Raw genomic sequence first — 144179 nt, 5'->3', positions numbered from 1 at the left:
GCATTCAAGTTGCACATTTAGGGAGGTGGTCTCTCTTTTCTCAAAGAAAGCACGCAATGGATTTACCATTTGAAAATTTAAATTGAATTTTTCCATAAAAAAAAAATGGAGCTCTTGTGCTATCTAATGCAAAAGTTGTTTTTTAACATTCATTATGAACATTTCTTATGCTATCTACTCGCACCTTTACTTTTTTTCCAGCTACAGAAATTCGTGGTAGTTATGCCCCTCCCTTTCATGTAAAGTTTGGGTGACATATGTAACGCATTTTCCTCATCAGCTATGTAATGTCATTGTCAGATTATTGTATCCTTGATTTACTTGTGTTTATCTTTGAATGTATCAGGTGGAGCAGCTTTTGAGAAATGATCAACACCGTCTAAAAATAGTAGTGGAGATGGTGAGAATGAATCTGACTTGATGGTGCAGTTCCGACACATTCGGGATGTTATTTTTCTTGTTATTAGAGGACTTTGCTCTACTTCCCTCAATTCCCTTTTCAAGATAGAGACATAATTTTTCTGATTGAAATAGTCGTATTTGATTTGGGAAACCAAGTTTCTGAAACTGTTATCTCAAGGTTTGCTTGTCTGCAAAGTATTGTTGTTTTGACATCACAGTTATTTTTTGAAGGGTTGACAACAGTTATTGATGCCATAAATTTCAGGCCATTAATAGAGTTGTGAGTAACATGAGATAATTACAAGTAATTTATATTTACAAGCTTCACATTAATAATTTCATGCGTATTTGGCTGTTTAAGAATGGTCTATAATTGAAACAAATTTTAGTGGATTCTCCCTTCCAAAGAGTCCCATTCCACTTCCCTCCAGAGAGTCTCCATTCCACTTGTTCAATGAAATGTTGGTTATTTGTTTTTTTTTTACAAAGCTAAACAAAACAAACAAACAAAACTAAAAAGGAAAAATAAATAGCACAAAAACTACTCTCTAGAAAAGAAAGTGTTGGCCACGTCGATCTTGAGGAGGCTCAAAAGATCTTATGGCGGAGAGTCATGGAGGAGGAGATCTATGTTTGATGAAGCTTTAAGATTATCCATAAAATGGACACATTGGTTTTACTCGCGAAGAGTGTGGTATTTTCTTCTTTTTTTTTTAAAAAAAGGCTAAAAATGAAATAAAAGAAAACTCAGGAGAGGCCTGAACCGCATGCAAACATTAGTCCAACAGAGCCCTAGAGAAAGGAAGACCTAACCTATCTATATTGTACAAGGAAGAAATAAAAGAGGGGGGTGCATCCCACCACTGTGAAGAGTACAAAGCAAGACCTTGACCATTTTTGGCCAAGGCATCAGCTAGCATGTTTCCTTCTCTAAGAACATGTGTACAAACAAAAGTAATAGTAAGCAATTATGCCATCTGATCTTCATTTTCCAAGGGATACCAAGACCAGTCTTGAAAGCTTTCACCACACTCAAAGAATCAGTTTCGAGCCATATGTTAGTAAGCTGCAATTCTATTGCTTTTTCCATGGCATACATGCAGGCACTAAATTCTGCTTCTAGAGAAGAGGCGTGACCAATATTTTGAGAGAAAGCACCCACAAACATAGATTGTGATGCTCTAAACACAACACCGATGGCTCCACAGGGAGGGTTACCAAAGGAGGATCCATCACAGTTTATTTTCACACATCCACTATCGGGAGGGACCCAGATGACCTCTTTGATTGGAACAACTCTTCGAGATTTTAGAGGGATGCCAAACAGTCTTGAACAACACTGCGAAGAGTGTGGTAAATTGTGACATTACTTTGTTCAATTAAATCATTGATGTCTTGTATCAAAACATCATGTTGGGACCTTTAATAAGATTGATACAATGTAAAATCCGAGTAATAAACTGACTCTGCAATATTCATCTTTTTGGCCAACATCAGATCCTTCTAAATAGCGAATAACTTGGCCTGGAGAATGTTAGAGGAATGCTGGATTTAGCCAGAGAAACATGATAAATAAGAACCTGCATTATTTCTTGAGACACCGTTATAGCCAGCTCTGATAGAATTACAGAGTCAGTTGATAACCCTTAAAAATCTTATGTTTGATAGCATATACAAATGTTAATAAGATTGTCGTTTGTAATTTGGTTTAGTGAAAAATACTTGCGAATATACATTTGAATTACACAATCAGTTGATAGCCCTTAATAAAAAAGGAAAAAGAAAATTTGACGGCTAAATCATTTTAAGACACATATTTATATGATATTGATTAAGGAAATAAGGTTGATACTAATAAAATCAATATTTATTTGGTCAGACTGTGTTTGTGTTTCTATTTTTAAGCACAATATGTCTTATTTAAGAGCATTTAAATAAGATGATAAAGATTCTATTACAATTCAATATATCTTGGGTTCAAATGTATAGCAATGTTAAATCTCTGACGGGAGAGTTCAAGTGATGGAAGTTATACCCTATACCCCGACACATGTGCTTTCACCTCTACAAATTTTTAAAAATTCCAATTTTACCCCTTTTATTATTTAATCTTTTATACATAAATTTTTCACCCTTAATTTCAACATCTCCTAATTCAGAATGAGTGCACCCCCACATGATATATTTCCATGTATTTCCATTTTTTTCTTCACTATAAAAACGTTTCCGGAAATATTTTGGAACACTCATATATACTTTTCCGAAAATAATTCGGAATACTCGTATGCAGCTTTCCGGTGCATGCTCAATAATTTCAATGTAGAAAATAAAGAACCGGAAACGTGTATCCTAGTTTTCCGGTGCATTTATTTTAATTTTTTTTATTTCCAACTTGCTTAATACTAGAGCTTATATTCTTGATTCTTGATATTACTTGCCTATATTACGTGTATACAGGAACACTAAGCACCTACCAAAACCACTCATAGCAAAGCTACAAACAGAAGCTATAAATTATAATATTGGTTGCTGCTAATAAAGGGAAAATACACAGGAGCAGCAACACAAATCCAAACAGCCTAACCAAAAAAGACACCCACTAGTACTAAATAACCCATCCCATCTAACAATGATGCTAGCATATCGCCCAAACACCAATGCCAAGCCATTAGTGCAATGCTTTATGACAATTAAAATGACACTTATTTGATCACAATCTCGTTCCTGCATTTATTTTATATATATATATATATATATATATAGGTTCCTGCATATATAAATATTGATCACAGGCATTGAAGCAACAACACGAGCACTCTATATCATATCACAATATTGCAAAGTCAATACTAGAATGTATAATCATGAACCAAAAGTCGATAATACAACATTTAAAATAAACCAGAAGTCGATATTACAATGTATAACATAAACCAAAAGTTGATAATACCAAATTTAACATAAAGTAGAAGTCGATAATGCAATACATAATAAATAAACTAAGATAACTAATATAAAGGTCCACCGCGAGTCAGGTCTAATGCTTGATACAAATGCTCAAATTGGGATTCCTCTTTTGTGGCCCCGACCGCATCCAAGTAACCCTGTAGCTTAGAAGCAATCAAAGACATCCTCGGGTCAGAAGGTCCTGCATCATCAGGGACTCTATACGTTGGAACAGGGACTGGTCTATGCGGGTCCTCATTAGGTCATATCAAACGAGGATGTGATACTCTGTAGTACCACTCCATGTATGTAATTGTGACTTCATATGGATGACTCCGGTTGATCACGAACCACCTCACGATGCCGTGGTTCGTTTTGCCCTATACGTATAATCTTGCCACCTCGTCCTATGCACCGAACCAATAAATAAAAAAAGACATAGAATTTATAGAAAGACAAAGAATTAATAGAAAAAGGGACACAAGAATTAATGAAAAAGAGACAAAAGAATTAACACAGAAGCATCAACACAGCCGAACCAAAAAAAAAGCACACAACTAGCACTAAACAACCCACAAAGTTCATAAGTTATATGTTAAGATGAGAAGCACCTACTAAATAACATCTTAAAAAATTATCATCCCACAAAGTTAGTATTTATATGTTAAGATGTGAAGAAAGTTAGATAGACCTTACATCTTAGGCATAAGTATAGTTAGAAATGAAGTGGACTGATAAAATTAATGAGGAGGTCAAGAACAATGCTCCTTCATAAGCTAATGACATAGATCAATGGAAGAAACATTCAATTTGTAAAGTACCCTCACAAGTCAGTGTTGAACAAAAAGGCATTGATTTACGGTAACAATGTCATTGATTTATGGGCAGCTTTCATTCATTAAAACAGTTTGAGTCCAAAAAAAAGTAAGAACTTAAAAATGAAAAAAATAAAATAAAAAAATAAGTGCTTGAACCGGAAATCATCATGCAACCATTCCGGAAGAAATTCGAAACGATGACCGGAAAGCTTTGCATGCGTTTTCCGGAAAATCAACCGGAACGCTTCGCATGCGTTTTCCAAAAATCAATGATTCGAAAATGGATTCTGGAAACAACTCATAACACGATTCCATGAAGGATTCCGGTAATCCACTACCCCGTAAAACCTTGACAAACCCACAAAACCTAAAACCTCAATCAATAATTCCGTTGAACCATTAAGAGAAAGAACAGAGGAAAAGGAAACGATTATGAGAACAATCAATAATTGATGATGATTTTGGCAAAGAAAGCTTACTGTTGTTTGCTGGGAGTGGAAGTTTACTTTTTTACTGTTGTTTGCTGGGAGTGGAAGTTTACTTTTTTCCAGCCCGTTTTTTCCAGAACAAAAGGGGTGAAGGTGGGGTGAACGTCAAAGGGTGAAATGTGTTTAATTTTATATAAAGGGTAAATTTGATAATTTATGTAAAATGTTGGAGTAAAGGTATAATAGTAGGGGTGTGAGGTATAACTTCCTCAAGTGATTAGTAATATATTTCGCCGTTTAAAAAAAAATATGTGTAGTTATGCGCAGAGGATTCCTGCTCTACACATGCAAAAAATTATATGCTTTTTTTTTTTTTGCTTATGGCGATACTTTTTGGAAGCAAGTTTGACTGAAAAAATATTAGCAATTAATGTGTTTAATTGTTATCGATTATATTAATATGACTAGATTGTATATGTGTTTCTATTTTTAAAAACACGTCCAAATTAAGCTGTATTAAATTGGATTAGATTGGATCTTTTAAATTAATCATTCAAAATCGAACCATGTTGATACATGTAAAAAAGACAATTGTTTTTGGATAAATTAATCATCCAAATAGTTTGTGGATTTTTTAAATTAGAAGATGATACGTTTGAAAAAAAAAATTGAAAAATAGTTTGGTCCATCTGATTTTTTTAAACATTTATAACCTATTTATTCATACTTTAAAAATCAAATTACTAACCACATCCCTTTGCTTACATGAGAATGAGTGTTGAAAAATTAATTGCAGAACTGAAGATATAATTTAATTTTTCAATGATGTTGCAAATCATATAAAATTTCATTTTGCAATCTCTTGGCTAATCAAGAAGCACATTATTTAGTTAAATTTGTGTTTTCTTCTTTGATTGATATTGTTTGGATTGAAGAAACTCCTCAATGTATTTCAAATGTAGTGGCTATGATTTATCGCCACTCTCTGATTATTATTTTGAATCACTTAAAAAAAAAAATACAAAAATAGTTGTCACAAACAAAGAGTTTACTTAAAAGACACCCTAACTATGAGCGACAAATCAATAATAGCACATTCAATATAATGTGTATATGCACCTTAGTCAGTACACCAATATCTCGTCCTAAATTTTATTCCTGCAGCAACAACTTTTTCTTCTCGAACCCAAAATAATCCTACATTGTTGATGTTCATTTGAGTTTGAAATGGTTAAACTATTTCCTTCATTTAAAGAAAAAAGAAAGAAATTTCAGGTTACTATTATGGTAAACTTATTGAGAATCATAATTCAGTACACGAATATTAGTCATGAATTGATTATTTTTTTGTTGTTGACAAAAGCATGTAAAATTGATAGGGGTGTAAGTGGTTCGGACAAAACCAACAAAACCGAAAGTCCAAACCGAATCAAACCGAAAAAATATCCGCCCTTATTTGGTTCGGTTTGAAACCGATCCGAACCGGTCAAAACCGATCTAGTTTGGTTTGGTTCATGGTTTTTCATTTCGAGATCCGTGAAACCGATGAACCAATCCGATGATAACCACACTCCTTATTTTACTAATATCATCATACCTCACACAAACTTATGGTTAGGCTCAAAATTAAACATAAAATACTTTTTAATCCGTTCACTTTCTCTCATCTTCATCTCATCTCATCTGTCAGACTCTTTCATTTCTACTAAAAAAGAAACCCTAGCCCGTCAACCACACCAAACCCATTGTTCATCGTCATCGGTCACCGCTCATTATATTTCATTGTTTTCCATGTTTATTTTCTATGCCATTGATTTATACACGTTACGTTATATGTCATTGTTTGGTGAAGATTAGAAAAAGCTATCCAAAAAAGAAAGTATTTGCGATTTGTGTAAAATTTTGATCGAGTGTGATGTCACTGATGTGTATTGATAAAAATTGAAATAAAACTATAAAATATATATACTACTCAATAAAAAGTGCATCCCTAGAAAATTTTCAATTTTGCTTGCATAACTTTTTATTTTGATCTGTTTATAAATTTTAAAGATTAACACTAGTCAATTCTAAACTTATTCACAAAGCATCTTCTTGTTCGGATCTATCAATATATGTAATATTATGTTTCAAAGTCCAAATGGTTGGAAACCAATGGAAGAATTAATACTTGCGAATAAGTTTTTTGAAGGTATATTATTTGCAGGGTTTTTTTAATTGTAAATTATTGGGTTCAGAAATAATTTTATAAGTTTTAGAGATTTAAAAATATTAGAGATTAACACTAGTCAATTCTAAATTGATTTTAATTTTGATCTGTTTTGCTTTGAAATATTGAGGAAAGTTAGTTATAAAAAGTTGTTTGAAAAATAGAGAACATGAAAGAACAAAATATGAAATACAATTATATAAAGTTCTATGAAATATTTTGTGAGAACATGAAATTTTTTTAATTGTATTTTTAAATAAACCGATCAACCGAACCAATCCAAACCGAACCAAACCGATTAGTTTGGTTCGGTTTCTTTTTTGAAAAATAGTGAAAACCGAACCAATCCAAACCGATGAAGGTTTCATCGGTTCGGACATTTTTTTGACTGAAAATCAATCCAAACCGAACCGTTACACCCCTAAAAATTGATCATGTTGAGTTCCAATGCTAAGTGCTAACCACACACGCGAAAACTAAAAGACAGTGACAGATAAAGTCTAAATGCGTCATAAATTGAGTATTGCGTTTGACAATGAGAATCAAACACAAATATACAAATCATACTTACTCTAAACGCTAATTAGGTCAAGCAATTGCTTAACCCTAATTGCTTTGTTAGTTTCCCTCCCAAGCACTAATCATAGGTGTGTGTTGCAAGCCATCAACACATCATTAAATGCTATTTTCAAAGTTTCAAATTTGAATTTCCCTCATTTCCCTCCAATACATCTCTCAATTACATCAATTAATGTCATCATAACTATGCCTTAAGCCCAAGGCCCCACCTTTAGACTACCATTGCAGTTTACTCTCATGGAAAGTTAAACTCTATAAATAGACCCAATACGTATGCATTATCTGCCATCCTCAAACAACTGTTTTCTCCTTGCCGTGCCATACTGCGTTGAGTACCAACCAGGAGAGGTTCATTTCCTTCATATTTATTTTTGAGTCTTCATCTGTTTGAATCTTATTTCAATACAAGCTTTTTTCACACGTTAGTTTTCAATCAGAAGAGCTTAATGTTATTTCTGCCAAAAAAAATCCAATCTAAACTTTTTAACATGTTAGCTTTCCTTTATTTTTTCCTTTGGTTGACCCTTGCTGCTATTTAAATGAGTTTTATCTGAGTTTTTTTTTTTGCGTTGTTTATGTGCCAGAGTTATATGCTGCTAGGAACTAACCTCACAAGAGAGATTGGCAGTCAACTTTACCGATACGTTACTTTGGTGGATCCATCATGCAAAGGACAGGGCATAAAGCTTGGAGCAAGGGCTAAAGGCCGGAATGGTGTGCTTTATGTATCTCTGGATAAATGAGTTCCAAGACTTCTTTGCAATTTTATCGTTATTTTATTCAAGGTTATTTTGATTGATATGTATAAGTCTACTTTAAGTTTTATGTGGTTAAAACTCAATGCCATGTTTACAATTTATTAGTAGCTGTCCAGGAAGATCATAAGGTTTTGGATGGTATAACATTTGATGCATATTATTAAGTTTTTTCCCCTTGATTAAGATCGTTATTTATACCCCCTATCCAATCTAGACTTGATTTTTTATATATACATGCAACACACCAGTGAAAGACGATATTGAATGTGGAATGGTTTGGTTTATATCTTTCATATTATAACAACCAGATAAAAAAAAAACCAGGAACAACAACGGATATATTGCTTAAGTTTTTTATTTTTTAACTCAATACATTTGAAGGATCCAACAAACAAAAATGGAACAGATAGCAATAGGAAAAATGCCATTGTTGTTCTATGAAAAGTAAAATCACGTTTGATAAACAATAAATAATGGGGCGGTTCCTTTTGATGCATTTTTTGTTGTTGAAGAATTTGAGTTTTTTGGTATGAAGATTGGCTTTTAGATTACATTCAATGTGCTTTGATATTTTCAATCTTGAAGGTTGTAAATAACGTTGCTCAAAAAAACAGAGTCAATTAAGCCTACAATCTACCATAGTTTAGTTGGACAAAATAGTAAGAGATGTCCTCAGCTAGCCTACACAAATTGTGTCACCCAAGAAGCATGTGTGCACTACTTTTGCATATACACGCGTGCAGTATTAATTGTTTTGTTTGCATAACTAATGTAAGATGAAGCCACACGTCTATACATATGCACCTAAATGTCTAACCAAATTACACAAACAAATTGCAAAGATATGAACAGAAATCTCTATTCGAAATGGAAAAGAACAAAAACGGTGATGCGATTGATGATGTTCACCCACCTAAATTCCTCAACACAATTGTTGCTTCTGATATCATAAATCATAATCTCAGATTAAAGGTTGGAGTACTGGTGATGTTGTTAAGGAATATAGATCAAAGAGCAGGCTTATGCAATGGTACAAGACTAATAATAACTAGAATGGGTAAATTTGTGCGTGAAGGTAGGGTCATATCTGGAAGTAATATTGGTGAGAAAGTATTTATACCAAGATTATCTCTTAAACCTTCTGACGTCAGGATTCTTTCAAGTTTCAGCGGAGACAGTTCCCGATAGTCGTTTCATTCGCAATGACTATTAACAAAAGTCAAGGACAATCTTTAAAGAATGTTGGTATATATTTGTTAAGTCCTGTTTTTCGCACGGTCGTCTTTATGTTGCAATTTCGAGAGTTACTTCCAGAAATGGGTTGAAGATACTTATTACATATTGTCTCAAGTAGCTACTAATTACGTACTTAATGTCACCGTCATTTGCTGAATTTATCCATTTTCTACGTATTATGATCAATGTTTTAGTTGTTTTAAAACGTAACACTATGACCTATTCATATACATGTATTATATAATGTTTTACTTATGTGCGTATGTTTCAACTGGTATGACCCGTGCGGAGCACGGGTCGATGGTCTAGTTCCTAAAGAACATTAAAAGAGGCTTAAACAACGATCAAATAGTAGTATTACTCCCTCCGTTTTAAAATATAAGTAAAATTCACTTTTTAGGTTCATTCATTTAATGATGTATGTGGTTCATAATATGAACCACATACATCATCAAATGAATGAACCTAAAAAAAGAATTTTGCTTATATTTTGAAACGGATGAAGTATTTCAAAAGAGTGTGACACGAGCCCTTTTCAATTTTAATATAATTCTTCACAATCAATTTAAAATTTAAAATGTGTAGTAGTATCTTCTATGTACATAAACAAAAAAAAAACGACCAATATATTATTCCATTAGTTATATCTTACATATACACATAAATAAAAAAAAGATGTACCAATATAGTAGACTCAACAAATCTACACACCTTTTGTTTTAAAAAAAAAAATATCTACACACCTTTTGGTACATTGCTACGTCCCAATATCTTCGATCCATGATATCTTTGTGCGATAAGCCATCATGATCATAACAAAAAGATATTATTATTATTATTATTATTATTATTATTATTATTATTATTATTATTATTATTATTATTATTATTATTATTATAGATCATAACAAAAAAAAATCACCACAATAACAAAAAATCGTATAACTATAGCTTATATCACAAAAGTAGCCATAAAATTCTTGTGGTTGTTAGAAAAAAATGACATAATCCCTAAAACGAGGACAATTATACATAAATCATATACATTTTTTCAAAATATGAATTTAACAAAATGATTATTTTTTAAATAATGGAGCAAATATGACTTTTTTTTTTTTAGAAAGCAAATATGACTAATGTTAAATAAATAAAAAATTAATGTGTTCAAAATCATAAATTAATCTTGTTATCCATTAAAATTTCATCACCAAAGAATAAGAAAGTTTGTCCTGTTCATGTTTGTCAAAAACCATAGGCGAACGATTTGAATCATGATATTCTAATTTTCTTTAAAATGTGATATATGAGAACATAATCACATTTGGTTGTACAGAGCAACAAACAACAAACAATAAAAAACAAAGCAGTGAAAAAAAAAATGGGATAGAAGTGTGTGATGTACAATGGTGTTGATCTGAGTGTCTAATTTATAGACATATTTTGCGGGGTAGTTTAGTCATTATTATTTTTATTTTATGCATATTAGATAATTCTCAACTAAAATTAAATTCTCTCTAAAAAGAAAACTAAAATCAAATTCATAGACAAACATTAAAATGTGTTTAAAGTGCAATATTATCTATTTGAGTGTATTGATGTGTTGACATACATTTTTTGCAGACACAATATAAAACTCATTTAACAGATTCTCACATAAAATACATAAAAAAACATTAACGTGTGTCCATAATTAAAACCGATTTTAAAACCTCTATTATTTGAAGAAAAAAATACATTAATGTGTACAATGTTAATAACTAAAATACTTTTTTTTTGTCAAAAAAAACTAAAATACTTTTTTTTGTGCAGACATACATTAAAATTCATTCTAAATGTAATTTATATTTGAACCTCTATTTTCGTTTGAAAAAAAAAATATTTGAAATTTAATTATTTTATTTTTTATTCCAATCTCTACTCTACTAATAACTTGGCTTTTGAAATTTGTCAAAAAAAGAAAAACTTGGCTTTTGAAATGTAAAGTGTTTGAAATTTAATCATATGAATTTGAATCTGAAATATTTAAATTTAAAAATGAAATTATTTTTTTGAATCTCTATTAATAATTAATCATTTTAAAAAAAAAATCATGAATTATTTCATGAAAAATTAAAATTTCATGATCTTTTAATTATATTTGCAAATATTCCTCTCAATGGTGAATATTATTTTGTGAAATTACCGAGTTGATTGGTACTAATTCACTAAAAAGTCATACATATGAAAAAATAAACATTACTTTTTTAAAAAGTCATACACTCCATTGGTTATGGATAAAATAAAAGTGAAAAAGTACACATTGTTTTTTTTTTAAGGAAGTACACATTAATTTTTAAAAAGTCATACATTTGAAGTTAGAAACAAAATCATATTAAATTAAATTGTATAAAAATTAATGGTTATTACGAAATTTAATTAAATTATTTTAATATCAATCACTTTAATCAAATCGCATTTTTATCATTTGATATATATCAATTATTTGATCTCTTTGACATTAAAATATTTAATTATTTGTTTTATTTTAATCTCTGAATTTAAATATTTTAATTTAATATAGTTGACATAAATTTGTATTATTTGAATTCAAAATGTTTGATTTTTAATTTGATTTAAAATATTAGAATTGAAATTGAATTTGAATTTGAAAAATTTTCTTTTATTCATAAACATAAAAATTAAATACAAATTTGTGAAGATAAATGTGATGAGAGTATTTGTAAAAAAACTTTCATAAATACATTTGAGAAAAACACTCTCAAATTTCATACACTTCAGAAAAACATTCTCTCTCATTTCTGGTGGAGACCGCTTGCTTCCTCCACCACTCTAGCCAACGCCGCCGTGCCTGCTGCTACCACCACTTTCTCTAGCCAACGCTCAACAGTATGCTTTCTCCTTCACTCTCTCGATTCCTTTCCCTGTCGAGTTTTGGTTTTTTGCACTTTCCTTTCTCTTAGGCATTCTTCAAATGATTACAGTAGAATCACTGTTCAGATCTCATTCTACAAACCCTAAGATATTGTTTTCTTTTGAATTTTCTGTTTACGATCAATCGAGTACTATTATTTAGGTGATTATTCTCGAATATGGAATTTTCTGTTTGCTAATTTTGGTGATTATTGAGAATGGATTATCATTCAGGCCTAATTGCACATTTTGCTAATATTCAATGTGTACCTATGAAGCACGGATACAGACACGGACACCGGACACGACACGGACACTAACATGTCGACACCGCTAATAATTTGAGAAAATCAGATAATTGAGTGTAACTACAAGTGTCGGTGTCGTGTCGGTGTCGGACACAACACGTGTCCGACACACCGGGACACGCCTAACCTGAGGAGTGTCCATGCTTCATAGATGTGTACTAATTTTGATGTGTATAGTCTGGTGTTAAACTCTGTTAGTTTTTGAGTATTACTTTTTGCTTATTGTGTATAATAGCACTGTTCAGCGTGTAAGTGTGGCGAAAATATAATGTAGTTGAGTCTAGTAAATGCTTGCTAATGTAATGACAAAACCACTGATTCATATTGAATTCTGGAATTGAACTATTTTTCTATAACATTAGACAAAAGATAGACTTACAGGTTATGAACATTGTGAAAATTAATGCAATGAACTTTGGAACTATATTTATGTAAAAAAATCTAGATCAGTTCTTTGTGCACTGTTTTTACTGTTATCTAATTACAATTCATCACATGGACCGTGTATCTTATAGCATAAACTGAATAGTTTTGGAAATGCAAGATACATTAGACTGATATATTATACTATAAATGAATAGCCAAAGCAACTAACATTAGACCGATATATTATACTATATATGGTTCTGTGTTTTAAATAATGCAAGATAGCGAAATTTACAATGTGTCTTGTTGTGAGCAGGAATGCCAAAAAGTCAAATCCCATAACAATAGTTTGCCATGACCACTGCAAATATAAGTTGTAAAAGATACTTTAGTCAACTTCGCAAGTATTTACACTAGCAGTAGCAGCACAAAATTTAAAAGTTGCCCATTATACTCTCTTCAAGGGAAAAAAAAAACTTTGGAATATGATTCCCTATTATAATTATAATACGAAAACAAAGCATGTATGAAAAAAATAGCCATCCTTCACTTAGCAATCATAGGGTGCAAGGGAAATGATAATCTATCTATATATTCCTATGAAAAGCTTGTGGTAGGAAGCATAAGAGAAAAATAGAATTTACTTAATTTAGAAATCAATTTGGAAAAAAGTAACTGTCACATGAACAAAGGTTCTATATATACTAACTTTTGGAACAAAGTATATATCACAAAGATAAGGATAAATGGATTAACTTGTCTTATTTGCAATTGATCAAGTGGAAATAATTTTCTATAGAACTGTCACTTGAACAAAGGTTGCTAGAATTTTGACCTTGAAATTGTCATGAACCATATTTTAAAAGGATAGCCTCATAGGATTTTAAAACACTAAGGATATGTTTGGTTGAGCCGTTGGTTTCCACGTTTATAATTGTTGAGCCATTGGATCCGGCTCAACAAGGTCAACCATATCTATGTATACATAACAAGAAAAAAATTGTAAACAAAAAACTCATTATAGTGTAAACAAATACATTTAAATACCAAGCAAATGTATAAACCAATGCATTAAAATAATAAACTGTGTTAAAAAAAGCATTATATAGTAAATGGGTATTGTACATAGTAGAGAATTTTTTGAAAGTCTGACCACATGTGCAGTAGAGTGTGGAGGTCCAAATTACTCATACTTACCTTGTTGTTTCATCTAAAGCCTTGGAAAAGAATAGTTTCAGCACATTCCCTTTCAACAGTTCAAACATTTAGACTGATTGATCCAAGACACAATATTAAAGTCTTTCATATAACAATGTGATTAACTAATTTAGCTTGTGTTTAGTTCGGTGTTTCTAACCTCAACAATTATAAACGTGGAAACCAACGGCTCAACCAAACATATCCTTAGTGTTTTAAAATCCTATGAGGCTATCCTTTTAAAATATGGTTCATGACAATTTCAAGGTCAAAATTCTAGCAACCTTTGTTCAAGTGACAGTTCTATAGAAAATTATTTCCACTTGATTAGTTGCAAATAAGACAAGTTAATCCATTTATCCCTATCTCTGTGATATATACTTTGTTCCAAAAGTTAGTATATATAGCAACCTTGTTCATGTGACTGTTACTTTTCTCCACCTTGTTCATACTGTTACTTTTGGTAGGGTGCACAAAATTTACAGAAATAAAAGGATCAAACTTTTCATTGAATATGACAGAACTCTAAAAAATTATCCAGAAACAAAATGAGAGAGGAAGAAGTAAGGTTTACCTTCTAAATGATTGCAATTGAGTGAAGATTGACGCTATTTGTTCTATTGATTGTGATGAAAACACACAAAAATTGGCCAAAAAACGCAAGGTATAGAACAATATTGAAGCTGAGTGCACAATAGAAAATAACTGCTAAAAAACTGCACTCTTTTATGTATAACAACGTGGAGTACGGTATGTATATACCGGAGGTGTAAAATAGAAATCTCAAAATGTTCCTCCGGAACATAACTACCGAATGTGCTTTGTCATGTGAATGTCGATTAGATGAATTATGCTTGGTTTGTGCATTGTGGTTTCTTTATACAATTCTGCTTACAAAGTCACTATTTTATTTTATAGGATCAACAAAAAATTTCCTTAGAATTGGGAATTGAAACTTTGTTATGATTGGATTTGGATTTGGAATTTTGTTTGTTATGAACTAGTTGTATTTATTTAGATTGGAATTAGAATTTTGCTATAAACACTTTTTTTGTTAGTTAGAATTGAAATTGGAATTTTGGAATGTTAGTTTTTAGTTACTGAATTGGAATGTATTAACTACATAGAATTGGAATGTTAATTACTAGAATTGAAATTGGAATTTTGGAATGTTAGTTCTTTGAAATTTTAGCCACACATAGACTGAGGATGTGTTTGGATTGTGGGTTTAGGAGGGGAAGGGAGGGGAGGGTTTACTTTTCTTTTCTAAACCCTACACGGGACCGTAACGTTTTCTTACTTTCTATTCTTCCATCCATTCCATTTGAACTCAGTTTTTTTTGGTTGTTTCTTTCTCAGTTGCATACATATGGATCAGGAGGAACATGAAATTGTTGTGAACAGAGGTGGGAAATCATTCCGTGTTAAAGTGAAGGGTAGCATGACCTTTGATCAATTGGAAGCAAAGATTAGTCGGGAATTCGACATCCCACTAGAAGATCAACATGTCGCAATTTTGAGTAAGAGACTTAAACAAATTCTACTATACTATTAAATAAATCTTATGCATGTATCCTTTCTGTTTAATTGTTAATTTGATGTTCCTTTGTAAAAAAAATTAAAACGAGTTTGGTTAACATTTATAGAATTTATTTGTATCATTAGTAATATGATTGCCACTCTTTGTTATTGTAATGGTGTTATGTTATTTTTCAAGCTATTTGAACTGTTTGTGTAAAAGCAAGTCCTTAAATGTCATTAAGTTTTTTAAACATGTTTTAAAACTAAACTTTGGGTTATCTTGGAATACGCCTGTTTCAATGGTTCACTGATCCCGCTCTATTTTGCCTATAAAAAAAAATGGTTCACTAATCTGAATTTTAGGAAGTGTCCTTTTTTTTTTTTTGTCAAGTACCCTAGTGGCTAGAAATTCACTTTTTAAAGAAAATGCTGACATTTTTGGATCAGAAATTCTGCGTGTTACAACAATCTTGGGGAATATGCATTAGTTTTAGGTCATAGTGAGCAAAGTTTAGTTAACATTTAAGTTTGACCAAAATGTTTGTTGGGGATAATTTTCGGTCATGTGTTTATAATGCTTCGTCTCAATTTCAGGCGAGCCAACAGTAACAAATGTCAACATAAATGGTGATCTACGAGTGAGGGCAAAAGTCTGGGTCACTGGTACTGTAATTGGAGGAACTGATGGATCTAGTAGAGTTCAGTGGTACAAATCACATTCGTCAACACTGGATGAAAGCAATCTTGAAGTATTAAGTACTTCTACAGCAGTTGCTAAAGTGGGTGGTTTGTTCTTTTGTCCATAGGAGTTATGCTTGTTTCCCATTGAATTGCACCATTATTTTTCCATGTATAGGCTCCTCTATGCACTAACTTCCATTTTATTGTTTCGTTTTGATCTGGTTAGGTTTTCCGCATTCCTCCTAAAGCTGTTGGCTGTTACATTGTTGCAAAATTTACACCAATGTCTCCTGATGGTCGTGCTGGTGAACCAACATTTGTAATATCTGATAGAACAATTGAGTGTAGGTTTACTCGTCTCTTTGCACTGCCCTTTTCTCTTTTTATGTCATATATATAACCAATGATATAAAGACATAATCTATTCATGTGTTTGAGATGGCGTTGGGAAACAATCTTTTTAAGTTCTCATAAATATTTGTTGCATTAGCAATGGATGTGCTTTAGAGTGTGGGCCAATGCTAAACCAAACACACCATATATTGACTGATTCCTTAAAGTATCAATATAATTTCTTCTCCAAATCAAAATCTGTGGGAGTTTGATATAAAAACTTTGTATCTCTTTTGCAGCTCTTCCCCCAAACTTGAATTTCTTAGAAATCACTGGAAATTACCGTGAGGGTGGAATAATTGTCGATGTATCATTTCTATTTAATTGTCATGTATTTCTATAACATCATCACTGGTTTCTCTTTCAGGTCGAGAATGAAAATCATTGTCAGCAGTGTCTCCTGTTGTAAAACAAGGTGTCTCTCTTTTCTTATAGCAAACATGCAATGGATTTACCATTTGAAAATTGAAATTGATTTTTTTCTGAAAAAATTGGAGTTCTTGTGCTATCTAATGCAAAAGCAGTGTTTTAACATTATGAACATTTCTTTTTCTTTTATGATTGATTCTATCCTGCATTTTTGTCATGATTTCTGCCTTGCCCTAAATATTATATGTGCATTCTTAGGGATTCCTAAAATACACAAGCTGGACGGGATGGTTATTTTTCTTATCAAATTAAGGAGGTTATAAAACGTTTCTAAAAATGAATTAAGTGTGATTGAAATGAAAATAACAACTTGTCACAACTCATTAACCATCCACTAAACATATAATAAACATTCTTGAACGTTATTAACTATGATTATCAGGTGTAAGTTCGAACACAATTTGATTAATGGATATGATGTTTATTTGAACAATTGAAAATCATGTATATTTGAACACTATTTGGATGGTTAATGGATTTAATGTATATTTAAACTTCTGAAAATTTGTGGTTAATGATTTGCTTTCTCCTCTAAATTAAATTGCTTTCTTTAGAGGAGTCAAGTGCAGGACATTATGGCATATCGTTTTCTAAGGAAACTTCTTTTTTGTTGTGATCAAGTTGTTATGCCATTGTTAGTAATTAACCTGATTTCAAACAAGATTTTAATAAACATGTCTGCCAGCTCTCCAGTTTAGTCCCTGCTATAGTTATTAAATTAATAACAGTATGACCATCGGCCTCAGTAGCTTTGCATATCATTTAATATGGAATTTGGAGACTAGAGAGATGCTTGATTGTTAAGTATATGTGGATGACAAAGTGATCAGTGGTTTTAAGTTCTTTTTACTTTGGTGCTCTAAAGTACTTTATAGCCATTCAAGTTGCAAATTTAGGGAGGTGTCTCTCTTATCTCAGAGGAAACACGCAATGGATTTACCATTTGAAAATTGAATTTTTCCGAAAAAATTGGGGTTCTTGTGCTATCTAATGCAAAAATTATTTTTTAACATTATTATGAAAATTTCTTATGCTATCTAGTTGCACCTTTACCTTTTTTCCAACTACAGAAATTCGTGGTAGTTATGCCCCTCCTTTTCATGTAAAGTTTGGGTGACATATGTAACACATTTTCCTCATCAGCTATGTAATGTCATTGCCAAATTACTGTATCCTTGCTTTACTTATGTTGTTATTTGAATGTATCAGGTGGACCAGCTTTTCAGAAATGATCAACACCGTCTAAAAATAGTAGTGGATAGTTAGAATGAATCTGACTTGATGGTGCAGTTCCGACACATTCGGGATGTTATTTTTTTGTTATTAGAGGACTTGCTCTACTTCCCTAATCCCCTTCTCAAGATAGAGACATAATTTTTCTAATTGGAACATTGTATAGTCTAATTTGATTTGGGAAACCAAGTTTCGGAAACTGTTATCTCAATGTTTGCTTGCCCGCCAAGTATTGTTTGACATCACGGTTTTTTTTTTTTTTAAGGGTTGACATCAGTTACCGATGCTATAAATAGAGTTGTGAGTAACATGAGATAATTACTACTTTGAAGTTTCACATTAAGAATTGCATGCATATTGAGTCGTTTAAGAATGGTATTATATAATTGAAATCAATTTCAGTGGATTCTCCCATCCACCAAGAGTTCCATTCCACATGTTCAATGAAATGTCGGTTAGTTATGGTTTTGCACATGACCAAATGAATATTCTTAAACTTTCTACTCAACTTAAGAAATAAGTGTGTACAAGAATCCGTTTGGACTCTATGGAGGGGAGAATCCACTAAAATTGGTTGGATTTTAGTTGGATTTGCACACGACCAAATGAATTTCTTAAATTTCTTAAACAAAGTATATAAATCGACTACCTTTGAATATTATAGCTTCACTACTGGTTAGCATGTCGCTTGTTTTTTTGACGAAGGTTGGCATGTGACTTCACGAGCCATAAAATAAAATGAATTATATAATTATTTAGCCTAAAATATGTGCTAAGGAGGGCTAACACAATGGTGGTTTTAGATAAATAAAAAACTAAAGATAAAAATTAGTAATTTAATTATAATTTTAGATGAATAAAAGCTTAAAAATATTCAACAGGGACTAAAACAAAATATTCAATGATTTAAATATAAAATATAGGGTTAAATATGTTTTTAGTCCCCACAAAATCACACATTTTCAAGTTCAATCTCTATAAAATTTTAATGATGGTTTTAGTCCTCTATAATATTGAAGTTTGTAAGAATAATCTTTACTTTAAAAACTTTTTACAAAAAATGGATACCTTTGGTCCTCCAAAATAGTTCCTATAAAATACAAAAAGGGACTAACAGTGGATAATTTTTTTAAAAAATTAAATTTAAAAGCTTATAATTTTGTAGGGACTAAAATTATATTTAACCCTAAAATCTGAGGTTAAATAATTTTTCATATAGAAACTAAATTTAAATTATTATGAACTTTTTTTTCATAGATTTTCTTTCTTTAAGATAACTTTATTCAAGACCCGTCAGTAGAGATCTGTTTGAGACGAAATTCGAATTTTAATCTATCATATTATAGTATACTAGCAAATTCAATTAGACCAAACTCTGGTTAATGATGATGAATTTATAAGACTACAAACATAATTTCTTTTCTAGAAAAATTATGCGTAGCTCTCATTCATTTCGTAGCCATCATCACAATATATTATGCTCCATGAATGATGGCCCCTTCTCAATAGCAAGCCTTTCCTTGTATTCTATTATTTGTCCTTTTTGAAAAAAAACTACACAAAGAAGGAAAAGAGAAAGGTTCTTTGTATCCTTCGGTTTGGTTTGTGTCTTTGGTCTTATTTACCAGCAATGCATCATTATTACTCACACAAGTAAAAGCATTGCCTTTCATTGTTTTGGCATCATGACATTAAGTTCTAAGCTTTCAAAATTCAACAAGTGCCAACCAAAGGTTACAAATTTTAGTTATTTCTCGTGTGTTTGAACCTTTATATCACATGTCATATGCCCTTTTCATTAATAAACTTTCAAAGGGTTTAATTAAATTGCAACACTTTCTTAGCGGGGTTCATGAATTTGGTAGTTCTGTTGTCAATGGCAATCCACGTGAAAGCTTCCATAATTTAGTGCATGAAACAAGTCCATTATTATCATTTTAATTCCATTGAATGTGATCACCACATTTGGGAAGGACATCCATTGAAATTTTGATGCAATTGTAGGATCACAAATGTGAATGATTGTTTCTTTGTTTGTCTTATTAACGAGTATTAAGGGTCTTATATAGATAAGACATGGATATGAATTCATATGTAAAAGAAGTCTTTACCATACAAACCGATTTTATAGTGTTGAGTTTTAGGCTCAGTCTATATTCTAATATGGTAATTCATCCAAAATTGAGGGGACCACCTGTTATCAAGTCACTATTATTGGATCACTCAATTCATACTCTAGATGTCCAATCTTAGATGTGAGCAGAGTGCGTTAAGAATCACACATTTGATAAAATAAGACATAACATGAGTTTACAAGTTTGGGCAATAGTCATCTTACAACCCAAAATTCTAAGCTAAAATTAACCCAAAATCCTCATCTTACAAGAGATAAGCCAAAATTCTAAAAACAAGTGTCATAAATATATTGCCCAAGAATTCAATACAAATAACTAAAGGAGGTTGAGTTTAGAAGAAGAGTTAAACTGTAATTTCAATTCTAAGAGAGATTCATATTTAGTATTCAACACACTTAGAGTAAGATTATTTATAGTGAAAAAAATCTATAAAAAAAAAAAAAAATCAATTAACATTAAACTTTACGTGAGAATACCATTTTTTTTTTAAAAGTGAGAGTCCAATTTAAACACTAGTCAATATAATAACTATATTATTTTCTCATACAAACTTAACTTTTTTATCCTTTAATCAAATATCCTAAAAACACCAAGTATTCTCACTTTTCTAATGATAAAAGTTAAGATGTGTTGGACTGACGGCTAACTTTACCTTATGTTTCAAAGATTGTTGACAATTATATTTAGAAAAATGCTCTTCTCCCAACAAAAAATGCTTACTCTCAATCAAATTTACCAAAATACCTCTGCGTGAGTTACCTCACGCAGGTGTTAAACATGAAAAAACATCCGTTTGAGTTAACTCACGCTGGGTATAACACACACTTGAGTTAACTCACGGAGGTGTTAAACATGAAAAAACACCCGCTTCACACTGGGTATAACACATGCATGAGTTAACTCATATAGGAGTATTTTTGGAACTTTAGTTGGAAGTGAGCAAAACTTGTTGGGAGAAGAGCATTTTTCTAATATTTATAGATTATCTCCTAACGATACATTTACAACTATAGTAATGAGATGTCTAACTAGCTTTCTTTAAAAATAAAATAAACAAAGATGACTAACTAAAAGAAAACTAATACAATTGCTCCCTAGTTTACAAACAATGTATACAACTTGAGTCTTTGAAGAGTGTTTTTTTCTTCAATGTCTCATATTTAATTCTTTTTAGTATCAATTTTAATAGGCTAGTTTAACTTCTTTAAAAGAAACGTATACCACCTATTTTTGTTAAATATGGTTTGCCTTTATAAAATATTGTCTAGTATCAAGTTAATCTCTACAACAAATCTAATCTATATTTAGTCCCTCATTTGATAATTTTGGTGAAAAAGCAATTGTTGAAAATATTCAAACCTAGAAAAAAGTTGTAGGAACTAAATTAAAAAAAGAAAGTATTTTATAAAAATTAACATATTTAACCATTCTCTTAAATGTGTAACGTATGAGACAAGCATAAGGACCATAAAGATCAAAATCTTTAGGTAAACTAGCATGGACAGAACTGAACAAACAAATGCAATACAAGATAGGTTATTGCTTTCCCCTAAAATTGTACAATAATTCTTCTTCACATAAAATCCAAGCCGACAAGGTCATTTTGCACATCAAAGATGAAGACGAGGACCACATTATTATTAAACACTACACCAAAGGATTTTTAAAAGCCACATTAATTCTCACCTAGCAAACTCACAACAACTTTATACATTCACAACCGTATTTTTTTTGTCAACCCGCAGTAGTTAGGGACTCATTCCTTGCAGTAAAATTATCATATAGTTACATGTGATAATCAATCTCGAATATCGATTTGAGACCGATAAGTTTAGATTATACAATAAGTGAATCAATTGTAAGTGATCTCAACGATATGAGAACAAACAATCGAGATATGTAAATGTGTTGCACATTTATAGTAGAGAATGCAAACCGTTAATTAGGGTTTTAAGATCCCTATTGAAACCTTAGATTACGCCCACAAACTTCTACACTTTCGGTTAGGATTAACCTACATTTTAGGTTTAGTATGTAACAATTGAAGTTTTTCATCCTATCCAAAAACAATTTTGGTTGAAATCACACATTGATCTTTCTACTCCAAGACTTGCACAAGGGTAAGACCACAAAAATACTTATTTTATGCATTACATAGAGAGACTCACGCTTAATATTTTGACATATATCTCATTATTTTATTAGGCCTCATCCAAAAGAGTTTTGTTATTGGAAGATAAGTTTATTGACACGATAGACAGACACTAACCAAAAAAGCAAAATATGGAAACCAAAGTATGGGTATCCCAACCGTATATTATACGGTGTTCGGTGTCCTTTTTGTGTTCGAAAATCATTTCTCCATTTAAAATGGGGTTCACATTTTTTTATTTATTTTGAGTTGGCTTTAAACTTTTAAGTATACTCTATCTACGGTAAATCTATACTTAAAAATTATTCAAAATCTAAAAATATAAAGGAGAATGCTAACTAGTGCATCATGGACATTGATTAAGCAATCAAAATAAGTAAGTTTTTATTAAAAATGAGTGCAATTCTTACTTGATCAAAAGTAACAACTTACATTTTCAAGACAGAGTTTCTATCTATGGATTCCTTAATCAATGTTTCTGAGACACTTGTTAACAAGATCCAAATACAAATTAGATTCTTTGCTTTTCTCTCTTAATTATATTTTTATTTTTTAATGAAGAGAGTAAGATTAAGAGATAGATAAATACAACTCTGGTCTTTATTATAACAAAAAGTTCAATTTTTATATTCATTTAAGGAAAATGCTACTTCTCAATAAAAATAGTTTCAAGAATTTTTCAAGAAATAGTTGGCAAATTTTAATTGGATGATTTATTTGTCCACTTCCTATTTTTCAGCCACACCTCCTTGAATTGTGGCAAATAGTGCATTGTGATTGGCTATTCTTTATTCTTGAAGAATTCTTGATGTTATTTTTCTAGAGATATAGCATTGCTCTTCATTTAAATAACTAGATCAAAATTTATTGAATAAAACCAAAAAATGAAATTTTTCTTTTAATAGAGTTCAAAAAGATAGTAAAAAAGTTGATGATTGAAAACCCATGTATTCCTAAAAAAAAAAAAAAAAACTCATCGACATAGATACACTTAGATGCCCCTCTGTGTGTCTGTCGTGTATGTGTGCCTCTGGAACACAACATCATGTCATGTGTTACATTAATGTTGGTGTAACAGTTTAGCTACACACACAACACAAACACTAATGAAAAACAAGAAAGAAAAATATAGAGTAGGTGTAGTGTAATGTGCTTGTAGCAACCGCAGTTACACTATTTTACTTGTACTTTGAGTTGACTGTGCCTCTCTCTCTCTCTCTCATTCTTCTTGTGATTTTCATTTCACACCTTTTATGTTTTTCTCTTTCCTCATTCACTATCCCTCCATCTCTCTCTGTCTTTTACACTCAAACTTCAAACTTCTAACCCTAGGAATACCCTCTTCAATATTTCAACCTTCCCCTCTAAGCTTATTATTTTCCATTTTCATATTTTCTATTTTTGGTTCTTTCAGTTTTCCCTCACATTCCTTTGGATTTTGTTTCAGGTAATGTTTTTCTTCAACCCCTTTTTTCCCTGCTTAATAATTAATTAACTTGTTTTGTATTTTCTTTTTATTTATTTATTTTGTTTTTGAGGTGTTTGCTGGGTTAATTCTTTTATTTTTTGGTTATATATTTCCAAGTTAATTGTAAAGCTAAAAGTCTTTTTTTTTTGTGTTTATAGCTACCCTTTTATAATTGATGGATTAAGTTTCAAGCTTGCTATTAATTATGATCCATGGTGACTATAATTATTCTCTAAAAGTATTTAATCTTTTAATTTTTTTTTTCCTATTTATTCAATCTGGATTTAAATTAATTCACTTGTAGCTATATAAAGTATATTTCAAATGTTTACTGAATAATATTCAAGATGAATTCATATAGACTATATAGATTCTACTGCATTAAATTATAACTATCTAACCTCTTCAGTTGGACTGAAATTCTTATCTTAACTAAATCTGAAATATTATTACTATTACTACAATTTCAGGTTTTGATGCTTGGTTTTACATTGTTAAAGGGATTCATGTCATTCACTCAATTCTGCTCAATCCGGAGGATGCTCCTTTGTGGATTTTGATTTCCTTGCAATTCTCTATGTGAGTCATCTTTATAATTGAGAAGATAGAGCTAAGTTATCGCTAGTTATTTTGCCGAATCATCAAATATGAATGCATCTAGCAATACATGTGAGATAGTGGAATACAGGGAAGAGATATTTCCCGAGTTCGAAACAGATGAAAAGCCTCAGAGTAGTTGTTCCTACAAATCAGGAAAAAGGTACTCGATTGAGGCTGATATTGATCGTCTTTTCAAGGCTATTGAGATTAAAAGTTCATCTAGAGGTCATAGTACTTCGCGGTCGCAACAGAGTTCTCTTAAAAGGCCGATTAAAGTTTGTCCGTCTCAGGCTTCTGGAATTGGCATCGCGGAGCCTGTTAGTTTAAAGCAGGCACTTAGAGGATTGTGCATCTCTCAGGCATCAGAAATGGCTGCATTGAAGAGAGTATCAAAGCAATGCAGCTCATCAAGAGTATCAGAGGTTGGCACGGTAAAGAAGTTGGTTGAAATCTCCCTAGTGCCAGAGATATCTACACTTTCCGGTAAATTTCCCGATGTAGCAATATCAAGTTCAAGTGCTAATCATTCTATTCCTGTGGTCAATGCAACAAGCTTAACAGAAATGACAACTAGGTTTGTGTCCCAAGATCAAATTGTTCCTCTTTCACCTGAGGTTGAAGCTGGCAAGCAAACGCTACGAACCGAGGAAGTGCTAGAGGTCAGAATGAATCCTGCTACGTCGAGTAAATCTTGTCTCAGTTCTTCAATGCCGGATAAGGACCGGGAGAAAAATTTTCATTGTGCATCTTGTCCACCTAGTTCTAGCAATGATAGTGGAGTGGGCAAAAACTCAAGCCTTAGCACATGTTTGGCAAAACCAATATTCAATAACATGAACTTCCTTAAGAAAAAGGTAAAGAAAGATCAATGTTCTGCCTCAAGCTGCGCTACTAGTAGTTTCAACAAGGAGAATGGAAATTCTGATCTTAAGCATGATATTAAAGAAAATGACGATAAACCATCTCCGTGCAGTTCAAATCATAGCATTGAAGTTAACTCAATTAATGTTAGTAGGGATTCAAGTAAACCTGGTTTTAGTTTGAATTTCAGTAAGAAAACTAAGTTTCTTGTTACAAAAGTTGACGAAAAATCAAGATCAAAGGAAAAGGGTGAGTTCTCTCAGAGCTCAAAAAGTAGCATGGGTGAGTATAGTACTAGTAGCACAAGTATCAGTGAAGAGAGCAATCTTAGTGGTTCGAGTCGCAGTGGCCAACGACCGCACATGTCAAAACACTCGAGATGGGAAGCTATTCGTGCGATTCAACAGCAGCATGGTAACCTAAATTTGAGGCACTTTAGGCTGATAAGGAAGCTTGGTAGTGGAGACATTGGAACCGTTTATCTTGCAGAACTAATTGGTACTAGTTGCCTTTTTGCACTGAAAGTTATGGACAATGAATTTTTGGCTAGCAGGAAGAAAACATTTAGAGTTCAAACTGAAAGAGAGATCCTTCAAATGTTGGATCATCCATTTCTTCCTACACTATATTCCCATATTACTACGACTAAGCTCTCTTGCTTGGTTATGGAGTATTGTCCAGGCGGTGATCTGCATGTGCTGCGACAGAAGCAAACGTACAAGAGCTTTTCGGAGCAAGCAGCTAGGTAGGGTTTATGGTATTTTCTAGTCTTGTTCATTACTTAAAGATATCTATTTGCTGTTTTGAAATTTAATCTTGCTTGGAAAGGGATGGAAGGTCATGGGAATCCCCAAGAGAATTAAATCACATAGAAAATTTCAAAATTGTATTGATTAATGTAGCCAAAATAATAGTCTTTATGTACCTACAACTCAGCAGGATGCTGATTAGGTATACTAGATTGATTTATATTATTTAAACATCTTATACATGATCATTAAACGTTGTAGAGTTCTTATTCAAGTATAAATGCTGGAGTAAATACCCAAATTAGTCCATAGAATTGAAGGACTGTATTGGCCTAGTTCTCCACGTTATCAGTATACCAAAATGATCTACAAAATTAGAAAACGTTAATCAAGTTTATCCCTCTGTTTGGATCTGTTAATACTTATATCCCTGACATTATTCCCGTAGTTTCAATTCACATTCGACATTACCAACTTAATGTCATTACAGTCCTTACAAATATTAAGGGACAACCCTGAATAACTTTTTGCAATATTAGAGATCATTTTGGAATATTGATAATGTGGAGGACTAAGTTGATACAATATTACAATTTCAAGGACCAAATTGGATATTTACCGATAAATGTTGTATTTTTCGATAAATGGTTTCCCTGGATGACAAACTAATGCAAGTCGATAACTTTCCAGTCATTTTCCTGACTAAAGTAATGTCATTGCATTTCCAGGTTTTATGTTGCTGAAGTTCTTCTTGCCCTTGAGTATTTGCACATGATGGGAGTTGTATATCGAGATCTAAAGCCGGAAAATATCCTAGTACGCGAAGATGGACATATTATGCTGACAGATTTTGACTTGTCACTCAGATGTTCTGTCAATCCAATGTTAGTCAAACCATCTTCACCCGATGCAGATGCCGCAAAGAAGACCTCCAATCCTTGCTCAGGGGATAGTTGCATACACCCTTTCTGTCTCCAACCGGATTGGCAAGTTTCCTGCTTTGCTCCTATTCTATTGTCTCCCGGGGCAAAATCTCGAAAGATGAAGGCTGACATAGCTGCTCAAGTTGGTCCACTTCCACAGCTTGTAGTTGAGCCTACCAATGCACGGTCTAACTCCTTCGTTGGAACATATGAATATCTTGCTCCGGAGATCATCAAAAGTGAGGGACATGGAAACGCTGTAGATTGGTGGACTTTCGGTATATTTTTGTTTGAGCTTTTATATGGAAAGACTCCCTTCAAAGGTCCATCAAATGATGATACATTATCAAATGTCGTGTCGGAGAGCCTGAAGTTTCCAGGTACTCCTATAGTCAGTTTTCATGCAAGAGATTTGATCAGGGGATTGTTGATAAAGGATCCTGAAAATCGATTAGGTTCGATAAAAGGTGCTGCAGAAATAAAACAGCATCCCTTCTTTGAAGGCCTCAACTGGGCTCTAATACGGTGTGCGGCACCACCGGAGCTCCCCAAGTTTCGCGATTTTGGAACTAGTGCTCCATCTATGGCTGCACAGAAGGAGAATGCAAATGATTTAGAGGATATAGATGATTGTGAAGAGTTTGAGCTTTTCTAGTTAAACTTTTGTTTGCTGCCCTTTTCAATCTGCTTCTTTTTCCCCTTTCTTCTTATGTTGGGAAGGGAATTAACTTGAAACTGACTTGGTTTCATAACCGGTTCTCATCCTTGTAACACTTAGAGTATAGCTTATAGCATAAATGTAATTTAAACAATGTGACAAACTTAAAGATTAGTATATGTTTATACTTAACTAGAAGTTGCAAATGGATTAAGGAAATACAACGATGACTTTGGCTTGTCTGTCAACCGTTTCAGCCAATTTTTCAAACAATGGACTGAACTAACTGATTAAACCAGCTGAATCGTGAACCTACCAGTTCACCGGTTGGTTTGATCTCATCAGTTGTATTATGGTCTGATTAAATCAGATTGAAGTGGTTGAACTGCAATTGGAACATGGTTGGTTCAATTGGTTTTTATTCTCTAGTACATTTTTACTTTTTACTTCTAAAATACCTTTTGTGTTTTTTATTATTTATTTGGCATCTGGTTCAACCATGGTTGAATCATTTGATCCATGACTGGGAGGCTGAAGGTCTCACCGGTTCAACTCTGGCCCGGATTTTAAAACATTGGTTTCAGCCTCTATGATAATAATGTCGATGGATATTTCTTTCTCTTTTTCGTTTCCATCTAGGGTCACGCTCCTTTTTTCTTTTTGTTGTTTGCAATAATATATTCTATTCATTTGTATACCTAATTGTCACAGTAACTATGCCAAATTTTATGTTTTTTAACATGAAAACAGGAAATGCAATTTACTTTTGTTTTGATAGTTATGTAATTCCTTGAGATAACCATTTCTAGGTCAATTTTAGCCACCTATTTTGATTCAACATGAACTAAATAGAGCTGGTTGTCTTATTCTGCCCTTACACCGCCATGATAAAGGTAACGTGATTTTTTTCAGCTGTTGTGACTTCAAATTTCTAAATAGACTAATGTAAATGCTGATGATACAGGTTAGTTGACATGCTCATGTTACAAGAAAAATGACCACACTGAAGTCCTTCATTGTTACCGATCACAATATGGTGCGGCAAGGATTTGTGAAGGTACTAAATTATAGGCTTAAATATGTTTTTCACCCTTGTAATATACTCATCTTTCGATTGGAATAATTGTGAAATGCTAACCAAGTTCTTTCCTTTGTCTGGATTTGTTATCAAATATATCTCTGATATTATTCACTTTGTTTCAAATTCATCCTTGATATTTCAAATTCATCCTTGATATTACCAACTGAATGTTGTTCTAGTCCTTAAAAATACCAAGGGCGGGAAAATTTGATTAAAATTTTGCAATTCCAGAAAACATTTTGGAATATCCATTATGTCAGGGACTAAATTGATACGGTCCTACAGTTTCATTGACCAAACTATGCAATTTCAGGGATTATTTTGGAATATCGATAATGTAACAGACTAGAGTGATAGAGTCCTACAATTTCAATGACCAATTAAGACTAGCAAATTTTATACTAATGTGACTGGTTGATAACATGTTCTAATTTGTTTGGTGATGCAGTTGTTCTACCAGATACTATTTCTTGTCATTCAAGCAACCTATCTTGAGAGGTAAAGAAAAGAATTGGACAAGGTTGAAAAATTTCTTGAGTCATTGTTCAACATCAGAAAGAATCTTAATCATGGAATGCAACTCAAGGGCATATAATATACATCAAAACACTTGCATTGGAGAGAAAAGTTTCTGTTCAACGCTTTATTTGTACAAATGGACCAATAAAAGTAAGTGCATGATTTGACCAATTGAATCAATGATGCACTATTTGTATACATGATTTTTGTGTCCTATCCATCATCACATTGGATGATGGAACTTCACAATTTATTTCAAAAAGCATCAGAGTAGCAGCTATTTTGTATCTTTTGAGGGGTTAACTGTGCATTGTTTGGCTTGTTGCCATTGAACATGTCTGTTCTATAATAACGAGTTTTATATACACCCTCCGGTCATTAATATAAGCAAAAATCCAATTTCTAGTCATTCAATTAATGATGTATGTAGTCTTTATTATAGGCTACATACATCATTCATTGAATGAATTTAGAAAGTGAATTTTTGCTTATATTAGTGACCGGAGGTTGTACTTTATACTTCATGTATTGTTTATTATATTTGTATAGTTTAGCCACTAAATAAGAGAGGGTGATACTTTTTGCTTAAAAATCCGTAAGGCCAAAAGGAATTAAGAGGTATACAGAAAGGAGCCTGAGAAAATAAATTAAACTACAATCCATGTATCAAAATTATTTACCTAATCCAAACAGGGTTTAATTTTTTTTAGTGGCAAACATGAATATATTTAAAAACTTAGAACTTAAACCACAAGTAAAGAATTATAAACGAAAAAGAAAAAAAAAAAAAAACAAGAGTAAACAAGATTTAAAAATTATAACTATTTTTTTCAAAGGCAATATGAATATCTTAAAAAAATCACACTCAAGCATGATGAAACATTACATGATCAAGTTCAAATAAGAAAGGCTAACTACGATCCCCTTGAACAACATGACGTTGTAGTGGGTTCGAACCCTAACTTTCTCACAGTGAATTTATAATCATCAAGCTAAGTATTAAATAAAAATTATTAATCACCGAAGCAACCACTCCATTCAATCCCGCAACACACATCTACACAACCTCCACAGTCGCAGTCGCAGTCACAGCCATCGCAACCACCGCAATCACAATCTACCCAATCATCTGAAAAGATTAATACTCCATCATTCTTATACTTCCTTTTTTTGCCATCACTTGTCTTTGTTTCTTGTTGGCAAAAACAAGCTCCCATTATTTTTTTAATTTTATCGCACCTAGATTTTGAGACTTTGGCTTTGACAGCATCATTCATATTCTTCTTTTTTTTGTCATCACTTGTCTTTCTTCCTTGTTTGGAACAAGAAGTTTCCATTATAACTTTGTACGGATCAGTGGAGGAAAGCAATAATATATAAGCGTGGCTGTAGTTCTTTTTCTTTTCCCCCTATTGTTTGTGTTAACAATGTCGAGAATTAGAGAATAAGAAAAGAGGTAACAAAAGCGATTAGGGTTTTCCTCTTAAAAAACAACTAGGGTTTTGTTGGAATATGAACTGAATTGCTTGCCAAAATAAGAGTAACAAGTGAATATATATATATACTAGATAGGTGACCCGTGCGCCGCACGGGTCTTATAAGCCATAGGTGAGATTAAAACATAATAAGCTTTAAATTTATGGAAAAGGTATAAAGCATGATATGTAATAGTATTTAAGAACATCATAGAATATAGTTACAGATTTATTGTAATGCAAGAGTATTATATATGAAACCTAGGTAAAAGTAAGGTATCATAGACATGACTTTTACATCAGACATTTCGAAATACTTCTTCATACACCACATTGGATATTGAGGATATCAAGCCAAAGAGAAAAGTAAATAAATAGGAATATATGATAATTGTATTAATCTGAGATATATGAGAAAAATATATGTTTCTGTACATAGAGAGGAATAACATCTTCTCTTTTTATATGGCCTAACTATAGAGCCGTTGGTAACAAGACACACCAGCTAATGACAATAACTATAATTAATTACATATTAAACTAGTTTGACCAAGTAACAATCAATTACATCAATTAGAATTAATTACACATTTGGTCAAGTAATATCAGTAGGTAAAACTCCCCCACAAGCTGGACTGTGAATGTCATGAAGGCCAAGCTTGGATATGAAAGTAAGAAATGAGGGACTATGTAAAGGTTTTGTAAGTACATCGGCTGTTTGCGCAGCAGAAGGTATGGGAAATAGTCGCAACAGGCCATTTTGAATCTTCTCTCTGATGATGTGACAATCTATTTCAATGTGTTTAGTGCGTTCATGGAAACTGGGGTTATGGGCGAGGTAGATTGCTGATTTATTGTCGCAGAAAACAGAAGCAGGAGAAGAGAAAGAGAGGTGCAGATCTTTAAAGAGGTACATTAGCCATTGCAGTTCACATGTAAGGCTTGCTAATGCGCGATATTCAGCTTCTGAGCTTGATTTGGAGACGGTAGACTGCTTCTTGGATTTCCATGAAATTAGAGAAGATCCAAGAAACACACAATAGCCCGTTACAGATTTTCTAGTTGTAGGACAAGTCGCCCAATCAGAATCTGCAAAACCAGAAAGTTTCAAATTAGAAGTTGCCGAATAGAATAATCCTTTGGCAGGGGCAGATTTCAGATATTGTAAAACTCTAATAGCAGCTTGATAGTGAACTTGCCGAGGTTTCGAAACAAATTGGCTTAACTGTTGAACAGCGAAGGATATATCAGGACGAGTAGTAGTTAAATAAATAAGTTTGCCTATGAGTCTTCTATATTGAGTTTCATCATTATAAAGGGGTGAATCAGAATTGTGGAGTTTTAAAGAAATATCATAAGGAGTAAGAGAGGATTTTACAGCAAGATTTCCACTATCCTCTAAAAGTTCAAGAGTATATTTTCTTTGATTAAGTAAAATACCTTGTTTGCTTCTAGCAACCTCAAGACCTAAAAAATATCGTAAGGAACCAAGGTCTTTGATTTTAAAACGATCATTAAGAAAAGATTTAACATGTTGGATTTCAGATATATCATTTCCAGCTAAAACAATGTCATCAACATACACTAACAATGCAGTAAATGAAGAATCTTTAAATTTCGTAAAAAGGGAAAAATCAGAAGAGGATTGCAGATAACCAAAGGAAATGAGAGATTCAGATAACTTAGAATACCATTGTCTACTTGCCTGCTTGAGGCCATATATAGATTTTTGAAGCTTACATACCTTGGTTGTTCTAGTATCAGAATTAGGGATTTTAATACCGGGAGGCAATGACATAAAAACTTCTTCATGGAGATCCCCATGTAAGAAAGCATTATTAACATCAAGTTGTTCAAGATACCAACCTTTAACGGAAGCTAAAGCAAGTAAAGTTCTGATAGTTGTTAGTTTAGCAACAGGAGAAAAAGTATCAAAATAATCAACTCCTTCTAATTGAGTATAACCTTTAGCTACTAATCTAGCCTTATACCTTTCAATAGAACCATCAGCATGGTGTTTAATCTTATAAACCCATTTACAACCAATGGGAATTTTACCTTCAGGGAGGTCAACTATAGACCAAGTATTAGTAGCATTGAGAGCATCTATTTCTTCCTGCATAGCGGTTATCCAACAATTATGCTTGCTGGCCTGAGTAAAAGTTTTAGGTTCAATAATAGAGGAAATGGATAGATAAAATTGTTTGTAAAGAGGGCTGCATTGTTCATAAGAGAGAACATTAGATAAAGGAAACACGGTTGACTGTTTTTGATGAATAAAGGGGTGAGAAGAAGTAAGAAGGTTGCAGTGGTAATCTTGTAGATAAGTAGGCTTATGTTTAATCCTGGTGGACTGTCTAATTGGAGCAGGATCAGGGGTGGGAGTAATATCATTTGGCACGTTGGTAACATTTGGAGTTGGAGAATTATTTGGTATAATATCAGTAGGTAATAAGGTGAGAGGTTCAAGATCTTGACCCTCTATATCAAAATTAGGAGTACAAGTAGAAGTAACAGAGATATTTTTCTTAGAAAAAGGAAAAATAGTTTCATAAAATATAACATTTCTAGAAACAAAGAATTCATGACTAATAATATCATATAAAAAGTATCCCTTTGTACCATCTCTATAGCCTAAAAATATGCATTTTCTAGCACGAGTGTCAAACTTAGTTCTATGATTTTGAATAGTAGAAGCATATGCTAAACAACCAAAAGATTTTAAATGCAGAAAAGTAGGAGGTTGTTGAAAAAGAAGATTATAAGGAGTAGTATTTTTTAGAAGAGGAGTAGGTATCCTATTTATTAGATGAACAGCATGTTGAATAGAAAAATGCCAAAAATTACTAGGTAAAGAAGCTTGAAAAGAAAGGGATCTAGCAACATTAAGAATGTGTTGATGTTTCCTCTCAACAATTCCATTTTCTTGAGGGGATTCAACACAAGATCTTTGATGAAGGATCCCTTTAGAAAGAAAAAATTCAGTCATAAGAAATTCACATCCATTATCGCTTCTTAAACACTTAAGTTTAGTATTGAATTGATTTTCAATGTAAGAAACAAAGTTAATAATGTGTTTTCTAGTTTCACTTTTAAGTTTCATGAGAATAATCCAAGTAAATCTACTATAATCATCAACAAGAGTGAGAAAATATCTATGTCCAGAAACAGAAGGAGTAGCATAAGGGCCCCATATATCAGCATGTAACAAATCAAAAATGTTATTAGAATGAGTAACACTATTAGGGTAAGGAAGAACTCTTTGTTTGGAAAAATGACAAACATCACAAGGAGTATTTTTATTATGATTCTTGTAAGAAATAAAAGGATGAATTGAAGCAATACATTTGTGAATAGCATCAGAGATATGACCTAATCTATAATGCCATAAAGAGACAGAATCCATGTTATTAGAAACAGAATTACAAGAAAGCATGGGAGAAAGTGAAGAAACTGAGGCATGGGCTTGTAAAGCATACAAATTTCCATGTCTCTCAGCTGTACCAATCATTTTCTTGGTGGAATTCTGCAAAATCAAACACTTATTAGGTTGAAAATTAGCATGACAATCCAAAGAATCAAGTAACTTAGTTACAGAAATTAAATTAACATTAAAAGATGGTATGTAATACACATTTGTTAAAGTAATAGCAGATGAAATTTTTACTGTTCCCGAGATAGTAGCATTTGTTTTGTAGCCATTAGGTAACCCCATGGTAAAAGGAGGTATATATTTATAACTAGTAAAATTTTGAAGAGAATGAGTAATATGATCGGTGGCACCTGTATCCATGATCCAAAGGACAGATTTCTTACCCATTTGTGGAGATGAAATGGAATGAATGGATGCAGATTGAGAAAGGACAGAGTTGGCAGCAGCTTGTTGTGGAGCAATGTTAGTAGTGGAAGAAGTCGTATTATTTTGAAGGAGATGAATAATTTGTTGGTATTGTTCCTGGATGGTATTTAAAGAAGGGGTATTTTCTGTCTTTTCTTGAGTTGAAGTTTGTTCAGAGGCAGAATTGGCAGCAAGATTGACATATGACTTATTGTTCTTTTGCTGGAAACCAGGAGGGTATCCATGCTTGAGAAAACAAGTCTCAATGGTATGGTTATTTCTCCAGCAAAAAGTACATATACGAGTACCACTACGACCTCCAGGACCACCACGACCCCTTCCTCTATTTTGAAATTGGCCTTTTCCACGACCTCCACCATTTGTAAAAGAAGATTGAATTTGCATAGCAAGAGGTTGTTTTTCAGCAGTAGGATCAGAAGGGATAGGGAGATTTAATTGTCGTTCTTGGCCTAACACCAAGGAAAAAGTCTTGGACAAAATTGGGAGGGGTTCAATTAACATGATTTGGGATCTAACATGAGAGTATTGCTCATTTAATCCTTTCAGAAATTTGATTACCTTGTCTTGTTCCTTGTATTTTTGAAAATCAGAAGCAGCACCACAAGTGCAAGGGATTGCACAAGTGCAATCTTTGGTAGGGCGGAAATTGTCGATTTCTTCCCACATCGCAGTTAATTGAGTATAGTAATTAGAGATATCGAGGGTACCTTGTTGAAATCGAGTTAGGTCGTCTTGAATATCAGCGATTCGGAAAATATCCCCCTGTGAAAAACGAAGTTCAAGATTCGTCCAAACAGAGGAGGCTTTATCGATCCATAAAATGGATTTAGAAATACTTTCAGAAATTGAGCGTTGAAGCCATGAGAGAACCATGTTGTTGCAGCGGATCCATTGCTCGTGCAAGACATTCGTAGATGAAGGACATTGAAAAGTGCCGTCGACAAATCGAAGCTTGTTCTTAGAAATTAAGGCTACCTTCATGGCCCGAGACCAAGAGGAGTAATTCTTGCTGTCAAGTAAAGGTGTGACAAGAATTAAAGAGGGGTTTTCATTGGGATGAAGGTAATAAGGATTTGAAGGGTTGGTGGCGAAATCTGCAAAGATGTCGACAGCCATGGCAAGAGAAAGGAAAAAAAAAAAAAACTAGGGTAAATCTGATACCATATTGAGGATATCAAGCCAAAGAGAAAAGTAAATAAATAGGAATATATGATAATTGTATTAATCTGAGATATATGAGAAAAATATATGTTTCTGTACATAGAGAGGAATAACATCTTCTCTTTTTATATGGCCTAACTATAGAGCCGTTGGTAACAAGACACACCAGCTAATGACAATAACTATAATTAATTACATATTAAACTAGTTTGACCAAGTAACAATCAATTACATCAATTAGAATTAATTACACATTTGGTCAAGTAATATCAGTAGGTAAAATTGGATGTCAGATTTGTGTCATCACCATCTTCATCGGTGATCAATATCTTCAAACCTCCTCTAGATGTAACCCTCGAAACAGCAACATACAATTGTCCGTGAGAAAAAACAGGCGCTGGGAGATATACTCCAACATTTTGTAGTGACTGTCCTTGACTCTTGTTGATTGTCATTGCAAATGATACAGCCAAAGGAAATTGTTTTCTTTGAAATTTAAAAGGGATTCTCACATCGGAGGGTGAGAGAGATAGCCTAGGTATAAAGACTTTGTCACCCACATTACTTCCGGAGATTACCTTGCCCTCTAGGACATATCTTCCCATTCTAGTTATAATAAGTCTGGTTCCATTGCATAAACCATTCTTTATGTCTAAATTCCTCAACAACATAACTGGCACTCCTTCCTTCAACCTTAACTTGTGGTTAGGAAGTCCCGAGGCAACAATTGTGTTAAGGAATTCGGGTGTATGAACATCGTCCATTGCATCACCACGAACGTTACGTTCGCTCGGTGAAACGTAGCTCAAATATACCTTTTCCTCTCCTGGCACCATATCCAACATGTATTCATTTATTTTCTCAACGATGGAATTTTTTGTTGTCAATATGGCTCTGTTTTGAAAGTACTCTATGTCACCCATGCTTGCCAATAGATCAGGATATGTGCTTCGAACAATTGAAGCAATAGGGCAGCCATCAACTTCAACCAACAAATCTGTTGGAATAGTAATTGTTTTGTCCACCAGATTGTCTTCCCCTATTGTACCGTCGCCAATACTTAAAACCCATTCTGAGAATTGTCTTCTGGCCTCGATGTCTGCTTCAGATGCACCATTCAAAAGTCTCATGTTCTTTGTTAATGAAAGAACCTCACAATGTCTCCAAAGATTCGACGAATTAATAGTGGCATGAATGATTTCTGGTCTTGTACCTCTAGGAATCACATGTAATATTTGCCTAAAATCTCCACCAAAAGGACCATAATTCAACACCTTCATTTTAAAGTCAACAACACAATCAGTAATTATGCTTGCAAATATAAAAGAGTCAAAAAATATTAAACAGACAACACCACATACCAAAAATCCCCTTGAAACATCATGGTCAGTTAAAATTTTCACCATTTGAACAGTGAAATTATTGTTGTGATGTCGGTATGATAGGCTAGACGTTAAAGGAAGCAGATTGTGGTTGAAGTCTGGAGTGACATTTGAACGGTCAACAGCAAAATGCATAGGAGGATCAAAAAGAGGAGGCTTGATAACCTTCCCAAACCTGTCTTTCAAAACCATAGCAAATGTGCCAGATTCAGCAAAAACCAGGGTTATCCATGCTCCAAATCTGATGTTATAAAAATCCCTCAGAGACTTCCATCCCTTGGAGAAAAAAACACCACCGTTCACTTTATCAACTAAGACTTCAAACTGGTTTTCTTTTGTGTCAACCAAGGTGGCAAAGCGAGTGATCTCATCCCCAAAGTCAGCAGCAAAGAGGTTAGGCAACCTAACAGCGCCCTACACGAAAGAAAAAATAAGTAAACGACATTCGTACAAACAAAAGCGAATTAACTGATTATGAATACAAAATATTAAAACCCACATCCTCAAAATCATATTCGACAATATAGGAGCGGTACTTCGTTCTGAGTTTGTTGACAGCTTTGCCCAATTCAGTAGCAGGGTTACTCACCAAAGATCCAACTAAAGAAACACGAAAAAGAAGAGTTAGAAAAAAATCATTATTTCCAGATCCAAACGTAATATATAATTGCTTTACCAGTCAGTGCATGGTAGGACAAAAGCGTTTCAGGGGCAGCTCTTAACATTTTTATTCCTCGATAATAGACAATTTACAGAGAAACAAAACAACCAGGATGAAATGAACACAAACACAACATGCATGTATATATAGGAAACAAACTGAATGTGGATACCATTCTGCATGCCTTGGAAACCGAAAAGTGAGGCTGAGTGGAGAGATTTGTGTTTTCCATACGGCAGAGCATTAGGTGCAAATAAATGCGGTTCATTGTATCAACAATTTATAAAAAAGGCACGTTAGATAATGCAAGGATTTTTGAAAGAATATTCGGTGGAATATTGAAAGAATTAGGGTTAACACTAACAACAATTAATACAACACTTTTAGAGGGAAAATTTTAGGGTAAAGTGATTGCTAACCTAATAACATTAAGGAGTAAGGGATATATATATATATATATATATATATATATATATATATATATATATATATATATATATATATATATATATATATATAATAAAATCTAAAAGTGTTAGACTTAACTTATGAATTTAAAAAGCCCAACAACATGAATCGAATAACTTATTATATTTTTTCTTTTACAAATAAATTTTTGTTTTGAAAGATCTTTTACAAATATTTATTAGATATGTTTTTTGTCCAAAAAAAACTTATTTTATATGTTTGTGGAATTAGGAGATATTGATCTCTATATCTATTCTATACTATGTGAAGAAAACAACTCCTTTCAGTTTTTTTCTAAAAAAAAAAAAAAAACTCCTTTCGGTTTTTTTGGGTTGACTTTTTCTTTCAAAAAATATCATATATTTTAAATACAAATAACACATGTAACAAATAGATAAGAATAAATTTAATTTAAATATTAAATAAAATGTAACAGATACGATATGAATATATATATATATATATATATATATATATATATATATATATATATATATATATGTCTGTTTTTTTTTTCCTTTACCATTTAAAAAGTGTAACAAACTAGATAAGTATATTTATACTTATAATAATAAATTTAATTTAAATATTAAATAAAATGTAACAAATACGATATGAATATATATATTTGTCTGTTTTTTTTCTTTTATCATTTAAAAAGTGTAACAAACTTGATAAGTATATTTATACTTACTTTTTTCATTATTCCAATTATGCCCTTAAACAACATTTTCTATATTAAAGATCGTTGTTGGTGTCATTAAAAAAATAGAATTTAGATTATATTTTTTTTGTTTTTCAATTATACCCTTAAACAACCTTTTCTATATTAAAGATCGTTGTTGATGTCATAAAAAAAAATTAGATTATATTTTTTTTGTTATATTGTTGGAGTTATTGAAATAAATAATCATGATTAGTTCGGTTTGTTATAACTTGAAAGTAACAAACATTTATATTTTTAGTTAAATTGTATTGTCCATTTGAGCTTAGCTTAGTTGGTAGAGACAATGCATAATATATGCAAGGCTCAGAGTTCAAACCTCAACCACCAAAAACAAATTGAGTTAAATTGCATTACAAAACATATTTCTAAAATCTTTTAAGAATATTTAGTAGCGTGAAGCTTGAAATTCAATAAAAATTAATGTGAGCACTCTTTTAACCACCAAAAACAAATTGAGTTAAATTGCATTACAAAACATATTTCTAAAATCTTTTAAGAATATTTAGTAGCGTGAAGCTTGAAATTCAATAAAAATTAATGTGAGCACTCTTTTAGGGAATTAATGCAAACTTGAAACTTGAATGTTTAGTAATTGCCTCGATAAAATCTCTTTTAAGAATATTTAGTAGCGTGAAGCTTGAAATTCAATAAAAATTAATGTGAATTTGTCACAAAAAAAAATTTAAAATTAATGTGAAGCACTCTTTAAGGGAATTAATGCAAAGCACTTGAAACTTGAATATTTAGTAATTGCCTCAATAAAATCTTTGAACAATAGTCCACTTAGACATAACTTGCGATGACGTTGCAATATACAGGGTTGGGGTTTAAGACTCAGAATCTACACTTATACATTTTAAGGTGAATTTCTCGTTGTTAGGCTACTTGACAAAAAAAAATCGTAATCTAAAAATAAAATAAAAATTGTGTCCAACAACAAGTCAACATATCATTAGACAACCCCTTAAAAAAAACATATCATTAAACAATGATATCCATATATTCAAAATAAATTGCTAGCCCTTTTTTTTTACCGCAAAATACTCCCTTTGTTCCTTTTCAAGTGTCTTTTTAGGGTAAATTTTTCGTTCCTATTTAACTGTCTTTTTAGTATTTTAAGGGTACGATTTGTCAATTATACCTTTTGTCAATTACTCTTTTTTTTGAACTAATTACTCTTATCTTTTTCAATAAAACTAATTAATGCTGTCTATTTGGAAAGTTTGTTTTTTTTTAAGCAAAGTTTGTTTCTTGTTATCTTCAAATTTAAAGAAAATTTTGTTACAAACAATGGTTCCAAGAAGAGTTAAAATTCTATAAATAAGATGAGTAGCAATTGTTAAAAATTTCAAGTGCAAAGTAAAATAACATATTTGTGAGAAGAAAAATAAAAGACTCCATAAATGTTCAAAAGGAAGAAAAAGTGGAAGACTTGTTGGAATTGCTGATGAGGGGTGAAAAGGGAGCAATAGTTGAAGACTCATTTGACAAATACAAGAACAAGAACAAGATGACAATGAAGAAGAAGAAGAAGTTTCATCAATATAATTTTTATATTGATTTAAAATAATTAAAAAGATGTGCACAATATTTAGAAGGGTAAATACAGACTTTGGTCCCTTAACTTATTTTTGCGTTTCATTTTGGTCCCTTAACTTTAAACTGTCTCAATTTGGTCCCATAAGTAACTCTCCGTTTACCAAAGTGGTCCCTTCCGTTAGTTTTTTTTAAAAAAACGTTAACTTTGTACAAAAATTATTAAAAAACATAAAAAAAAGGTTTTACCATCATTTATAAAAAAAAAAAATTAAAAAACAGAAAATTTTAAAAAACAAAAATCTCTTTTATAAATGAAATAGAAATAAAAAAAATCAAAATAAATGAAATAGAACCCGAATCAAAACCAGTCCTTCGTCGCCCTCCACCGCCGCGAGCTCCCCCTTCTGCTCCACCGCCTCACACAACTCACCGTCAATCTCGCCGTCGCGAATTTTGTCGTCGCCGTTTTGTTCTTCAAATCGCATATGTATTACCGATCTGAATCAATTTTGAGAAACTATCACGTATTTTGACCAATTCCTGTACAAAGCAAGAACCACCATGGATTTCAAGTAGAGTGATTCAGCACAACAATTTCACACAGAGAAACCCTCATTTTCAATCACTATTTTCCAGTCGCAACAACTTCAACAGTTTCGAACCAAACCCAAAAGCATCGATACAAAAATCCAACCCTGCCAATATCAGGAACCCATTTACGTAAACAATTCACAAAGCATCAATACCCAAAACCCCAATCGGCCAAATTCCAGCACCCTATCATAAAGCCAATCCAAATTCGGAAACAGACCAATAGGTATATGGATTCCTTTCTTTAGATTTTAGGTTACTGAGTTTTTTTTTCTTTCTTTCTTTTGTTGTTTTAGGCTAACAAAAAAAATCAAAAAAGAAGAAGAAGAATTAACGAGAGAAAGAGAAGGAAGAAGGGGAATTGTAACTTTTGTTTGAGAAAAAGAAGGGAAGAAGAAAGAGAAAAATTGGAAGAAAAATTGAAAAATTGTAACTTTTCATGTTTTTAATAATTTAAAATTATTTTTTAATAATAGAAAATACAAAGTTAACGTTTTTTTTAAAAAAACTAACGGAAGTGACCACTTTGGTAAACGGAGAGTTACTTATGGGACCAAATTGAGACAGTTTAAAGTTAAGAGACCAAAATGAAACGCAAAAATAAATTAAGGGACCAAAGTCTGTATTTACCCATATTTAGAAAATTGATAATTGTATGTTGTGAGAGAGTACGCAAAATAAATAGGAATTTATTGAAGAAAAAGATAATAACTGATAATTGTTTGTTACGAGAGAAATATAACATATTAAATTTATTGGAAAATAAAGTGTGTGCAAAAAAATAGAAATTTATTGGTGGATTAAAATGATGGTATAATATGAAGAAAATGTGCAAAAATACACATCGCTATTTTGGTGTTAATTTTCTAAAAAGACACTTAAAAAGGAACAGAGGGAGTAGTAAATTGCTAGCCTATTTGAGTGTGAGGAAAATTTAAGCGTGTCAATATATGAATAATTTGTTAATAAAAATTAGACTTAAATATGTCTTTAGTCCCTGCACTTTCATCAGATTTTGACATTGGTCCCTGCACTTTTTTTTGTTTGAAATTGGTCCCTGCACTTTGTAAAAATATTGGTATTGGTCCCTCTGTTAACTTTCTGTTAAAAAAAACACAAAACTATTGGTATTGGTCCCTGCACTTTGTAAAAATATTGGTATTGGTCCCTGCACTTTGTAAAAATATTGGTATTGGTGCCACGTGGCATGAAATGATTGGGCCACGTGGCATGAAATGATTGGGCCACGTGGCACTCCGTTAGTTTTCTGTTTTTTTTTTAACAGAAAGTTAACAGAGGGACCAATACCAATATTTTTACAAAGTGCAGGGACCAATGCCAAACAAAAAAAGTGCAGGGACCAATGCCAAAATTTGATGAAAGTGCAGGGACCTATGACACATTTAAACCTAAAAATTAATTTGTAAGAAAAAAAAATTGCTTCAAAAAAAATATTATAAATGTCAAGTTTTGAACTTGGATCTCCACTTATTTCTTTTACGGGGTAACATTCGGACAATTAGATAACTTGATAAAAAAAAATTAACATGTTCACAAAAAAGATACCACTTTTTCCTCCTTCTCAAACCCCATCACCATTTTTTTCTTCTTAATCAAAGAGGGATGATTTAGGGGCAATTTTGAATCCAAATCACCCTTCGAATATGTTTTGTTTTCTCCTTTAATTAAATAAGTGAATTTCACATATGGTATTTTTTCTTTTCTTTTGTGATTTCTTCGTTTTAGTATGATTGTGTTTGTTTTGGTTTCCAGTATTTATGCTGTGTGTTTTTTATTTCTCGTATTAGTGATGTGTTTATTTGATTCAAGTTAAAAGATTACCTTTGATCATTTGTAGTTCCAATCAATGACTTTGACGTCACCAATATTGCAGATCCGAAGACATGACATGAGTATTTCAAAGATTTGATATAGTCAAATTTGTAGGTATATGTAATGTGGCGTCGTTATATGTTATTAACATGGATATTGTGAGTTTGTTCGCAGATTTATCCTTTCTATTTTTAAATTTGCATTGTGTTGATGTACTCTATCAATTTAATTGAATAAATATATTTTTTTTGTCAAAAAGAACATATTAAAAATATTGTAGATGCCAGTGTTGTTTACAATTATGTTTGACACATTTGAATTGTTAAATCCTTGCATGAGTAAAAGTAGAGTTAAAATAAGTTTTTCCTAAGAGTGTTTAATCAAATCTTATATGAGATTGATTAAATACAAAACAAATATTACGAGTTTGCAAGAAGGTTTTGTCTTACATACATAAGTAAAATGGTCTTACAATATGGACAAGTGTCTTTTCTATCATTAGACCAAAAAGTCACATCATATTACAATTAATTTAATGGTGAGACTTATTATAATTCAATGATGAGAGCTAGCTTGTGTGTGATGCAGATTTGTCTCACTTGTGCACCATAAATTGACCTTGCAAGAAATAACATAGACATACATAGGTATATGGTTTCATTACATGTTTTGGTGGCATCCTTGTTTAAATTTATAACTACATTGTGGGTTTCAAATATTATTTAGGCTTAAATAGTTTTTTTTTTTGTACTTTCTTTTTTATAAAAAATATGTGTTTCATTCTTTATCTTATTTTTAACATATTTTGGTCTTCTATCTTTTTTTTATAGATGGTTCTATTTTTTAAAAATGGGTTTTTGTAGTTTGTTAGTCAGAGACATAACATAAATTAACAAAAGTTGAATATGTGGAAATGACGGTTAACATTAACCTACATGGCTTAGATGAGAGAAAACGACGTCGTTTGAAGAAAACGAGAAAGAAACATAGAAACCTGGGAAGGAATGCATAAAATGTAAACGAAAACATGAGAGTTTGAAGGAGAACGATTTGTCGTTGCACGCTTGATTAACAAATACAAATTTTACAACATATGTTGTTGTATTGAAATTTTATATCATATAAATCATCTATACATAATTTTACTAATATCTAAAACTATTTGATATGTTAATTTTACTCATCAAGATTAATGTCTTATGCGCTTTTATGAAACGTCGTTAATCTTGACGACTCTTTTTTTTTGAAGAGGCAAAAATGAAATTATATACCAGCCACGAACATGTTTCCTCGGCACAAGGTGTGCCTACAGAAACAGTCAAAGTTTACAAACTGATTACAAGATGATCACACAAACAAAAACAGCATTACATGCCCAGGCAGACAAGAGGGCTAACAAGCCAACTATGGACACCTAACACAAACACCGCATTAGCCGCCTTCATCCACAAATATGAGTGCATTTTTACTTTTTCTAATAATTGGTGAATACTAGAAGCTTTGTTTTTAAACAGTTTGTTGTTTCGTTCATTCCAAATCATCCAAACACATAATAACCATAAAAGCTGCATAAATGATCGCCTTTTCGGAGAACTGTCAGCCAAATAGATAAACTGCTGACAATGATCAGAAATATCAATGGGATCAGCCCCATAAACTCCAAGGCAATCACGGACATAACGCCACAATTCACTAAAAGTGGCGCAAGACATAAATAAGTGGTGGGCCGTTTCGACTTCACTGCAACCAGATACACACAACTGCGCCTCTTGAGAGATGATCCCACAAGCCACGAGATTAGATTTAGTAGGTAACCTGTTATGGAAAAGATGCCACGCAAGGAGAGACACCTTCAGAGGGACCTGTCTGTGCCATATGAGCTTCGAAGTCACAGCCAACTCCTGACTCTCATCAGTGGTAAGCAAATGATAAACAGAGTGGACAGAGTAGACACCGTTGGAGTCAAGGCGCCACCTCCATCTATCAGAGATTTGATCCTGCAAAATCACATCAGACATTAACAACCTACACTCTCGTAACAAGTTCTCCTCCCACACCCACAACCTCCTCTGCCACCGCCACGCACCCCCGCCTCCTCCACACCCAAAGCCAACATATCCCCCACCCTACTATTTTTAACGACACATAATTCAAAGAGACGACTAAACCTCACCGCCAAAGGAATACCTCCTATCCACGGATCAGTCCAAAAATATGTATCCATCCCATTTCCCACCTGTTTAATGACACTATATATCCTTAAACCAACCGCCTCCGACCCCACCACCGCCATCACGGATACTTGACGACTCTTAATAACATATCGCTTGATTTTAAATTTTAGTAAAATTTTAAAAAGATGATCTATAGAATATAAACTTTCAACTCAACGGTGGATTTGTTAAATTTGTATTCATTAAAATATTATTGAGTGGTGTAACATTCTCAAAATTTTATACTTGTGTAATATGATCTTTCCCATATATATATATATATATATGAGCAGTAACTCTGAGATGAGTTACTCTGCTCAATAATTCATTATGAATTTCACTAATATAATCGTTGATTTTTATAATAATATATTAAGGGTTTTGCTAACAAGTGCCCTAAGGGCATTGTTTATGGAACCCAAAAAAAGAAACTATGTCTTGAAAATACAAGTCAAACACTTTTTAAAGTCATAACCATACAATTTTCAATGCAAAAATTGCTACTTTTAGATGCTTAAACAATGCCCTTAGAACACTTGTTAGCATTTTGCATATATTAATGGTCAAACACACCAAATTTTATATAAATCTAAGTTTCTTAGCTAATGCAATCTAACCATCAGTATTTACTTATCAATTTACATTATTTATTATTATTATTATTATTATTATTATTATTATTATTATTATTATTATTATTATTATTATTATTATTATTATTAATTTTATTTTTTTAGATTATTAGTCTTAGACTCTCTCTCAAAAAATAATCTCAGACACCTCGTTAACTTAAATGTCACTACTATAAACTTGTATGTAAGAAAATATTGTGTAGTAGCTTATAAGTGTCAAAATGACGTTATATATATATATATATATATATATATATATATATATATATATATATATATATATATATATATATATATATATATATAGAGAGAGAGAGAGAGGATCCGTTGACACCAGGTGTCAACGGATTCGTTAACACCAAATCTCAACCGTTTATTTTATTTAATCAAAGGCTAATTTTAGTGCCATATTTCTCTTTATTGTGTATCCTTTCTTGTGATCACACACTATTATTGTATTCAATGATTATAAAACTCAAAATAGAAACATGATCATATCATGATCCTCCATATTCTCTTGTCTGCAAAATTAAAATACTCTTCTTTTCTCTTATTTTTTACAGCAAAATAACTTTTTGGAAATTTGCAATTTCACTTAGCGACTACAATCATTTTATGAACTGTTTGATCCACGTAAGAGATAAACAAGTTGATCCAATATTTGATCCCAATTTCGTATAACCCATGTTTCGTATTGGTCTTTGGATATAACTACTGTTCTTATATCCCATCTTGGGACAATAGTAATAATCCAATATCTTCATCTAAAAATGGTTCGTATATCCCAATGTAATAGTAATTGAATCGAATGTGTGCATAGACATTTGAAAGAGATGTAGTAGAAATTTGAACAGTTAACATATACAAAAATTGGGGATGATAGATTAATTAGGGGCGTGAATTACATAAACAAAATCTGGGGTTAATAGTTTAATTAGGGGCATGAATTACGGCAACTAGTCTGTGAGTCACCTCATGTTAGCAATTTAGGGAATAAACGTGTACCATTAGATTAATTAAAAGGACGGATTAGATTTGGTGTCAACGAATCCGTTGACACCAGGTGTCAACGGATCTTGACTCATATATATATATATATATATATATATATATATATATATATATATATATATATATATATATATATATTAGGGGATTTATTAACTTATTTTGCAAGAAACCATATAGAAAAAAATCCACCATTTCATATAGATAATAAATATTAGTAAGCTATTTGATAAGTGATATATTTCATATAGGAGTTTAGGCATTTTAGTGACTTGTTTTGCAAGATTCTTCATGGAAAACTCCAAATATTATGCAAATATGTCATATATGCTTTTGAGCCTTATTCTACCCTTTTTGTGCAGGAAAATACAAGCAAGGAGCAAGAAGCGTCAAAGTTCAAGTTCCTACGCCATTAGCGTGTCCTACGCTATTAGCGTGATGAAGAAATGCCCAAGGTCAGAGAGATACGCCAATGGCGCACCTGGGGCGTGGATCTGGAGCACTCTTGAAGAGTACGCTATTAGCGTATACTGAGCTATTAGCGTACAGGCTCCAGGGAGCTACGCCATTAGCGCACCTAGAGCGAAGCTGTCATGAAGAAACACGCTATTAGCGTGTGTTACGCTATTAGCGTAAAAGCTCCAGGGGGATACGCCATTAGCGTAGCTGGAGCGTAGAAGCAGGGCAAGGCCAACGTGGCACAAGCCCATTGGCCAGATTATAGGCCGACATACCACGCCATTAGCGTAATCTGCGCTATTAGCGTAGGTACAAAAACACATGCCCTTTAAATAGCATTTTTACCTCTCTTTTAGGTCATTCACTATTCCATTGATATTTTCATACATTCTAAGAGAGAGGTCAGAGCTATTTCCAAGAGAGAAACACAAAGCAAGGTGTGGTGGGAGGTACCTATTTATCACTTTGGACACGAAGGATCTTGACATAGAATCTTCATCTTTCCTTCATCCTTTGCATAGTATACATGTCTATGTGTAGCTATCATCTTCTTTGTAGTATTGAGGTAACAAACAAGCTATTATGTAATCTTTTGATCTTTTAATATATAAGGTTCTAGCTTAATGATTCAATATTGTTGTTATTCTTGTTTTTAATGCTTTCACAGAGATTCAAGATGATTTGGACACAAACTCTTGAATCTAGAACTAGAATAACAATCTATCTTATGTTATATCACTCTTGACAAGTTTGTAAACCTTTGATAATTACTTTTAATCAAGATTTTAATGCTTTCGGATACTTAATTAGGCTGGACACGGTCGATTAAGTTATCCGATCGACTTTGTTATCGTTTAAGGGATTTGGACACGAATGTTTAAACGCTAACTTAGAAATAACGATGTCGCTTTGGACACGAAGGATGTTGTAGAAATGATTGTAATAATATTGGTTATAAAGCTAGAGTCTGTTAATCGATCGAGAGATTGCTGCTGTTATGCTTGCTCGTTATCTTATACCGCAAGCGAAATAGTTCGATCTCCTCTCGTTTTTACTTTTATGTCATCTATGGATATAGTGTTACAAACAAACATTTTATAAAGGATACCTTAATGTGAAAGATTGTGAAAACGCTTATGATTTAACGCAACTCCCTGTGGAAAACGATCCTATATATACTCACGTGTACATAGTTATATGACATGTAGAAATTCTAAACCAAAATGGCGCCGTTGCCGGGGATATTGTCCTTGGTCATAAGATTTCTGCTAAGGGTATTGAGGTAGACCAAGCAAAGGTCGATGTTATTGGAAAGCTTCCACCACCGGTGAATGTCAAAGGTGTTCGGAGTTTTCTTGGTCATGCCGGATTTTACCGGAGATTCATTAAAGACTTCTCAAAGATAGCAAAGCCTATGAGCAACTTGCTCAACAAAGATAAGTCTTTTATTTTTGATAATGAATGTCTTTTAGCATTTGAAACTTTGAAAGAAAGATTGACCACTGCACCAATAATCATTGCTCCTAATTGGAATTTAAATTTTGAATTAATGTGCGATGCAAGTGATTATGCTGTTGGTGCGGTCTTGGGTCAACGTAAGGACAAAAATTTTCATGTTATTCACTATGCAAGTAAGGTTTTAAATGAGGCACAAATCAATTATGCCACAACTGAAAAAGAGTTACTTGCAATAGTTTATGCAATGGAGAAATTTTGTTCTTACCTTGTAGGTTCCAAAATTGTTGTTTATACTGACCATGCAGCTATCAAGTATCTCCTTACTAAGTCCGACTCAAAGCCAAGGCTCATCCGTTGGATGTTGTTGCTTCAAGAGTTTGACTTAGAGATCAAAGATAAGAAAGGCACGGAGAATCTTGTAGCTGATCACCTTTCAAGGTTGACAAACAATGAGGTAACAAAGAATGAACCGGAAGTTCGTGAAGAATTTCCCGATGAAAGGTTGCTTGCAATCAATGTGAGACCGTGGTTTGCCGACATGGTGAACTACAAAGCAACCGGGTTCATTCCGGAAGATTTTGAATGGCAACAACGCAAGAAGTTCCTCCATGATGCTAACCACTATGTGTGGGATGAGCCTTATTTGTTCAAAATTGGAGCGGACAATCTCTTGCGTAGGTGTGTGGATGATGAAGAGGCAAAGAAGATCCTATGGCAATGTCACAATTCACCCTATGGAGGTCACTTCAACGGGGAAAGAACCGCCACAAAGGTACTTCAATCCGGGTTCTATTGGCCAACTCTATTCAAAGATGCCAATACACATTGCAAGCATTGTGATGAATGCCAAAGAACCGGATCAATGTCAAAAAGAAATGAGATGCCTCTACAACTCATCCTTGAAGTGGAAGTGTTCGATTGTTGGGGTATAGATTTTGTTGGCCCCTTTCCTTCTTCATATTCCAATGAGTACATCTTGGTCGCTGTTGATTATGTTTCAAAGTGGGTGGAAGCCGTAGCATCGCCTAAAGCCGATAGCAAGACGGTAGTGAAGTTCCTAAAGAAGAATATTTTCACCCGGTTTGGTACACCAAGAGTTCTTATTAGTGATGGAGGGTCACACTTTTGCAATGCACAACTTGCCAAAGCCCTAGATCATTATGGAGTCAAGCACAAGGTAGCATCACCGTATCATCCGCAAACAAATGGACAAGCCGAAGTTTCCAACCGAGAGGTCAAACGAATACTTGAGAAGACGGTCTCTACATCTCGGAAGGATTGGTCGGCTAAACTTGATGAAGCTTTGTGGGCATATAGGACTGCATACAAGTCTCCTATAGGCCTCACTCCTTTCCAAATGGTCTATGGCAAATCTTGTCACTTACCGGTCGAGCTCGAACATAAAGCATTTTGGGCATTGAAGTTCCTAAACTTTGATCAAGAGAAGGCCGGTGAAAGAAGAAAAGTTCAAATGCATGAGCTTGAAGAATTGAGAAATCAAGCTTATGAATCTTCAAAGCTCTACAAAGAAAGGACCAAGAAGTATCATGATAAGAAGATCATTCTGAGACAATTCATGCCGGGGCAAATGGTGTTACTTTTCAATTCAAGACTAAGACTGTTTCCGGGCAAATTGAAGTCTAAGTGGTCCGGACCTTTCATGGTTAAAGAGGTCAAACCATATGGAGCTGTTGAACTTGAGGATCCAGTCACAAAAGCCAACTGGACGGTGAATGGGCAGAGACTTAAGCCCTACTTCGGTGGTGAAATTGATCGGTGTTTGTCGACGATTTCACTAATCGAACCATGATTTCTTCAAAATGCGTCGAGCTCATTACGTAAAACAAGCTCTTGCTGGGAGGCACACCCAGTTTTGTAAGTATTTTTATGTTTATTGCATATAGTAGTAGTACATAAGCATTGAAAGCAAAAATGAAACAACTTTGAAAAACTGATCCTGAAGCCTCACGCCATTAGCGTATTTTTCGCTATTAGCGTGGGAGCTCCAGAGAGCTACGCTAATAGCGTGGTTTTGGCGTGAGGGAAAAATTTTTGTGGGCCCAAGGGGAGTAACTCCCCTTAACTTCCCACAACCCACTCCTCTTATTCCTTTTACGGTTTCATTCTTCCCTTTTTCACTCTCACACACAAAAACTTCTCTCACTCACACACTAACCCTAAAAATCAAACCCATTTTCTTTTGGTTCAATTGGTTCCAAGCATTCATCTTTGCATCATTCATTCTTGCTTGCATCCAATCACTACACTAACAGGTTTGATTCTCCTTCCTTTCCTTGTTCTTGAATTGGAAAATACATGTTTTTACATGATTAGCAATGGTTAGGGTTAGGGTTAGAATTTTGATTTGTGATTAGAGATTGTTCTTCATTGATTATAGTTTGAAAAGGAACAAGAATCATAACCTACATGCAACAAACATTCTGTTTTGGATCTATGACCCATTTGTAAATTTTTCAATAAAACAAGGGTTTGAATGATTTGTTTGCAAATGTTGTGATTTTGATTCCTTTTCAAGATTATATTGTGTGTTAAAGACATAGGATGAAACCTATGGTTGAAAATTGCTGGTATGTGCTGTGAAATTGCAGGAACAAGAATTTTGAAAATTTGAAAATTGCAGGTACGAAGAAATACGCTAATAGCGAAATCTACGCTAATAGCGAAATTTTTTCTAGAAAATTTCGCTATTAGCGTGGTTCTTCATACTTGCCCAGATTTTCAAATTTTTTGATGTTTTTAAATGACCAATTCTAGTTTGTGCTAATATTTTCTATGCAATATGTTGGTTTTTCCTGGTTTTGTTGCAGATGGCACCTAAAAACGTTGAAAAAACTACCGGGACCAAACGTCCAAGAGGCAAAGCTGCCTCGACCTCAGCCACACCTGTGAACCCTAACCGTTTTCCCACCCCTGCCCACTCTGCCAGGTTCAAAAAGATGGCTCAATACAAAACCTGGCATGAGAAAACTTTTGACATTCACCCAGATGGTGAACACTCAGATCTCCTCCACATGTTCACTGATCGCAAATGGCACAAACTCCTTGTTCCCGCATCTGAAATTAACACTGACCTAGTCAAGGAGTTCTATTGCAATGCAGTTCCTGATGCCTCACCCACCACCCTTGCTGATGCTTTCTCCTGGACTTCTTATGTCCGAGGGAAGCAAATCCCATTTGATAGGGATTCAATTAATGAATTCCTTGGCAATCCCTTAGACCTTGAGCCCTCACCTGACCCAACTGTCCCTGCATTGTGCACATATGCTAGGAGAAATGCTCAAGGAAATTGGACTTATCAGCAAATTGAGAGGGACATCATGAACAAGGGTAGGTTTTTTGTGAAGAATGATAGGGGAGAGATAAGGCATGCACTCACCAAAGAAATGAATGCTAAGGCCTGCTTAGTGTTCCAATTTCTTGTCCATAATGCTTTACCTAGAGCCCATACATCCGATGCCCCAAAGGCTGTACTACCTCTCATCTGGTGTATTATGAAGAAAGTGAAAGTTGATATTGCTCGCATCATAGCCAATGAAATCAAAGCTGTGGCGTTAAAGGTTGCCACAGGTGCAAAGAAGGTGGCATTGTTCTACCCGAGACTCATCATGGCCTTGCTTAAGGCCCATGGAGTGGCTATTACTGGACCCTTTGATGAAGACATTGAGGGGACCATTACTGACGCTTCTATTCGTACTTGGGAGAAGAGAGAGCAAAGATGTGCCCAAAATCACTTTTCTGATGATGAGGGTGGCCCATCTGAGGGCGCTGGTTCCTTTGATTTTTTAGGTTTGCAGACTTTCATGCTGGAGCAGCAGATGCATAACCAGTACGTGAGGGACCAGAACAGCTTCTTAATGGATCAGAATGAGGCAATTTGGAGGAGCAACATGGGCATACACCAGGACCTCTACAATGCTCACATGTATCCGGGAAATGCTGATTACCCGGTCATGACACCTGACCAGTACCAGAGCTATGTTCACTGGCCTGAGGGCAGGCCAGGTCCTTATGTGGGGGTGGCAGATGCTGTTGATGATGAGGCTACACCTGAGCCTGAAAATGCTGGAGGTGAAGATGATGATGTGGAGGAGGATCTGGAGATGGATGATGTTGATGCTGATGATGATCAGTGATGTGATCATGAGTTTTTAGTGATGTTTTTATTTTTGCTTTTGAACTCTATGTTTTTATTTTATTGTTTGTTGAAACTTATGTTATTTGGTTGTATTTTGTACTCTTCAAGCACTGTGGTTTTTGGTGCTTGATTTGATACTTTGTTACTTTATATTTGGTTTAATAACTTATCTTGTGGATTTTAACTTATGTTTTGGATGAAATTTTTGTTTAAATCTTGCTTGTGTCTCTCAAAAGAAAATTGCTCATGAACAATAAATTTTAAAGTGCTCCATGGAGCCAATGTTTGAGCAAAAGCAGGTGAGTGATAATGATATTAATTGTGAGAAAGCGCAAAGCCAAGGTATTAGTTTTCCGTTATTCTAGGTTTTTACTAAGAATTTGAAACTTTTACTTTGCACAAAATGTATCTCATTTAATTCTTGTCATAAACATAAATATTTATGAACCACTTAGTACTTAACCTAAATGTGAGGTAACTTCAAACTGTTGTATATATATGCTGGAGACCGATAATCACCGTCTAACTTGTTTTAGTTATGTTAAATCTGATAATTATTTTGAATTGTTTGAAAGCATGGAAAGGATCAAGGCACTTTTTGAATTGAGAGTAACCTACTTGACCACATAAAGCCTACCTGTGAGAAGAGCGAGTATCTGATACCCCAATCTGAGCCAAATGAATCAAGTCCTCAAACATGAACTGTCAATATTCATAAGCACAATGCTTGTTGAATTTGCCTGAAATTTTTCAAAAATCCAGTTCATGGTTGAATCTTATAGGACTTTGATATTTTTACTTTGTTGAACCCTTAACCTTTTTGTACTTTGTCCCTTGCCTTAGAATAGGGGAACATTCAATTAGAGTTTTGTGGTATTCAAGTTGGGGAGAAAAAGGAGGCACTATATGTCAAGTTTGTGGTGAAATTGTTAGAATAACCTGACAACATAGAATCAAAGAAAAAGTTGTACATTTGATAAAGAAAAGAAAAGAAAAGAAAAAAAAAGAAAAATAAAGTACAAAATCAAAAATAGAATAAGTTGTCAAGGTTATTAGTTTGATTGTTAATCACCAAAGGTTGTATTTATTGGTAGGGAAGATATTGGATTTCAAGTTGTATTACAAAGAATGTTCCTCTTTGATTGGCTTTCTGATCAATTGCCCCACATATGACATTTCTTTTGTAGCCCGGCCAAGTTATAACCCTTGCAAGACCTTTTGATCCATGCTTTTATGCTTTTTGAGACGATATTTGGATGGACACCTAACTTAAATAGGATGTTAGCGTGATTGTTGGATGTGTGTTCATTACCTCACTTATTGTTATCATAGTATTGCATTTACTTTTAAAGAAGTGTGTTAGGTGTGGTTCATAGATAGTTATGTTTATGTTTTGAAGTTTATGATGTATAGTTTGTGCTTAGGACATATTTCGCATTCTTAGTTTGCACCTAGAGTAGCGGAGGACTTCATGCTTGCCAGCGCGATCATATTTGAATCACCATTTGTTTAAATTTTTGTTTTGAATTGTTTGACACCATGTTAAGAACCTTGTCCAAAGCCTTGTTAGTTTCCTTTTCAATTGATTTGTTTGAGGACAAACAAAAAGCCAAGTTGGGGAGAGTTTGATAAGTGTTTAAAAGTGATATATTTCATATAGGAGTTTAGGCATTTTAGTGACTTGTTTTGCAAGATTCTTCATGGAAAACTCCAAATATTATGCAAATATGTCATATATGCTTTTGAGCCTTATTCTACCCTTTTTGTGCAGGAAAATACAAGCAAGGAGCAAGAAGCGTCAAAGTTCAAGTTCCTACGCCATTAGCGTGTCCTACGCTATTAGCGTGATGAAGAAATGCCCAAGGTCAGAGAGATACGCCAATGGCGCACCTGGGGCGTGGATCTGGAGCACTCTTGAAGAGTACGCTATTAGCGTATACTGAGCTATTAGCGTACAGGCTCCAGGGAGCTACGCCATTAGCGCACCTGGAGCGAAGCTGTCATGAAGAAACACGCTATTAGCGTGTGTTACGCTATTAGCGTAAAAGCTCCAGGGGGATACGCCATTAGCGTAGCTGGAGCGTAGAAGCAGGGCAAGGCCAACGTGGCACAAGCCCATTGGCCAGATTATAGGCCGACATACCACGCCATTAGCGTAATCTGCGCTATTAGCGTAGGTACAAAAACACATGCCCTTTAAATAGCATTTTTACCTCTCTTTTAGGTCATTCACTATTCCATTGATATTTTCATACATTCTAAGAGAGAGGTCAGAGCTATTTCCAAGAGAGAAACACAAAGCAAGGTGTGGTGGGAGGTACCTATTTATCACTTTGGACACGAAGGATCTTGACATAGAATCTTCATCTTTCCTTCATCCTTTGCATAGTATACATGTCTATGTGTAGCTATCATCTTCTTTGTAGTATTGAGGTAACAAACAAGCTATTATGTAATCTTTTGATCTTTTAATATATAAGGTTCTAGCTTAATGATTCAATATTGTTGTTATTCTTGTTTTTAATGCTTTCACAGAGATTCAAGATGATTTGGACACAAACTCTTGAATCTAGAACTAGAATAACAATCTATCTTATGTTATATCACTCTTGACAAGTTTGTAAACCTTTGATAATTACTTTTAATCAAGATTTTAATGCTTTCGGATACTTAATTAGGCTGGACACGGTCGATTAAGTTATCCGATCGACTTTGTTATCGTTTAAGGGATTTGGACACGAATGTTTAAACGCTAACTTAGAAATAACGATGTCGCTTTGGACACGAAGGATGTTGTAGAAATGATTGTAATAATATTGGTTATAAAGCTAGAGTCTGTTAATCGATCGAGAGATTGCTGCTGTTATGCTTGCTCGTTATCTTATACCGCAAGCGAAATAGTTCGATCTCCTCTCGTTTTTACTTTTATGTCATCTATGGATATAGTGTTACAAACAAACATTTTATAAAGGATACCTTAATGTGAAAGATTGTGAAAACGCTTATGATTTAACGCAACTCCCTGTGGAAAACGATCCTATATATACTCACGTGTACATAGTTATATGACATGTAGAAATTCTAAACCAAAATGGCGCCGTTGCCGGGGATATTGTCCTTGGTCATAAGATTTCTGCTAAGGGTATTGAGGTAGACCAAGCAAAGGTCGATGTTATTGGAAAGCTTCCACCACCGGTGAATGTCAAAGGTGTTCGGAGTTTTCTTGGTCATGCCGGATTTTACCGGAGATTCATTAAAGACTTCTCAAAGATAGCAAAGCCTATGAGCAACTTGCTCAACAAAGATAAGTCTTTTATTTTTGATAATGAATGTCTTTTAGCATTTGAAACTTTGAAAGAAAGATTGACCACTGCACCAATAATCATTGCTCCTAATTGGAATTTAAATTTTGAATTAATGTGCGATGCAAGTGATTATGCTGTTGGTGCGGTCTTGGGTCAACGTAAGGACAAAAAATTTCATGTTATTCACTATGCAAGTAAGGTTTTAAATGAGGCACAAATCAATTATGCCACAACTGAAAAAGAGTTACTTGCAATAGTTTATGCAATGGAGAAATTTTGTTCTTACCTTGTAGGTTCCAAAATTGTTGTTTATACTGACCATGCAGCTATCAAGTATCTCCTTACTAAGTCCAACTCAAAGCCAAGGCTCATCCGTTGGATGTTGTTGCTTCAAGAGTTTGACTTAGAGATCAAAGATAAGAAAGGCACGGAGAATCTTGTAGCTGATCACCTTTCAAGGTTGACAAACAATGAGGTAACAAAGAATGAACCGGAAGTTCGTGAAGAATTTCCCGATGAAAGGTTGCTTGCAATCAATGTGAGACCGTGGTTTGCCGACATGGTGAACTACAAAGCAACCGGGTTCATTCCGGAAGATTTTGAATGGCAACAACGCAAGAAGTTCCTCCATGATGCTAACCACTATGTGTGGGATGAGCCTTATTTGTTCAAAATTGGAGCGGACAATCTCTTGCGTAGGTGTGTGGATGATGAAGAGGCAAAGAAGATCCTATGGCAATGTCACAATTCACCCTATGGAGGTCACTTCAACGGGGAAAGAACCGCCACAAAGGTACTTCAATCCGGGTTCTATTGGCCAACTCTATTCAAAGATGCCAATACACATTGCAAGCATTGTGATGAATGCCAAAGAACCGGATCAATGTCAAAAAGAAATGAGATGCCTCTACAACTCATCCTTGAAGTGGAAGTGTTCGATTGTTGGGGTATAGATTTTGTTGGCCCCTTTCCTTCTTCATATTCCAATGAGTACATCTTGGTCGCTGTTGATTATGTTTCAAAGTGGGTGGAAGCCGTAGCATCGCCTAAAGCCGATAGCAAGACGGTAGTGAAGTTCCTAAAGAAGAATATTTTCACCCGGTTTGGTACACCAAGAGTTCTTATTAGTGATGGAGGGTCACACTTTTGCAATGCACAACTTGCCAAAGCCCTAGATCATTATGGAGTCAAGCACAAGGTAGCATCACCGTATCATCCGCAAACAAATGGACAAGCCGAAGTTTCCAACCGAGAGGTCAAACGAATACTTGAGAAGACGGTCTCTACATCTCGGAAGGATTGGTCGGCTAAACTTGATGAAGCTTTGTGGGCATATAGGACTGCATACAAGTCTCCTATAGGCCTCACTCCTTTCCAAATGGTCTATGGCAAATCTTGTCACTTACCGGTCGAGCTCGAACATAAAGCATTTTGGGCATTGAAGTTCCTAAACTTTGATCAAGAGAAGGCCGGTGAAAGAAGAAAAGTTCAAATGCATGAGCTTGAAGAATTGAGAAATCAAGCTTATGAATCTTCAAAGCTCTACAAAGAAAGGACCAAGAAGTATCATGATAAGAAGATCATTCTGAGACAATTCATGCCGGGGCAAATGGTGTTACTTTTCAATTCAAGACTAAGACTGTTTCCGGGCAAATTGAAGTCTAAGTGGTCCGGACCTTTCATGGTTAAAGAGGTCAAACCATATGGAGCTGTTGAACTTGAGGATCCAGTCACAAAAGCCAACTGGACGGTGAATGGGCAGAGACTTAAGCCCTACTTCGGTGGTGAAATTGATCGGTGTTTGTCGACGATTTCACTAATCGAACCATGATTTCTTCAAAATGCGTCGAGCTCATTACGTAAAACAAGCTCTTGCTGGGAGGCACACCCAGTTTTGTAAGTATTTTTATGTTTATTGCATATAGTAGTAGTACATAAGCATTGAAAGCAAAAATGAAACAACTTTGAAAAACTGATCCTGAAGCCTCACGCCATTAGCGTATTTTTCGCTATTAGCGTGGGAGCTCCAGAGAGCTACGCTAATAGCGTGGTTTTGGCGTGAGGGAAAAATTTTTGTGGGCCCAAGGGGAGTAACTCCCCTTAACTTCCCACAACCCACTCCTCTTATTCCTTTTACGGTTTCATTCTTCCCTTTTTCACTCTCACACACAAAAACTTCTCTCACTCACACACTAACCCTAAAAATCAAACCCATTTTCTTTTGGTTCAATTGGTTCCAAGCATTCATCTTTGCATCATTCATTCTTGCTTGCATCCAATCACTACACTAACAGGTTTGATTCTCCTTCCTTTCCTTGTTCTTGAATTGGAAAATACATGTTTTTACATGATTAGCAATGGTTAGGGTTAGGGTTAGAATTTTGATTTGTGATTAGAGATTGTTCTTCATTGATTATAGTTTGAAAAGGAACAAGAATCATAACCTACATGCAACAAACATTCTGTTTTGGATCTATGACCCATTTGTAAATTTTTCAATAAAACAAGGGTTTGAATGATTTGTTTGCAAATGTTGTGATTTTGATTCCTTTTCAAGATTATATTGTGTGTTAAAGACATAGGATGAAACCTATGGTTGAAAATTGCTGGTATGTGCTGTGAAATTGCAGGAACAAGAATTTTGAAAATTTGAAAATTGCAGGTACGAAGAAATACGCTAATAGCGAAATCTACGCTAATAGCGAAATTTTTTCTAGAAAATTTCGCTATTAGCGTGGTTCTTCATACTTGCCCAGATTTTCAAATTTTTTGATGTTTTTAAATGACCAATTCTAGTTTGTGCTAATATTTTCTATGCAATATGTTGGTTTTTCCTGGTTTTGTTGCAGATGGCACCTAAAAACGTTGAAAAAACTACCGGGACCAAACGTCCAAGAGGCAAAGCTGCCTCGACCTCAGCCACACCTGTGAACCCTAACCGTTTTCCCACCCCTGCCCACTCTGCCAGGTTCAAAAAGATGGCTCAATACAAAACCTGGCATGAGAAAACTTTTGACATTCACCCAGATGGTGAACACTCAGATCTCCTCCACATGTTCACTGATCGCAAATGGCACAAACTCCTTGTTCCCGCATCTGAAATTAACACTGACCTAGTCAAGGAGTTCTATTGCAATGCAGTTCCTGATGCCTCACCCACCACCCTTGCTGATGCTTTCTCCTGGACTTCTTATGTCCGAGGGAAGCAAATCCCATTTGATAGGGATTCAATTAATGAATTCCTTGGCAATCCCTTAGACCTTGAGCCCTCACCTGACCCAACTGTCCCTGCATTGTGCACATATGCTAGGAGAAATGCTCAAGGAAATTGGACTTATCAGCAAATTGAGAGGGACATCATGAACAAGGGTAGGTTTTTTGTGAAGAATGATAGGGGAGAGATAAGGCATGCACTCACCAAAGAAATGAATGCTAAGGCCTGCTTAGTGTTCCAATTTCTTGTCCATAATGCTTTACCTAGAGCCCATACATCCGATGCCCCAAAGGCTGTACTACCTCTCATCTGGTGTATTATGAAGAAAGTGAAAGTTGATATTGCTCGCATCATAGCCAATGAAATCAAAGCTGTGGCGTTAAAGGTTGCCACAGGTGCAAAGAAGGTGGCATTGTTCTACCCGGGACTCATCATGGCCTTGCTTAAGGCCCATGGAGTGGCTATTACTGGACCCTTTGATGAAGACATTGAGGGGACCATTACTGACGCTTCTATTCGTACTTGGGAGAAGAGAGAGCAAAGATGTGCCCAAAATCACTTTTCTGATGATGAGGGTGGCCCATCTGAGGGCGCTGGTTCCTTTGATTTTTTAGGTTTGCAGACTTTCATGCTGGAGCAGCAGATGCATAACCAGTACGTGAGGGACCAGAACAGCTTCTTAATGGATCAGAATGAGGCAATTTGGAGGAGCAACATGGGCATACACCAGGACCTCTACAATGCTCACATGTATCCGGGAAATGCTGATTACCCGGTCATGACACCTGACCAGTACCAGAGCTATGTTCACTGGCCTGAGGGCAGGCCAGGTCCTTATGTGGGGGTGGCAGATGCTGTTGATGATGAGGCTACACCTGAGCCTGAAAATGCTGGAGGTGAAGATGATGATGTGGAGGAGGATCTGGAGATGGATGATGTTGATGCTGATGATGATCAGTGATGTGATCATGAGTTTTTAGTGATGTTTTTATTTTTGCTTTTGAACTCTATGTTTTTATTTTATTGTTTGTTGAAACTTATGTTATTTGGTTGTATTTTGTACTCTTCAAGCACTGTGGTTTTTGGTGCTTGATTTGATACTTTGTTACTTTATATTTGGTTTAATAACTTATCTTGTGGATTTTAACTTATGTTTTGGATGAAATTTTTGTTTAAATCTTGCTTGTGTCTCTCAAAAGAAAATTGCTCATGAACAATAAATTTTAAAGTGCTCCATGGAGCCAATGTTTGAGCAAAAGCAGGTGAGTGATAATGATATTAATTGTGAGAAAGCGCAAAGCCAAGGTATTAGTTTTCCGTTATTCTAGGTTTTTACTAAGAATTTGAAACTTTTACTTTGCACAAAATGTATCTCATTTAATTCTTGTCATAAACATAAATATTTATGAACCACTTAGTACTTAACCTAAATGTGAGGTAACTTCAAACTGTTGTATATATATGCTGGAGACCGATAATCACCGTCTAACTTGTTTTAGTTATGTTAAATCTGATAATTATTTTGAATTGTTTGAAAGCATGGAAAGGATCAAGGCACTTTTTGAATTGAGAGTAACCTACTTGACCACATAAAGCCTACCTGTGAGAAGAGCGGGTATCTGATACCCCAATCTGAGCCAAATGAATCAAGTCCTCAAACATGAACTGTCAATATTCATAAGCACAATGCTTGTTGAATTTGCCTGAAATTTTTCAAAAATCCAGTTCATGGTTGAATCTTATAGGACTTTGATATTTTTACTTTGTTGAACCCTTAACCTTTTTGTACTTTGTCCCTTGCCTTAGAATAGGGGAACATTCAATTAGAGTTTTGTGGTATTCAAGTTGGGGAGAAAAAGGAGGCACTATATGTCAAGTTTGTGGTGAAATTGTTAGAATAACCTGACAACATAGAATCAAAGAAAAAGTTGTACATTTGATAAAGAAAAGAAAAGAAAAGAAAAAAAAAGAAAAATAAAGTACAAAATCAAAAATAGAATAAGTTGTCAAGGTTATTAGTTTGATTGTTAATCACCAAAGGTTGTATTTATTGGTAGGGAAGATATTGGATTTCAAGTTGTATTACAAAGAATGTTCCTCTTTGATTGGCTTTCTGATCAATTGCCCCACATATGACATTTCTTTTGTAGCCCGGCCAAGTTATAACCCTTGCAAGACCTTTTGATCCATGCTTTTATGCTTTTTGAGACGATATTTGGATGGACACCTAACTTAAATAGGATGTTAGCGTGATTGTTGGATGTGTGTTCATTACCTCACTTATTGTTATCATAGTATTGCATTTACTTTTAAAGAAGTGTGTTAGGTGTGGTTCATAGATAGTTATGTTTATGTTTTGAAGTTTATGATGTATAGTTTGTGCTTAGGACATATTTCGCATTCTTAGTTTGCACCTAGAGTAGCGGAGGACTTCATGCTTGCCAGCGCGATCATATTTGAATCACCATTTGTTTAAATTTTTGTTTTGAATTGTTTGACACCATGTTAAGAACCTTGTCCAAAGCCTTGTTAGTTTCCTTTTCAATTGATTTGTTTGAGGACAAACAAAAAGCCAAGTTGGGGAGAGTTTGATAAGTGTTTAAAAGTGATATATTTCATATAGGAGTTTAGGCATTTTAGTGACTTGTTTTGCAAGATTCTTCATGGAAAACTCCAAATATTATGCAAATATGTCATATATGCTTTTGAGCCTTATTCTACCCTTTTTGTGCAGGAAAATACAAGCAAGGAGCAAGAAGCGTCAAAGTTCAAGTTCCTACGCCATTAGCGTGTCCTACGCTATTAGCGTGATGAAGAAATGCCCAAGGTCAGAGAGATACGCCAATGGCGCACCTGGGGCGTGGATCTGGAGCACTCTTGAAGAGTACGCTATTAGCGTATACTGAGCTATTAGCGTACAGGCTCCAGGGAGCTACGCCATTAGCGCACCTGGAGCGAAGCTGTCATGAAGAAACACGCTATTAGCGTGTGTTACGCTATTAGCGTAAAAGCTCCAGGGGGATACGCCATTAGCGTAGCTGGAGCGTAGAAGCAGGGCAAGGCCAACGTGGCACAAGCCCATTGGCCAGATTATAGGCCGACATACCACGCCATTAGCGTAATCTGCGCTATTAGCGTAGGTACAAAAACACATGCCCTTTAAATAGCATTTTTACCTCTCTTTTAGGTCATTCACTATTCCATTGATATTTTCATACATTCTAAGAGAGAGGTCAGAGCTATTTCCAAGAGAGAAACACAAAGCAAGGTGTTTAGGAGTAGATTCAACTCAAGATCACTTTGGACACGAAGGATCTTGACATAGAATCTTCATCTTTCCTTCATCCTTTGCATAGTATACATGTCTATGTGTAGCTATCATCTTCTTTGTAGTATTGAGGTAACAAACAAGCTATTATGTAATCTTTTGATCTTTTAATATATAAGGTTCTAGCTTAATGATTCAATATTGTTGTGATTCTTGCTTTTAATGCTTTCACAGAGATTCAAGATGATTTGGACACAAACTCTTGAATCTAGAACTACAATAACAATCTATCTTATGTTATATCACTCTTGACAAGTTTGTAAACCTTTGATAATTACTTTTAATCAAGATTTTAATGCTTTCGGATACTTAATTAGGCTGGACACGGTCGATTAAGTTATCTGATCGACTTTGTTATCGTTTAAGGGATTTGGACACGAATGTTTAAACGCTAACTTAGAAATAACAATGTCGCTTTGGACACGAAGGATGTTGTAGAAATGATTGTAATAATATTGGTTATAAAGCTAGAGTCTGTTAATCGATCGAGAGATTGCTGCTGTTATGCTTGCTCGTTATCTTATACCGCAAGCGAAATAGTTCGATCTCCTCTCGTTTTTACTTTTATGTCATCTATGGATATAGTGTTACAAACAAACATTTTATAAAGGATACCTTAATGTGAAAGATTGTGAAAACGCTTATGATTTAACGCAACTCCCTGTGGAAAACGATCCTATATATACTCACGTGTACATAGTTATATGACATGTAGAAATTCTAAACCAAAATGGCGCCGTTGCCGGGGATATTGTCCTTGGTCATAAGATTTCTGCTAAGGGTATTGAGGTAGACCAAGCAAAGGTCGATGTTATTGGAAAGCTTCCACCACCGGTGAATGTCAAAGGTGTTCGGAGTTTTCTTGGTCATGCCGGATTTTACCGGAGATTCATTAAAGACTTCTCAAAGATAGCAAAGCCTATGAGCAACTTGCTCAACAAAGATAAGTCTTTTATTTTTGATAATGAATGTCTTTTAGCATTTGAAACTTTGAAAGAAAGATTGACCACTGCACCAATAATCATTGCTCCTAATTGGAATTTAAATTTTGAATTAATGTGCGATGCAAGTGATTATGCTGTTGGTGCGGTCTTGGGTCAACGTAAGGACAAAAAATTTCATGTTATTCACTATGCAAGTAAGGTTTTAAATGAGGCACAAATCAATTATGCCACAACTGAAAAAGAGTTACTTGCAATAGTTTATGCAATGGAGAAATTTTGTTCTTACCTTGTAGGTTCCAAAATTGTTGTTTATACTGACCATGCAGCTATCAAGTATCTCCTTACTAAGTCCGACTCAAAGCCAAGGCTCATCCGTTGGATGTTGTTGCTTCAAGAGTTTGACTTAGAGATCAAAGATAAGAAAGGCACGGAGAATCTTGTAGCTGATCACCTTTCAAGGTTGACAAACAATGAGGTAACAAAGAATGAACCGGAAGTTCGTGAAGAATTTCCCGATGAAAGGTTGCTTGCAATCAATGTGAGACCGTGGTTTGCCGACATGGTGAACTACAAAGCAACCGGGTTCATTCCGGAAGATTTTGAATGGCAACAACGCAAGAAGTTCCTCCATGATGCTAACCACTATGTGTGGGATGAGCCTTATTTGTTCAAAATTGGAGCGGACAATCTCTTGCGTAGGTGTGTGGATGATGAAGAGGCAAAGAAGATCCTATGGCAATGTCACAATTCACCCTATGGAGGTCACTTCAACGGGGAAAGAACCGCCACAAAGGTACTTCAATCCGGGTTCTATTGGCCAACTCTATTCAAAGATGCCAATACACATTGCAAGCATTGTGATGAATGCCAAAGAACCGGATCAATGTCAAAAAGAAATGAGATGCCTCTACAACTCATCCTTGAAGTGGAAGTGTTCGATTGTTGGGGTATAGATTTTGTTGGCCCCTTTCCTTCTTCATATTCCAATGAGTACATCTTGGTCGCTGTTGATTATGTTTCAAAGTGGGTGGAAGCCGTAGCATCGCCTAAAGCCGATAGCAAGACGGTAGTGAAGTTCCTAAAGAAGAATATTTTCACCCGGTTTGGTACACCAAGAGTTCTTATTAGTGATGGAGGGTCACACTTTTGCAATGCACAACTTGCCAAAGCCCTAGATCATTATGGAGTCAAGCACAAGGTAGCATCACCGTATCATCCGCAAACAAATGGACAAGCCGAAGTTTCCAACCGAGAGGTCAAACGAATACTTGAGAAGACGGTCTCTACATCTCGGAAGGATTGGTCGGCTAAACTTGATGAAGCTTTGTGGGCATATAGGACTGCATACAAGTCTCCTATAGGCCTCACTCCTTTCCAAATGGTCTATGGCAAATCTTGTCACTTACCGGTCGAGCTCGAACATAAAGCATTTTGGGCATTGAAGTTCCTAAACTTTGATCAAGAGAAGGCCGGTGAAAGAAGAAAAGTTCAAATGCATGAGCTTGAAGAATTGAGAAATCAAGCTTATGAATCTTCAAAGCTCTACAAAGAAAGGACCAAGAAGTATCATGATAAGAAGATCATTCTGAGACAATTCATGCCGGGGCAAATGGTGTTACTTTTCAATTCAAGACTAAGACTGTTTCCGGGCAAATTGAAGTCTAAGTGGTCCGGACCTTTCATGGTTAAAGAGGTCAAACCATATGGAGCTGTTGAACTTGAGGATCCAGTCACAAAAGCCAACTGGACGGTGAATGGGCAGAGACTTAAGCCCTACTTCGGTGGTGAAATTGATCGGTGTTTGTCGACGATTTCACTAATCGAACCATGATTTCTTCAAAATGCGTCGAGCTCATTACGTAAAACAAGCTCTTGCTGGGAGGCACACCCAGTTTTGTAATTATTTTTATGTTTATTGCATATAGTAGTAGTACATAAGCATTGAAAGCAAAAATGAAACAACTTTGAAAAACTGATCCTGAAGCCTCACGCCATTAGCGTATTTTTCGCTATTAGCGTGGGAGCTCCAGAGAGCTACGCTAATAGCGTGGTTTTGGCGTGAGGGAAAAATTTTTGTGGGCCCAAGGGGAGTAACTCCCCTTAACTTCCCACAACCCACTCCTCTTATTCCTTTTACGGTTTCATTCTTCCCTTTTTCACTCTCACACACAAAAACTTCTCTCACTCACACACTAACCCTAAAAATCAAACCCCTTTTCTTTTGGTTCAATTGGTTCCAAGCATTCATCTTTGCATCATTCATTCTTGCTTGCATCCAATCACTACACTAACAGGTTTGATTCTCCTTCCTTTCCTTGTTCTTGAATTGGAAAATACATGTTTTTACATGATTAGCAATGGTTAGGGTTAGGGTTAGAATTTTGATTTGTGATTAGAGATTGTTCTTCATTGATTATAGTTTGAAAAGGAACAAGAATCATAACCTACATGCAACAAACATTCTGTTTTGGATCTATGACCCATTTGTAAATTTTTCAATAAAACAAGGGTTTGAATGATTTGTTTGCAAATGTTGTGATTTTGATTCCTTTTCAAGATTATATTGTGTGTTAAAGACATAGGATGAAACCTAGGGTTGAAAATTGCTGGTATGTGCTGTGAAATTGCAGGAACAAGAATTTTGAAAATTTGAAAATTGCAGGTACGAAGAAATATGCTAATAGCGAAATCTACGCTAATAGCGAAATTTTTTCTAGAAAATTTCGCTATTAGCGTGGTTCTTCATACTTGCCCAGATTTTCAAATTTTTTGATGTTTTTAAATGACCAATTCTAGTTTGTGCTAATATTTTCTATGCAATATGTTGGTTTTTCCTGGTTTTGTTGCAGATGGCACCTAAAAACGTTGAAAAAACTACCGGGACCAAACGTCCATGAGGCAAAGCTGCCTCGACCTCAGCCACACCTGTGAACCCTAACCGTTTTCCCACCCCTGCCCACTCTGCCAGGTTCAAAAAGATGGCTCAATACAAAACCTGGCATGAGAAAACTTTTGACATTCACCCAGATGGTGAACACTCAGATCTCCTCCACATGTTCACTGATCGCAAATGGCACAAACTCCTTGTTCCCGCATCTGAAATTAACACTGACCTAGTCAAGGAGTTCTATTGCAATGCAGTTCCTGATGCCTCACCCACCACCCTTGCTGATGCTTTCTCCTGGACTTCTTATGTCCGAGGGAAGCAAATCCCATTTGATAGGGATTCAATTAATGAATTCCTTGGCAATCCCTTAGACCTTGAGCCCTCACCTGACCCAACTGTCCCTGCATTGTGCACATATGCTAGGAGAAATGCTCAAGGAAATTGGACTTATCAGCAAATTGAGAGGGACATCATGAACAAGGGTAGGTTTTTTGTGAAGAATGATAGGGGAGAGATAAGGCATGCACTCACCAAAGAAATGAATGCTAAGGCCTGCTTAGTGTTCCAATTTCTTGTCCATAATGCTTTACCTAGAGCCCATACATCCGATGCCCCAAAGGCTGTACTACCTCTCATCTGGTGTATTATGAAGAAAGTGAAAGTTGATATTGCTCGCATCATAGCCAATGAAATCAAAGCTGTGGCGTTAAAGGTTGCCACAGGTGCAAAGAAGGTGGCATTGTTCTACCCGGGACTCATCATGGCCTTGCTTAAGGCCCATGGAGTGGCTATTACTGGACCCTTTGATGAAGACATTGAGGGGACCATTACTGACGCTTCTATTCGTACTTGGGAGAAGAGAGAGCAAAGATGTGCCCAAAATCACTTTTCTGATGATGAGGGTGGCCCATCTGAGGGCGCTGGTTCCTTTGATTTTTTAGGTTTGCAGACTTTCATGCTGGAGCAGCAGATGCATAACCAGTACGTGAGGGACCAGAACAGCTTCTTAATGGATCAGAATGAGGCAATTTGGAGGAGCAACATGGGCATACACCAGGACCTCTACAATGCTCACATGTATCCGGGAAATGCTGATTACCCGGTCATGACACCTGACCAGTACCAGAGCTATGTTCACTGGCCTGAGGGCAGGCCAGGTCCTTATGTGGGGGTGGCAGATGCTGTTGATGATGAGGCTACACCTGAGCCTGAAAATGCTGGAGGTGAAGATGATGATGTGGAGGAGGATCTGGAGATGGATGATGTTGATGCTGATGATGATCAGTGATGTGATCATGAGTTTTTAGTGATGTTTTTATTTTTGCTTTTGAACTCTATGTTTTTATTTTATTGTTTGTTGAAACTTATGTTATTTGGTTGTATTTTGTACTCTTCAAGCACTGTGGTTTTTGGTGCTTGATTTGATACTTTGTTACTTTATATTTGGTTTAATAACTTATCTTGTGGATTTTAACTTATGTTTTGGATGAAATTTTTGTTTAAATCTTGCTTGTGTCTCTCAAAAGAAAATTGCTCATGAACAATAAATTTTAAAGTGCTCCATGGAGCCAATGTTTGAGCAAAAGCAGGTGAGTGATAATGATATTAATTGTGAGAAAGCGCAAAGCCAAGGTATTAGTTTTCCGTTATTCTAGGTTTTTACTAAGAATTTGAAACTTTTACTTTGCACAAAATGTATCTCATTTAATTCTTGTCATAAACATAAATATTTATGAACCACTTAGTACTTAACCTAAATGTGAGGTAACTTCAAACTGTTGTATATATATGCTGGAGACCGATAATCACCGTCTAACTTGTTTTAGTTATGTTAAATCTGATAATTATTTTGAATTGTTTGAAAGCATGGAAAGGATCAAGGCACTTTTTGAATTGAGAGTAACCTACTTGACCACATAAAGCCTACCTGTGAGAAGAGCGAGTATCTGATACCCCAATCTGAGCCAAATGAATCAAGTCCTCAAACATGAACTGTCAATATTCATAAGCACAATGCTTGTTGAATTTGCCTGAAATTTTTCAAAAATCCAGTTCATGGTTGAATCTTATAGGACTTTGATATTTTTACTTTGTTGAACCCTTAACCTTTTTGTACTTTGTCCCTTGCCTTAGAATAGGGGAACATTCAATTAGAGTTTTGTGGTATTCAAGTTGGGGAGAAAAAGGAGGCACTATATGTCAAGTTTGTGGTGAAATTGTTAGAATAACCTGACAACATAGAATCAAAGAAAAAGTTGTACATTTGATAAAGAAAAGAAAAGAAAAGAAAAAAAAAAAGAAAAATAAAGTACAAAATCAAAAATAGAATAAGTTGTCAAGGTTATTAGTTTGATTGTTAATCACCAAAGGTTGTATTTATTGGTAGGGAAGATATTGGATTTCAAGTTGTATTACAAAGAATGTTCCTCTTTGATTGGCTTTCTGATCAATTGCCCCACATATGACATTTCTTTTGTAGCCCGGCCAAGTTATAACCCTTGCAAGACCTTTTGATCCATGCTTTTATGCTTTTTGAGACGATATTTGGATGGACACCTAACTTAAATAGGATGTTAGCGTGATTGTTGGATGTGTGTTCATTACCTCACTTATTGTTATCATAGTATTGCATTTACTTTTAAAGAAGTGTGTTAGGTGTGGTTCATAGATAGTTATGTTTATGTTTTGAAGTTTATGATGTATAGTTTGTGCTTAGGACATATTTCGCATTCTTAGTTTGCACCTAGAGTAGCGGAGGACTTCATGCTTGCCAGCGCGATCATATTTGAATCACCATTTGTTTAAATTTTTGTTTTGAATTGTTTGACACCATGTTAAGAACCTTGTCCAAAGCCTTGTTAGTTTCCTTTTCAATTGATTTGTTTGAGGACAAACAAAAAGCCAAGTTGGGGAGAGTTTGATAAGTGTTTAAAAGTGATATATTTCATATAGGAGTTTAGGCATTTTAGTGACTTGTTTTGCAAGATTCTTCATGGAAAACTCCAAATATTATGCAAATATGTCATATATGATTTTGAGCCTTATTCTACCCTTTTTGTGCAGGAAAATACAAGCAAGGAGCAAGAAGCGTCAAAGTTCAAGTTCCTACGCCATTAGCGTGTCTACGCTATTAGCGTGATGAAGAAATGCCCAAGGTCAGAGAGATACACCAATGGCGCACCTGGGGCGTGGATCTGGAGCACTCTTGAAGAGTACGCTATTAGCGTATACTGAGCTATTAGCGTACAGGCTCCAGGGAGCTACGCCATTAGCGCACCTGGAGCGAAGCTGTCATGAAGAAACACGCTATTAGCGTGTGTTACGCTATTAGCGTAAAAGCTCCAGGGGGATACGCTATTAGCGTAGCTGGAGCGTAGAAGCAGGGCAAGGCCAAGGTGGCACAAGCCCATTGGCCAGATTATAGGCCGACATACCACGCCATTAGCGTAATCTGCGCTATTAGCGTAGGTACAAAAACACATGCCCTTTAGCATTTTTACCTCTCTTTTAGGTCATTCACTATTCCATTGATATTTTCATACATTCTAAGAGAGAGGTCAGAGCTATTTCCAAGAGAGAAACACAAAGCAAGGTGTGGTGGGAGGTACCTATTTATCACTTTGGACACGAAGGATCTTGACATAGAATCTTCATCTTTCCTTCATCCTTTGCATAGTATACATGTCTATGTGTAGCTATCATCTTCTTTGTAGTATTGAGGTAACAAACAAGCTATTATGTAATCTTTTGATCTTTTAATATATAAGGTTCTAGCTTAATGATTCAATATTGTTGTTATTCTTGTTTTTAATGCTTTCACAGAGATTCAAGATGATTTGGACACAAACTCTTGAATCTAGAACTAGAATAACAATCTATCTTATGTTATATCACTCTTGACAAGTTTGTAAACCTTTGATAATTACTTTTAATCAAGATTTTAATGCTTTCGGATACTTAATTAGGCTGGACACGGTCGATAAGTTATCCGATCGACTTTGTTATCGTTTAAGGGATTTGGACACGAATGTTTAAACGCTAACTTAGAAATAACGATGTCGCTTTGGACACGAAGGATGTTGTAGAAATGATTGTAATAATATTGGTTATAAAGCTAGAGTCTGTTAATCGATCGAGAGATTGCTGCTGTTATGCTTGCTCGTTATCTTATACCGCAAGCGAAATAGTTCGATCTCCTCTCGTTTTTACTTTTATGTCATCTATGGATATAGTGTTACAAACAAACATTTTATAAAGGATACCTTAATGTGAAAGATTGTGAAAACGCTTATGATTTAACGCAACTCCCTGTGGAAAACGATCCTATATATACTCACGTGTACATAGTTATATGACATGTAGAAATTCTAAACCAAAATGGCGCCGTTGCCGGGGATATTGTCCTTGGTCATAAGATTTCTGCTAAGGGTATTGAGGTAGACCAAGCAAAGGTCGATGTTATTGGAAAGCTTCCACCACCGGTGAATGTCAAAGGTGTTCGGAGTTTTCTTGGTCATGCCGGATTTTACCGGAGATTCATTAAAGACTTCTCAAAGATAGCAAAGCCTATGAGCAACTTGCTCAACAAAGATAAGTCTTTTATTTTTGATAATGAATGTCTTTTAGCATTTGAAACTTTGAAAGAAAGATTGACCACTGCACCAATAATCATTGCTCCTAATTGGAATTTAAATTTTGAATTAATGTGCGATGCAAGTGATTATGCTGTTGGTGCGGTCTTGGGTCAACGTAAGGACAAAAAATTTCATGTTATTCACTATGCAAGTAAGGTTTTAAATGAGGCATAAATCAATTATGCCACAACTGAAAAAGAGTTACTTGCAATAGTTTATGCAATGGAGAAATTTTGTTCTTACCTTGTAGGTTCCAAAATTGTTGTTTATACTGACCATGCAGCTATCAAGTATCTCCTTACTAAGTCCGACTCAAAGCCAAGGCTCATCCGTTGGATGTTGTTGCTTCAAGAGTTTGACTTAGAGATCAAAGATAAGAAAGGCACGGAGAATCTTGTAGCTGATCACCTTTCAAGGTTGACAAACAATGAGGTAACAAAGAATGAACCGGAAGTTCGTGAAGAATTTCCCGATGAAAGGTTGCTTGCAATCAATGTGAGACCGTGGTTTGCCGACATGGTGAACTACAAAGCAACCGGGTTCATTCCGGAAGATTTTGAATGGCAACAACGCAAGAAGTTCCTCCATGATGCTAACCACTATGTGTGGGATGAGCCTTATTTGTTCAAAATTGGAGCGGACAATCTCTTGCGTAGGTGTGTGGATGATGAAGAGGCAAAGAAGATCCTATGGCAATGTCACAATTCACCCTATGGAGGTCACTTCAACGGGGAAAGAACCGCCACAAAGGTACTTCAATCCGGGTTCTATTGGCCAACTCTATTCAAAGATGCCAATACACATTGCAAGCATTGTGATGAATGCCAAAGAACCGGATCAATGTCAAAAAGAAATGAGATGCCTCTACAACTCATCCTTGAAGTGGAAGTGTTCGATTGTTGGGGTATAGATTTTGTTGGCCCCTTTCCTTCTTCATATTCCAATGAGTACATCTTGGTCGCTGTTGATTATGTTTCAAAGTGGGTGGAAGCCGTAGCATCGCCTAAAGCCGATAGCAAGACGGTAGTGAAGTTCCTAAAGAAGAATATTTTCACCCGGTTTGGTACACCAAGAGTTCTTATTAGTGATGGAGGGTCACACTTTTGCAATGCACAACTTGCCAAAGCCCTAGATCATTATGGAGTCAAGCACAAGGTAGCATCACCGTATCATCCGCAAACAAATGGACAAGCCGAAGTTTCCAACCGAGAGGTCAAACGAATACTTGAGAAGACGGTCTCTACATCTCGGAAGGATTGGTCGGCTAAACTTGATGAAGCTTTGTGGGCATATAGGACTGCATACAAGTCTCCTATAGGCCTCACTCCTTTCCAAATGGTCTATGGCAAATCTTGTCACTTACCGGTCGAGCTCGAACATAAAGCATTTTGGGCATTGAAGTTCCTAAACTTTGATCAAGAGAAGGCCGGTGAAAGAAGAAAAGTTCAAATGCATGAGCTTGAAGAATTGAGAAATCAAGCTTATGAATCTTCAAAGCTCTACAAAGAAAGGACCAAGAAGTATCATGATAAGAAGATCATTCTGAGACAATTCATGCCGGGGCAAATGGTGTTACTTTTCAATTCAAGACTAAGACTGTTTCCAGGCAAATTGAAGTCTAAGTGGTCCGGACCTTTCATGGTTAAAGAGGTCAAACCATATGGAGCTGTTGAACTTGAGGATCCAGTCACAAAAGCCAACTGGACGGTGAATGGGCAGAGACTTAAGCCCTACTTCGGTGGTGAAATTGATCGGTGTTTGTCGACGATTTCACTAATCGAACCATGATTTCTTCAAAATGCGTCGAGCTCATTACGTAAAACAAGCTCTTGCTGGGAGGCACACCCAGTTTTGTAATTATTTTTATGTTTATTGCATATAGTAGTAGTACATAAGCATTGAAAGCAAAAATGAAACAACTTTGAAAAACTGATCCTGAAGCCTCACGCCATTAGCGTATTTTTCGCTATTAGCGTGGGAGCTCCAGAGAGCTACGCTAATAGCGTGGTTTTGGCGTGAGGGAAAAATTTTTGTGGGCCCAAGGGGAGTAACTCCCCTTAACTTCCCACAACCCACTCCTCTTATTCCTTTTACGGTTTCATTCTTCCCTTTTTCACTCTCACACACAAAAACTTCTCTCACTCACACACTAACCCTAAAAATCAAACCCCTTTTCTTTTGGTTCAATTGGTTCCAAGCATTCATCTTTGCATCATTCATTCTTGCTTGCATCCAATCACTACACTAACAGGTTTGATTCTCCTTCCTTTCCTTGTTCTTGAATTGGAAAATACATGTTTTTACATGATTAGCAATGGTTAGGGTTAGGGTTAGAATTTTGATTTGTGATTAGAGATTGTTCTTCATTGATTATAGTTTGAAAAGGAACAAGAATCATAACCTACATGCAACAAACATTCTGTTTTGGATCTATGACCCATTTGTAAATTTTTCAATAAAACAAGGGTTTGAATGATTTGTTTGCAAATGTTGTGATTTTGATTCCTTTTCAAGATTATATTGTGTGTTAAAGACATAGGATGAAACCTAGGGTTGAAAATTGCTGGTATGTGCTGTGAAATTGCAGGAACAAGAATTTTGAAAATTTGAAAATTGCAGGTACGAAGAAATATGCTAATAGGGAAATCTACGCTAATAGCGAAATTTTTTCTAGAAAATTTCGCTATTAGCGTGGTTCTTCATACTTGCCCAGATTTTCAAATTTTTTGATGTTTTTAAATGACCAATTCTAGTTTGTGCTAATATTTTCTATGCAATATGTTGGTTTTTCCTGGTTTTGTTGCAGATGGCACCTAAAAACGTTGAAAAAACTACCGGGACCAAACGTCCATGAGGCAAAGCTGCCTCGACCTCAGCCACACCTGTGAACCCTAACCGTTTTCCCACCCCTGCCCACTCTGCCAGGTTCAAAAAGATGGCTCAATACAAAACCTGGCATGAGAAAACTTTTGACATTCACCCAGATGGTGAACACTCAGATCTCCTCCACATGTTCACTGATCGCAAATGGCACAAACTCCTTGTTCCCGCATCTGAAATTAACACTGACCTAGTCAAGGAGTTCTATTGCAATGCAGTTCCTGATGCCTCACCCACCACCCTTGCTGATGCTTTCTCCTGGACTTCTTATGTCCGAGGGAAGCAAATCCCATTTGATAGGGATTCAATTAATGAATTCCTTGGCAATCCCTTAGACCTTGAGCCCTCACCTGACCCAACTGTCCCTGCATTGTGCACATATGCTAGGAGAAATGCTCAAGGAAATTGGACTTATCAGCAAATTGAGAGGGACATCATGAACAAGGGTAGGTTTTTTGTGAAGAATGATAGGGGAGAGATAAGGCATGCACTCACCAAAGAAATGAATGCTAAGGCCTGCTTAGTGTTCCAATTTCTTGTCCATAATGCTTTACCTAGAGCCCATACATCCGATGCCCCAAAGGCTGTACTACCTCTCATCTGGTGTATTATGAAGAAAGTGAAAGTTGATATTGCTCGCATCATAGCCAATGAAATCAAAGCTGTGGCGTTAAAGGTTGCCACAGGTGCAAAGAAGGTGGCATTGTTCTACCCGGGACTCATCATGGCCTTGCTTAAGGCCCATGGAGTGGCTATTACTGGACCCTTTGATGAAGACATTGAGGGGACCATTACTGACGCTTCTATTCGTACTTGGGAGAAGAGAGAGCAAAGATGTGCCCAAAATCACTTTTTTGATGATGAGGGTGGCCCATCTGAGGGCGCTGGTTCCTTTGATTTTTCAGGTTTGCAGACTTTCATGCTGGAGCAGCAGATGCATAACCAGTACGTGAGGGACCAGAACAGCTTCTTAATGGATCAGAATGAGACAATTTGGAGGAGCAACATGGGCATACACCAGGACCTCTACAATGCTCACATGTATCCGGGAAATGCTGATTACCCGGTCATGACACCTGACCAGTACCAGAGCTATGTTCACTGGCCTGAGGGCAGGCCAGGTCCTTATGTGGGGGTGGCAGATGCTGTTGATGATGAGGCTACACCTGAGCCTGAAAATGCTGGAGGTGAAGATGATGATGTGGAGGAGGATCTGGAGATGGATGATGTTGATGCTGATGATGATCAGTGATGTGATCATGAGTTTTTAGTGATGTTTTTATTTTTGCTTTTGAACTCTATGTTTTTATTTTATTGTTTGTTGAAACTTATGTTATTTGGTTGTATTTTGTACTCTTCAAGCACTGTGGTTTTTGGTGCTTGATTTGATACTTTGTTACTTTATATTTGGTTTAATAACTTATCTTGTGGATTTTAACTTATGTTTTGGATGAAATTTTTGTTTAAATCTTGCTTGTGTCTCTCAAAAGAAAATTGCTCATGAACAATAAATTTTAAAGTGCTCCATGGAGCCAATGTTTGAGCAAAAGCAGGTGAGTGATAATGATATTAATTGTGAGAAAGCGCAAAGCCAAGGTATTAGTTTTCCGTTATTCTAGGTTTTTACTAAGAATTTGAAACTTTTACTTTGCACAAAATGTATCTCATTTAATTCTTGTCATAAACATAAATATTTATGAACCACTTAGTACTTAACCTAAATGTGAGGTAACTTCAAACTGTTGTATATATATGCTGGAGACCGATAATCACCGTCTAACTTGTTTTAGTTATGTTAAATCTGATAATTATTTTGAATTGTTTGAAAGCATGGAAAGGATCAAGGCACTTTTTGAATTGAGAGTAACCTACTTGACCACATAAAGCCTACCTGTAAGAAGAGCGAGTATCTGATACCCCAATCTGAGCCAAATGAATCAAGTCCTCAAACATGAACTGTCAATATTCATAAGCACAATGCTTGTTGAATTTGCCTGAAATTTTTCAAAAATCCAGTTCATGGTTGAATCTTATAGGACTTTGATATTTTTACTTTGTTGAACCCTTAACCTTTTTGTACTTTGTCCCTTGCCTTAGAATAGGGGAACATTCAATTAGAGTTTTGTGGTATTCAAGTTGGGGAGAAAAAGGAGGCACTATATGTCAAGTTTGTGGTGAAATTGTTAGAATAACCTGACAACATAGAATCAAAGAAAAAGTTGTACATTTGATAAAGAAAAGAAAAGAAAAGAAAAAAAAAAGAAAAATAAAGTACAAAATCAAAAATAGAATAAGTTGTCAAGGTTATTAGTTTGATTGTTAATCACCAAAGGTTGTATTTATTGGTAGGGAAGATATTGGATTTCAAGTTGTATTACAAAGAATGTTCCTCTTTGATTGGCTTTCTGATCAATTGCCCCACATATGACATTTCTTTTGTAGCCCGGCCAAGTTATAACCCTTGCAAGACCTTTTGATCCATGCTTTTATGCTTTTTGAGACGATATTTGGATGGACACCTAACTTAAATAGGATGTTAGCGTGATTGTTGGATGTGTGTTCATTACCTCACTTATTGTTATCATAGTATTGCATTTACTTTTAAAGAAGTGTGTTAGGTGTGGTTCATAGATAGTTATGTTTATGTTTTGAAGTTTATGATGTATAGTTTGTGCTTAGGACATATTTCGCATTCTTAGTTTGCACCTAGAGTAGCGGAGGACTTCATGCTTGCCAGCGCGATCATATTTGAATCACCATTTGTTTAAATTTTTGTTTTGAATTGTTTGACACCATGTTAAGAACCTTGTCCAAAGCCTTGTTAGTTTCCTTTTCAATTGATTTGTTTGAGGACAAACAAAAAGCCAAGTTGGGGAGAGTTTGATAAGTGTTTAAAAGTGATATATTTCATATAGGAGTTTAGGCATTTTAGTGACTTGTTTTGCAAGATTCTTCATGGAAAACTCCAAATATTATGCAAATATGTCATATATGCTTTTGAGCCTTATTCTACCCTTTTTGTGCAGGAAAATACAAGCAAGGAGCAAGAAGCGTCAAAGTTCAAGTTCCTACGCCATTAGCGTGTCCTACGCTATTAGCGTGATGAAGAAATGCCCAAGGTCAGAGAGATACGCCAATGGCGCACCTGGGGCGTGGATCTGGAGCACTCTTGAAGAGTACGCTATTAGCGTATACTGAGCTATTAGCGTACAGGCTCCAGGGAGCTACGCCATTAGCGCACCTGGAGCGAAGCTGTCATGAAGAAACACGCTATTAGCGTGTGTTACGCTATTAGCGTAAAAGCTCCAGGGGGATACGCCATTAGCGTAGCTGGAGCGTAGAAGCAGGGCAAGGCCAACGTGGCACAAGCCCATTGGCCAGATTATAGGCCGACATACCACGCCATTAGCGTAATCTGCGCTATTAGCGTAGGTACAAAAACACACACAGGCCCTTTAAATAGCATTTTTACCTCTCTTTTAGGTCATTCACTATTCCATTGATATTTTCATACATTCTAAGAGAGAGGTCAGAGCTATTTCCAAGAGAGAAACACAAAGCAAGGTGTTTAGGAGTAGATTCAACTCAAGATCACTTTGGACACGAAGGATCTTGACATAGAATCTTCATCTTTCCTTCATCCTTTGCATAGTATACATGTCTATGTGTAGCTATCATCTTCTTTGTAGTATTGAGGTAACAAACAAGCTATTATGTAATCTTTTGATCTTTTAATATATAAGGTTCTAGCTTAATGATTCAATATTGTTGTGATTCTTGCTTTTAATGCTTTCACAGAGATTCAAGATGATTTGGACACAAACTCTTGAATCTAGAACTACAATAACAATCTATCTTATGTTATATCACTCTTGACAAGTTTGTAAACCTTTGATAATTACTTTTAATCAAGATTTTAATGCTTTCGGATACTTAATTAGGCTGGACACGGTCGATTAAGTTATCTGATCGACTTTGTTATCGTTTAAGGGATTTGGACACGAATGTTTAAACGCTAACTTAGAAATAACAATGTCGCTTTGGACACGAAGGATGTTGTAGAAATGATTGTAATAATATTGGTTATAAAGCTAGAGTCTGTTAATCGATCGAGAGATTGCTGCTGTTATGCTTGCTCGTTATCTTATACCGCAAGCGAAATAGTTCGATCTCCTCTCGTTTTTACTTTTATGTCATCTATGGATATAGTGTTACAAACAAACATTTTATAAAGGATACCTTAATGTGAAAGATTGTGAAAACGCTTATGATTTAACGCAACTCCCTGTGGAAAACGATCCTATATATACTGACGTGTACATTTTATAAAGGATTATGGTCTTGAACAGTGCAATGATTAAGGAAACTATAAATAAAAAAATTGTCTTGAAAATTACACCACTTTTTATAAAAACTTACTTGTTTTAATTGCTTAATCAATGCCCTGAGGGCACTGTTTAACATTCTCTATTATATATAAATCATATTTTGTTATACTGATACTTCTATTCACGCACTTTATACTTTTTTCGACGTACAATCTGAAATTGATTATTTGATTTAGGGAGTGCTAAATATAGACATCTTATTTAAGGGGCATGGAATGTATGCATTTGTAGATGCTAGTTGCGAGACATCGAGCTAGATTTACAAACACACCACACTATCAAAATGCAATGTTATTCAATCAACAAATTGAGCGGCACATTGGAAATTAGAAGATAAAATAGATCTTCCGTTATCTATGGGACATCGAGATGTTCGGAAAGCAATATGTGAATGTCTAATTGAAATATAAGAAGTATATAATCGATCAAAATACATTAGAGTATTAACTAATGAAGATTAATCCCAACACAATTTTACATATTACTAGGTATATAACCCGTGCGTTGCACGGGTTCGATTGAAATAATTTTAATAATTTTTTTTAGTGAAAATAATAATTTTGGTAGGCTAGTTGAATTATTCTTTAACCTAAAAATATTAAAAAAAATCCTCTTCCAGTGAATAAAGAGATAGATAAAAATTACTCTTGACATAAATAATATGACAATCTTCTATATATAAAAATTAATAAATCAATAGAAGACCATTCAAAAATAAATAAATCAATAAATAAACAGAAGTGTGGTTGAATGGTCTGATTAGTATATTTTTCAATGTGGTTGAATTGTCTTTAGAATTTTGTTTTCATCAAAAAGTAATAATTTGGAATCAAGTAGGAATTTCATAAATGAATACTTGAATGTGAAACTTATATATTTAACTTTTGGTTTACATTCTTGGTGGCAAAACCCATTTGCTTGTCTTGGTTTTGTCACCAAGTTTATCTTGAATATTTTTTGTTGTTCTATTGTTTTTTAGTATCTGACTTTCTTGATTTTGAAGATGGCACCGCTAGGGTTATCGTAGCCGGAGCGGCGGATTGATTTTGTTCTCCATTCATTCACGTTAATCAAGCACACAGGTCACGTGATTGCTTCTGAATTCCAATCAACTAATATTGCCATCATTCTTATTGCCATATTCATGTAATTGATTAGTACATGCTAATTCAATTTCTTTGTTACGTGAAAGCTTCCCCCACCTTGCAATCGCAGAATTTTGTCTTTAAGCTTTTGATTGTTGCCACGGTTTGATTTGCCATACCTCCGGTGTGGCTTTGCCCGCCTCTGCCATGTTTGACTGGCAGGCAGAGCTAGCGCCTCCAGCCCTCAACTTTGGTGTCAAGGAATCATGACAGCTTTCAACGGTGGTCGCTCCCCCACCGGTTATGTCCACCGTCGTTCCTACGGTTCAGATGACATCTGCTGCACCCAAGCCCTCTTTTGCTCAGGCCCTTCGTGGTAATACGGTACTGTCTGACCCTCTCCCGGTGCCTTACTTTCGTGGTGATATGCTGTCGGTCAAAATTACGGATGATGTATATGTTCGTGGACTGGATGCTTGCAAAACCAATCTTCGAGGTCGGTTGGTTCTGAACAAAGGAGACAAGCCTTACTCCTCCAAAGATCTTGCTGCCAAATTACAGAAGCTCTGGAAAGTGCTGGGGCCATGGCATTTGACGTCCCTTGGACGGGGGTTTTATGAATTTTACTTTAATTCACAAGAGGACATGCGAACAGTTTGGGCAGCCGGTACTATTAGTTTGAAGCCAGGCTTACTGAGATTTTTTGAATGGACAAAAGACTTCAACATGCACACGCAACGACAAACCCACACTCAGATTTGGATTCGGTTATGGGAGTTGCCACATGAGTACTGGATGGAGAGGACCTTATATGAAATCGCAGGGGCTGTGGGAACTCCGTTACTCATTGATAATGTTCCTAGAAACAGACTTTATGGCCATTATGCCCGCATCCTGGTTGACATGGATCTCTCAAAAGATATTTTTTATGAGGTAATGGTAGAACGTGAAGGCTTCGCATTTCCTTTGGCAATAGAGTACGAGGGACTGCCTGATTTTTGTAAGCACTGTAAAAGCATTGGCCATGACGTTTCCAAGTGCCGTTGGTTGTACCCTAGAAAGGATGAGTCTATTCCTAAAGCTACGGGTGAGAAGGGAAGAAGCGATAAGGGAAAAGAACAGATACTGACAACAAAACTTGTTTGGAAACCTTCGAAAGACAACCCCTCGAGAACCGGCTCCTCTAGGGCCTTTGAAGCACCCCCCCCCCCCCCCCCCCCGCTATTACAAACACGGTTCCAAACACTTCAGCTCCGGCACAAGACCCTAAGGGTCCGAAGCAACATGACACTCAAACCACATCTTTTTCTTTTGAATTACAAAATGTTACAGACGACATTGTTCCAGGTACTCTCCCGACGAGTACGGTATTTGAAGTGGATCCACTAGTAGCGCATGATGGCGTGCATTTTGATGATGTGGAGCAGTCTATTCCCGTAAATCGGGAGGAGGAGTTAGTTCCCCAAATCACGGAGGTGACGACAACACTTTCATCCTCCGCGCAAGATGATGTGCAAATTTTTTCCGATGAATCGGCTTCCACCACTTCCACTAGGGAGGATTTACCGGCGCATCAAGAGGTAGCCCAAGATGGCGTGCAAGCAAACTCTCAATTTACTCTTGTCCGTTCAATCCCAGTCGAGACAGAATTGATAGCTGAGATGGAGAGACTAGACCAAGAAGATCCCCAGGCATTTAATGCATCCACTAATTCGCTTCAGGATGGTGAAAGAAAATCGGTTACTATGGAGGAAGATCAAATTAATCCCAAAATTCAGGATAGCTTGGATTTATGGCGGCGTATCCGTGCCTATGATAAAGAAAATGCAGCCAGCCAATTTATTCCGGTTTTATCAAAGAAACAAAAGCAACATGTCAAGCAACAACTTCAAATTGCAGATCAGACCTCAGAACATCCAGTCACGGTTCCTACAGACACTGCCGGCTCCGCAATGGCTACCTCTTCAGCAACGGTAGAAACTGATGTTAATTTGATAGGGAGCGCCCCCCATGGTGATGTTACTGTCCAACGAGTCCCTCCAAGACTTCAACAAGATCTGGACCTTTGGCATCGTATCAAGGAATATGATAAAAAAGCGGCTGAGGATCCTACAGTAATGGCTTTGACAAAGAAGCAACAACAAATAATGCGTAAAGAACTTCTTGATGGGAAGCCGCCTTATAGCACCCGTTCTAGGGGACCTTCTCCAAACCGCAAATGAATTTTATGCATCATAGGTTCAACATCTGTGATGATAATAATTGGAGAAAAAGTGCTACTGCCCATGCATATTGAAATGTCTGAGTTCAAAGTTTGTTTGGTTAGACAGGCTTTCAGCCGAGTTGCATATGGATTTCTTTCGAGACAGAATTGGCTTGCCCAATTATAGATTTTAGTCGTCGTTCTTTTATGTTTTCTTTTGTTTTTCTTTGAGGGTTTTGGCCTAGTCCCCCTCTCCTTGTATATTTTTCCCCCTTTTTTTAATAAAATTTTAGAGTTTGACGGGCATAGGACGGAGGCTTCCCGGGGTGCCAACCTAGTTGGGATGTCGGTGTGGCCTCCTGATGTCTGTCTTTCTCCCTGCTTAGAAAAAAAAAAATTTGTTTTTTAGTATCTTATATGTGAATAATTTTAGAAATCTCTTCGTGTCTATCTTATGCCGGTTACAATTGAATTGTTGGTTTTATTAATATATTTTACTTTGACTTCTTAAAAAAAAAGTAATAATAATTAAGCAAATGAAGTAATCCTTTGATTGAAATCAATTATGTATATTAGAGGTGGAGTCTATAATATTTTTTTTAAAAATCTAATGCACGTAAGTATTAACAAATTTAAGTAAAACAAATATAGTCAAGCATCTTCAAAAAAGACATCAAGATAGTTTTTTTTTTTAAAAAAAGTCAAAAACATAAATGTTAAATAATAGTTAAAAAAACTATTGATTTTAATTCACTTGTAATTTAATAATAAATATTAACTTTTTTTAAAAAAAAATAATGAATATTAACAAACGTTTTGAATATGAAGCTTAGTAAACTCCCCAAGAAATGAATCAGTAAATATATATGTACATAGATAAATTCAGATAATATCAAAGTGTAAATAACACTTAATATTTAACTGTTTAAAAATCAAAAGATCGCTTTTCTTTTTAGAACAAAAAATCACTATTTAGCAATGAGATGACTGTATTGACTCTCCAACTTTCTAGAAATTATAATTGTGAGAGCTAAATTAAGTTAAACCGTTGTGCATTAAGTAATTTAGAAAATGAGGTGTAAGAAAGAGTGTAAAATTTTCTAAAGAGGAGTAAGAAAATGTATGAAGCTTTCTAAGAATGATACATTATACATAAGTGTAGTTGATATATTTGTAGAGAAATTTCTAGAACTAAATATAAAATATTACGGCATGAGTGTATATCAAATAATTGTACAACACCCTTTGAAGAAGAAGAGAATCCATGTACTACCTACTTTTTTGTCAAATTGTCCAATCCACAGATATGTTTTGTTTTCTACGGCTTCATCAATGTGCATTTGATGTTTGTTTAGAAAATTATATACGACATCTTCTCTTTTTCCCTTCCACCTATGAAAAACACATACATAAAATATATACATACAATGAATTACATGTGGTAGGAGTGTGTTTTAATTACTTGTTGATATTATGGGGTGTTTAAAAAAAAATGAAGAATTAGTATTGCGAGAAGTTTTTGTAACTTAAGTTAAATATTAGTTTTGAATGAATAATGTTGTGGTAAGAGGAACTATGAGTACCTTTTTATATACATTATAGCACCATGTTTGTAGTGAAGAATTATTTCTTTCAACCTGAAAAAATAAGAAATATACAATCACTTTAGTACAAATGAAGAATAAAAAAACTTTTAGTACAAATGAATATGATGATAGTATCAATAGCACCATGATAGAAACACTCAAAGATTAAGTAGAACTATCAAATATGTAGAATGAGAAGAAATGAATGCAGGATAAGTGACAGTTATAAAAGTGAGAGTGAATATGAAAAATTATGGAGTAAACATTTTCATTTTATAGGTTATTTTGGAGGAATGTGAAAGAGATAAATTCAATTAAGATGGTTTAAGATGTGAATGGCCAAAGGAGTTACAAAAATAACTTTTATCGACAGTGGAGTTACAAAAAATTATAAAGTCATTTGGAGTTACATTTATATTGAGTATGTGGAATGAGAAGCATTTAGGTATATGATATATGTCACCAACCTCTAAGCTTAGAACATCAAGTCCATCCTTCATTTGTTATTTTTTATTTAGTTATAGTTTTATGGATGGATTTTTACATGTACTATAAGACAGTTATTAAATTTTATTATTTTTGTTTGTCAAAAATTTATTATTTTTGATAGACCTATTTATCTTAATTCTAAAATATCTTAAATAATTTATCTTATTTTTTCCATATAAAAAAAGATAAAAACATTTCAATATCCTATGACTACACATGCATCCAAAGCCCTTACGATTTATTCGTATACTTTTTTTTTTCTTTGTTCAAAACTCCAACACTATAGTGTCTTTTTTTTTTTTTTGACAAGTATAGTGTCTTTTTTTTTTTTTAGGAAACATTATAGTGTCTTATTGTCTCGCCCAATTGATGGTATTGAATATTCATGGTGATGCTCTTACGAACATTGGTGATGAAGCATATTACTCCCTCCGGTCCTTATTATAAGAAAAAGTTGACTTTTTAGGTTCATTGTGTAAGTGATGTATCTAGTCTATATTTATAACAAGATACATTAATTATTCTATGAACCAAAAAAGTCAATTGTTTCTTATAATAAGGACCGGAGGGAGTATTAATTAATCTATAAATCTTTGTAAAGAATTGAAAGGTATATAGATAACACTTTGTCACTGAAACAACCAATAGTTTATAACATTGTAACTTTAATAATCAAAATAGTTGAACGGTTCAATTACCAAATCTCTTATTAGTAAATAACACTTTTTTTTAGGGAAGTAAATAACACTTATTAGTAGCATCTTTTGTAAGGTAAAAAAAGGTAACTATTTTTGACAAAAAGAGGGGTAACTACTTCTAAAAAAATAAAAAGAAGGGTAAATATTGAATGATGCAAAAGGGTAGAAGTGTGTTGGTTTGGTTGAACTGGTATCACAAAAAATAATTCGACTGGTGTGGCTGTCTTGGAGGGACACTACGTCTCCTTTGGGACCTGTTTTATCTTGGTTTTTCGGGTGTCAAACATTGATTACGTTTGAACCTTTTTAACCGGTGATATCTTATTTTTTCTTGGGAAGGGAAAAAGTAAGCAAAACCCTTGAGAATCGAGGTCCGGGAGTTGTTTTCGCTACGGGAAGGTGTTAGGCACCCATAACGACTATAGTATCCTATAGGAACCGTCTTTAATTTCTACGCGCGCGCTTTATTTTTAAATGCTATTTTGAAAAGTGATATTAAGCCTAAAGGTTTTCTAAATGAAGAATTGGAGGGAGAAGAATGTTTGAAATTTTATTTTATTTGAATTGAAGGAATTTTGATTCCTTGCCTACGTACCCGTTTAAGGGATCAAATCCACCGTAGTTCTCTTCCAAAAATGTTTTTGTTTTTGTTGGTTGATTTTAAGTTTGAAAATTGGAGTTTGAAGAATAAGAGAGAGGCCTCAAGGGCATGAGATTGTAAAAAGGTGGGGTTTGATTAGTTATTTTGAGAAAGGAAGTCAAAGTTTGATTAAAGTTCATTAAGGTTTTTATTTAAGAAAATAAAGGGAAAATTCAATGGGATTTTGATCCCAAGGTTTCTTTGGAAAATTATTTGAGTGATGTTTGTTTAAGTTTTTTGGAAAGTTGATTTTTCTAAGTATGAATCCTAAGCATTCATCTAAACATGCAATCCTAAACATACATCTAAACATGCATATTCTATCCATACATCTAAAGTGAGGTGTGTGCATGTGTCGGTGCTTGTGTCGGTGTACATTATTAGAGTCCATTGTCCTTATTACATCATTGGCCTAGATACATTCTATGGTCTTGCAAGAAATTAAAAGGCATAAGCAAAAATATTACAAAATTCCTAAGTTTACATTCTAATTTTGCATGGAATTTAAAGTGTAAGAAATAAAAGGATGAGAATGTGAGACGGAGGATGAAATGCTCATGAATGAATGAAACATGAAAAGAGATAGTTAGTGACATAAGGAATAATAGGAATTGAAAGTTATAAGCAAGGGAAATGCTAAAACTTGGCAAAAGTTAATGAAATTCCTAACCTAAAAGTGGTAAGATATTCCTAAAACTTATCACAATGTTAAGACAAGTGCATGACCTATAATCCTCATATCATGTCAATTTTTCTAAAGGTCTTATCACACTAAATAATATGAGGACTAGAAGTACACACTCAAGTCAAGAATTATGATAGGTCTTGGGCATACTTAGCACTTTATTCATACACTAAAGTAATTACATAACTTGCAAAGCAAGAAATCCACAAACCATTTCACAAGACAGTAAAACAAACGCCAATTCAGGGGCATATCTACCACAAAGTCACATATTTAGTATCCATATCATGCACCAATGTATCATAATCAAAATCATAGCAAAGTTCCTCAAGAATTAACAAGAAAAGTGAACAAGTAACAAGAATTAATACTCATGTTTTTATCAAATTTTCTTATGCAAAAATATCATAAAAACATCAAGAAAAAATATCAAGAACTCATAGAAATTTATTTAGAATTTTTGCACAAAAATTTGACATGAGGGAGGTGTAAAAAGCAAGGTCCAGTGGTGCATATAGCAAGAAACCCAAAACGAACGAAGGAACTAAGCCCAACCCAAACCTGCATGGGTCCTGGGTTCTCAGGGGATTCAGGGGCCGTTGGATTGATCCAGATGGATCAACCCTAGATCCAACGGCCAAGAGACGAAAGGAAGCGAACCAAATGAACCAGACCGGTCCAATGGCTTATATAAATGCCTAGTGACCGGTCTAATTCATTTCTCACTTCTCAATCTCTCTCTTCACTCGTTCTTCTCTCTTCTCTCTCTAAACCTTAACCTTGCCTGAAACTGGAGAGGACGGCGGAGGACGGCGGTGGAAGATGAAGATTCATCGGAATCTTCATCTTCTCCGACGAACTGATGCTAACTTTTTAAATTGAACACCCAGAAATGTTCGTCTTCCCCTCCAGTTTACAGATCCAAGGTTATTTTTAAGAAATTGTGGCTGAAACAACGTAGATCGGATTTTGAACCTTCGGTTTCTAGGGTTTTCAAACTTTTTCCAATCTTTTTGAAACTAAACCCTAATCTAATCTATTTTCTATGCTGATTATGAATCTAAGCTCTGATTCGAAAAATAAACAGTGAATCTTCATGATTTTTGAAATTAGGGTTTCGACTTTGAAATTTTTCGAAAGCTTTTCAGGATCTTCACTTCGATCCACCGTTTATCTTTTACTACGAACCTTCGATGATGATTTAAAGTTAAAACGAGAAGGATTTGCGTGTTTACCTGAGTTTGATTTGGAGATTCGAACGAGATAGATCCTTACAAGCTTTTGGTTCTTCTGGTAAGCTTCGAAACCGAAAATAAATCGGTGTTCTTCGTCTTCTCCCTCACTGATGTGACTTTGCTTCGATCCTCTCTTCTTCTCACCCAATCTCAAACCCTCTGTGATCGTACCAGATGGATTGGTGCTGGAATTGCAGAGGTCGTAGTTCAATGATGAAGATTCATCTTCGAATCTCTGAGAACTACGAAGAAATTACTTCAATTTTGACTTGATTCTGATTCTGGAAAAACTAGGGTTTCGTTGAGTTCTTCATTGTTCTTGATGATTTCTGATTTTTGATCTAACTGCCAAGAGAGAGAAAATTTTGATTCTGTTTTTGTGATTTGATGAGTTGGCGTGTGATTATTGATTCTGGGCTTGTGCAATCAGTGATGTGGCCTTTATATAGGTGACATGTGTGTTTAATAACCAATGGAATGTTGACACCTGTACTGGACCTGTTTGATTCGAACTTGGACCAATTTTGGACTTGAGGACCTTCCTGCAATTTTTAAGACTTTGGGACGAATCTGCAATTTTTGGAAGTTAAGGACCATCCTGCAATTGACCCAAAAAAAGACTAAAACAAGAGTTTGACTTTAAAGGACTAAAATGTAAATTGAAAAAGAAAGAGAAAAAAAAATAAAAGGAAGAGAGAACCAAAGTGCAATTAAAAAAAGTTTAGGGACTAAAAATGAAAATAATAATAAAATTGGAATAAAATTGGTAAATTGGAACAAACGTAAAGTGAAACGATTAAAATTGACAAAACGGACTAAAACGAACCAATGGCTTAAATGAGGTACTTTAAAGTAACCTCTCTCTGCCGAAATTTTGTGTGAAATGACCGAAATGCCCCTGGGGACTAAAACGACTAAAAATGACTCAGATGCAAATTTTAAATGGATTTTTAACAAAGAATTGAAGCAAGAGTTTATACAAGCAATTTAAAAGACTCAGAGACAAATTTTAGGGGCTAAACATGGTTTTAACACTTGAAAAGACTAAAATGCCCCTAGGGCTAAACTGACTTAAAATGACTTCAAATGCAATTTTTAAAATGGGTTTTGACATGAGATTGAAGCAAGACTTATTCAAACCAATTGAAAAGACTCAAACAATTTTTCAAAGATTGAAAGAAATTTTAACACAGGAAATGACTAAAATACCCTTTTTCATGAATTTTGCAAGTAATATTGAAATAAAATGCAGAGAAAGATGTAATTGATCAGAGACAGTTCAAATGACTTGAAATGCAAGAAAAGAAGAATTGAGTTAGTATTTTTAGGTCCAAAATTAGGGTATAACAGGACCCATCGCCATAAACACTTTACAAGTTATTGTTACCATAAATGATTTTTTCATCTTAACTTCCATAAAATAAATTAAAATTACATAAAAAGAAAAAGCTTAAGGCTGGATGTTAGATCTAGCAGAATGAGTTATTCTCATAATGAATCAAATTCAAATCTCAAATCTCACTCAATTGAGACAAGTTCATATATTTTTTTTTTTTTGGCCGGGGTTCGAACCCCAAACCTTGTATCTTTTCTTTTATGCACTGTCCCTCCCAACTGAGTCAAACTCACGAGGACACACAAGTTCATATTTAAAATTACATATAACTTTTTGTTAAAATTCAATCATTTATATAACATCTTAAGAAGATCATTTGCAAAAATAAGGTGTTCCTTTGTGGAAGTTTTTAAGGTTCAGTTTTCTATGTCTTGAGTCTAAAAATTGTAAAAAAAAAATTGAAAACTTACTTGTTTACTTAAATAATATTTAAGATATTAGTTAAAAAAAATTAGGAAACTTTTTTTTTTCTGGTACAAAATTTTTAGGAAATTTATTTGTAATTTTTGCATAATTTTGATGTATTATGTAATATGTTACATTATACCTAGTTTTGTCAAATTTTGCAAAAACTCATTTTAAGTGATTCCATGAACTAAAAATTAGTTAGTTAGTGCTATGAAATTTTTCTTTCTTTTTTTTTTATGAAAAAATAAAAAAAAAACTAAACGGTTTAGTTTTTTGTACAACTGAATTGTTGAACTTGTCTTACTTTATTATGTTACTTTCTTTAATATATTCACAATTATTTACATAGTGAAATATTTAAATGCTTAAATGGAATTATTTACACAGTGAAATATAGCTATAACACAATATATACTTTTTCGACCAATTAAATAGATTTTAGGTTTATTTTAAAAATATAAACACTTTTTTAAAAGAAAATACAAAACTATATCAAGCATATTTTATGCATTGAAGTTTTTTTAATAGTAGTTTCTTCTTGATTAATCTCTAAATCACCATAACCTACTTGGGTTAACTTGGTGGTGTTAGCTTGGGATCGTGTTCATTTTAAAATATCATATTTGATTCTCTTTAATGTCAATTTTAATTGAATAGTTTAGTTTTTTCAACAAAAAGAAATATCTAAATCACAATTGTTGTTGTAGTCGTCATTTATTAATATGAAATCTATAAAAATAAACAAGCACTCATATTTTATTTTGGTAAAATTTAAACCCTCGGGCGAATGATGTTTATACATATTTATTTGGACATAATTTTTTTTTTTTGAAAGAATTTGGACATAGCTTTTACCACTAGTTTACTTTTTTTTTTTTAAATATAATCGATTTAACTATTTGCACATCATTTTTATTTTTTTAAAAAGATATTGTCTTCTTAGAAGATGAAACAATCATCAAAATTAAATAAACGATGAAAGTAAGTTTTGGTTGACGTTTGGGAAGCAAATTCACATCTTTACATAATAAGTTCTTAGTTTTATGTATGTTTGATGCTTCTTAACATGTGTGGATGTTGTTTCAGCCCATAGTAAGTAGAAAGAAATAGAGGAGAAATAGAAGAAATTTAATATTAGTTTTGAATAGAAAAATAAAATAATATACAAACTTATTTTGGACAGCGGAAGCTGGCGCTACAATGCAATTGAGGTTGTTGATGGTGATTGTTGATTATTCTTCACCAACGATGATTGTTGATTAAAGCAAAGACACTTCAACGACCGAGTTAGTGATGTCAAAAGGTGATTTGAGGAAAAAAATTTAAATGAGAAAGTTTATTTGTTTTTGCAGTGGGGCGTTTTATTTATAGACTCCCATGTGACACATGAGTGTACATGTTGTGGTGGTTATGCCCTTAAGGCGAAAATGTTGAGCGGCCATTTGATTGTTTAGAGGGCTCAAATATTCTCTAAGCGCCTTATTAAGTGCTTCGCGGCCCTCAGCTCACACACATAGTTTGTAGATGCCTTTGGGTGCTTTATTGGGTCTTGACTTGATTAGTGAACTTTGTATTCGAGAATTCGGCCTTGGTCCATTTTAGAATAGTGGCCCCCTAAGTCATAATCTCGGCGGTCCAAGTAGGAACTTAAGGTTTGCAGTCTTCCAAATTCTATGGCCATCCTTGAGGGATCACATTTGCCAGGTTCGAGTCTTGAGAAAAGATCGAGTTCAGGTGTAAGAGGACCTTCTTTCATTGTTTAACCATCTGAGGGGGGAGTTGTCGGGGCTGGCAAATCTTAGTGTTGCCAAAGGACGTATATCTTTGTTTTGATAGGAGGCTTGGACTTAGTGCACTGATTACGTTTGTTAGTCTATATTCATGTATAACTTTCCGAGCTTATGTCAGAAAAAATCGACTATTTTGTCGCTGTGTATTAGAAGTCAGTTGTTCTTTCGGATCCACGTCGTTAACCTTAGCATAAGACGTATGTTGAAGGAAGGATGGAGTTATATCTGAAGTATAAAAAGTATACAATTGATTAAGAGGAAACATACAAGGAATATTTATTAAAATTCAATCTCAGCCCAACTTTATCTATATTGATTAATTTTACATTGATTTGCAACACTCCAATACTTTATATAATACTTTATTCAGAAAATCTGTCAATACCAACCTAAATAAACTAAGTATGGTCTCTGTGGATATGATATTTTATTTGTTTGATAAAAATCGGCATACTTACCACTGTGTTGTGGATCGCCAAATCCTTTTCTATCACCTTGCAATAGTAGCTAAGCTAAACAAAAATATTATCTATTCAAATAAAGGAGTAAACATAAACATCATCAAAACTTAGTTGAACCAAGAAGCAAACTACATCACTCATTCAACAAGTCTCAATTAAGCCATTGTAAATTTTAACCTAGGTAAGTTTCTTTTTTGTTTTCAAAAATTGTAATTTCATTCTAATTAATGTTTATAACTAGTATTGATGTTTCCTTAAAGATTTCACCTTATGTTGTGTTAATGAATGAATTAAGAGCCTAATTAGTGCTCAAAATCAGCTTTTGTAGTTGTCCTATCTTCCACAGGTAAGGATTTGTTGGAAATATTGATAGATTTGTGATATTTTTTATGGTTAGCAACAAAATAGAAGGAACTTGTTATATCGTGGAAAAATTTATTGTCGTAAAGCTAAATATTTTGGTGCGACCCGATTGCGGTGTGATCCCCAAGGTTTAAACAAATGTGTGCCCAGAACATGTTGCGTTCAAGGCTAAAATACATTAGAGTATCAAAAACAATTCACATAAAAGTTAAGAGTGAAATATACACTACCAATTTTTATCTCAAGCACACACACAACCATATATCATTTTTCCTTTTTCTTTATGTTTTTTTTTCTTTTCTCTATATTGAGATTAAAGACATATTAGATGCTAATTCAATACTCTGTTGTAAAAGTAAAGATCATTCATTTATTAAAAAATCAAGGGAACTAACTGATCGATTTTTATCATAAATAAGATTTGTTGTGTTGTCTATTTTTACCTTTAATGTTGAGGTAATAAACTAAAGAAATTAATTCAATCATTTATATGATTTTAAGAAGAAAATAGAAGTAGGTGATTGTCATTCTATCCACAATCCTCCACTAATGGCAAGCAAAGAAAATAAATTAAAAGTTGAGCAAAGTATGTTCAAGAGAAAGACGAATTCCGAGCAAGGAGAACTTTTTTTATGCATAAGTAATACTTCCTCCAGTCCTATTTATAGGAGACATTTTGGTCAAAAAAAAATTAATTTATTTAGCCCAAATTTTTAACCAGATACAATAACTTTTGTTGATCTAAATTTGTCCTATAAATATGACCGGAGGAAGTAATATCTCGAGTATTGAACTAACACATAGTGAGGTGAGGCAACACCTTATATCCATTAATAGAATTACTCCTAAAATTAAAGGACTTGAGATGAGACACTCTTAACATATATTTTTACATTTAACATTGTGATGGCTTCGCCTTAAAAAATTCTCACAATTGCAGTGTAAAATATTTACCTTGAGTTGTTCATGAACTCTCTAAAAAGATTGTGTCTGTTTTAGAAGGTGGGCTATCCATCCATCCTCACATTAATCACTATCATATGTCATATAGATGAAAAATATAATGTATATAAGAGTATTTATATAGATTCATTTTACCGCTAATTAGGCATATCCACAATACTTTCCTCCACCTAAGGCTTTAATTACACCCCCTAGACATGTTCAAGAAAACATTCATGGATATTTCTTTGCAGAAAATGTTTTTTTCCTTAATTTTCATTTGCTTAAACGAGATAACAACATATGCAATTCTTTTTGCAAAAGGATCAAATTTTTCTCACTTTTAACATACTCAAACAAAAAAAATATCACTTTCAATAAGTGTTTTAACAACATTGCCTCATCATATGTGTCAAATCTTGAAAGCACTATTATCAGTTACAAAATTTGTTGCTTGTTTTCAAAGGTGTGCATTTTTCCAACAAAGGTGTATCATTTATGCTAAGTTTTCAACCATTAAACTTATTGACCTACAAACTAATTTTTCAAGAATTTTGATTTCATTTATATACTTGACTATTGATAACCGACAAATAAATTGGTTATCACATTGCACTTAGCCCTCATAATGGACAAGTAATTGAGTGATTGCAATGCCTTAAACATCTAATTAGTGCCTATTTTAGGATTTTAATATAGTTTTAATTGTTTTTAGTACTTTGGAACTAGTAGTGCTTGTTTATGATGTTTGATGATGTAGGTTAAGGAATGACTCTAAAGATGTGTGAAGTTGCAGCGTGGATTGAGGATTTATCGCTGGAGATTTACATTATAAAACTACTCTAAGTTGCTCAATCAAAAAAAATCTAATACTCAATCTATAATGCCCTTTAGATTAGAGCTGTCAAAATGGGCCGGGCCGTACGGGCCGGCCCGAAAGCCCGAATAAAATGTAGGGCCTGGGCCGAATAAACGCAGGCCCGAATTTTTCCAAGGCTTTTTAGCCCGGCCCGAAAAAGCCCGTAGCCCGTTAGGGCTGGCCCGTTCGGGCTCCGGGCGGCCCGCCAGCCCGGCAAAAATTCAAGTTTTTTTTTTTAAGTGTATTCAGTACACCAGCTTCTTGTTTCATTATTATTATTTCCAACTTCAGTAGGTCCAGATGGTTTGGTTGAAGGATTTTACGATCCAAATAATTACAATCCTGAAGAGGGAAAGTTTATTATGGGTCTTCAATTTCATCCAGAGAGAATGAGGAACCAAGACAGTGATGAATTTGATTATCCTGGATGCAATATGGCCTATCAGGTATACATTTTGTTCCTTATAGTTTTTGCAATGCATGTAAAATTGATAAAAGAAGTACAAATTAAGGATTTTTGTTGGTGGTTGTGAAATAGGAATTTGTGAAGGCTGTGATAGCTTATGAGAAAAAATCCAGCAGCTCAATACTGGTCCCAAACTCCACAAAGCTAAATGAGGAACTGGAGATGAAGCCAAAACTCATTCTGAAAAGCTTTTCAGTGGCTAGAAACATTTACAAGTCTGATTCTCATATGATCGCAAGTCGAAGTTCTGAACTTGAAGCAGGAGCAGAGTTTTTACAGGTTACTTAAAAGCTCTATTAATTATATCCTCAGTTTATAAATGTTAAACTCAATTCATCTTAATACCATATCTTTCTATGATAATGGTTGTAGGCAAATACAACACTTAGTTTGCAACAGGAGAATAGGCTAAAGCAGGTTGGTGCAACAATTAGAAACGGTTCAAGTTATGCACGGAAGATGAAAAGAAAACAAACACTACAGTAGGTCCTCCTTCTCTTATAGCATCAAATTCTTTTATTCATATTTGTAAATGAAGTATGTGTCCATATATCACCCATCATTACAATATTCTCATGCCTATAAAGCAGTCTATAGAAGAAAGAACTTTGGGAATACAAATGGACTTAAAAACAAAATGGACATATTTCTATACTACAAAATCTCCTTTCTTAATAAAATTATTTTTTGCTTTTTAAAAAAAAAAAAAAAAGATACGGGCCAGGGCCGGCCCGTTAGCCCGGGAGCCCGTATAGAGCCGGGCTCGGGCCTCATTTTTCCAGCCCATATTCAAACCGGGCTTTTTAGCCCGGCCCTAAAAAGCCCGTTACTCAACTGGGCCGGGCCTAAACGGGTCGGGCCGCCCGTTTTGACAGCTCTACTTTAGATGTTTTAAAAAATATTTTTGAAAATTCCATTGATCACCATTAAGATTATGAGTTTATATACTTTATATACTAGCATAATTCATAAAATACATAGCATTAGGGGTGGACAAACGGTCAGTTTCGGTTGATAAGTCAATCATAAGTGGTTTTTAAATGTTTACTTTAGTAGAATTTTGTTTGCTTTAGTTTGTTTTTAGAACTATTTTACTACAAGTTGTTTGTTTTAATCTCAGGATCACAAAGGATGTAAAATCAAGTCTTTGAGCATAAGAAAGATCAAGAAGCATGGTTTAAGCACAATAGAAGAATGATGAATGATTGAAGCTTGCTGGAGAGGAGAAGAAAGAATGGGAAATTTTGTCCATTTCATCGCGCACAGTCGTGCATGCCAATTGCACTAACCGTGCACCCCAATCTTCCAAACCGTGCCAAGTTTCATCTAGAATTATGAGAGCTACACATGGACCGTGCGTGTGAGATGCACAACCGTGCGCAATACCAGCTTCTAAAATGTGCTTCTATGTTCTGAACCAGGCACGATCGTGTGCCTTGCAAGCACGACCGTGTGAGCTGACCTGATGCAGATTTGGTGCATATTTATGTGCTGATTCGGTGCATATTTATGTGCTGGTTTAGTGCAAATTTATGTTCCGATTTGGTCTGTTTTTATGACCGATTTTAGTGCCTTATAATGTGGAACTATTTCCTTTTCTATTGGCTGGCTTCTACTATAAATAGAGGAGCCATCAGACTTGTTTATGCATCTTTGACCTTGAGAATTCTTTGTGACAATTATTTTCTTTGGAATCAAAGTTCTTTATTTTTCTTGTTCTTTATAATTCTTGCTCTTTACAATTCTGCACTTTTACTTTCAGCCGTTTACTTTTATGTCTTTCTTCTCCACCTCTTTAATCTCTTTGTTTACGATGAACATGTGTATATTTTAGATCTTGTGAGTATGTTTATTGTTTTTAGTGTTGAATTTCTTGCTTCATATTCAAGTTATTGTTGTTTGATTTGTAAAAAAAAAGTTATTGTTATTTGTTATGTGTATATTTTAGGTCTTGTGAGTATGTTTACTATTTTTATTGTTGAATTACTTGCTTTATATTCAAGTTGTTGTTTGTTATGTGTATATTTTAGGTCTTGTGAGTATGTTTACTATTTTTATTGTTCAATTACTTTGTTGCTGTTTGTGAATTCTTTTGTCACATAATGAGTTATTTTCTTGGATAACGAGCTTGTAAGTTAATGATATGAACACTTGAAGTTATCATTTAATTAATGCTTATAAGTCTCTCAATTTTAATGTTTTTAATTTCTAAAGAAATGTGTGTGAACTTTACCTTAAAGCATATGATTTGGATGTATTTTTCTTATTTCTTTTTGATTGAGAAGTTTTGGTACTATCTATTTTATGACATTGTTTCTTGTGCTTTGTGTATGAACCAATTTGGATTAGGAAATTGAACCCTTACATCAACATTTCAGGTATCAAAGAAGACATGATGTATGCTTTGGTGTTTTGCTTGAAGTGCGTATGGAACGAAATTGGGTTTTTTTAATTGGTGTTTTGCTTGAAGTGTGTGAGAGAAAAGGGAGAGAGATGCAGAAGAATCGTAGATAGAGAGAGAGTCTGAAAATGGGGTGACTTTCTCTGATTAAAAAAAAGAGGGCATGTGAGGGGAGAGAGAATAGGAGCGATTTAGGAGTGATTTGTTGCTTTTAGGGGTAATACAGTAATATTAAGCATTAAGGTTAGGTTAAAATTAGGGCAAAAGTTAGCTTTCGGGTTAACTTTAATAAATAATAAAATAGATACTAATAATATTTATATGGTAATTTGAAGTTGCCAAATTGGTATATTTTGTATGTTTATTATTTTGTTTATTGTTTTTCTTTTGTTTTAAGGATATTTACATTTTCTTAATTCATGTTTGATCAATATTTTGTTATTTATTGATTTACCAGACCATCGACCCGTGCTAACGCACGGGTCATATGGAAGGTAATATTTGACGGTAATAGTAACAAAATAGTTTAGATGAATGTCATGATTGTCATATAATATTTCATAATATTAAGAATCATAGACGTTGGTACTGTACCATAACATAATTTTTCATGACATCGTCCTTGATACCGTAACGTAACATCATATGTTAAGTACAGGGACGAAGCTAGGTACTAATGAAAAGGGGCAGCCGCCACTCATGAAATATATAGGACCCCTATAGGACTCATGTGCATATTAACCGTTCGCCACCCATGCTTTCATATCCACTTGGTTCACTTATACTAAATTTTATTTTTTTAATTAAAGGTCCACTCATGTTCTCTTTTTTCTTACCATCCAATCATATTATTTTATAATAATAAATATAGCATATTGAATTGATCAGTTTATTAAGTTTTATTCCTATTTCCAAGTAGAAGCCAACAACATTTGGGAAATTAGGAGTGATAGAGACACCCTAAATCATACATTCAAGAACAATTATATTCTTAAGTTGGAATTTCTAAAAATTTCAAGTACCGCCACACCTCAAGATTTAGTAGTATATATATTTGTTATTGTTTATCTTGCAAACAAAGTAGGAGCAGGGAAACAAAATAGGAGGAAAATGTTATAGGATGGACTCCGTTTAGTAAAAACAAAGTAGCAACGATGAGTTGAAAATAGGAGCAACGATTATAGGATGAAACATCTAGCGTCCGGGTTAACTTTAATAAATAAGAGATAAGAGATCTCTCCGTTTGAAAATAAGATTTTGATTAAATTGATTAAATTAACTAAATTAAATAGGTTTAATTAAACAGGGGTAATACAGTAAAAGTAAGCGTAGAATTTAGGTTAAAATTAGGGCAACAGTTAGCGTCTAGGTTAACTTTAATAAATAAGAGATAAGAGATCTCTCCATTTGAAAACAAGAATTTGATTAAATTAACTAAATTAAATAGGTTTAATTAAACAGGGGTAATACAGTAAAAGTAAGCATAAAATTTAGGTTAAAATTAGGGCAACAATTCGCGTCCGGGTTAACTTTAATAAATAAGAGATAAGAAGATAATAATAATAATAATAATAATAATAAGAGAAAGAGTAGGAAGCAAATAAGGTTAAACCAGAAAATAAGCCTTAGGGTCAAAACAGTAAATCTATGCAATAGGTTTAGGTTAAAATTAGGGCTAAAATATTCACCCGGGTTAACTTTTATATATAAGAAGATTATACATAAAGTATAGATGACAAGTACAAGTACGAGTAATTATATTTCTAATACTTACCTACAAATATGAACGTTACTACCCATGTAGGTATGAGTCAGAGTACGAGTATTTTTTTTTTTATCAATTATGAAAGTATATAAAAAGGAATACTAGTGTGTCATACGTAAACTCTTTTCATCTCCATTCATAAGTTGGAGTGGTATGTGTTGAAACAATTAGATAACCAAAGAAAGTTACGGAAAAAGAAAGAAAAAAAACACTCATATATGTGTTGCTTTTTTTTGCACATAAATGAATAAATGAAAAAGAGAGATGAACCATAAGGTTTTTCTCTTTAGTATTTCGTATATAATTCTAACGTGACACTCTTATTTCTTCTTTACCTCTCTTTTAATGGCGCTTCTTTATTCACAAAATCTGCGCAATCAAACTAACCATGCATGTGTATATTCATGCAGTGACACTCATTCCAACTTCCAATACACCTTAACTTAAAAGAAAGAATTAACATAGCGTAAGTGAACACGCTAAACATAGCAAGGATCGTCAATCACAATTCACAAAATGACATATCATATCGATAATATGAATCCAATTATCCCTCCAGCAAATGGAGTCGGTCCTAGTTTCTTCTATCCATATTTTTTTCATGTGATTTTGTTCTCTCAAAGCGGCATTGTTTTCTTCGTCGTCTTGGTGTGATGTTGCTTATTTTCTGTCTTAGTGTAGTATTTGTTTGGTTCATATTGACATATCAACTCCAATCAATTACAAATTAAATCAAATGACTAGATCTTCAACGTTGCAAATCCGAAGGCATGTATGTGCAACGACCTACTAATATATTTCTCTTTGTCTATGCGTGTAGCTTACCTCATATTCATTCAACTTAACTCACAACTTTGATTGTGTCAACAGAAACTCATAACTTTGATTTTTTACTTTGATATGCATTTAACTTACGTCATAACGCAACATCCATGAATATATTTCTCTTTGTCGGTGCAATGACGTACGTTCCAAGATATATCAATCTAGAATTCAAAAAAGTTACACTGATTGAATAAACACAATATATGCGGATGTCAAATTATAATTCATTTCACTTAATAAGTCAATTATAATTACCAACAATTTTATTGACTGCCAGATATATTTTTTCGGTCGTTATTTAGAAACTAATCCTTCAAAATACAATGATACATTTAAAGTACTCACATATCTTAATAGATACTCTTCTAAACACATCGATCATAAATTAAAACCATTACCACATGTGTTAAGAGTTGATTTCCTATCAATCACCCCACACTATGTTGTCCCTTTTCATATTAACAACTATCAAACCATCAACAAGAATTTAAGTATTAACAAGAGAAAAATAAAGGATATAAATACAAGTTATATATTTTAATTTTTATACATTGTCCATATAAAAAATTACCTTGTCACTGCATCACAATCAATTCACATGAAAAATAAAGGATATAAATACAAGTTATATATTTTAATTTTTATACATTGTCCATATAAAAAATTACCTTGTCACTGCATCACAATCAATTCACATGTGTGAGTTGTGACTTTAAATAAATTAGAATAATTTTTTTATACATGCATCTCTAAAAAAAAACACATGATATTAACTCCAATCAATTAGGAATTAAATCAAATGACTAAATCTTCAATGTTGCAAATCTGGAGGCATGTATGTGCAAAGACTACTAATATATTTCTCTTTGTCTATGCGTGTAGCTTACCTCATATTCATTCAACTTAACTCACAACTTTGATTGCGTCAACAGAAACTCATAGCTTTGATTTTTTTACTTTGATATGCATTTAACTTACGTCATAACGCAACGTCCATGAAAATATTTCTCTTTGTCGGTGCAATGACGTACGTTCCAAGATATATCAATCTAAAATTTTAAAAAGTTACACCGATTGAATAAACACAATAAATGCGGATGTGAAATTATAATTCATTTCACTTAATAATTCAATTATAATTACCAACTATTTTTTCGATTACCAATAATATCTTTTCGGTCGTAATTTAGAAACTAATCCCTCAAAATACAATGATACATTTAAAGTATTCACATATCTTAATAAATTCTCTTTTATACACATCGATCGTAAGTTAAAACCTTTACTACATGTGTTAAGAGTTGATTTCCTATCAATCGCCCACACTATGTTGTCACTTTTCATAATTAACAACTACTCAACCATCAACAAGAATTAAGTATTAATAAAAGAAAAATAAAGATTATAGATACAAATTAAAGACAAATGCTATATATATTTTAATTTTCAAAAATTGTCCCTATAAAAAAAAAAATTACCTTGTCACACTTCACAATCAATTAACACTTATGAGTTGTGACTTTAAAGATAGAGTTCAATTGATATACGTATAAAATACAATTTTTTTTTCACGTATACATCCAATCATATATTGTTACATATCTTATCAATTGTTGCGATAGCGTATAATTAAATGTTTGTGTAAAATTTATTTACACAGACGGTGTATATAAATTAAACTTTGATATACTGCTGGTAAAAATATTCATGCATAAAAAGGAATAAACCCAAGCATCCATATTTAAGACAACAAAACCTCACTCACTCACAATTCTCTCTTTCTCTCTCAAACACACACATACCAACCACACACACACACTCTCTCTCCCAAAGCCATCTCAGAGAGAGAGAGAGAGTGATCGATGATGTCTTCCTCCGGCGCCGGCAGGTACATGGCTTTCCCGCCGTCACCATCACAGTCACTCCCTCATCTCTCCGGTCTTCGTTCACCTGCTTCATCTGTCATCTCTGAACATGATCAGTATATATCTCTTCTCTCTCTGACCCTTTTCATATTTTTGTATGATCTATCTTACTCTATTTGTTATACTGAATTTTTTATGTTAAAGCTTATACCTTTGTTATTGTTAATTCTTAAATTTTTCTATGGTCAAATGGGTCATAGCTTCTTCATTTCTGTTGCTTGCTATAGTTGGATTTATATTTGATTGCTTCAATTATTGATTTTTATTACATGATCTGATTTTTTTTACTGATTTTATCAGATCCATCATCATATTGATGTGAATTATTCATTTTTATTTCATGATCTAAGTTTTGGTGAATAATGCCTTGTTCATGCCAATCATGATTCTGATTTCAGAGCTTATGAAATATCATGATGGATGAGCTGAATTTTACTTGATTCATGTAATTATGTCTATATTACAGTGGATTTTTTTTGTATAAATGGCTTGATCTTTGTGGAAAATTAGTTGATCTTGTTGAATTGAAGTGTTTTATTTTTTTTGGTTGAGAAATGAGTTTGTGGATGAATTGGATTAATTGCTAATTCATTATTTGTAAAAGCACTTCCCTTTTCTTTGCTGTAATTTCAGTTTATGATCGAGTTTATTTATAGAAAAAAAATCAATTTTTGTTGATTATTGAGAGTTAATTACGTGTACGTTTGATATTTGCGAATAACGGATGGCTGCGATGTGCTATTCTCATTGCATGGTTTTTTCCTTTTGTTTTGCAGATATCTAAGTGAGTTATTGGGAGAGCGTCAGAAGATCAGTCCCTTCATGGCCGTGCTTCCTCACTGCTATCGATTGTTAAACCAAGGTTAGGTTCACTGTCAAAGTAGTGGTGAAATTAGCGTTACCTCCCTTGTGTTTTTCTTGTTTGTATGCTAATCTAATACTGTTCATTGTTTTTAGATGCTCTTATTTTTTGTATGATTAAATTTTTTTGTTTGATTCAAGGAAGTTTATGGGATTCAACTCCTCTGCTCTATAAGCAAATTGAAACTACTTTTATCAATTAATTTGTTCAAGATTTTGTATTTCAAATGTTAAAGGATTGTTTTTTATTTAATTACGTAGTTCCATTGAACTGTATAATTATATTCAAAACTAAATAAGTAATAACAATGTATGATTCATTCGTTTATTGACCAAGGGATTATGGCTTGTGAGCATTGGTTTATCTGTTTTGTGAATTGGTTTATCTATTTCATGCTTGAGTAAGTCGAACTGAATTTTGGAGATCAAAATAATAAAAAATCGAGTTCCTATTTAGGATCGGGTGATGAGTAAAAGATTGTTAATGGCGTGATCACAACGCAGATCATACGGCCCTACTAAAAATATAGAAGTCTATTTTAGTAAAAAACTAAATGATGTAATCAACGTTACCTGGGTGCTAACCGAAAAAATAAAAAGGAAAAAAGGAAAGTAGATTAAAATCTACTCCTGTAAATGAACTACCCCCATTTTATCCGCAAGAAGTAAATGTCCTACCCCTGGTGGAGGAGAAAACATGCTAACCAGAGTTCCCTGTTTGCCAAGAAATCAGCGATCTGATTACTTTCTCAAAATGTATGGTGAAGCCTGACTCTCCGTAATAATTAATACATATAAGTATATCACTGAATTTCAAGTAAAAATTAAGATGTTTATTTTATAATTAATAATCTTTTCTTCATAACGGATTGGTCTATTATTATTATTATTATCATGACGATATTATATCGATGTGTATATGTAATAGTAATTATGAAATAAGAACACAAAAGGAAAAAAGAGAAAAACCAAAGACGGAGAAGTGAGATTAGGTTTCTAACAGAAACAATTCATCTTCTGAGATTAAAAAAGAAAAACACTTGGAATCTTTAGTTTCATTGGACAGAGAAACTAGAGAGTGGGAACAGAGGTTGAGCGGCAATGTCACTTTGAGGGCTGCGGATTACTGCTAGATGGAGGCATGTCAGAGCTCTGAAGGGCTCCTGTGAGTTTGTAACTGAACCAATGACAAACAAACTGACAGATCGCACCTGGATGAGGGCGGAACAACAGGATGAAGTGTGGATGAGTACAGTAGTAGCAAGAATCGTGTTCGATTTGATGTGAAAACTGCTTATATACACGCCTTTAAGAAAATCCGTTACAAACCTATTATCTTAATTCCTGATCATACCCCATTTAAGGCTCAATAGAATTTAATCACGATCAATCAGTGTTATCGATTGTGAATGGCCGAAAGCCCAAAATCCTCCATAAAACACCAGGGCACTGCCATCCTTCACAAATTGGCCATGACAGCTGTCACAAAATCTGCCACCGCAGTCCACCATAGACATGACAAACACTTTGGTTAATCAAGTTATGAAAGTCGCATGACTTTTTGATCGACCGAGTAAGATTGAGCGGCAGGTAGTTTAGAATATTATATGTATTACTCTCTTAATCGTAGTTAAAAGTCAGGTATTCATCTATGGACACATTAAATTAGAATAGAAGGATTTTAATTTTTTAAGCATCCAATACTTGATCCTTTATCCTCTTCCCTTTCCTTTCCGATCATTTTCTTCATTTCCTCCTCCCCCTCTCCCTCAACTTGCAAACTTAAACTGATTGGATCATATGGGTATGATATGTTCTATAAATTGAACACAAGTTTTTATTTTTCATTTTTAATTGAGTGATGTGTTTCTTCTGTTAATATCTTATATGTTAAGGAAATGAAAAAAAATTAGATGCCATCTTTTGCTTCATTGAGCAGTAGAGATTTTATCTGAAAACCATTTACTATATTATAATTGTTTTTCTTCCTTCTGAAAAAGTAATGGAATGATAATTTTCCTGCCGGCTGCCGGTTTATGTGATTGCTGCTTTTTGTTATTGTAATGGTGTGGTGTTATTGTTTGAGCTATTTGAACTGTTTGTGTAAAAGCAAGTCCTTAAATGTCAATAGGTTTTTTAAAGATGTTTTATAACTAAATTTTGGGTTATCTTGGAATACCCTGTTTCAATGGTTCACTGATCTGATTTCTTGGGTGTCTTTTATTTTTATGTATAATGTCTATTCTATTGATATATTTAAATATTAACGTGACCCTTGACTGCATGTATTTTTTCTTGCTGCCTCGAGTACTACCATAAAAAGCTTTAACTTATAGAGACAGCAATAATTCTTTACTGACTCAGCAAACATCCAAGCTGTCTATCGGTTTTGTAGTGACTGCTAACTTGTTAAGAAAATGCTGACATTTTTGGAGCAGAAATTTTGCGTGTTACGACAATCTTGGGGAATGCATCAGTTTTAGGTCAAAGTGGGCTTGAACATGGTAGCCCCCTGGCTGCAGGAGGAATGTTTTCGAAGGGAGGTCTTGATCCAAATGGATGGGTATCACGATTTCAATCAGAAGTACGGATACTAACCATTAACATAACTTCATTTCCATCTAATTCTGTACTTTAGAAATTATTCTGACATAATTTTACATCTTATACTAACTCATGAAATTAATTCGACTGGTTGTAGTTCTATATTTTTGTACAGGTAATGCAAAGCTAAGTTATTAGCTAAGTTTCCGAAATGAGTTAACTATCTTATACCATCATGGTTCAAAAGCATCTGTAGTGCAGATGTCAACCCATCATTTACTGACATCCTGATCCTTTCATTGACATAGTTAGGATATAACTTGCATTTTTGATGTTATGGCTGTTGATAGTTAGTTATTCTTCACATTTTATTTATTTATAATAATGAGTAGTTTTCTGAATTTTGATCAGCTAGTGCAAACCTTTTTGGTGGCCTCTGATACAGTAGTAAATTCATGTTCATCTGCATGCCGGTAAATAGACAATCATATCTGTCTTTGTAATTGACATTAGAATGAAAACATGCAGATGCCAAGTCTGATACAGTCCTCACCAACACCAAGCTGGCTGAGTCCACAAGGTAGCTCGTCTGGTCTTCTTGTTAAAAAGACAATCAGAGTGGATATACCCGTGGATTCATTTCCTAATGTATGGAGGATCACATCTCTTCCCTAATGAACACTAGATTTTTTTTCCGACATAAGAATCTAATAGATATTTGTTGATTGCAGTTTAACTTTGTTGGTCGCCTCCTAGGCCCGAGAGGAAACTCTCTAAAGCGTGTAGAAGCAAACACCGACTGCCGTGTCTTGATCAGGGGTCGCGGTAGCATTAAAGATGCAGCCAGGGTAAAAATTAACATATTATCTTTAGTTTTGTTATTTGTACCGAGATAAAATTACTTTACTGTGAACATGAGAAGATATTGTTATTGTGTTTCTTGTATAATATCAAATTAATGTGTTCTCTCCATCATCTGATGAATATTTTCCATTTATTTCACCTAGAGATCTATCACTTATAATTATTCTAAATGTATATAGATTTCATTTGGATAGTAAGACGGATATAGTAAACGAATTTTGATCATATTTGTAGGAGGAAATGATGAGAGGGAAGCCTGGGTATGAGCATTTGAATGAACCTCTCCATATTCTGGTTGAGGCAGAATTACCAGCTGAAATAATAGATGCTCGCCTGATGCAGGCGCGTGAAATACTCGAAGATTTGCTCAGGCCTGTGGTATGTTGTTGTGAATTCAGTATGAGATTAGACAACTTGATAGGGAAACTGTTTGATCTAATTGTTTGAATTATTGTCTTATCTTTCAGGAAGAATCCCATGATTTCTACAAGAAGCAGCAGCTTCGTGAACTTGCAATGATCAATGGCACTCTTCGCGAGGAGGGTTCCCCCATGTCTGGTTCTGTTTCGCCCTTCCACAACAGCCTTGGTATGAAAAGGGCCAAAACAAGGGGGTAAATTCCCTTTAAAGGGCGAGTGAGAAGATTTTGGAGATTGTGTTAATTTTCTACAAAAGCATTTACCATTGTCACAGGTGATGCTGTCAACAAATGCCCTAAACTGCGATCGAGGCACTGGCACCATAGGGTCAGTTTTATGTGCAGTGTGTTTACATTCAGGTTTAAAGATGGTAGCACATAGTACAGTATAATGGTCCGCTTGAGTTTGGTGAATTTGTTTTTTTTTTTGTTGGTTAGGCTGTTTGGTTACATGTTTCTGTCTATATTATTATGATTATTATCGTTATATATTTCAGTTTGCATTTGACAGTTTTGATATGGTTTTACAATATAATGTATGGTTTGTACCCGCGTTGTATATATTGTCTTCTGCATTGCATCTATGGGTGTGACATTTTGCATTATCAAATGTAGATTATTGATTTGTGACTTTATTTATTTACATAAAGTTAGCTTCTTATGCATTTCTCAGTACTTCGTTTCTTAGTTTTGAGGATCTTATGGAGTGTCCCTGATAGTAACCTAGAAGCCCCGACAGTAAAATTATTCTAGAAGGATGGCGGGGTTAGGGCAGGTAAGCAATCAGTTAGAAAAAATGACTAAAAAGTATATAGTTTTTTTAGCTGAATTGTTTGCATGAAATGTAAGTATATATAGGGTGTAGTACTGAGAATAAGCATTCAGAAACTTGATTACAAACTGTTTAACCAATGGAACAGGAATTCTTCCCTTGATAGAGCAAGACTCTTGGTGTTTTCTTTTATAGAGGTTCGGTCAATATGGAACCTAGGGTGGAATCACTTGAGCACTTCCAACATGACTTTTATGAAGAATATTGTTGTAGTGTGCCTTCAAGGAAACCCTAAGTTAGCTATTCCTTGAATTTGTGAAGATAAGTTTAGTAACATGAAGATATAGGTGTGTGTGTGTGGGTGGGTGTTGGGGGTGGCAAAAACTATTGGTTGACTTCTATGGTGTTTTCTCTATTCCAAAAGGGTTATCAGACACAATAGACGAGTAGATCACATTCCTCTCAAATGTGGCAACCATTCTATCAATACGAGACCCTACCATTACCCTCTTATCCAAAAGAATGGAATTGAGAAATAGCAGAATTGTTGAGTCAGAAATTTTTAACCAAGTTACAACCCTTTTTCTAATCCAGATATCTTGGTTAAGTAAAAGGATGGTAAGTCCATAATCCTTGACCAACACCCAATTCCAAATGTTCGGTGAGTTACAATGGAAAATTCTCTTTATCCAAAATTGGCCATTGATCTGGGTATATTATCAAATTCAAATGCATTAGGATGATATACTGAAAACTTCATAGTTATGGCTTTTGAGTTAACTAATGATCCAACCACTTTTTGATGTGCCATGAATTCGATTTTTCAACCTTATCTTTGCAAGTTTGTTCTAGTTTTTTTAAGGATATTCTCATCTTCAAAAAGTCTTAGGCAACACATTTGCAGCATTTAGAGGCGGTCCTTCTAACATCACAACAGTACCAATATTATGCTTATGGAAATAAATGTAGTTTTAACTTTAAGAGGATGATTTACTATTTGGGTCATATCATCTTTTAGGAAGGGTATCTATGTATCCACATAAAATTGCATAAACTTTACAATGATCAATTCCCAAGGATGTTAAAGAAGCAAGGGACTTCATGAGAATAATAACTGACTTTTATTGTCGATTTGTTAAAAACTAGGACTAGGATAAGAATGCTTAGGCATTGACTGTCTAGGTGTAAATTTATTTTTATTGGAGCTCAATTGTTGAAGAGGCCTTCAGAATGTTGTAGAAGGCACTCACAGCATCAACAATGTTGGCCTTGCCCTACTTTAACTTGCCTTTCTCCATGGAAAGTGATCCTTTAGAGCTTTAGACAAGGGTGTTTGATTGTAGCAAAGGAGACTACCAATTGCCTACTTTAGCTAGACAATAGCTCCAACTTAAATGGTTTTGGCCATTCAACACGGAAGACCATATCTGGTTGGTCGAAATGTACAATATTTTAGGATTAGAAGAGCCTAAAAATTCTACATGAATGAAGAATGATTGGCCAATACCAACAAAACGGTTGTGGCTTAGTTGATGGGGTATGACTTCAAGATTGTAGATACGGTGGGTGCTATAAGAGTGATAGATGCACTCTCAAGGAAAGGGACGAAGACATGAGGATACAAGTAATTTATAAGATATTTTGGCCGGATCATGTTGATATTGAGTTGAGCAAAACAACGACGACATGGAAAACGATCCCAATTCTCACTTGTATTATACACCGAGAGCATACTCACTTGTATTACAAGGGAAAACTGGTTCTTGCACTAAATTCTGCATGGATTCAAAAGTTCCCTCTGGAATTTAATACTACAAAATTGTGCAATCATTATTTATATGAGTAGAATGTTGCGATCGGTTGTCATGTGTGCCACTGCCAACACAAACAAATACTCCTAGGCAGCTTCACCTAAGTGTTTGCCGCAACCGATGCTTATATCAGTGGGGATTTTATTACAGGCTTACCTTATACTATTTAGGTGATTGTGGACAAATTGGGCAAATAATTCTCTCTTCATCTCTATCTAAGTCTAACGTCATTTTACTGCTCATTCCTTACCTGCAATTTTTGTAAAAGTAGTGCAATTGCATGGAATTCCATGTTGTGAGCAACAAATTTCGTGCATACACATGAGTAATTTATGCCAGAAAATCTTTAAATGACAATGGCCATACTGAAGTAACCAACTCTATTAGCAAGCTCCTGGACATTGGATATTTCTTGTTTCCCATTTCAAGAAGAAAACTTGACAAATGATGGAACATTTCTTACCACTAGAGTTATAGATAAGAGCAGAAGTTATTCCAAAGCAAGTGTTAGATAACCATTTTGTTGTGGGAAGTTTGATGCTCGAGTAGTCATATAGATGCAGCTTCCTCAATTCATTCATTGTAGTACAATTTTTTAATTTTGCAAATGTAACACACGTGTCTAATTAAGATAGTATTTATTTATTTATTGTATAAATTTAATCAACCATGCTCACGATGCAGTTTTGAGAAGAAAAATAAAATCTCATCCAAAGATTAAAACAAAATGTGGTTTGGTTTGGATGATTTTGTTTGAAATTTTGATCTAAATCCAATTAAATATGGTTTAGATCAAAATACTACTAATATAATATTTACTTGCTAACATTTGTTCTTAAAAAAATAAAAAATTATACAATATCTCATCATACTAAAAAAAAATGACACTATTAGAATTTATACATGCGGTTGACACTATTAGAATTTATACATGCGGTGTCGATCAATTTTACAAAATGAATATGGAATTTGATCCAAACAAGAAAATTTAAAACATCCAATTACTATTTAGGTTTAGTGCAGTTTTTTGTTTTTTCAAAGTCGGTTTACAATTTTGATTTGAATCAGTTTACAATTTAAATCAAGGATGATTAAGATTTAAGAAGGGATAGCTTAGTCATTTCAAATGATAAGGAAAAGGAAGGATATATTAGTCATTTCCACTACTAATATCAAAAAGGGGCAAAAAGGTGTGGAAAAAAAACCAGACCTTCTCTTCTCTCTCGCGCGTCTCTCTCTCTCTCTCTCTCACCTACAAAAACAAAAATCTTCCTTTGAAGTGGGTGCTCTTTGAGCTTTGGAATCAACCTTGAGGTGAGTTCATAATATCCTTCAATTCTAGTAGAAATTGTTGATGAATTGGGACTGTTTTAGTGTTGTATGTTGTTAATTATTATTATTGTAATTGGCTTAAGAACTAGGAATTACAAGTATTTTTTTTAGTCAAACGATTAGGAGTTAGTAAATATGTTAATTATGTTACAAAGATGAGGTCAAACGATTAAGAAACTGAAATTTTTTGATAGGATTAAGTGAATTTCCTAACTAAGTTTAATTCTCTTGATTAGGGGCTGTGGATTGAAGTGTTAGCTTTCTTGAATAATCTTCAAAGTTGTTAGTAGGACTATGACCTAAATTGTTAGTTAATGATAGGCAATTAAATAATAGTATTTTCCATTTACTAAAGGATGGAATTACCATCATAAAATTGTGCATAAAGATAATAGAAATTGATGAGTGCTGTATTATTAAATCAATTGGCAATCACAAGATGCTAGGATGATAATGTGGCCTATCTATAGGAACAAGATATAAATGAATTGTTGTACTCTGATCTCTTGTAGGATGTGTTATTCATTTGAGTAATGAGAATCATAAAGTTCTCTTAAAACGAACTGGATTTCTGATAGGACTGTAAAATGACCAACAGTTTAAACTCTTCAGTCACTATGATAATATGAATTTTAATATTATGAATTAAAATGATTTAGATTCTGGCAGATACCTGGTGATGTAATAGACAATATAAAATGTTTCAGTTATGAATACGATATTTATGATTTTATAAATGAAATGGACTGGCATTGACAAGTACATAATGATGTAATTGACGGTTTATATTGTTCAGATATTATGGCTATATATGACACTAGTGAAACTGATAAAACTTGTCAGATACGTTCTATGAAACTGACATAACTCGAGCCTTGGGCAGGTCGGCCGGGTCTTTCCCTGTTGTTCTGTTCGTCTGATATCTTCTATGAAACTAGCATATATTATCAGATATGTTTTATGAAACTGGTGTGAATAGTCAGGTATTTCAAATAAATTAAATTGTGAGGTCATGTAGCCGGTAAATGTATTGATTTATTATTTCCAACGCTTCGCTGGTGTTGAATATTGTTGGGAACACCCACACTCGACAATATTCACGTACGTGATTAAAATGAACTAGATTTATCGTTTTATCCACCTTTAAATATTTCAAGAATTACCCTTTATGTACATATACATTTTTTAAATTACCCTGTAATTCGACTCAATTATCTTAATTATCCTCTATAAAATTATAGAAAATTATATGGGGTGTTATACTTTCCCTTGAAGTTCTAGATGCAAGAACTTAAACATAGTCTTCACATCCTTTCTTGTCACAAGAGACGACGGGATTTAAATGATCAATCGAGTTGGAAGTATGAATTTTTACAAATGTGATAAAACAACCTAAAAAACTTTGTTCACTACTTGCAGGTTTCCCAGAGTCTTCAAATTGTCGTTTATCCATCTCTAATGGGAGATCTGATTATCTAGAAAATAAACACACGCGCGCTCGCACACACACACACGTAGGGATACAATTATATCATTATAGAAATTTGGAAAGGGATCTCGTATCTTTTGCACAATAACACAGATGAGAGTGGAAATTAGAAAATGTTGGAGAAAAAGTAGAGAACAAATTCTGTCAAAAATAAAAATGTAGAGAACCAATTCTTTATAATTTGGTATTTTATTCATAGGTATGTGTTGTTATTTGTTGTCAAATATATGTTATATATCATCATGTGTGTTGACAATTGTGTAATCATATTGGAGGTGTATTTTGCTTGTGTGATCATATTTGAAGTGTTTTTTGTATGTGATTTCCTATTCCTATTTAATATAATAGTCACTAGAAGCGCGTGAATTGGTTCAACCGATTTTATTTTATTTGTATTTTATTTTTTTGCAATTGCTGTTGGACCGATTGAACCACAAACCAAAGGCTTCACCGGTTTGATTTTCAGTTCAGTTTTTTAAACTTTGGCATAATGAAGCGTGCCTTCTTGCAGGAAGATGATTGTTCTCAAAGACATTGTGCCTGCAGCTCAAAACAATATAGACACTAAATTTATAATTTTGGAGAAAGGGAGGACAACACTTGAAGGGCAAAATAAAAAGTGTTTGGCACTTGTAGCTGATGAAACCGCTGCAATTCATTTACAACTTTGGGGAGATGAATGTGATTATTTTGATTCAGGTGACATCGTTTATATGACCAATGGTATCTTTTCCTACCTGCGTGGCAACCTTATACTAAGGGCAGGTAAGAGAGGAAAGCTTGAGAAGATAGGAGAATTTACTATGTCCTATGTTGAGACACCAAACATGAGTGAGATTCATTGGATTCCTGACCCAACAAATTCTAAGAAGTATATCCAAGAGTATGTCATATCTCCCCATTCCCGTGCCTTCTCTCCAATTTTGTAGATTTTGATGTGCATTCTCACTGCAAAAGATCTGTTTGTTAATAAGCCTATCTTTATTTAAGCATTTTTTTTTCTTTCTTTAACTATGCTAAAAGGAAGGGTATTTTTTATCTTTTCTTTTTCACTATTTGATTGTTGTGATGGAACACAATATCATATTGCGGAAATGAAAGATGGGATGTTAATGCTACTACTTTTGCTCATGTCTGAGAAAACCATTTTATATTATTCGATTTCTCAGTGGTTAACCCAAACCTATGGCTTGTTTTGGTATTTGTTGAACCAAGTACAAGCCTATACCAAATACAGCAGAACAGGGAGATTAATAGAGCAATGCGTAAATGCAATCTGATATGGTCAAGTTTGGGTCAGTGACAGTAAATAATTGCGAACTATTTTTGCCACGGTTGATGTTGTGGAATCCTAAAGTTTTACAGATATTATTTAATGATGAAGGACCTGACAGAGAGGCAGGGAGTGCTGATGGAAAGGACTGAGGTAGCATGGAGGGATAGAGCAGAAGATTTCAGTCCTTGTGGAGGATGTATGGTGTTGAGACGAAACTGAGTTCTGTACTGTGGGGGTAGACGCGGCAGACTGATAATGATGAATAGAGTTTTTGCTGGGTGCGAAACAATGTGGCTGGTGATGGAGAATTTCAAATTCAAGCATTTTGACAGATAGTGGTGTATACGTGATCAAAGCGGATAAATTAATGGACTGACAGGGCTGGGAGTATTGGTGAAGGAATGTGGTTCTAGGTGGTCTGAGGATTTCATTGATTCATGATGGGAAGTTCATCTGTTGGTGTTGTATAATGGATAAAAACAAACCACTTGCTGCATATAAGCGTTGAAATTGTAAATTCTGGGTAGTGGAATGTGTGCTAGTGAAAGACAGAAAGAATGAAAGACAGAAAGAATGCGTTTGCAATGTGGAGTAACATAGTGATTCCATAGCACAACATGTTGGTATTGGTGATCATAGAAGCACATGATTTTAGCTTTGAGTCATGCAATTTAGAGATGATAAATGGAGGGAGCATTGGAGACTGGAAATCCTTAACTATCGAATTACGAACAAAATGGTTGTCAATTACTGTGTGCTTCATTTGCGCATGGAAGACTCGATTTGTACACTAATAATGATCTGCAACGCCAGAAGATTCCATTGAGATCAGAGCAGGCAATGTATGTGCCCATGGTCTTCCTAAATCCTAATCCTATCATTTGGGTCACTACTTCAGTGAGCATCACATAGCAGGTGATGCTGAGAGTGGTGATTCGAGCTGAATGTAGCACATGATATAGTATATTTTGAAAATAGGAGTGTTATAAACATTCATTTTCTAACACACGCTCTAACACTTGCTTTCTTTTTGAGTGAAATTCATGAGTACTACACTTTAGAAATGGATCATATATAAAATATTGAGATCCGCATGAGTTTACCTAATATAAAAGTGAGAGTTAGAGAGTATCAGAAAGACACTGTTTCTAACATTTATCATTTATCATTTTGAGAATACACTTAGACACCTGCATGCAAGCGACAATTAAAACATTCTTGTACCCGTTCAATTTATTTATACCAAAGACAACATCGAGATGAATTATATTAAACATAAGGTTCCAACTCCGACTCTTCAATTTGCATGTGAATTTATAATAACTATTATGATTTCGTCTGTTAAAAAATACACATAAATGTAATGCGCGGGTGATGTAAGAGTATAAAAAATATAGTTTGTCAAAAAAAAATAGTTAAATAAAAACAGGGGGAGTATATATATTTTCTAGTGATATACATTTATTTTTATTGTATCTCGATTCACATAATAACACTGCTAATTATTGTTCTTTTAAAAAAAAACTAATAGTAATTATTATTGTATTAACAGAAATACTCTAATAAATTGAACTTATTTTATTATAAATATTTATATATTCAACGATCAGTGGCGGAGCCAGGATTTTTCTAGAGCCTGGGCAAAATCCTAGTATTACCTCACCTGGGAACCTAAATCCTTGGCAAAATCTGCAGAAAATGTGATTCCATAGGAAAAGCTCAGGAAAATCTGCAGGAATTAGCCCAAAAATCCGTAGGAAAAGCTCAAAATTGTAGTAATCTCAGGAAAATCTGCAGGAATTAGCCCAAAAATCCGCAGGAAAAGCTCAAAGTTGTAGTAATGGCTGGACTGGCTACAAAGGAAAGTTGGAGCTGAGCCTGGGCACTACCCAGCCTAGCTGGGGGTGGCTCTGCCCCTGTCAACGATTGTTTTAGGAAATATGCATAATATTTAACAATGCTTTATGACCAAAAAACAATGCTTTATATGAGATTGAAAAGTCGGTTGTTTTTTTTTTTTTTTGTCAAATAAAAACCAATTATTTTGAATAGTAATTGATCAACATGGCACGAGACTAAAAAGGAATGAAATAGGACACGTAATAGGAGCACAAATAGAAAGAAACGAAAAAGTGGACACATGTCACCCCACAAATATTTTCTTTTTTACAAGATCTACAAATAATCTGATAAAGTATAAATAGATTATTTTTTTGAAGAAAAGTATAAATAGATAAATTTACTAATTATTTATAGGAATTTGTTAGGATACACCCACTAGTTTTTATTAAGGTGTGTTTTAGCAAAGATATAACTAAAAAGTTGTTAAATACACCTTAAGGTGAATGTTGCTAAAACACACCTTCTAAAAAATAAGTGGGTGTACGTTAGCAACTCCTATAGGCATTTGCTAGGATACACCCACTTATTTTTTAGAAGGTGTGTTTTAGCAAGTTATAACTAAAAAGTAGTTAAATACACCCTAAGGTGTAGCTTGCTAAAACACTCCCACATAAAAACTAATGGGTGTGTTATAGCAAATCCCTTATTTATATTATATATTTATTTATCTATATAAATAAATAAATAGATATAAAGCAGCAAGCACAACACAAAGATGGCATGACACGAGTACTCGGTGGGGGATGCTTCATGTCATGCCAGATGCTCGAACCTTCAAAGTTCACATCAATAGACAAAATAATATCATACGATTTCTCATCTTTCAACTAACTTTTTACCATCTTTCATCCAATTTGAATTTCATCTTTATTCTCTAACAACTTTGTCAAGTTAATGTTTTCGTTTTTCTTTCAAAAAAATATTATTTTTATTTTATTAAGGTGATTCTAATGACAACCTTAACAAGACTTAAACCATGGTCAAACTACTCTAAGCCTGAGTGAGGCCTAGCCACACCAAAATTTTCTCGGTTTATTTTATATATATATGGAGGATGTCAATTAGATAAAATAAAAGATAAATATTTGTTCAAAGAAATAAGAAGAATAAAATATTAGAGGAGGTTAACGGCTCATTTTGTTCCAAATAGATTTTTTTTTTTTAAGAAACCAAAATGGAATTAAACTGAACAAGAGTGATTCATCTCGCACAAGGTGTGCCAAAGAGAACCACCTAAAAGGAAAACAAAGTTAAATGTATGTTGCCTTAGAGCACAACAAAAAAACTCAAAAAAAAGAACTAATTCCCAACACCCATACATACTAAAGGGTGCCGCCACCAGTCAGTGTAACTGAAAGCAGAAGTGAGAAACTTAGCCTTTAACCAAGAATAAGACATAAATTTGACTGTGTCTAATAAAAGAACCACATCCTGTATTTTATTGTTGAAAATTATGTCGTTTCTTTCCTTCCAAAGAACCTATACAGTAACGTGCCAAATGACTTTGAGAAAGATGTAAGTAAACCGCGACGAACCCGCAAGCTCACCGAATTGATGAAGGTGGTCCGCCACCGACCCTGGAAGAATGAAAGAGATACCAATCCACTGATAAATAAGGTGCCACAACCTGCCAAAAATGTCGCATCTAAAAAGAAAGTGAACCACAGTTTCCTGAGCGTCACACCCTCCAACACAAGTTGTATCTTCATGAAGAAGTACCCTCCTACGCAAGAGATTATCTTTAGTGTTGTTCCAAATAGATATAAGCTAATAAAACTAACACAAATAAAACAACTGTTTTTATAAATGAAATAGTAATAGTTTTTAATTTTATTGGACACATTTTGACTATATATATTTCTTTAAAAAAATAATATTTTTTTAACAAATTTAACTATATACTTTAAAATTACAATACTAAACTCTTATGACCGACCCTCAAGTATCTATATTATTGTTTTGGTTGTGCTATAGTAGTATAGCTCTAATTCAAAACTCTTGTTGGTTAGCTTAACTAACTAAACCAACAGTTGAGATAAAAATCCACGGAACAAAATAATTGAAATAATTCCTACAAAAAAATTGAAATAATTATATTACATACTTTATTTAAAAAATAAAATATGCTTTCATTAATTATGTTAATTTTAAAAATAATAAAATAATATACTTTTGAAAAAAAAAATTTAATACTATAATTATTTAAAATTTGTCAAAAAATTATTATTTTGAAACAAATAACTTAAAGTTTCTTAAAATAAAATTATTATTATGATTAGGTGATTATGACTTTTTTTGGTGTGAACCGAATATCTTATGTTCACAACTGTATAGATGAATTCCACAAATTAGATAGGGCCATTATGATTTTTTTAGCATAATGGTAAGTGAAAAGAGTAAGGATCCTCTCCATTTGTGTGCCTTGTCTTTTATACGATGTAATTATCAAATGAACATTTATATAAAGTAAATTCACTAGTTTATTGAGAAAAAAGAGTAGAAAAGATTAGAAAAGAAGAGAAATGAAGATTGCAACTTTTAAATGAACATTTACTTAAAGTAAGTTTACAAGACCTATCTCAAAATGAAAGTGTTAAAATTGTTAGACAGAATATTATTACAAAGATTTGTGTGAATTTTTAATGATTATTTTTATTTTCTCAATCTATGAAAAAATAAAAAGGAATAAAGGAAAGAGAAAAAAAAAGAATATTAGCTAAAGGAATCAGAGAAAGAGCATAGTGATCCATTGGGGTCTCTCTCTTCATTCTGTTCTCATATATCCCAAAAGGTAAGCAATAAGCATGCACTTTCTCATATTCATGCACACTATACAATTAACATTATTATTATTTTAGGGGAATTATTATTTTTCTTGAAGGAAGGGGAAGTATTATTATTATTTTTTGAGGAGATTATTATTATTATTATTATTTTTGAGGAGATTATTACTAATTTTATGATTAATTTGGTGTGGTAAAAATAATGAATGCAACCATATGTAATGAGATCCAAGGAAAATCAAATATTGTTGATAAATATGATTCTTCGTAGACGCAAGTTTAACTTCTGTTATTAACATTTTTTAGTGGACGATCTATAGTAACTGACTTATTAACATTCTTTAACTTCGTAGACGCAAGTTTAACTTCTAAAAGTGTAGAAAAAAAATTAAAAGTGATATAAATTTTTTTGACTGACTTATTAATTTTTTTTTTTTTTTTGAAGAAAGTAAAAAATTTGACTGGGTTTTAAGTTATGTTTTTTGGGAAAAGAAAGGAATAAATAAATGCAACCATGATCTAAAACCACATTAACATCAACATAAAAGGTTCCTCTCTCTCTTCTTCTTCATAATATTCATTTCATTTCATAATAACGCCTTTTTTTTTTCATTATAAACTTAAACTTGACATCTTTCTCTTGAGCTCACTTCAATTAGCATTTTCAACAAAAATTAAATAAATAAGTCTTAGCGTTTGAGAATGCTAAGTGGTACTTTAAACGACAACAATCTTCATCATCATCATCAAAGCTTGTAAAGTCTCAAACGGCAAGTCGTTTTTCAAATCTCACTTTCTCTCTCTTCCTTCAACATTTTCAAATTATTAGATTTCATTTTCACAAGATTCATCATCATCATACACCTTCACAAATGTTAGATTCATCAAATCAATAACTGAGATTTTTAAATTTTTTTTTTTTATGTATTTTTTAAGAATTCTTGTAGCATTAGTTCTAATTAATCAGCTTGATAATGATAATTCTAGTAGTTAGCTTATTTTTTTCATCATTAAGGAAAATGTAATTTATGTTACTGTTTTCTTCTAAATCAATTTAATTAATTACTTTATTTGTATATGTTAGTCTCTGGAGTAGTGATTTATGATCAATTTTCCTGTGAATTTTATTTATTTATTTATTTTTATGTATGTTGTAGAACTTGAAGCAGTGATTTATGAAGGATTTTTCTGTGAATTGTATATATTTATTAATTTATTTGTATGTTTGTAGAATTTGGAGAATTTATGAAGGAATTTGGTGTGAATTTGACTTATTTGTTTGTTTGTATGTTGCAGAATTTGGAGCAGCTACTAATGAAGGAGTATTTCTGTGAATTTGATTTCCTGATTCAGAAATTAGGATAAACTTGATTTGGTTTTCATTTGGACTGAAATGTCAGGTATTATTTGATATCTATCACTTTGGGATGTAATGATTTTTTTTATTGTATTTTATGGTTTATGATGTCCGTAAGACCTAGCTCAACTGGCAATGCCGATATTGCTAGGCTGGACACCTTCACCTGGGTTCGAGCCAGAATCTCGTTATTGTGGGTTGAGTTTCAGGCAGTGATTGGCATGATTTTGTCTGCAAACCAAAAAATAAAATAAAATGTGTGTTGTGATTGGCATGATTTTGTGCGTGTGTGTGGGTGGAAAAACTGATTTGTATTTAAAATGTGTTGAAAGGATTTGAAGGGCAATGTAGTAATGATGAAATTAGGGAGAGGAGATTGGATGTTGAGTATTCGGAAGAAGATAGGCGACAATATTCTAAAATCGGAACTCTTAGGAAGAAGGCAATGAATGCTTCTTCTAAATTCACTCATTCACTTAAGAAAAGAGGAAAAAGGAAAATTGACTATAGGGTTCCACCAGTGGCTATTGAGGATGTTAGAGATGCACGAGAGGAGACCGCAGTCCTTGAATTGCGCCAAAGACTTGTCGAAAGGGGATCTTTGCCTTCTAGGCATGATGATTATCATACATTGCTGAGGTACTTCCTCATTTTTTTTCAAACTATTTCGCGATTTTTAACTAAGCTACCTTGGAGAACTGTTTTTTGGATTAGCACTTTTGTTGTTTAAGGGCATACTCACTTGCATTTTAAGTGTGTTGTCATAAATAAAAAGTGTTAGGTTTTTATTCGCTCACATAACGTTGATTCTTGTTGATCTGTATTTCCCGGTAGGTTTCTTAAAGCTAGAGATTTTAATATTGAGAAAACAATTGAGATGTGGGAAGAAATGCTTACGTGGCGAAAGGAGTATGGAACTGATACCATTCTTGAGGTAATAATACTAATTTAAGTCATAGCCATAAAAAGGCAGATTTGCTTTAGGCCACAGAATCTTTCGGTGTAACAAGGATAATTAGGATTCCTTCATTTTTTTTTCTGATTTTGTCGATCGTAAATTCAATACATTTGTTATTTAATTTGAACAAAGCTGATATGTAATCATTCACTAGCCTCCACCTCCAAGTACATGAATGGGTTGTTGATACAGTATTAGGGATGTATGAGTGTATGACTAAGCAAGTGGTCAAGAGTTCCACCTCCAATTTTTTATAAAATTTAAATCTCTCCATATGCCAAATATAAGCATTGTCTATGCATCAAGCCAAAACAACTGTTGCTTGAGGTGTGTTAGATATAAAATCACTGACGAGTCTCCACCTTAACAGCCCAAGCTTATAAGAGAGTTATATTTGTCGTAGTACCGAAGTCTCTATAACTATAATCTAGTAGTTATGAGTTCAATGCTTGCTACTCCCATTTTGCACACCATCAAGCATAAATAGCTCTTGCGGGAGGCGGAATGTTAGATAAAAACCTCCAATAATTATTGATAGCATAAGCAAATAAGAGCAAAATATTTTACTTTTGTAATATTTGAAAATTTTGCTTTATACATGTTTCATTTTCTTCTAATTGGATAATTATCTATCCTTGAAGGATTTTGAATTTGAAGAGCTGGAAGAAGTATTGCAGTATTACCCTCAAGGTTACCATGGAGTTGATAAGGAAGGTAGGCCGGTTTACATTGAGAGGCTTGGGAAAGCTCATCCAAGTCGCTTGATGCACATCACCACAATAGATCGATATTTGAAATACCATGTACAAGAGTTTGAGAGAGCGTTGCAAGAGAAATTTCCAGCATGTTCCATTGCAGCGAAGAGACAGATTTTTTCGACAACAACAATACTGGATGTACAGGGCTTGGTATGTTGCATTACACTAATAATTTTTATAAAGTTAAGCACCTTATTACTAATATCAGGTTTGAAACCTGTTAATTATTCTCTGTGTCAGATAGTTTGCTAAGCTGCTTGTTGATAGTAGATTGTTTATGTGTTTAGGATTCTATGAAATATGGTATCTGCCTAAAAATCAATCTCTTTAGGGACTAGTGAGGGGGTTCTTTGGTGTTTCTCAATTTTAAGAATTTCCTTGTTTGCAAGTTGTTGAAACGTTTTTATGCTGAAATTTTAGCTGTAATTGAAATGTGTGATGCAGGGAATGAAAAATTTCTCGCGTACTGCAGCAAATCTCTTGGCTTCCATGGCTAAAATAGATAGCTGTTACTATCCTGAGGTTTTTATCCCGTCCGTTTCCAAACAAACTTTTTTGTTGCGTCCCTTTTCGTTTCTATGTGATGATTATCCGTTTGTATTTGCAGACATTACATCAAATGTACATTGTCAATGCTGGTACTGGCTTTAGGAAGATGCTTTGGCCTGCTGCACAGAAGTTCATAGATCCCCAAACTATTGCAAAGATACAGGTGAAGGATATAGCTATCATATCAGTCAGCAATATTTTACATGCTCTTCTCCTGCGAGGTTACTGATCTTATATTCATTTCCCTAATTTTCAGATTCTTGACTCGAAATCTCTATATAAATTACAGGAAGTAATTGACTCTAGGTACGCCTCTGTTCCTTCATTATACCGCATTCTAGTTTCTATTTAACTTACTGATTAGTTTGTAAATGAATCTGCACAGCCAGTTGCCCGATTTTCTTGGTGGTTCATGTAAATGTCCTGGTGACGGTGGATGTCTTAGGTCTAACAAGGGTCCATGGAATGATCCTGATATCATGAAGGTAATGTTTCTTTGTTATCTTGTTTCTTAGCCCTTACTTGCGCCAGCTTTTGAAAATATGTATGGTGTAGAAATACCTTGTCAAACTAGCATTTGGCCAACTAATGTAGATATTCTGATTTTAGCTATCAGGTAACGCGGAGGCAACTTTTGTGAGGCAAATCACCAGGGCGTCCAATGAACAGAACAATTTTGACTCCTTTCAGTTACACTCACTGAAGGCAAGTTTAAGTCTTTTGGTCATGAAAAAGTTGGGATTTTACGAGTGTTTACTATTTTATGGTAGGTAAACATTCCTTGCAAATGACAATCTTATTGTTTTTTAACTATTTTCTCATCTCCCAGGGGCGATGCAGCGACTCTTCAGCAGAATCAGGTTCTGATTTTAACGATTACTCATCTCCTACCAGACAAAGGAGATGTAGTTATCCTCGTTTAGCACCAGTTTGTGAAGAAGTAAGTTTTTCAGAATTCTAATTCTTATCTTAACACACGGCATGTGCATTTTGTGTGGTTGTCGCTTTTAATCATACCTAACCGCTGTCTTTTGCAGGTCAGGGTACCAGATGTGAATGGCTACTACAGCTGTGATGATAGTGCTCTATCAGCTCAGAATGTAATAGAAAATGATCATCATCGCCTTACTCGTGAGCAGTCATTGCAAACTAATGATATGGAGAATATTGCTTGTAGGACAAATTCAGAAGGTATTGTTATAAAATTGTTGAAGGCTTGAACCAATTATATTTGCGTTCCTTTCACATATCGTATATAGAGTCCAAATTGTACATATCCCCTTGTAATATTTGGACTTCGAAGTTGGAAATACTTGCCGGCTAATATTCATGCTAAGCTGTTTTATCTTTATCCACTTCCCACTAACTTTTTTTTTTTCCGTTCCAGGTACTGCGGTCAGCAATTTGCTTAGCATTATTAAGGAGAAATTAGAGAGAATAAATTTCTTATATGTACCACAAGTGCTGACATCCTTCATGGAAAGACTCGCTGCGTTCATCTGCAGTATAAGATTTGAATTTTGGAGAACACAGAACATTGTTCACCCATCAAATTCCACAGAACGCGTCATTATTAACCATTCCGCAGCTATTGAATCAACTTCTGAAAGAGATTATATTCTTCCTTGTGAACAACGTCTTCAGAGGCTAGAAAAGGTTTTTAATGAACTCAATAACAAACCTGATGGCATGCCTTTGGAGAAGGAGCAAATGCTTATGGAATCCTTGGATAGAATAAAGTCCGTTGAGTTTGACCTTGAGAAGACAAAGAGGGTATTTGTCTATGCTTTCATCACTCATCTATGATGTCTTTTGATTAAGTTTGATCTGATGGTGTGGTTTTTAAAATTTGTGTTTTTTCTGCAGGTGCTGCACGCTGCAGTGATGAAGCAGCTTGAAATTAATGATTTACTGGAGAACATGCGGCAGCCGAAGTGTCGAGTAAGTTGATCATTGTATGATATTTAAAATATTTATATATAAGGAACATACTTGAAGAGGATGATAAACTTCATGAATCTGTAATTAAACTAAAGAAGTAAACTTGAAGAGAAGGATAAACCTCAAAAGTAGAAACTTTTTTGACTGCTGTGATCATCTGTATTAATCTTTTAACCGCATATGTTTGTAAACCTATAAGTTGCAACATCATCAGTTAAGAATAAGTTGCTTGTGTGAGCTTTAAATTGGGCAAGCTTGTCATTAACTTTTGCATTATTATTCTTGCAGCAGAGAAGGCTATTCTGTTGAATCATCATTTTTAGTTACAGAAGTCCTTTAAAAGTCAGATATCAGGCAAGCTCGCACAGTCGAGCGTTGATCGGACCCAAGGAAGCCCGAGGCGAGGCATTCAAGTCTAATGGGTTGCTAACTAGAGCATACATACTTACTAGAGTGACATGAGAATTTGGTATAGTACACAGTTCAGTTCACTTTGTTTTTTTATATATATTATACTAATAAAACAATAAAACTATATATAATGACTTGAACAAAAAAAAAAAATTTAGATTTCTTCTTATACGCTTTTTTGTCGTGTTTTCACAATAAACAAGTGACAAAATTTGTACTGTAATATGTTATATTCAGTATTATACAGTGTATAGAATAGAGATATAATAGATAAGTTTCAGTGCTGAAAGTTTATAGAAATTAATGGTGTATTTTGCGTTAAGTTTTTAGAGCATTTGGTAGGCATGGGATATATAATATAATGTCTATTAATTAATATCGTGACAATGAAATTTCTTGTCACATTCCCATGTCCAATATAGTGGATTGCCTACTTTTCAATTATTTATTTTGGACAAAAAAAATTATTTATTTTGGACAAAACCTTTTTCACATAAAACGGGCAAAAATATACATAAGATTGCAATGCATTAAAATCAATTCCACTTGCAGCAATATTTTGAAATTCTTATTTCTTCTCGTTTAAGAGCAAATTCAATACGTTGAAAGTGAAATTTCTTGTCACAATCCAACATATAGTGGAGTGCCAACATTTTTTTCTTTCTCACGAAGTAGTTTACCTACTTTTTTACTAATAAAATTAGCATAAGTACGTTTGCGTGCATTAAAATTAATTTTAACACTACTTTGCAATTCTCTTCATGTCTTTAAACTTATATATTCAATATATTAAATACGTTTTTGGTATCTATAAAAATTGCGAATTTTTAAGTTTAATCCCTAAAAGAAAATTATTCGCTTTTAGTGCCTACTTTGTCTATTTTCATTTTAAAAGGACTATTCAAAGGACTGAAAATATATACTATTTGTAAAATGTTTTCAAAGGACTAAAAAAATATATATTTTGTAGAGTTTTCTAATATAGGACTAATGGGTCTATCTATGCATTCAAGCATATATTACGCCGGCTAAAGCGTCAAAAATCTCAAATTGATGTGTTTCAGGTTTTATGTATTGTAGATAGAATCTATTTATTTATATTTTCCTTATCTTTAAGTCTTTAACTAAAAAAAGTCTAAATCTTATAAAATAAATTAGTTATGGGGTCTTAGAACATGAAATGAAACCCATCAATTTGGTTGGTAGTTTTTTCTTTTTTACCTTATGAGTCTGTCTCCCTTAATTTATTTGTAGAAAAAAACTGGATTTTTTTACGTAATAAATTGGTAAATATAATTGAACATCATTATGTAAAATTTATTACTGAACTCTAAGGAAAGAAGGTAGAGGCGTTAAAATGGGCAGCTAATTAGGTCGACTTGGATATGACCGATGAAATAGAGTTTGGATCTGCTCCAGTGCATACCGCTCCAGTTCCCAGTTATTTTAATTGATTCATGACATGTGGCGAAACAACATTGAACGGTTGAGATTAAAAAGAATAAAATAAGCCTTTTACTGTTCCTCTTCTGCAAAAAGATATCCACATCGAGTCTGATAATCCTCCACCCAATTCTGCCTCTACGCCGAAGCTTCGATCTCTACTCGAATTCAAAAAAGCATAACCACAGATCCATAACAAAGCATAAACTCATGGAAACCTTCCATCAACAACGCAATGGGTAGGAATTTTTTGAGACGAACTCACTGGAAACGTCACCGGAACCGTAACTTTGAATTTTAGTAGTGTGTTGCTATCAAGAATAAAAAAGATTCTGAGAGGAGAGAACCACTGAGAAGTGAAAGATTTTTATTTTGATGCTGAGAATGAGGAGAGAGGTCTGAACAGACAAGACTGAGGGGTGGTCGGAGTGGGAGGGAGGTTTGAGGTGGTCGTGAGAGAGAATGGGCCAAAGTAATAGGATGGGAGGAGAAGAATTTTGTTTCATCAAAAGCAAAAATCCTATCGAGAAGAAGAGGAACAAGGAAAACAAATTTTCTTATTTAATCTTGACCATTGAAACTTATTATGCCATGTGTCGCTCATCAGTTAAACTAACTGGGAAACTGGAGCAGATCCAAACTAGATGAAATATGGGGTTTGAACTTTGATGAAATGCTAACAATATTCATTCCGACACAGTCTTTTTATCATTTATCTTTTTTCGACGTTCACTTTTTTATGGTCAAATAGTTTAGTGGCTAGATTCACACACATTATGTATGGATAAGTGGGGAATTCGGGATCCGAACCCCGGCCCCTGCATAAATTATCCATGGTAGGTACCAACTGAGCTACACTTACGGGACAAAAATACACAGTATTCTATTGGGTAAAATAGATGTGGATCCCACCACTTTGAGAATTGGTCAAACATAGAATAGTGAGACATAAATGTATTATAGAATAGTGAGACATAAATGTATTTTATTCAATAAGATAATGCATGTTAACAAAAGTGTGTTAACACGAGTGTTGCTAGTACGTTATTTTTTAACTTTTAAATTAGTTTGTAAATTAAAGAGGTGCTTTTATCATCCATATTTTCTTCAAAATTTACCTCATCAAGAAATATGTTTTAAATGAGCAAAAGATGATCTTTTTTTTTCACGCTGATGGGTGAATCAAGACAAAATTGTGTTTTTTTATCCCCAAAAACAACTCTCTGCAAATTATATTTGAGGTTTTTAGTCCATCTAGATAAAACCCATTTTAAATTCAGGTTTTTGGTCCATCCAAATTTAAAATTGACTTACTATTATCAATTTATAATAAGGTTAAATGTTTTTTTTTGTACATATAAATATTTAAACATTTCGTTTTAATTCTCTTAAAAAATTTCTTCAATTTTTAATCCTTAAATGATTCGTCTTATACTAGCATGCAACATTAAGCTCCCCGTATAAGTATGCTAGGGAAAAAGTCCTACAAGAGAAGTCGCAGACCATAACAAGGTCACTGAAAAAAAAAAAAAAAACTCCAAGTACGTCACATCAACATATGTGGCGCTCTTGCTTGAAAAGATGGTTGAGTCCATCAATAAACACAAACACACCTTGATGACACACTGTATGTGCAATTCTCTGCCCACTTCGTCACTTGCTGCTTAAGTAGCTCATGTCGAACCCACATGTCTTATGAACTCGTGTTTTAGAAAGTTGAACCGTCAAGAGCCCCTTTAATTTTTTTCAACTTTCTCTAGGTCAGATCCAATCAACTCCACCATAAGTGTATCCCCATCATGTGTGTCCAATGTTGTACGGTCCAACAGACGACCCTATATGAACAAATACAATAGATAAGACACATCATTCAGTGTCACTGTCATATCCTCAACCGGGAGATGGTTCACCTGTTTCAGTCATGTTCTACCCAATGCGACCTGCACATCTGTCCATACCTAAAACATTGGTAAAATCACTAGAGAAAAAACCAACAATTATGCAACTCTAAACACATGTCGGATTTTAGAATCGGAAACGATGAAGAACATATTTGAATTCCGAAATCCAAACTAGATCCGTACGAGAAAAATCGCTATTAAAAACACAAGATCTAAGCAGATTTGTATTAACATCTTGCTTAATAGTTGAAAACTTCATAAATAGGACGAATTCGAGCAAGTTTTGATGAAAAATGATATAATATAACAAGTTTTGAATTTGAGGGTGTTTGAGTATCTTTGAGTGCATAAAAACTAAAATGCATAAGTGAAGAAAAGATGAGAAACTCATTATATATCTTATATGATGTATGCATAAGTGAAGAAAAGATGAGAAACTCATTATATATCTTATATGATGTGTTTGAATTCTATAATTTTAAAATTCAAACACAAAAACATACTTCAAATTCTAAAATTCGGTTAGTAAGGATCATTTTAAGAATCAAGTGGGTATAATTCTCACCATTTGAAGAGGTGTGGTGTGGGGGTAAAAGAATTTAACCTAATCTAGAAGAGGCATTATTGAAATTGAAAAAGATAGTTGGAAAGGAAAGTAAGGACATTTTGAGTTGCCGCTAGTTCTGTTCTGTTAATTAGTTTGCGCGTATTCCTTCCTCATGCTGTGTGTGCTGTCATACATTAACCTGTTATCAATCCTGTCTGTCACTTATTTAATTAACATTTTCCAAATGTTAGTTAGTTTGTTCAACTCCAACACGTAAATGACCGCCACTACCTTTTCTCTTTCTTTTTTTTTTTTTTTTAAGGAAATTTTCTCTTTCTTTTTATTATTAAATCTAAACAATATTAGTTTTACAACAAAATAATTTATCAATATTGTAGACATAAGGTAGATAAATAAGTTTCTCAAATACACATTAAGATGTTCATTTTCAAATGTCTTTGGAATAACATATGTTGAGAAATCTTAACACTTTAAATAGATCTAATATCATGAAAAAATTTAAAAAATAATGAAATAAATTTTACATCAATAACTTTTTTTTTTGACCATAAACCATTAAAACTTAAAAGAAGTTTATAAAATAAGTGTTTTATTTTATTTATTTATTTTGAATCAAGTATCCAAATAACTAAAATTCCAATTTTCTAAAGTGGATAAACAAGAAATTGAGAGTTCAAACTTTAATCTATATATATAATGTAATATCCAAACAAGCTGAATTATGTTTACGGGTATTTTGCACTTTTTTTTATAAATAAGTTAAAATTTACTAATGTATATATTTATTCGTGATCTTTGAACTCAATGATAAAAATTGTAAAACGTCATTAATATGATTTTAATAAATAAAATATTCATTTAGAAAATGATTAACATACTATATTCCTCCTCCCGATGGGTGAATCAAGACAAAATTGTGTTTTTTTTTTTCCTTCCCGAAAACAACTACTCCCTCCTGTCCTATTTATAAAAAAAAATTGACTTTTTAGATTCATTGAGTAATTAATGTATATTGTCTAGAATATATACCAAATATATTATTTATGTAATGAATCAAAAAAGTCAAATGTTTCTTATAAATAGGACCGGAGTATAATTTTACACCAATTCAATAAGTGCTCATATATAATAACATAAACACAAACCATTTTTCAAAGACAAGAAAAAACAAAGATTCATCTCAACAAAACTCCTTCATAATTAATCATCCATATCCCTCAAAAGGAAACTTAGTTATATTTGACAATTGAGGAACACTTCAAAGAGAAAGAGAAAAATCTATAACTGGATCTATCTATCTACCACAAAACATCATAGAACAAACATCATGGCTTGTTCTATGAATCAACAAAGCTTCTTGCTTTGTTCTTCACTTCTTCTCATCATGGCTGTTTCTGTTTCATCTTTTCATCCAACTTTTCTTCCTAGTAACTCTCTTTTCATTTTTCACTTCACAACTTTTTTATATTCAATTTTGTTGAATTTGTAACTAATATTGAAAAAGTTCAAATTTTTATATCTGGGTTTTGCTGTTTCTGATTGCAGATACTATTTTTGATGCTAAGACACTTACTGGTCGCCATCTTCTTCAAGCTAAAAAAGGTTCTTCATTTTCTCTCTCTCTTTTTTCTTCTATGCTTTTGGATCTACCTACTTATTTGTTTTTTATTTTGTTTTTTTCTCAAATATATAATATTAAGTTCTATTTTTTATTTTTTGTGGGTTTATTTTGCATTTAGTTGTTGCTGTTATTAGTATTATTATTAGTATTTTTTAAAACATTATTATTTCTATTTATTATTATTGTTTGTAGTTGTGGATTTTCTGCTTATATAGTTTATCTTGATGTGATTGAAGAAAATTAAGTTTCTTAGCATTAATTTCTTGTCTAAAGATTCATGATGACAAATTAGTTTTTCAAATATACTAGTAACAAACCCGTGCTGACGCACGGGTACAGTAAACGTTTGTTATTTGTTAAAAATTATGAAATGTTTATAAGAGTTTTGATGCAATTTAATTATTAGTTTATGTAATTAATTTGGATGTGATGGCCAAATATTTGTGTATTATATTTTTGATTCAACAATAATATCCACTTATATTTTTTTTTTCTCCAAATAAAAAATATAATAACATATCTTGGAGTTTTTTCCTCAAAAAATATATAATTTTGGAGTAGGTTTGCTAAATTAAAATATATAATTCATAAGAGACATTGTCTTGATTTAATTTATAGAGCAATAATATATTTTTTTGGACCTCTTATCTATATAGATCTATAAAAGTATGTTTGTAAGATTTTTGTTTGACATAATAGATATATTTTATTTAGAAATAAAAGAATAAAAGATTAAATCTTTTGAATAAAATAAGAACTCTTTTGAATGTAGCACCGCAAACTAAAATCAAGGTAGTTTATTTCTGCATAATGTCTTTCTTTGTAGTTTGTTGCATAGAACCAAACCTTATCCATTGGTTTAAATCTTACAAACTTTTTTCTTTTATACTGCTATTTGTTGCCATGTGTATTTTATTTTTCTTTCTTTATTTCTTTCAATAAAAAGAAGGAAAAAGTAATAGAAAAGAAATACAAAACTATGAATGATGTTTTGTATACCTTGGATGTAGAACATGTCATGTTGAATCAGCTGAAAAAAAGTGTAGTTAGTTTTACATGATAATATGAAGAAGAAAAAAATGAAAATACTTTTTAGCTAAGAAAAAAAGTTTATTTTAAAAAGAACAATGAGTGAAATGGAGTATTGAATCTTAGATAATAGTGTGTTGAATCTTGTATAAAAAGTGTGTTGCTACAAAGTATTATTTCTGTTTTACTTTGATGTATTGTGACAAAGTTCATAGTTGTGCAAATATATATTTTGTAGTGAAAAAGATTAAAAATTTGTTAAAAATGTTGAAGATAATTATTGTAGCAAGGTGGAAAATTTTGTTTTGGTATGTTATATATTGAAGTTGTTTGTATTTGAAACAAATATGTTGCTTACCTTTTTTTCTCCTGTTTTCGGTGTTTATTGCAGATGTTGCTCATTTTGTATTTGAAGCTTGAAGATGATAGAATAGAAAAAATCTTCATGATTTCTTCTTTTTCTGTTACCACTTTTCTACTCATGTGTAGAACATTTTTTGAAATGTGTTGAATGAGAGAAGATGAAAATAAGAGAATGGTGAGAGAGATAGTATATGAGGATTCATTTGTATATATATTCAAACTAAATTTGATTGAATTTGAAATTTGAATTTGAAAACTTGCCCCCAAATTTGGTTGGTAAATGTGTAGAGTACACAAAATATATTTATTGATTTGAGACATGACTCAGTTTGCTTTTTCAAGTAAAAGCAAACTATCCTCAAAGTTGTTTTAGTCAGCTTGAAACCAGGAAAAGAAATTTGAAGAGCAATGAAACCAAAGAACATAACTTGGTACTTAGATGACATCATGTTAGTTAATTGTGGTGATTTGGTTGAATAAAGTAATTTATGGACAGACTTTACCCTTACTTTGATGATTTGTCAATAAACCAGGCTGGGGCAATAAGAGGTTTTCCACAACATCTTCTCTTCTTATATTAAGAGAGATGAAATGAGACTAAAATGGTTCTTCCATTAAGCTTTCCATGAGATCAACTTTGACCATTTTTTATGTTACTTCAAATCTTCGGATTCGGAAGACTAATTTGATGTTACAAAATTTTGAAGCACCAAATTGAGTTCTAAAGTATAGGATCAAAATGATAACTTAGGGCTTATTTGGGTTGACTTATTTGAGTTTATTTTACTTAAGAGATTGTTTGAGAGAGTTTATGGAAACAACTTATTACATGGCCATTAAGTTGTTTTCAGTTTATTTCCATAAGCTCTCTATAGGATAGCTTATGAAAACAAGTTCTAGTTTATATGAAAATAGTTTGACTTTATTTATCTTTTGTTATTGAATTAGCTTATGCATAAGCACTTATACGAGAAGCTATTAATTAAGTTGTTTATCGAAACACGGCCAGGTTACACACATACATTAGTATTGGGGAATGGGGATGGACTAATAGAGAAGTATGGCTCCAAATTCTGGAAAAATTGTTGTTGATAAAATATATTGTCTTTTTGATTCCATGTATCATGTTGAATTATCAAAAAAAAATGATTTTGTTGAGCATCCTTTACTAAGAACTAGCACTCCAACTTTGAACGTGATTAGATCTCCGTAATCTTGGCACCGTACTCTAGATAATAGCTGTTTGAGAAAGATCTGGTTTATATATGTACCACAAATACTATAGTGTGTAGAATTTGACTCTTTCATTATTAAAAAGAAAAAAGAATTTGGCTCTTTCTTTTTGGATACCAGTTGCATTGATTCAATGCAAGTTATTACTTATTTCAGTTATCTATGTTTAGGAAACTTGATTATATATTCATTACTGAACTCATGTAGAACTAGTTTATTAGTTAAATCAGTAATTGATCGATAGAATTATTGTTACATAGCCGCTGTGGCAGCACCATAGTTGTCAAAGCGGAAACGCGGCGCGACGCGGCCACCCCAAAAATTGACGCGGCGCGGTATGCGGGCGCGACGCGGGGGCTATTACATGACGCGGACCCTAAAACTAAAAATTATATTATTAATAAAGGACTACTAAAATATGGAAAAAAAATGTATTTAGTATTAGTATAAATGAAAAATTAAAGACTATTAATTGTTTTTAGTATTAAATACTATTATACTTAAATATTTTTAATTTTAAAATATCATATTGTTCAAAAAGAAATATTAAAATACCTTAAATAACATACTTAAACATTATAATTAAATACCATAATGCTAAAAAATATATACTAAAATACCTTAAACAGTATACTTAAGAAACAAATTAATTGTATATACTTATTAATTTAATAACTATATATCATACTATATTTTTTTGATAAAGACAAGAGTAATATATAATGCCATAGTTTAAAAACGATATAATACTATGTATTATTTATTATTCCTTCAAAAAAAGTATTATTACTATTAATTTAGTAAAACAAATTATTATTGTACCAAAAAAACAAATTATTGTACCAAAAAAAACAAATTATTATTATATGAGTGTGACTTTTTTAAATCACATTAGTAATTAAATTAATATTTAATAGGGAGTGGTGCCTTCTCAAAAGACAAGCAGGGAGTAAAGTAGTGGCTAGTGGGTTAAAGCTGTCCTTTGTCCAGCCACTCACATGCTAAAACACTCACATGCTAAAACGTGTGTATTTTCAAATATGGAGTCAAAAATAAAAAAAACGTGTCTTTTGAGAAAGAGACAAACAAAAGGTGGGTGACAGTTGTTCTCTTCAGCCATTCATGTGCCAAAACGTGTCTCTTTTCAAAATAATAAACAAAAAACTGCATCTTCTTCCCCTTGTCTCTCTCTCCTCCAACTCGCCGCAAAACAACCTCGAAAACACCAAAACTCGCCGGAAACATGCCGGAAACAACCTGCAAACACCAAAACTTGGAGAAAGCGGCCGCTTTGACCCGCTTTTGACCCGCTCCGCCTCACAGAAACGCGGCCGCGGAACCCGCATTTCACAAACGCGTGACTCGGTGGCGTTGTGATGCGGTACCTAGATTTTGGCCGCTCCGCGCCGCAATAGCGCCGGGAGCGGCCGCTATTGACAACAGAGGGCAGCACTGCAATGCTATAACATAGTGGAATTTGAACAAATCATTATTGTTCAGCGATACGCTCTTTAGTATACCATGTTGTCAAATAGAGGTTGTAGAGGGCTCTATGACACTGTTACATAGCGGAATTTGAACAAAGCGTTATTTTTCACGATCCGCGGTTGACGATACTGATCTATAGTAGAGTTTTGGTTGTGTGGCATGTGCTTTTATTGTATAATGTATAATACATGTACTGGTTTGTGTGTGTGTGTGTGTGTGTCTAAACACCAAAAGAGAAGAGTTTGCTGATGACATTATTTCACATTGCACCTGCAGGCTGTTCTGTGAATTTCGAGTTTCTAAACTATACAATAATCACAAGCAAATGCAAAGGACCTAAGTACCCTCCCAAGGAATGTTGTGGAGCATTTAAAGAGTTTGCTTGCCCTTATACTGACGTGATAAATGATTTAACAAACGATTGTGCCTCAACCATGTTTAGTTACATTAATCTTTATGGAAGATACCCTCCTGGCCTCTTTTCGAGCGAGTGTCGTGAAGGGAAGGAAGGTCTAGCATGTGATGCTTTGCCACCATCAGTGTCCGCCGATGATACTGCAAATCAAATCGTACATAGTCCATCTCTTCTGCTGGTGCTTACAGCCTGCATCTTCTTAATCTTATTATTCTGATATCTCAATATCTCAACTTCAATTCATTTGTTACAGTGCTTTGCATTGTTGTATTATCAATGAACATATTTATTTATATAACATGTTCGTTATTGTTGATGCGGGTTGATTGTACTAGAGCTGAAACTCGAGCTTGTACTTATATATAGTTACCATATAGTTACCTATGTTGTATTTGAGTGTTGTTTAGAGATTGCAAGTTTTGTTGGATCTTGTCTTCTCTGCAAATGAAGAGTAATATTTTATGTAGAATAGGCCTGTGTGAATTAATTTTTTAGAATCTGGATTCAAACTACTGCGGTCAATTGATTTAAGCCCTCGGATAGAGATCAGTTGACTCACATTGTGACCTCAACAAATTGAGTACTTTTTTTTTTTTCCGGATAGAAAAAATGTGAGCAAGTTTTGTAGTTAGCATCTTGGGAGCAAACCTCGAACCTCTGCTTCAAATTCTTTCGATGTCTCTTAGCTCACCAACCGTTCTGTTTACTTGAAAAATCTTGATGTTCGTTCTTCATCAACAGTTGGCATCATTGACTACTGATTGAATCAAATATATTTCCAAAATTTAAGCGTGTACTTGTGATTTAAAGAGATATCAACCTATAATTAACTTAAATTAGGGGTGTTCAAATCCAAACCGATCCAAAATAAAACCGCAAACCGATCCAAAAAAACCGAAAACCGCAAAAAACCGAATATATTTGGATGCGTTTGGATGTTGTTTTGTAAAAACCGCTAAGATCGGATCGGATTTCGGATCACTTTTTCAAAACCGAACCAAACCGAACCGAACCGCAAAAATAAATATTAATACTTATTTATTCTTTTATTAGTATTATATATTGCATTATTATAATCATTGTTAAATTGTAATCTTATATATTCCACTAATTTAATCTATATTATTATTACTTCATATGTTTCAAAAATAATTGATAATCTTCATACTCTAATTTTAATTTTTTAATTTATTTTGCATCAAACCTATTATTTTTACCATGTTTGTGTAATATTAATATTAATAAAAAAATAATATATTTAAAAAAAGAGTAAATAAAAAAATATATTTTGCATTTTGGATATCCAAAAACCGATCCAAATTAAACCGCATATATTTGGATCGGTTCGGTTCGGATTTTTTTAGAAAACTCATCCAAACCGAACCGAACCGCATGTGATTTTTATTTTGGATCGGTTGACATTTTGCCTCAAAACCGATCCAAACCGCACCGCGAACACCCCTAACTTAAATTATGCGTGCCAAATGAGCTTTGAGTAAATGAAATTACCACTCCATCTCATGCTTTGATATTCAGGTAAAGAAAATGCTTCATACACAACACTTGTGTACATGTCTTTTGTAGAATGTGGATAACAAGGACTCTGCATAATAAGGATTTGTACCTATGCAAACTATGAACGTGAAGGAAACATTTAGGTAGATTTCATATCTAAAAGAGGTTGACAATGAGTTCTTTTAAAGTTGACCATTTCTTCCTCTGTCACCTTCCAGAAATGTCTTCGATCAACAAGTAAATGACTCGCATTTATAAATATTTAAACAGCCTTAATTAGCTTTCATAAGATTTTGTTAGTTAAAGTAGCTTGGAAAAGTTGCAGAAATTCACCAGTTAAAAGGATACCCTTAACATTTTCTGAAAAAAGTAAAATGAAACTGCATATTACGTTAATAGTATTCTGTCACATCTTAATCTCTGCAAATGAGCGGGTATGGAAGCTTGTGAAGAAATGGAGGAAGATGAGTGACAGCAGAAATGGAAAAGGAGGAGAGGGAGCAGAGGAAAAATGATGGAGATTCTATTTTCAAGTTACAAGACAACAACCTTAGTGTTGCGTCAAGGCTTGCTCCCTCCAATAAAAGACTAAAGTCCTAAAGAAAATTTAGAATGAGTGGCAAAATTCGGAACAATTTGTGTATGAAGACAATAAATGCCATTTTTCGAGTACTTCAAATCCTTAAGCTTGAGGATATTTTCAATCATATTACAATTTCTTCAAACTTGCAACATTACATATTACATAAAGACAACTGTTTAAATTATTCTTAACAATCCCAATTATTATATGCTTCTGATCATATATATCATAATATCTATAATTATACAAAATGATGTTGAAAAACTGAGTCCTATTATTCCAGCCTCCCTAAAGTTGGAGGGTGCAGAGTAATTTACACTATTGAGGAAATATATTTTAGAACAAAATAATCACCATATGAGGCCGAGCCTAGGCTTCTGGCGGAACTTCTTTTTTTCCACACACCAAGAACCAGGAAATGTGCTCAACTGTACACAATTTACAAACAATTAGCCTTACTACAAACTCTACTGAGAATGAAAATCAAACTGACAAAAGTCATGAAAAGTCAAATGATTCTGTCTGTAAATCAATTCAGTTTTGCAATAAAGTTCAATATTTTCCGATACACTCATCATAAGATAGAATGTCCAGCAGCAAAGTAGATCGGTGGCTGTTTTGATTGACTTATTTGCGTTTACTTACGATACTGTTTGTGAGAACTTATAGAAATAGCTTATGACATGGTCATAAGTTGTTTTCAGCTTATTTCTATAAGCTCTCCGGAATAACTTATGAAAACAATTTATAGTTTATATGAAAACAATTTGATTTGATTTTATCTTTTGTTATAGAAACAGCATATACGTAAGTATTTACATGATAAGCGCGTATAATATAACATTTACTTAAGTTGTTTATCCAAAGAGAACCTAAAATATTTATCATCAAGGTAGTAGGGAACTTACATTGCCAATCATCTTTGCTCCGAACCATGGGGTATCGACACCGTATGGAGGAGGTATGACTCTAATTCCATTGGTCATGTATGGAGGAAGTAAGCCATGGAGTTCCTTCTCTAATCTTTCTGTACAAAATATGGACCCCAAAAGTAGTAGAATTAGGCCAAGTTTCTTCTCTTGCCAAAAATCATTGTAAGCTTATAGGTGTTTATTGCTAAGTTAAATGAGAGAGCTTCTGTCTGAATCCTTTCAAAGGCTCTCATTTAACTTCTACATAAACACGTAAATTTACAAGGATTTTTTTTTATCTTAACCTATGGGAGAAGTTATTATTTAAAAAATTCAGTTATTGCAAGGTTCTTTTAATATTTCTTTTTCTATACGTGTTTCTTGAGAATTATATCCAAAAAGACTCGTGGAATGGAACTATTAGAGATATCACATTACACCAGGAGTTTTCAGTACTATAGTTTTCTTTCATCAGTCTACTCTGTTGCAAACATGTGAAATATCATGTTACAAATAAAAAAGTACATTTAAACATTTACCTGCCAAACCAGGCAAACATGCAGTTCCTCCTGATAAAACTACAGTTTTGTACCAATCATTGTCGCCTGGTAATCCTGCAGAATGGCAATTCTCCATACAACGAGCTATGGCCTGGTGTAAACCCACGGCTTGCCTGTACAAAGAAGTGAAACATAAGCTTAAACAACCATTAAATGAAAATATAAAAACTAACAGAGGAAATAAATCTACATAGTAACCTTATACCGTCCAATCAACCATAGACAAAAAAAAAAAATTCATTACCTAAGCATTTACTAGTCTGACAGAGGCTGTATATACTAAGGCTTTGTTTGCGAGTTTGGAGGGGAAGGGAGGGGAGGGTTTTGGAAGAAAAAAGGAGCAAGTGGAACAAATAGAGGACATTGGGAGGGGAGGGCTTTGGGGGGTTGATTTTTCTTCGCAATACAAAACCCTCCTCATTTGGGCGAACTAAAAAATTGTATTGGAGGAGGGTTTATATGAATTCTTCAAATTTAATCTATGTTGTTATTATATTCTTAAGATTAAAAATATATGAATAATAAGCATTAGTTTATCATTCTCTAAAAAAATACTCTTAAAAAAATGTGAAAGATTTCTCCATTTCCCTCTATATTTCTCACCACCCAAAGCCCTCCCTCCCCCTCCCCTCCAAAAACCCAAACAAAGCCTAAAAGTAGTAGTTAATAGAATGAAAAAGGAGGAACTTCGAAGCTCGTTGGATCTAAGATTTAAAAAATTGATTTACTTTAGACATAAATCACTTTTGCAATCAGTCTATCCAGTTAGGTTAAGATATCAAAAACTAACTAATGAATCCGCCTGCCTTAATATTATGGTCAATCTGTCGCAACCACATTGCAAGAAATACAAAACTTACACTCCAGCAAGATGTGGCTTGAATAAAATCTCAGCTGTCTGAAACCGCTCTTTTGAAAGTGTAAACAATCCATCTCCTGTAGCTTGAAATGATGCTTGTGTGTTTTCTTTTAATAGCTCAGCTTCATAATCAAGAGCAACATAGCATAGGTTCTGTTGCCAAACAGAAAATTTGTAATTAACTGAACAGAAACATAAGATATTCTATTCTCCTTATTATTGATGTTTCAGACCTCGGAGGAGAATTATATTAATACCTCTTTCAAAGCGCGAACAGTGTACAACGATTGAAAATTTAGGTTGTTCTGTTGCATCTTCTCCTTAAGAAATCCTGTAACTTTCAGTGCTCCCAGTCCCACAACTTCCACACCAACCTTACGCATTACTTTACCATTAAAAACTGTAAAAGGACAAGGCATGTTACATTTACACCACCAACAAAGGTGGAAACAAATGAACAGTCATTTGCGTCTGATACTAGCACTGAAGAACTCGTGCAATGCACAGGGAGAAAACCATTCAAAGAATATACACGGTGTTTAGCAGTAAATCACAATATTGCATCATTAGGCATACATCAATGTTGTACCACACTTAGACAACATATTGAGATACCTTATGAATTATATTTATTATTATGCAAAAATTCAGAATTATATTGAAACAGAGAAAGAGAAAGAGCAAGAGAAAAGAAAACAGTAGGGCATACTTGGAACTATTGATGTCACTTGAAAACCTATATTAACAGCTATTCCAGAAGTTCGTTTTGCAGCATAGAGAGCTAGAGTTGCCTACATTTTTCAAAATATATAATAAGCAAATACAGAAATAACAACAAATAAAAGAAGCCGGCATATTTTATTCCAATTTGCAATAAAGACATGCAAAATCACATTCACCTCTCCAGGTAACAATTTGTAAATATGGAATTATTACATATCAAAGCGACATAAGTTTATACTTTTTGTTTTGTCGTAACCCTTCGGTTCCCAGGGAAAGGGGCCTGATAATCTAGAGTTTGGCCGGTAGGTAAGTGAAGTCTGACTAAGGATTGTTTTAAACAGATTCGAACTCACGATTTTATACCTTTATTAACCAAATTGTCATCAATTTTACCTGCAACGTGAAAGACTACAAAATCTAGATGCTAGAATCTATATTTATTTTTAGTTGCATATAAATCCTTGCAGAGGTAATAAATGTTTAAACAAAAGGATATGGTGCTATAATCATTAAACAGGTGCAAGTGCAAGAGCATCTTCTAATACAATTGTATAACCATAGTCACTAGTCAGTAAATAGGTAACTTATCAAGTTTTTATTTTTTTATTTTCCACCTTAAGATATATTACCTGGTTGACGGCACAAACAGCAGGAACATTCAAGTCGAACAGGGAAGCATAAATTGCTTCTTTAAGTTGCTGTCTCGATGCTCTGGCTGATTCAGTATCTGGAATCAGGCAATAATTTGTAAAGCCAAGGAATCATATATGTAACAAGACTACGTATTATTAACCAAAATTACATGCGGACAAGATGAGCATGGTACTGTTGAAAATGTGAACCGTTATATGTTCATCACCATGGCACAAATCACCATATACAATAACTGAAGTAAATCATAAAATGTAACTTACCATCATAATGGCATATTGGTATAGAAACAATAACCGGTTGATTTTTTGGTTTCACCTGCATCCTGCCGAGAAATCAACCAACATATTAAACATCAAGCAAGAACAACATAAAAATGATTAGGTAAACAACATAACACAATTATGCCTTTGTCCATGTTAAGCATGCATATTTCTTTAGTGACAAGTTAATTAGTATTAGATGATGAGTCTTGGCGCAACTGTTGGAATTGTTACCATGTGCTAAAAGGTCTCAGGCTTGAGTTGTGAAATCAGCTCTTACAAATGGAAGTTAAGCTTCCTATACTAGATCCGTAATGAATCTAACCCTTTCCATGACCCTGTATGGCAGGAGTTTTATAGCACTGAGATTCCCTTATTTAAAAATATTAGGGCTCGGTTACTCCTCATGTTTTTGTTTTCATTTTCACTTCATCTAATAAACATAAGATAATATAGATCCAATATTTCCCCCACTGTTTTCTTTTACAATATTTTGAACCAGATCTAGCATTTTTTCAGAAATTTTGAAAATGTCAAAACACTGTTTCCATTGTTTTTGAAAATGCACTTTTCCTAACTTGTCTTCCATCTTCTCTCTATCACAATTGTTCACAACTTGAGTCTTCAATCTCCATGTTAGCGATTTAAAATGAATACAAATTTTAGAAAGTAAAACAGAAAAATGTTTTTAGAAAATAAACGGGATATTAACTTAACTAGTATTTAAAAGTCCACTGCCTTTTCCAAAACTTGATTGTTTTGGTGATATTCACCTATATTTGTATGCATGTGCACATAGATCTAAAAGTACTCAATTGCACTGAGAGAGTTGATACGGGTTCATTTAACTGTGAGTAGTTAAGAAATGACATTATGACAATATTACCTGTTATAAATAGTTGCGAAAAAATGTCGAAGCCTAGTATACATTGGTGACTCAATGTTGCCAAATTCCTGCATATCAAAAAGGAGGCAAAGTTTTAGACGTTTCTGAGTATTGAAATAAGGCAGTTATGTTATATTTTAATTGGGAGGGAGGTTATATACTGTTTTAATTAGGACATTTATGGTTATATGAGGCAGTTATGTATTTGTGTTATAAATAGGGAAGTTATGAGACAAGGGAAAGGGGGGATTCGGTTAGTTGGTAAAGGATTGGGAGAGACCCAACTCTTGAACATTTGGAAGGGAGAGATCCAAGACTCTCAAATTTCTTTGGAATCTATTGTAATATTAATATTAATTTGTATTTTGGTACCAGTTTCTATCACAAAATTGCAACAGGAGTGGAAAGAAACTGAAAAAACTGAAACGGCAATGCCTATTATCTGCAGAAGTGTTTTCTGCAGTTTAAGTTTTTCATCGGTCGAAGTCAAAATGAGGATGTATGAGCACAACAAAACATGTCATCGTTTAGTGCTAGTTCCAACCAAAATCATTACCAAAAATGTTGCAGATCGCCCTGACGGACAAGCATATTTGCTCCAACCAAATTTGCAATAGCCAGAACCACCTTGAGCAAAAACAGATAAAAGAGAAATGTTTAAATGTAACCATCAGTAACAGAAACACAAGATAGTGGAATGAAAATTTGCAAGACTAACCATCAATAATAATAGCACCAGGAACCTGAGCTCTCTGACCATAAATATGTTTGAATGACAGCTGGGGCGTCTGGCCAAAGGATCTGCAATTCACGGACGGAATCTCAAAATCCGATTTCATGAAATACAAATCATCTCTAGACCCATCAAAACACAATACCAATCACTTGGACAACCACAACTCATCAAATTCACTCCAAAGCACAGAATAACAATCACTTGCACCATAACCCATCAAAGCACTGAACATCAATCTCCTCACATAATCCATCAAAGCTAAAAGGTAAAAATACCAATTCACTTGCATAGTTTAATGGGTGAATCACCGTTTTATTCCTTGAAGTTGTAGGGGTTGTGCGATTCAGTATCTGAAATTAACGAAGTTTTAAAATAATCCATGAAATTAAAAAATCCTTGATTACATTAGCCCTTTTGGATGAGTAAATTCAGTCTTAAAATTGTTTTGAATGGAAAAACGGGATTATAAAATTTCAAATTTAAATATGATTTTGAGATTTCGTTAATTTCACGACCAAGATAACAGATCCCTACAATTGGAAGGACTAAACTGGTGATTCAATCATTGTTCCCATCAAAGCACAAAAAACAATCACTTGCACCACAACCCATCAAATAAAAATCATTTACACTATAAACCATCAAAATACTTGCACAGTTGCACGATAATTGGATCACTGTTTTAGTTCATAAAGTTGTAGGGGTTGCACAATTCAATCCCTGAAATTAACAAATTTAAAAATGATCCATGAAATTAAAAATCTTATATCACACTATTCCTTTTGGATAAGTAAATTTAGTCCTAAAATTGTCTTCAACAAATTAATGTGAACGAAAATTTTAATTTCAAAGATCTTTAAGATACCGTTAATTTCACTGTGGAAGCGGACTGATCCCTACAATTTAAAGGACTAAACTGGTGGTTCTATCATTGCACCCATCAAAGCACACACAAAAATCACTTGGACAACCCATCAAATTCGCAACAAATCACAAAATAACAATCGTTTACACAACAATCCATCAAAGCACGAATTTGCAATCAATTTCAAATATGATCTTGAGATTTCTTAAACTTCATGATCAAGTTCACTGATCCCTACAAATTGAAGAACTAAATTGGCGATTATCTTGTTGCACGGCCCATCAAAGTACAAAACAACAATCACTTGCACCACAAACAATCAAAGCTAAAAAAAATTACCAATTCACTTGCACCAAAGCACAAATTTGCAAGATTTGTCCTTTTGGATCAGTCAATCTAATCCTAAAATTATCTCGAACAAAAAATTTCAATTTCAAAGATCATTTTGAGATTTAGTTAATTTCACTGCCAAAATTTCTAATCCATACAATTTGAAGGATTAAACTTACATGCACCCATCAAAGCACAAAACACAAAAATTTACTTGCACAAGCCATCAAATTCACAACAAATCACAAAATAAGAATCATTTACAACACAAACTATCAAAATTAATCACTTTGCATAAAAACAAAAAATTACAATCATACACACACAATGCATCAAAATCACTTAATTGCAATCACAAAATAACAATCATTAGCACAACCAATCAAAATTCACACCAAATCACAAAAATAAAAAGCATTTATTATTAACACCACAAATCATCAAAATCACTCACTCCCTCTGGTCACTATTATAATCAAATGTTCGTTTTTCATATTCATTGAATAATTGATGTATCTGATATATAATATAGTCTAGATACATTGGTTATTCAATGAATCTAAAAAGAGTATTTCCAATCACAATCACACACCTACAACCCATCAAATTAAATAGCAAGAACCATAATAAAAGAAGAAAATTTAGAATACTAACGGAAGAGGGTGACCAGAAATCAAATTAGTTTCAGCAAAAAACACAGAATCCCAAGATGGATCAGATTGATGAGTCTGAAGGAAGTGAAGCCATAAACGATTATCAGACACAGAAAATTTCAAAGACTTGCAAATCACACTCAGTTTTGCAACTTCTTTGGGACCCAAAAGTCTCAAAATTTGAACCAAGATGTCACTTGGTAGTTGATCTAATTCACCCATATCACCACACGGCAACGGCAACGGCAACACTTGTTGTTGTTGTTGTTGTTGTTGTTCATGTGAAGATGTTGGATTGCGTTTTAAGATTATTTCCCACAATTTTCTTAGTACTATTGACATGTTTTAAGTTTTGGTTTTGGTATGATTTGGAATGTTTCAACAGAACAGAACAGAACATAGCAGAGAGAAAGAGAGTGAAGAATAGTTGGTTAAGTTTGGCACATGATGAAAACGCGGGCATATTCTATCCACAAATATTTTTCCACATATTCCACATTTCCTATTTTACATTTTTATAGTTATTTTATGTATGCATCTATTAATTGAATTTAACTATGGTGGGTGTTTTTAAACCCCCTTTCTCATGTTTATGTATATGCTAACTTTTATTTTCTCTTTTATGATGTATTCGGTTACAATTACTAATTAAACACTTTCAATTATGATTTCTAGTTGAGCCTCTTTTGAATCATCGGATCCACGTGATCATAGTTATTCTTTTTATTAATACAATTGAATAATTAATATATCATGTTCTTAATGCTTTTGAATTTCTGATCAATTTTAAGTTGAACCTAGGTTCTAACAATAGAGTGTGGAATGAGGTAATTGATGCTCCAGTTTATGTTGTCGAGAGAGCAAAAGTTATGCTTCATGATTGGCAAGATGCACGTAGGATTTGTAATACATCTTGTTCACATCTACGACAAGAAGAAACTGTGAAATGGATCAAACCAGCTGAAGGAAGATTTAAGTGCAATATTGATGCTTCTTTCTCCCAACTTTCTAATAGAGTGGGAATAGGAGTTTGTATAAGGGATGATACAGGCACTTTTGTTTTGGCAAAAACTGAATGGTTTACTCCAGTCTGTGAGGTACACGTCGGCGAAGCTCTTGGACTATTATCAACTTTAGAATGGGTTCATCACTTACAATTAGGACCTATCGATTTTGAGCTTGATGCTAAAAAAGTGGTGGATAGTTTTTCATCTGCACATCAGGATGTTACAGAATTTGGGATGATTATTCACAATTGTAAAACTATCTTTGAACAGTACTATGTCAACTCTAGTGTTGAGTTTGTGAGGAGACAAGCAAATGAGGCAGCCCATAGATTAGCTAAGGCGGCCACATCCTCAGCTAGTTTCCAAATTTTGGTAGAAATACCAGATTGTATTGAACACATTTTAAGTAATGAAATGATATAAGTTTCTTTCCTTCAAAAAAAAAAAAAAAACTCTATTGGCTTTAGGTTTTTTAACTTGATACTTTTCTGAGAGATTAGGAGATGGCTTAACATGACTTTTTCTAACGTTTTTTTTAACGCTTTTGAGAATATAAATCCACTACT

At 33.9% G+C, this 144179-nt stretch overlaps 11 protein-coding genes and 1 long non-coding RNA gene across 19 annotated transcripts in view; 10 read left to right on the top strand and 2 right to left on the bottom strand.

Annotated features, from left to right (window-relative positions):
• The window catches only part of LOC146935305 (187-kDa microtubule-associated protein AIR9-like), a 6471-nt gene extending 5776 nt beyond the window's left edge, over nt 1-695 (top strand). For both annotated transcript variants that reach the window (XM_085750490.1, XM_085750492.1), the window contains exon 12: nt 347-695. In XM_085750490.1, coding sequence (XP_085606616.1) covers nt 347-369 — 23 coding nt within the window. In that variant the 3' untranslated portion in view covers nt 370-695. The remainder of the gene's footprint in view (nt 1-346) is intronic.
• Nucleotides 696-12143: 11448 nt separating this feature from the next.
• LOC146935304 (187-kDa microtubule-associated protein AIR9-like) lies at nt 12144-18769 on the top strand. Of its 3 annotated transcripts, none has more exons than XM_085750487.1 (7): nt 12144-12262; nt 15517-15677; nt 16273-16457; nt 16586-16703; nt 16992-17036; nt 17120-17167; nt 18391-18769. In XM_085750487.1, the coding sequence occupies exons 2-6, from the start codon at nt 15527-15529 to the stop codon at nt 17128-17130; spliced, it is 510 nt and encodes a 169-aa protein (XP_085606613.1). In that variant the 5' UTR covers nt 12144-12262; nt 15517-15526; the 3' UTR covers nt 17131-17167; nt 18391-18769. The 3 variants fall into 3 exon arrangements, with proteins under 3 accessions (XP_085606613.1, XP_085606611.1, XP_085606614.1); XM_085750485.1 differs by having other exon boundaries at nt 16992-17042; XM_085750488.1 differs by lacking the exon at nt 16992-17036.
• Nucleotides 18770-23706: 4937 nt separating this feature from the next.
• LOC146935303 (serine/threonine-protein kinase D6PKL1-like) lies at nt 23707-28152 on the top strand. Of its 2 annotated transcripts, none has more exons than XM_085750483.1 (3): nt 23707-24148; nt 24640-26375; nt 27108-28152. In XM_085750483.1, the coding sequence occupies exons 2-3, from the start codon at nt 24817-24819 to the stop codon at nt 27955-27957; spliced, it is 2409 nt and encodes an 802-aa protein (XP_085606609.1). In that variant the 5' UTR covers nt 23707-24148; nt 24640-24816; the 3' UTR covers nt 27958-28152. The 2 variants fall into 2 exon arrangements, with proteins under 2 accessions (XP_085606609.1, XP_085606610.1); XM_085750484.1 differs by having other exon boundaries at nt 23791-24148; nt 24670-26375.
• Nucleotides 28153-36324: 8172 nt separating this feature from the next.
• LOC146935302 (uncharacterized) lies at nt 36325-38245 on the bottom strand. The gene is made up of 4 exons (XM_085749029.1): nt 38114-38245; nt 37937-38037; nt 37417-37851; nt 36325-37329 (listed from the first exon to the last, which is right to left on the bottom strand). Exons 1-4 carry the CDS (start codon nt 38160-38162, stop codon nt 36325-36327), a joined length of 1590 nt encoding a protein of 529 aa, XP_085605155.1. The 5' UTR covers nt 38163-38245.
• A 41905-nt stretch (nt 38246-80150) lies between these two features.
• LOC146935301 (uncharacterized) lies at nt 80151-82069 on the top strand. Its single transcript, XM_085749028.1, has 2 exons — nt 80151-80934; nt 81180-82069. Exons 1-2 carry the CDS (start codon nt 80151-80153, stop codon nt 82067-82069), a joined length of 1674 nt encoding a protein of 557 aa, XP_085605154.1.
• An 8907-nt stretch (nt 82070-90976) lies between these two features.
• Nucleotides 90977-95786, top strand: LOC146935299 (uncharacterized). Its single transcript, XR_015030178.1, has 2 exons — nt 90977-91619; nt 95189-95786. It is a non-coding gene; the product is annotated as an uncharacterized LOC146935299 (long non-coding RNA).
• Nucleotides 92562-94554, top strand: LOC146935300 (putative glutamine amidotransferase GAT1_2.1). Its single transcript, XM_085757351.1, has 4 exons — nt 92562-92574; nt 93897-94048; nt 94141-94347; nt 94441-94554. Exons 1-4 carry the CDS (start codon nt 92562-92564, stop codon nt 94552-94554), a joined length of 486 nt encoding a protein of 161 aa, XP_085613477.1.
• Nucleotides 95787-100831: 5045 nt separating the features above from the next.
• On the top strand, nt 100832-106230 carry LOC146935298 (KH domain-containing protein At5g56140-like). The gene is made up of 7 exons (XM_085750482.1): nt 100832-101040; nt 101761-101846; nt 104284-104429; nt 104918-105037; nt 105121-105237; nt 105488-105631; nt 105721-106230. The coding sequence occupies exons 1-7, from the start codon at nt 100922-100924 to the stop codon at nt 105868-105870; spliced, it is 882 nt and encodes a 293-aa protein (XP_085606608.1). The 5' UTR covers nt 100832-100921; the 3' UTR covers nt 105871-106230.
• Nucleotides 106231-109438: 3208 nt separating this feature from the next.
• On the top strand, nt 109439-112193 carry LOC146935297 (Nucleic acid-binding, OB-fold-like protein). Of its 2 annotated transcripts, none has more exons than XM_085750480.1 (2): nt 109439-109568; nt 111587-112193. In XM_085750480.1, exon 2 carries the CDS (start codon nt 111591-111593, stop codon nt 112002-112004), a length of 414 nt encoding a protein of 137 aa, XP_085606606.1. In that variant the 5' UTR covers nt 109439-109568; nt 111587-111590; the 3' UTR covers nt 112005-112193. The 2 variants fall into 2 exon arrangements, with proteins under 2 accessions (XP_085606606.1, XP_085606607.1); XM_085750481.1 differs by lacking the exon at nt 109439-109568 and adding an exon at nt 110547-110569.
• Nucleotides 112194-117606: 5413 nt separating this feature from the next.
• Nucleotides 117607-123310, top strand: LOC146935296 (Sec14p-like phosphatidylinositol transfer family protein). 3 transcript variants are annotated; one of them, XM_085750479.1, is made up of 15 exons: nt 117607-117806; nt 118333-118436; nt 118726-119032; nt 119228-119327; nt 119993-120259; nt 120554-120631; nt 120717-120821; nt 120915-120964; nt 121044-121143; nt 121268-121363; nt 121488-121598; nt 121696-121849; nt 122046-122431; nt 122525-122599; nt 122891-123310. In XM_085750479.1, the coding sequence occupies exons 2-15, from the start codon at nt 118430-118432 to the stop codon at nt 122906-122908; spliced, it is 1854 nt and encodes a 617-aa protein (XP_085606605.1). In that variant the 5' UTR covers nt 117607-117806; nt 118333-118429; the 3' UTR covers nt 122909-123310. The 3 variants fall into 3 exon arrangements, with proteins under 3 accessions (XP_085606605.1, XP_085606603.1, XP_085606604.1); XM_085750477.1 differs by having other exon boundaries at nt 122888-123310; XM_085750478.1 differs by having other exon boundaries at nt 117779-117910; nt 122888-123310.
• Nucleotides 123311-128075: 4765 nt separating this feature from the next.
• LLG1 (LORELEI-LIKE-GPI-ANCHORED PROTEIN 1) lies at nt 128076-133540 on the top strand. Its single transcript, XM_085750476.1, has 3 exons — nt 128076-128349; nt 128468-128524; nt 132933-133540. The coding sequence occupies exons 1-3, from the start codon at nt 128250-128252 to the stop codon at nt 133286-133288; spliced, it is 513 nt and encodes a 170-aa protein (XP_085606602.1). The 5' UTR covers nt 128076-128249; the 3' UTR covers nt 133289-133540.
• A 1707-nt stretch (nt 133541-135247) lies between these two features.
• Nucleotides 135248-143039, bottom strand: ARP8 (actin-related protein 8). Its single transcript, XM_085750475.1, has 12 exons — nt 142608-143039; nt 140741-140823; nt 140579-140649; nt 140023-140090; nt 139137-139198; nt 138852-138949; nt 138209-138290; nt 137757-137899; nt 137501-137652; nt 136620-136753; nt 136078-136196; nt 135248-135597 (listed from the first exon to the last, which is right to left on the bottom strand). The coding sequence occupies exons 1-12, from the start codon at nt 142946-142948 to the stop codon at nt 135520-135522; spliced, it is 1431 nt and encodes a 476-aa protein (XP_085606601.1). The 5' UTR covers nt 142949-143039; the 3' UTR covers nt 135248-135519.
• Nucleotides 143040-144179: the final 1140 nt, after the last annotated feature.

Source organism: Medicago sativa, chromosome 3 (genome assembly GCF_051527215.1).
Source record: "Medicago sativa cultivar Bolivia chromosome 3, Bolivia_mono, whole genome shotgun sequence".
NCBI lineage: Eukaryota > Viridiplantae > Streptophyta > Magnoliopsida > Fabales > Fabaceae > Medicago > Medicago sativa.
The sequence above is the reverse complement of the archived record's forward strand: the minus strand, read 5'-3'. Positions and strand labels throughout refer to the sequence as shown.

Coding starts and splice junctions, on each gene's coding strand:
- LOC146935304 (XM_085750485.1), top strand. CDS start 15,527: ATGGATCAGGAGGAACATGAAATTGTTGTGAACAGAGGTGGGAAATCA. Junction 16,458..16,585: donor CTTCTACAGCAGTTGCTAAA/GTGGGTGGTTTG, acceptor TGATCTGGTTAG/GTTTTCCGCATTCCTCCTAA. Junction 16,704..16,991: donor ATCTGATAGAACAATTGAGT/GTAGGTTTACTC, acceptor TCTCTTTTGCAG/CTCTTCCCCCAAACTTGAAT.
- LOC146935303 (XM_085750483.1), top strand. CDS start 24,817: ATGAATGCATCTAGCAATACATGTGAGATAGTGGAATACAGGGAAGAG. Junction 26,376..27,107: donor TTTTCGGAGCAAGCAGCTAG/GTAGGGTTTATG, acceptor TTGCATTTCCAG/GTTTTATGTTGCTGAAGTTC.
- LOC146935302 (XM_085749029.1), bottom strand. CDS start 38,162: ATGTTAAGAGCTGCCCCTGAAACGCTTTTGTCCTACCATGCACTGACT. Junction 38,038..38,113: donor GTCCTACCATGCACTGACTG/GTAAAGCAATTA, acceptor GTGTTTCTTTAG/TTGGATCTTTGGTGAGTAAC. Junction 37,330..37,416: donor ATGTTTCAAGGGGATTTTTG/GTATGTGGTGTT, acceptor TTTAAAATGAAG/GTGTTGAATTATGGTCCTTT.
- LOC146935301 (XM_085749028.1), top strand. CDS start 80,151: ATGTCCACCGTCGTTCCTACGGTTCAGATGACATCTGCTGCACCCAAG. Junction 80,935..81,179: donor GTCTATTCCTAAAGCTACGG/GTGAGAAGGGAA, acceptor AAAATGTTACAG/ACGACATTGTTCCAGGTACT.
- LOC146935300 (XM_085757351.1), top strand. Junction 94,049..94,140: donor GATGCAATATGGCCTATCAG/GTATACATTTTG, acceptor GTTGTGAAATAG/GAATTTGTGAAGGCTGTGAT. Junction 94,348..94,440: donor CAGGAGCAGAGTTTTTACAG/GTTACTTAAAAG, acceptor TAATGGTTGTAG/GCAAATACAACACTTAGTTT.
- LOC146935298 (XM_085750482.1), top strand. CDS start 100,922: ATGATGTCTTCCTCCGGCGCCGGCAGGTACATGGCTTTCCCGCCGTCA. Junction 101,041..101,760: donor GTCATCTCTGAACATGATCA/GTATATATCTCT, acceptor TTTGTTTTGCAG/ATATCTAAGTGAGTTATTGG. Junction 105,038..105,120: donor CCGTGGATTCATTTCCTAAT/GTATGGAGGATC, acceptor TGTTGATTGCAG/TTTAACTTTGTTGGTCGCCT.
- LOC146935297 (XM_085750480.1), top strand. CDS start 111,591: ATGATTGTTCTCAAAGACATTGTGCCTGCAGCTCAAAACAATATAGAC.
- LOC146935296 (XM_085750477.1), top strand. Junction 121,364..121,487: donor TTCAGTTACACTCACTGAAG/GCAAGTTTAAGT, acceptor CTCATCTCCCAG/GGGCGATGCAGCGACTCTTC. Junction 121,850..122,045: donor TTGTAGGACAAATTCAGAAG/GTATTGTTATAA, acceptor TTTCCGTTCCAG/GTACTGCGGTCAGCAATTTG.
- LLG1 (XM_085750476.1), top strand. CDS start 128,250: ATGGCTTGTTCTATGAATCAACAAAGCTTCTTGCTTTGTTCTTCACTT. Junction 128,350..128,467: donor TCATCCAACTTTTCTTCCTA/GTAACTCTCTTT, acceptor TTCTGATTGCAG/ATACTATTTTTGATGCTAAG. Junction 128,525..132,932: donor TCTTCTTCAAGCTAAAAAAG/GTTCTTCATTTT, acceptor TTGCACCTGCAG/GCTGTTCTGTGAATTTCGAG.
- ARP8 (XM_085750475.1), bottom strand. CDS start 142,948: ATGTCAATAGTACTAAGAAAATTGTGGGAAATAATCTTAAAACGCAAT. Junction 140,824..142,607: donor ATTTCTGGTCACCCTCTTCC/GTTAGTATTCTA, acceptor CGTGAATTGCAG/ATCCTTTGGCCAGACGCCCC. Junction 135,598..136,077: donor GAGCAAAGATGATTGGCAAT/GTAAGTTCCCTA, acceptor AATTGTGTACAG/TTGAGCACATTTCCTGGTTC.